Source organism: Xiphophorus hellerii, chromosome 18 (genome assembly GCF_003331165.1).
Source record: "Xiphophorus hellerii strain 12219 chromosome 18, Xiphophorus_hellerii-4.1, whole genome shotgun sequence".
In the NCBI taxonomy this organism is placed as follows: domain Eukaryota; kingdom Metazoa; phylum Chordata; class Actinopteri; order Cyprinodontiformes; family Poeciliidae; genus Xiphophorus; species Xiphophorus hellerii.
The window spans coordinates 26,265,629-26,409,807 of NC_045689.1; the positions used below are offsets into that span (position 1 = coordinate 26,265,629).

General features: G+C 38.5%; 3 protein-coding genes across 6 annotated transcripts in view; 2 read left to right on the forward strand and 1 right to left on the reverse strand.

Moving 5' to 3' along the window:
• Positions 1–6,719: 6,719 nt before the first annotated feature.
• LOC116737452 (neprilysin) lies at positions 6,720–59,831 on the forward strand. 4 transcript variants are annotated; one of them, XM_032590597.1, is made up of 23 exons: positions 6,720–7,405; positions 13,514–13,690; positions 14,783–14,818; positions 17,906–18,067; positions 38,652–38,732; positions 39,327–39,422; positions 39,527–39,645; positions 40,357–40,425; positions 41,310–41,444; positions 46,154–46,255; positions 46,352–46,488; positions 46,676–46,769; positions 47,880–48,008; positions 51,127–51,225; positions 51,319–51,396; positions 51,727–51,830; positions 52,185–52,243; positions 52,333–52,452; positions 53,127–53,260; positions 53,584–53,649; positions 55,709–55,804; positions 57,670–57,746; positions 57,865–59,831. In XM_032590597.1, exons 1-23 carry the CDS (start codon positions 7,363–7,365, stop codon positions 57,962–57,964), a joined length of 2,313 nt encoding a protein of 770 aa, XP_032446488.1. In that variant the 5' UTR covers positions 6,720–7,362; the 3' UTR covers positions 57,965–59,831. The 4 variants fall into 4 exon arrangements, with proteins under 4 accessions (XP_032446488.1, XP_032446492.1, XP_032446491.1 ...); XM_032590601.1 differs by lacking the exon at positions 6,720–7,405 and adding an exon at positions 11,265–11,434; XM_032590600.1 differs by lacking the exon at positions 6,720–7,405 and adding an exon at positions 11,441–11,549.
• A 30,468-nt stretch (positions 59,832–90,299) lies between these two features.
• On the reverse strand, positions 90,300–96,705 carry LOC116737461 (extracellular calcium-sensing receptor-like). The gene is made up of 9 exons (XM_032590612.1): positions 96,281–96,705; positions 95,868–96,171; positions 94,897–94,983; positions 94,411–94,790; positions 93,841–94,318; positions 93,518–93,748; positions 93,295–93,418; positions 91,009–91,481; positions 90,300–90,893 (listed from the first exon to the last, which is right to left on the reverse strand). The coding sequence occupies exons 1-9, from the start codon at positions 96,532–96,534 to the stop codon at positions 90,453–90,455; spliced, it is 2,772 nt and encodes a 923-aa protein (XP_032446503.1). The 5' UTR covers positions 96,535–96,705; the 3' UTR covers positions 90,300–90,452.
• A 32,107-nt stretch (positions 96,706–128,812) lies between these two features.
• LOC116737453 (neprilysin-like) overlaps positions 128,813–144,179 on the forward strand; it is a 19,696-nt gene continuing 4,329 nt past the window's right edge. The window contains exons 1-17 of the mRNA XM_032590602.1: positions 128,813–128,976; positions 129,696–129,731; positions 131,569–131,736; positions 132,664–132,744; positions 133,546–133,641; positions 133,735–133,853; positions 134,457–134,525; positions 135,418–135,552; positions 136,868–136,963; positions 137,067–137,203; positions 137,323–137,416; positions 138,949–139,077; positions 140,928–141,026; positions 141,132–141,209; positions 141,417–141,520; positions 142,590–142,648; positions 142,738–142,857. Coding sequence (XP_032446493.1) covers positions 128,844–128,976; positions 129,696–129,731; positions 131,569–131,736; positions 132,664–132,744; positions 133,546–133,641; positions 133,735–133,853; positions 134,457–134,525; positions 135,418–135,552; positions 136,868–136,963; positions 137,067–137,203; positions 137,323–137,416; positions 138,949–139,077; positions 140,928–141,026; positions 141,132–141,209; positions 141,417–141,520; positions 142,590–142,648; positions 142,738–142,857 — 1,753 coding nt within the window. The 5' untranslated portion in view covers positions 128,813–128,843. The remainder of the gene's footprint in view (positions 128,977–129,695; positions 129,732–131,568; positions 131,737–132,663; positions 132,745–133,545; positions 133,642–133,734; positions 133,854–134,456; positions 134,526–135,417; positions 135,553–136,867; positions 136,964–137,066; positions 137,204–137,322; positions 137,417–138,948; positions 139,078–140,927; positions 141,027–141,131; positions 141,210–141,416; positions 141,521–142,589; positions 142,649–142,737; positions 142,858–144,179) is intronic.

Sequence of the window (144,179 nt, forward strand, 5' to 3'; positions counted from 1 at the left end):
ACACAAGGCACATTCAATCTGGGACAAGACCTTAAGACGCCACTGCAATCTAACTCAGTTGTTTGGTAATCTTTAAGAGGGCCAAACTGAAACCTTTGAAAGTAAAAATTCTCCCAATGAAATGCCAACTGCCTCTGGTGCTTCTTTACTAGTGTTTTAGTTATATTCTTAAAGCTCTTTACAGATTTCTTGAAGAAATTGTGTTTACCTTCAAATCTCATACACCACATATGGATGAGTGGTCCTATTTTTCTGATGCATCTGGGATAATGAATCATCAGATGATGTTTTGGAATCAACTTCTTATCTGTAAATAAAGACTTAAAGAGTCTATGATGGTCAGAAATTAAATGCTTTAAGAAATAAGTCATACCATCTGTGATTTTTGGTGAGAACACAATATTGACAATTGGAATCAAAAGAAGAATTACTCTCCAGTAACTGTTGTCCCTGTCAATCAGATCTCCAAAAATCAAAGGTGTATTGCGCAAGAGGCACCACGACTGAATAGCACTGAGGCCCAGGTCATTGCTACCATCCATTTTGACTGCACTAGGTCTGTTGTTTCTCTCAAGGTATCCATAGTTAAAGCTCTGTATCCTTTCTGAAAGGGTGTTTAAATCTATAGAAGTCCTAACCATGTACTGAAAAAGAAGCTGAAGTTCATACTGCACAACACCTTCCAACAGGTCATGCATAATATCAACTGCATAGTTGTTTGAACAATGAAAATACTGTAGTGCATTAAGAGGACACTCTCTTTTTACACCAAAAGAATGTACAAGAGTGGGATTTTGTGCCACAGCATTGCAATGTTCTGAATAGAGCTCTTTAGTGCGAAAAATTAGGTCTTGGTTATCCTCACTGAATACTGACTGAAACTTTGTTTTATCAGTTAAACAAAACCGACAACAGTAAGTTGCACTGAATGATTCAACAAAACCAAAAAGGCTATGCAATGCCAAATTATCACCAGTAACCTGAACAACTGAACCTCTTAATGGTACGTCAGAAAATGGTACCTTAATACCTTCCGTCTCAAGACATTTCAAGTCATTAATAAGAGGTTCCAAGATGGGACCAAAACCATACTTCTTCAAGTCCTCAGCATGAAAAAGAGAAACAAGATGAATGTTCATCAAAACTGAATTTAGTTTAGCTGGTAAGTTTCTTAAAATAAAATAAATACAGCCAAGTTTATGTGAACCCCTTTTGGGTCCCAGTGGATTTGCTGTTTCAAAATCATCGTAATACAACTGTATTTGGAGTGCATGTTCTTGCTCTGAAAATGAGTGATTTCTGAAATAGGAACCATCACTGATGTCTATATAGATCCCTTCTTTATGGCACTTTACTTGTTGAAAGCAAGTACTTAGTTCTTTGTTGGTAAACAATGACTCAAGAGTTCCTAAAATAGGTACATACATAAATTTGTCATTAACAGGAATTTGACTGTAAACACCTGTCGTTTTATTCAAACGTGTATCATAACGCACTCCAAGGACATGCTCTATTGGTTCAACAATTTTCCATTTTTTTTCAAAATACCTTTGCCTCTTTGTTTCAGTGTTAAGGTGTGTGAATGGATTTTCCATGGTCTCAAAACATTCTTTGACTTTGTTTAAGGTTTGCTCATTCACTTCAGATGAAAGATATGTAAGAACAGCATCCTGTGCTTGAATATGAACATCATTAACAACCTCTTCCATTGAACAAGTTAAAGACTGCACAATATTTTCAGAAACTCCAGCTGCTTGAACTTGGGCAATAACTGAGCTACACATGTCCATTAACTGCCTCTTTTTAGGAAGACTTTGTTGACTAACAGAAGTACTACTCAATGTGTCATCAGCACAAACATCATCGGTCTCAATACTATCTGTTCCAACTTTGTCCACATAAACAGAATCTATGGCAATAGTGTCTCCATGTGCTTTCATCAAGTGCTTTTTGAACCCAGAATACGTGTAAAAAACAGATGAACAGCTATGTTCCCCACATTTCAAACGCAACTTGTGCCCTGGATACAAAGCATGACTAAATTTCAAATGCTGAAAAAGAGTCAAAGAATTTCTGTGCTGAACCTTACAAATGTAACATGTTGGCATATTTAAGTGTTGTTAATTCTCACTCTGATTTCCTTGACTCTGGGGCTCTCCTTTGTTGTTGCCGCATCAATCCCATAAACTGTTGTTTGGATGAATGTGTAGAAGTTGAGGAGGGTTGCATCGTAGGACACAGCAAACACAAAGTGCGCCTTAAAAAGTTCATCGAAGGCAGCCACTGCAGTCTGTGCCACACAAGGAATGGGCTTCTGATCCAGGATGATGTAGAACTTCTGAATACTGCTCTTCTTCTCTCCAACGCAGAGGAGGAAGGGCTGTGCAGATCCAACTTTTCCAAGGAATGTCGCCATGCTTGTCCCCACCTAAGATTAAAAGACAGCACATTAGAAATAATGGTTTTAGTCCCTCACTAGCAACAAATTAAGAACATTTTCCACCTTCCTTTAGCTGTGAACATGCCACAAAAGGGGATGCGACTTGCAAGGAAACTCCTGTGAGCTTAAGTGAAAAGATCAGTTCTAATGGGCTCATACAATTCTTTATGCCATTATTTTCCCATAACCAACTTTTTGTTCCATTTTGTCATAAAATTAACCCTGATCTCTCCCATCCCCTCCAAAAATAACTATAAATTTATAATACAAATAACGCCAAATAATGACTTTACATTTTACAGTCTTGTAAGAATGAGATCAATTTACGGTAATTGGAGCACAATAATTCATGTCAAAAACATACCTTCATGAACTTCACAACACGATCAGCTGCCTCAGTTGCACTAATTTTTACATGTTTCTTCCCTTTGGCAGTTGGAGGCAAGAGATGAACCAGCAGGAGAATGGCCGCCAAGTCACTATCCCATTCTGATAAAATCATAACAAGCCATGTTTAGAATGCATACATAGAAAAGACTGTTGAACATATTTATCTATCAATACATACCATAATCACTTGATTCCTCCTGAGCAGACAGAAGGTCATCCAGGTGAACGCTCTGTCGAAGGCTTTTGCTGACAGTGATGACCTTCGGTTTGTAGAACGTTGGCCATCTTGCAATGAACTTCCCCGAGATGTCTTCTCCAAAGAGCATGATGAAGTCCTGCTCAACCTAACAGAAGACAAAATACCATCAAAAAACCCAATTCAAAAGTTCAGTTAATCAAATCTGAGAGTTTCTCACCAAGCCTGGTGTATCCAAGAATCTTGGGAAGTGATCCAAGATGAGTGATGACTGGTCCAGATCATGTAGCATATTCTGTCTATGCTTAAATGTTGCCTTCATTTTCCCCTTAACAACGTCCTGGTCTGATGCATGCTTCATTATGGACATTGCTTCTTTGCATCCATCACCAAACAGCTGTTCAGATGTGGAGGTCTCCCTCTGAGTTCTCGGGCCGCCTTGATGAGCAGACAGGGAGTTCCTCTTAAAGTCGCTTGCAGTGTTACGCTGAACGGTTTTCAAACGATAGGCCAGGTAGCCCTGTCCACTTTGAGGATCGTAGAAATGCTCCTATCCCAGAACAGAAACCACAAAATATTAATTACATTGTATTCAAAAGGACAGTTACATGGTTAATCCACATTGTAAAAAAGAAAGAAATCCAACCAAATTATGACCCAAGAAGAGAATCTTCAGCTACTCACATAGCCAGTTGGTGAGCAATTATCTTTCAAACTGGGAAAGAGGGTGACAATTCCCAGGGCATAGGTGATGCGGACATTGACAGGAGGGACTCTCCTAAAAAACAATTCAATAAGAATATTCCTGTTCCACATAGGGGTTAAACAAACTCACACCAATTAAGCAAAGGTTATAAATAGAAACCCCATTCTCAGCAATTACTAATTATTTAAATAATCATTATGTTAATAATGATGTTTTTTCAGACAATTCCAACATTTCTGTGGATTTCATACACATGTTTAACTTTTAAAAGTACTACACAAAGTACTACAAAATATCAAGGTTAAATTCTGGCCCCCAATCAGCAGGCTGAGGTTTATTGGTACATACCCATGACTTTCGATCATATCTGCCACTAAAATATTGACAAGTTTCCTTCTTGTTGGATCAGAGAGACTTTTGGTCTTGTTGTATTCTTTTAATACATCTTCCCCCCCTGGTTTTTGGTGTAGAGCCACATAGACAATCTGCAACAGATTTCACATGTCATCCTGGTATGAATTTTAAAATGGATCATCATTCTATTTCCCACCTTGACACAACTCACATCTTTTGCCATCTTGCTGTCAGGTGGTCCTTCAGCCAGTCGTCGTCTCTGTGCTTTGGTGTTCTCTGTGATCACTGTAGCAGATGAGATCGCTGAGCTTGGAGATTGAACTGACGAGGCTGACCCATCTTCAGAACTGAAGGAAGCGTCTGTTACCTCACTCTCGTCAACGGTGCCCACTGTACAAAGTTTAGAAGACTCATTAGCAAACAACTTAAAATTAACTTCAGATTTATATATTTTTAAAATGCATTAGAAGGAACACTTGTTTTAATGCTTTTAAATCTTACCAAACTGCTTAGTGACTACTTTGAAAGATACTGTAGCAGACCTCAGGAGTTCATCAAAAATATCAGCATCCACATCAACTCCAGAAGAGTCCTTCAGGTCTACACAGATTTCACTTGCCAAATTGAATTTAGCATGAACTGGAAGGAAACAAATATACTAATTACCTGAACAAGGACAGGGGTTGATTAATAAGCATTCGGGACATAATTTAAGATAAACTACCTTAAGCTCACTTAATTTAATGGCAGCTGCAACAACATATTTAGTACTCAACTTACCCTCAAGCATGAATTTCAAGTAATCATAGCAGTCATCCGTCACTGGAACCCGAACCCATTTCTGGACGGTCTGATGCTCCACTTGAACCAGCATTTCTGTGTAACAAAAACGGGACACGGTCCAAGCTTTGCCACCTTACAGATATTTTAAACCAACCCTTTATCACTTCCACTATCACTTTGAACACGTCAGCTCTGTCAACTATATAAACTTCATCCAAGCTAGAGTGTTGAGCTAGCTAGCTAGTCAGAATCGGTTACCTTATCGGCTAGCCGTAACGTGGCATTTTATACTCTTGCTTTGCTACTGGTATAGTCTACGGGGCCCTCTAGTGGACATGGGGATTTATTTTTTTTCGCTCTCTCTTGCGTTCCCTCTCAAAAGTGTAGCCTTCCCTAGCAACACTTTATTGCAAAGTTGATGAACCAGACAACAGCCACAATGAGTCCATAAATTATATAAAGAGTTGAACACATTCGACATTTATGTTGGATTAAAAACTTTTTTTATTTTATTTTGAGTGTAACCTTGCGGAAAATGAACTGCTTCCTTGACGTAACGAACAACTTCGCCACGGAATTAAAAAAAAAAAAAACATCCCCACATCCTCTCGGAGGCTAGCCGTTTGCAAAGTTAGCTTTTTAGATACACACATCGCCAATATTTCAAATAATACAGATATACAAGTATTATCCATGGTTTAAAATGACAACTAGAACTTACCAAATATAACAGAATTCAAATTTACCGTTCGCCTAGATTTGGCAAAACGGCGGGACCTTGAATTTGGTGGATTTTCCATGCAAAATGGGTTGAATATCGTGCACTCTTTGAAGTCTCAAACTAAAAAGCATATTTCCAACGAAACAATGGTCATGTATGAATATTTAGCTCACCTTTAGGAAAGAATTGCGTCTTCCGTGGGCGAAATGAAGCCGTACCGATCGACTGACTGGTGGCGTGACGACAGAAGGTAGAACGTGCTCTGCAGCCGTTACGCGAAGGCGGGGCTTAAGCAACACCAACCAATTAACACTGGAAGTTAACAGCGCAAATATTACGGAGTTTACACTTGCAGTGTTATTTTAAAGCTGTGTGGTGTCAAAACAACACTCACACTCTTTATTTAACACTACACCTGAGATTTTAACACTGGCATTTTTACTGTGTACACACCTAAACATCCCTCTATCCAGCAACATGCTTTACAGGATTCTGTAAGATCCCCTGGTGTTTACAGGCCAGAAGGAACATAGAACACATCTTCTGCTTTACTTACCCATCACTCAAGAACAAGACACCAAGTTTTTATTTTATTTTATTTTATTTATTTATTTATTTTTGCCATTTCTAGCCAATAGTGTCTGGACTTCCCTCTGTGTTGGAAATGTGGCCAACTCCTGATTCTGGCCTACAAAAAGAAACGACAACCGATTTTTAGATTCCTTTTTGTAACTTTGGACTTTTGATCACCTCTATTAAAGGAAGTAATTAAATTAAAGCCATAGCCAGCTGATCAAACCTGAACTCGATTATTCTGAACAGAGGTTGTTTGAGATTTTTTTTAAAAAAGCATCTGTTCTTATTTTATTATTTATTGGCATCAAGAGAACCTCAATTTGATGCAAGCCGAAAAGCTACATACCTGCTGAACATGAGTTGACCTGTCCTATATACACTGTTTCAAGGAGAGCTTTGGAGCATCATGTTTGTGCAAGAGAAACAAACAAAATAACAATTCAAATAACTTCAGATTATTTTCTTTTAAAAATAGTTAAACATCTCTCTTCCTTTTCTCATTCTTGTCGAACCAATTTCGTGCATTTGCACATCGGAGACAATGCAGAGAGGCTCGCCCAGGGCACGGACTGCCAGTCTATATGGTACCGTGTTGCTTAACATCTATTGGAGCTCTGCGTGAAAACTAGTTGAGAGTGGAGCACATCTTTTCATCCCACTGCCGAGCTGAACCTGCGCCCTGAAACCATCAAGGCGCAACTCATCGCCGCGGAGCCGCTCTTTGACATCGCACCAACACATCGAGGTTCCGACCGTGTGCAGAGGGAACTTCGGAACCTTTACACTTCTTTGTCTGAGCTGTATGTCACGGGCTTTATGAATATGGGACCCCTCTTCCTCTCCGCCCGCGTGTGCGTGGATCTCACACTTGAGCGGTTGCGCTGCGCCACGCCGCTGATGGATCATTCTCCTTCAGCGATCCTCTCCGGGTAGATGGATGCACGGCGCGGCTCTGGTACTTGTGGAAAGGGGATCCGTGCGCGGGAGCGTGTTCGCGTCCGTCTGAATATGCACTTCTAGAACAAAGAGCTGAAGGTAGAAGGAGGAGAAGAAGAAGAAGAAGAAGAGGGAGGCGGGAACGGGCTCGCGTCTGCCTTAAATCAAGGGTTTTAAGCAGAGGGCTCATCAGTGGCGGACTGTTCAGCATTGTTTGCGCTCCCTTTGAGGATTTGATGGATATCTGATCAGTGGATGTGATGCCCATATATATCATCGACCGAAAATTTCCTGACATATCTGGTAAGTCGCCACATGCACCCCGAGCCGGACACGCGACGCGGTGCCATCTGCCTTGATTGGTGTGTTCATGCGTGCGTGCGAGCGAGAGAGGGTGCGTGCGCATAAATGCAATTTTATTTATTTATTTTGGGCGTGCGTGCTGTAACCGGATGGGTGACACGGGGCAGCGTGCACCAGTTGATCATGACACCCCCCCTCCTCCTCCTCCCCCCCCCCCCCCCCCCCCCCACGGAGTTCACAACGTGCAACAGGAGATGAGACGCCGGCACGCAGTCGGCGCGCGCGCTGCATATCTGGATATTTTTATCACTGGGGTTTTTTTGACAGTTTAGTAAATTGGCTCCAGCTGGAAAGCGGTGGTCCAGCTGGGCATCCTCTCCGATTACTTTATTTGCACCAGTAGGTGCAATATCCCTTTAAAAGTTATTTTTACTCGCATTCAGGAAAGCGAGTTAAGAAGGTGTGCTTCTTATCTAGATCACATCACCTCTGGGCTTCATGTCTCTTCTCTCAAAAGTAGTGTTTTTTTTTTTTTGGAGCCAAAGGCCCTGAGCTGAGAACTCCTTTCTTTCTTTTTCTTTTTTTTTGTTATACCTTAATGCAAAGTAGGCCACGTTTCTACTGATACTCATGTAGGTGCACCATGTGTTCAGGGAGTCGCATGCAGTTTGCAGAAAAAAGTGACTTCGCTCTGCTGATTTGCAGACACGTTTGGTGTCATGTCTCGCTGAACGATGGGTTTAATTTCAAAGTAGTTTGTGAGGTCTGCGGCTGTTAATGTTTTAGATGGATCACGTCGGAGAGACCGTGTAGATGGAGAGCGTGGAGAACAAGAGTTTTAAGTCTTTTGCCTTTTTGGAAGCCGTCATCCAACCCCAAACCTCATTTGAAAGAGCTACAAATAAATAAAAAAAATAAAAGGTGCAGACTATACCTGGACACTGCGAGTTCTGAGTTTAAAGTCGTAGATACTCCTTTCTCTCTGTCTAGTGGAGTAAAAATCCTTAAAGACATCATTGATGAGCACTTATGTGATGGTAAAACTCAAAGCAGGAATTAGAACAAACTTGGAGTCCAGAGAAACTCCTATTAGCTTATCTAGAGAACTCATTACCTTAGATCAACATAATCAGAACAAGAGTCCGGAGAAACTCCTACTAGTTTATAAATCACAGACTACTTATTCTTAAACATGGGGTTATACCTTTTTGTTTTCTTCTTTTGCGATTTCCTTTGGTTTGTTGTGTCGTTTTCCCTTCTAATTCACATAAAGCACTTTGAATTGCGGTGTTGCTGAAAATGTGCTGCACAAATACCTTATAAGGTTCCACAACAGAAGCTTTACTTTGAGTAGGACAGTTTATGATCCCTAAAGAAGCATCAAGCAGTAACAAGACACAATAGTCGACAATAAGTTGTCAATAAGCAGTTTTTATGCTTAGTTTTGATATGCCCCTTAACTGGAAAGGCAACAGGTCCGTATGCTTACTTTTCAAAAACTTTGCATTTATAATGGACCAAAAATCCACAGTCATAATACACATGTGAAGCATACAGGCCAATTCAGCTTATTTATATGTACATATACAGTACATACCAAAAGTTTGGACACACCTTTCTAATTCAATGGGTTTTCTTTATTTTCATGACTATTTATAAGGTAATAAATCCCACTTATTAACCTGACAGGACACCTATGAAGTGAAAACCATTTCAGGTGACTACCTCTTGAAGCTCATCAAGAAAATGCAGAGTGTGTGCAAAGCAGTAATCACAGCAAAAGGTTGCTACTTTGAAGAAACTAGAATATAAGGGGTATTTTCAGTTGTTTTACACTTTTTTGTTTAGTGCATATTTCCACATGTGTTATTCATAGTTTTGATGCCTTCAGTGTGAATCTACAATGTCAATAGTCATGAGAATAAAGGAAACTCATTGAATTAAAAGGTGTGTCCAAACTTTTGGTCTGTACTGTATGTACAGTACAAATATCATGTCAAGGTCAACTCAATCCAATCATCCACTGGTCCAAAGTCAATTGCTTACATCCCAGTTAAATCCTACTCATTCTAATGGGTAAAAGATTTTCTATTGAAGGAAATCAGATGTCATACCGGTAGAAAGAACTGACTCAAGATGGGGGGGGGAAGTTATAGGCAACTGCTAGGCGATCAAGAGGTCAGTTCCAAGGTGACCCAGCGATTTTTCGTGAGCCCAGCGCCAGACGGGAGGCTCACCACAGACTCCAGGATGGCTTCCTGGATTCATCCAGTCTTTTCAGACTTTTTCCCTGAGAAATACAGATTTGACAGACGGACGATGTCGGTACCAGAATGACTGTGAGAAGGTGCTGGTTATAATCCCACTTTGCTACCTCCTACATCTGCAATTTGGGTCGGTTCTTTATAAAAAAAAAAAAAAAAAAGTAGCTTTTTGCCTCAGGTCATTTCATTCTGACCGTGCACCAATTCATACCTGCCTCGGGGACATTTTGTACCTTTCTTTATGACTGGTGATTTGAAGTAATCTTCTATATTGTGTGCTTGGCCTACTCTAAGCAAATTTGGTTAGATGACTTCAGTAGAAATGATCCAATCAGCAAGAGGTCATCTATAGAGTTAGTTTCATCAAGGCATCACAATCTGTCACATAAAACCCAACTGGTCCAAAATAAAAAGATAAACTGACACGCTGTGATTTAAGTACCTCACTACAAGATGGTTAACAGGCACACAATGGAAGAAATGAACAAAATGATAATTTCTTCCCTCCTTCAGAAAATCCTGAAGGAGAATATCTGAACATTGGTTTTAAGACCTTAAGCTTAAAGCACTTGAATTATGCAGCAGAATAATGATCGGAAAATCACCAGCAAGTCCGCCGCCTGGAAGGAAATAAAGGGTTTGAACTGTAGTCAAAATCTGGACTTGGATCCATTTAAAATGCTGCAGCATCACATTAAGCAGAAACCTTCCAGTGTGGCTGAATTCCGCCCAAGAAACCTTTTAAGAGTACAAATACTTTTTTTTTTTTTTTTTACACCACTGTACACAGAGCAAAGAAGTCGTAAAGGCATATTCCATCCGATGACAATTGACAATGAGGTTACAAAGCGAAATTTAAAAAACTGACTGTGAAGCGTGTAGGGTGAGTTTCACTGACTTTAAAAGCCAAGTCTGCCCAGTGTGTGTAACCTAGCCACTCCTCCCTTTCAATAAATCCCATTGACATTCAGTTGTTTGGCAGTCAGAGCTGGAGGGAATAAAGATCACACATAGTCTCCGGTGCTGACATGCACGCAGTTTTATTAGAGCTGTGGGATCGCTGTCACAGAAATCTGTGATTTATTTTATTTTTTTCCTGCCCTCTCCTGCAGACATAGAGGAGCTGTCAGGAAGTCAACTTATGTCCTCCCACTGTCTTTTGTTTGTTTTTTTCTCTTCAATATCTCCTACTTCATTTCCTCACCTGCTGATTGTAAAGCTGCATTCAGTCGTCACTCTCCTGTACTAAATCTCGTGACCTGCGGTGATGTCATCACGGCTGCTTTTGGAGCCGCGGGGGGGAGGAGGAGAAAAAAGTCGCCGTGTGTGATAATGGGGTTGGATAATGACCATAATCAGGGAAGTTTACTTTACGTCAGTGTATTGTTTTGTCATGCAGAGGAATGATGGGGCAATTTGACACTCAGCAGGAAAATATTTTCCAGTAATAAACGTACGCGTGCGCCTTAAATGATGGGGCCTGTTCCTTCGGAGGGAGTAAAGAGACTTTGGTCATGCGATGTTCTCATCTTGGGCTGCTCGCACCAAGACCCACCCATCTGCGCAGACACCTCATGGCACTGGCTTGTAGAAAGTGTGCCGGAGCATGGCTGTGGATGCGCGTCTGTGTGCGCGAGTTCCATGCGGCGCTGTTGAGGGATTAAGGATTAATTGCCTTCAGACCTTCACAGATAGACTTAAGTGCTTGTTACATGAACTTTGTTAAGTTCTCTCCTGGCCCTTGAGAGGAAAACAACACTTGACTGTAAGGAGCAGTGGAAAAGTCTGGCTTTTTGTCTGCTGCTGCTGCTTATTTTTTTATTTTTTCCCCTCTTTCTCTCGCTCTGCTGTTTCTTGATCTGGAGTGCAGAGCCGCGAGGGTAAGAACTTCAGTTGTTCTCACCTCTTGCTCTATTTTCCTTCTTTTTGTCCTTTTTTTTTTTTTTTAATGATGACTGCGGCTCGTCCTTCATCTCTGCTTTCCACTTCTTGTTTTCACATTTGTGTCAGTGTCAAAACATAGGCGGGCTTTGGAAAAGTGTTAAATGTGTTCTTCTATATTTGCGTCTCATTAGGGAAGCAGTTGATTGATCAAATCAAATATTGATAACAGACTTGGATATTTAAATAACTCTGGCAAAAAACAACAACAAACTAGATTTAGCATTCAAGTTGCATCAGTTATAGATTTTTTTTTTTTAATCCTCTCTAAATCTCGGTAATCTCCCGTTTAGTTTTTCAGCTACTGAGCTAATGGGTTGATATTGACTTTGCTATAATAACAAAAACCAACCCATTCTCAGTTCACCTCATCATAATTCCTCAGGAGCCTCCAGGTGTCATGTTTTATTGGTTTGAAGAGCCTTTTTTTTTGTGGAGCCAGACGCTCCATTTTCAGTACGGAGGGTCTGAATCCTGTAGTCTACAAAGTACCTTATGGTAAACTCAGTGTCTCAAGCTGAAACAAAAGCATTTCTTAAAAAAAAAATAAAAAATTATGGAGAAGTTTAAAATGCATTGCTTTGAAACGGCTTCCAGTGTTTCCATTGGGGGGAAAAAAACAAAAAAAAAACACACGACACAAAAACATCTCCCTAGAAAATAAGTTCAGCATTGGATTAGATGGTCACTGCTGACACCTCTTTGAAAACATTCACCAGAATTTCAATTTTATTCAGGTATAACATTTGCCTGGTATACCACTGAGTGCAATAGAACAATTTCACTACATCGCAGTTTCCACATAATAACTGAGACGCAAATACACACACGATGGTATATTTGATTTCATTTAAAACGGAGATGCAACAATTGTCCCAAATTCCTATGAAAGGAATATTGTATGTTAATGGTTGCAATTTGAGTAACGTTATCCGGGAAGGTATTTGTTTTATGCATGTGCATTACAGTAGATTCATGGCCCAAATATATTCTCATCCTTAAGAGTTAGGATTAAAGCAAACTTTTAATTATACCAGCATCTTTATTCCGACTGGAGGCAACGATTGGTCCAGTAGAAGTTCAGATTGAGAATTTGTGGATGACGAGTAGATTTTCATCCTCATAGACTCGGAGCCCATCAGCTAAGATAAATTGTTACAATGCCAGTAAAAAACAAAAAAGGTAAGCCTAAGAAATGTTTGCTTGTAAGGCAAATAGATTTTTTTAATTCATTATTGGGAAGTGTATAAAGAGAATTTATTGTAATAAAACCGATACTCCCTTTACGTAGTGTGATTATATTTTCAGACACCTGTCTCATTTCCTGTCAGAGATAACCTTCTTGGATTCATTGTATTTTTAAATGTTAACTACAAAAGTTAACATTTTATACTCGTCATGGTAATATTGTAGTCGCACAACCAAGAAGAAGTTTGTATTTTCCTTACTTTCCTAATCAGTGATGCAACCTCTGAGAAGTCTCTCAACACCTTCCACGGTCTCATTTTCTCCAAACGAACAGGAAAGTTACAAAAATCCGTTTTGTCTGTGGTGACACTGTCGATGTTGCGACTGCATTTGAGGGCTGCAGGAGAGATTACAAAATAGAGGTCAGACCACATATCACCCAGTCAGCAAGAGGAAATCCACCCTGAAGTCCCGGTTTGTCTTTGTTCCCATCCATATTTTGGGTTACCACAGTGATGGTGACCTCGCCATTTAGTTACGGTCTCATGGTGTCTGCTGGAGGCATCGAGTCCCTTCTATTGAGCTTCTTTGGATTTTTGGAAACTGATGGCTAGTGGTTCTAGAGAAAACAGGATCTTATTCAGTAAGAGTAACGGGAAGCTGTGACTGGAAGAGCTTAGTTAATGAATTGACTAATGGTTTATCACCCCATTAGGTGAGTTGATACAGCCGGCTGGTGAAAGAGGAGACCTGAGAATGACAGAGACCAATACTCCAAAATCGGCAAAGAAGCCCCGTTGGACCTCTCTGGAAATTGGCCTCATTACCATCGTCTCTCTGCTGTTCATCGTCATTGTTGCCCTCGTCATCCTGTTTGCCACCCAGAAGACTGGTGAGTGTCCTAATTAAGGCTTAGCACTGATACAGACATGTTTTTATGTGTTTTTTTTCCCTTGTCTTTAACAAACTCAAACAGCAAGAACTGTGTAAGGAAAACAAGTGAATCATCTAGCCAAAAGGATTTTGTCAGAGACGTTCATTAGGTTTCACTTCATGGTTAGCGGTAAGCACAAAAGACCGTGCACAAGTGCTGCCCTTTCCTCAGATACAAGACACTTGTTCTGTGAGCTTTTATCCACTGTGTTCAATGCAGTCTCTGGCACAGAATAAAACAAAGAAAAAAGAAAAATATGCATACGTGTTCAAAGGTCCCCTTAAAAAGGTTTTCATGACTCAAAAACACTCTCAAATTTCTACATGTAGGCTTGATTCTAGGAACTGCATATTTCCAAGAAAATGTTCTTGTTTTTTTTTTTTTCAAAAAGGAGTGATGTATGAAGAAAAACGGAGAATTGAGAAGCAAGGCTGAAGCCTTTTATTTGTTTTAGTTCAATGTCAGATCTTAGGTTTCACTCCATGCTTCTGCTTTAAAATAGGCAGTTAAATGAGGTTTGAGTTATCACAGGCAGGTGACCTATAGATTAATTATTGACAAAGTTCAGCAGGTCATGATGGCAGAATCCTGACAGAAAAGGTCATCCAATTAAGTTTGATGGAGTTCGTCTGGCTTTTGTGGCCGTGTTGAGCCATTATTAATTTTTGCAGCCTTGTGCTTTATTAACGTGTAAGCTGCTTTGTCAGGGAAATGAACACTGAACGGCTTGGCTATGCTCTGCAGCCATGTTTACACTCAGCTGTGTTTATTTTATGTGCGCTGACTCGTATAACCCACAAAGCGCCGCATTAAAGGTCAGATTGCAATCTGCTGATCTGTCGGCGCATCCAAGTGTCACTTGATTGACGCATTTCTGGCAGAGGGAATGTCTCACTTGAGAGGAGTTTTGTTACGCATGTGCAACAAATTCATTAACAAAAAGAAATGCAGAAGAAGAGCAGAAAAGGAGGAACTGATTTAGACACAATGACGACTTGAGTGCTGAAAAACCCACTGAGTAATGGAAACGTGTTTTACGTTCTCTTGCAGATGAAATCTGCACCACAGCCGACTGCACGCAGTCAGGTAAGCAGCTGGTGTTTGTTTGTTTTCTCTCTCTATTGTTTCATCCTGAAGGCTTTGACTTCTCCCAGAGGGAGCCGGCCTGGGAGAAGTGAGGCTGCTGCAGAAGCATTTTAGACATGCTCACTGAAAATGGCCTCTTCGAATGAGACATGTTCTCTTTCAGTCAAAACCACAATAAAACAGATCTGATCAGCCCCAATACATATAGAAATGTTAATTCAACCAAGAAGTTTGTTTCTTATAGGAAACGGACGTATCTCAAAAAACAATAAATGAATACACAGTGAGATTAGGTTTAGAAAAAAATATGAATCTTTCTACTATGTACATTTAGTTAAAAACATGTCATGTTGAAAATTATTTGCATCCTTGATAAACAGGTTGATGCAGGTCCACGTTTAAAAATATTACGGTAAATACAAGCTGATTTAATTTAATGTATTAAAGACTAATACATTAAATGTTATTAGGGAGCAAAAAATATCCAGCGCGTCACATTAAGAAACAGACTCGTTTTGCCATTTAATGAACTTGGCAAAATACAACAAAAGTAAGCCGCATCCTGTTGTTGTTGCTGAAAACACAGCAAATGAATCTAGAAAAACAAACGATCAACCTGAAAAATTGACTTCACAATTTCTTGTTTCATCTGTCCAACTAGCAAGACTTTTTTTTCTTTTTTTCTCTCTCTTTGTTTTACAACTACGTTGATTTACTGCTCCCTCGTCAAATAAATCCCACTGCTTCGCTTTTTTTATTGGGGGTGACAAAAGTGTTCAGTCTTTTGTTAGCATAGTTTATTTAGCAGGCAAAATAAAATTAGAATTTAAAAGAAAATACACTAAAAGTTTTGTGTATTTCAACTTGGCATTTTTGGCCCCCATGCCAAAAAGTTTACATTTTGTGTAACTGACGTAGCAGAGGTGGAACTTGTCTGTCTTGTTCTATCTTCTGTAAAAGCAGCACACCATTTTCCAAAAAAAACAAAACAAAACAAAAAAACCCTCATCAATTTATCAACCAAACATGGCGGTAGTCTGCTTTCGGAGCTGGATGACTTTGTACAATTAATAGAACCGTGACGGGCAGAAAATCATTAAAGCGAATTTCCTGATGAATGTTTGATCTGAGGGTTATTCAGCAGAAAAATGAATGGTTCCAAAACGCCTTGGAAAGGCTGGGTAAAAGTCAGAAATGTTTAAAGATATGCATAAAATACACATAGTGTCTGGTGATGGGGAAGACACTATGACAGAGCAGAAGGGAACCTTTGTCAAATATATATTTTTTTCTCTTATTCTCACAGTCCAACTGGTGCAAATGTAACTGATATTATCCATTATCCCAGCATTTCATTTGATAAAGCGGCACCTCCTATCCTTCCTTCAATCGTATCCACGACGACAAAGTGCTTCATCACCGTGTCTCCTCCTCAGACCCACATTGTGCGCGGGAGAACAATGTGTTGGCAGGGAAATGAAAACGACAACAATAAGTAAGAGATGAACATCTTTGGTGCCAGTTTTCAGCAACAGATGCCAATTTATTTCGGCAGCATTTCTGCAGTGTTGGTGTCCCAATTCAGTCAGATTTGATAGACAGCCTTGTCACAAGGGATCTCCGAGTGAGCAGCCGTCTGTAATTTAATTGAACATACCTTCACTGCTGGTGCCTGAACAAAACCTAATTACTGCCGCTACGCTGTTTTATCTTTGCTAATGTTAAGATTTTACTTGTCTGGGAATGGCACCTAAACAGAAGAGGGGTGAGGGGGGGGGAAGGAAAAAAAAAATCCATTTAAATTTTTTTCTTTGTGGTACTGTCAATTATTTCTTGGCAGAAAATATTTTTTTATTTTTTTTTCTCCGAAGAGTTTTTGCAGCGCTAGTGGCTCGTATTTTTGCGACAGTAGGGAGGGTGAGGATATGTGGCAAAGGTTGTCGGGACCAGGAGTTGAACCCACGACATCCGTGTCGAGGACTAAGGCCTTGAAACGGCTAACCCCCTGCGCCACCACAGCACGCCCCGGCAGAAAATATTTTACAAAGCTTTATAAGCAGGTGCTCCACAAAAAATATTTCCCAATTTCTCTAGTTAAAAATTCAAACTGTTTAGTTTCCACTTACATTGTAAGACCTACGACTCGGCTTTACTAAAGAGCTCTTGCCTTGCAACAAGCTTTGCAAAAGTAGCCTGACTCAGTGCAAACTTCTGGGTGCTCACTGTGCATTTTATTTATTTAAATCAGTGAAAATAATCAAAACAACCTCAGTAAATTCTTAGCGTTTATCCCCAACTTAAATAATTTCACCTCACTTTCCAGTGAGGAATAAACACATTAAGTTTTGTGTTGGTATCAGAGGGCCAAAACACTCTGAAGTGAGCGTTTTGGCCCTTTAGCTTTGTAGGAGGATTAGATCACTGTAATCAGAGCTTTTTGCTGCTTTCCTTTTTCTTGCATTCAGTTAATCAGCTGCAGCCTTCGTCCTTCAACAGGTTCTTAGCTAATCTTCTCTTTGAACACTTTGGTGTAAGATGATTAAACATATTTCCCAGAATACCAGAGTATTAATTAGTGACATTGGAGCATCTATAATCAGGCGGCCGTAAGTAGTTGTTGAAAAAGACTTAATTCAAAGTTGAACTTGTTTCGACCTGTGATGTTGGACTGATTCGGGGTTTTTTTCATGTGTGGAGTTTTCATTTGGAGTTTTTGACTTTCACTGTCTTAATTGAGGAGACTTCCTGTTTTATTTTGACAGGCCTTTTGTCTGGAACACCCGTGTCTTGCCACACACCTGTATTAAATGAAGCGTGGCTACTCTTGTCAATGCTCAGACTTCTTTCTCATCAGCTAGACCTTCATTATGTTCTTCTGTCTTGCTTCTGCTTTGTTGTTCACCAATTTATTTCCCTGCCTTCCAGTGCTCTCTCTTTGTAAGTTTTATTACAGTCCTAGCAGAACTAAATTGTATTTCATCTGCATAATTTGATGGGGCTTCTTCCAGCTCAACTATTTCACACTTGTTCAGGACGTTCTTTTCCCCTCCCGATAAACCTAAAGCTTGCCTTCTCAATTTCCTGCAGCGTCTCGCCTCATTGAGAACATGGATGCTACCGTGGATCCTTGTGACAACTTCTATCAATATGCCTGTGGAGGATGGCTGAAAAAGAACATCATCCCAGAGACCAGCTCCAGACACAGCACGTTCGACATATTACGGGACGACTTGGAGGTCATCCTCAAAGGTCTGGAACCTGCATGAATCGATTGAGATAAAGGCAACTTGGCGACAATATTTGAAAAGATTTTCACTGAGGCTTTTTTTGTTGTTGTTGTTGACAATTAGGAGTTAGGAAATAACCCATGTGAAACTGAGCTTCATTAAGAGAGGTATATGTGAAGCATTATTCTCTTCTTTTGTGACCTACACAATCATGGGGGAAGTGTGCTGCTGCATTGACAGTTGTCCAGCAGGGTCATTGATATCTTCAACAAAGGAAGCCACAAAAGATTGTTTCTAAGGAAGCATGCTGCTTGTAGAGTGATGTACTCAAGCGCAATAAAGTTTGATGGAAGAAAAAATAAACTTGCATCCATAGCTTTAAGAAAGCGAGATTAAACTCCTCAACAGCTGGTTTTCCTGAACCACTTCGACATGGCCCTGGTCCTCCACACCTGAATATGCTTGGCAAGTATTTATTTATTTTCTTCCCCTCGACACAGAAAAAGTTCCTGCTGATAATTTGATTCTTGTTATTTTGAAGCAAAAAGCCGCTTTAAGATACAGGACAACGTCCCCTTGAGGACTGGAGGTTGAGACCATTCACTTGATTGTGAGCAGAAGCCACAAATGTTTGGAGGAAGAGTGGAGAGGCATGGAATCCAAATTGCTTAACGTCAAGTGCAAATTTCCACAGTCTGTGAAGTTTTCATGTTTTGGGTGGGGAGTCAGAATCTTTGCAGTATTGTCAAGAAAAAGACAGAGGAAGCGGATCCGACAATGCAGACAAGCTAAAGGCCACAATTACAGCGAGCTGGGCTTCCATAACCTCTCAGTAGAGCCACGCGATGGTCACCTTTACGTCGTTGTAACTTGTGCAAAAGGAGCCTCAGACGAAGCACTGAGTGCAAATACTTTACGGTATGGACTGCAGGCTGAAATACCTGCATTTCTGAGAAAGGTGCACTTTGAGCTTTCAGTTGCTGCAAGCCAAAATGTGCAAAATCAACAAAAAACCCCTCTTGAAATATGGTATAGCACTGTGTTTATGAATCTAAATATTAAAGCAGGGTGTTTTGTGTTTTTCAGTGACATTGTTCCATTTTATAGCACTTCATATGCAAAGGACGACATGTTTTCCTTTGCATCATTACCATATCTGATGCTTTGAAATTGGCCTCAGTCTCTTTAAGAACCTCCTACCCTTTCCGACACGCTCCCTTTAGCATGTCATCACAACAATGCTCTCCATGCTGCCCATTGATGCCCTTTACAACAATTCTTAGGAGCGCTGAACTCAGAAGTAATGTGAGCTCAGCAGATTCACGGAGTTCGCTAGTCGCTGCTGCTGCTGCTAGTCTGAAGGAGCCGAGTGGAGACGGTGTGGGGGAAGGTGAGCTCATCATTTTATGAGCACGCATTTAGGTCTAGGCACCCCATAGTGGCCGCCAACAGGGATTCAAGGATTTTCAAACATGAATGGATCAAAGCAACACTTGATGAGGGGATAGCATGATATGAACCTCAAAAAGTGGATTTTACATTTCCTTTTTTCTTTTTCTTTTTTCAGGTTAGCTTTGTGAAGATGTTGAACAGCTTTTCTTTTTTTTTTTTTTGGTTGCTTAGAAGTCAGATTTGTAAAGAGAGCTGTCCTTCAGGGACTGCAGCTCTATGGATATCTCAGATGCTACAGGAGTCTGTCTGGCTTCACTTCTACCAAGTGGGACTCTTTGCCAGCAGAAAGCTGAATTGGGGAAATAAGTGAGAGTGCATGTCAGCATGGAGTTTAGGCAGTTTATATATATATAAAGTATATATATATATATTTTGTATGAGGCTCGAGCGTTTCTCTGTTCTTAGTGAGCATTAGAGCCTTGTTGGTTCTTGTGATATACAGAGGGTCACATTACTCCATGGCTGTGTTTGTGTGCTTTGGGGATTTATGGGTGTATGGGTTTGTGTGAGGTCCGTATTTCACCCAGGACCGTCTGCGAGAAGGCCGCTCGAGTGCTCAGCTGAAGGCACTAAAGCTTTATGGAGGACAAAGCCTCCATGAACAACAGAAACTCCTCATGTGCCATGAATGTTCAAATTAACTGGCAGTACTTTTTATGTGTGTGTGTGTGGGGGTGTGTGTGTGCGTGTGGGGGTGTGTGTGTGTGTGTGCATCATGAGGACTAAGTGAAGCTTCAGGGCTAAGAAAAGCCATTTAGGGTGTTGACAATAACTGCTTAATGAAATAATTTGTGCCAGCATTGAGTTTTTTTTTTTCTCTTTCCTTTCATGATTGTGGATAAAAGTAAAATCAATGTAAGAGGTTTTTAAATCTGCTCGTTCTACCGTTAACCTTCTGAGTATTTCTTGGTGCAGAAAATTGGAAGATGGTAGAAATGTGGAGCTGGGATTTAGAGTATCGATGAGTGCTGCAATATTTCTGGCACTGCACCAGGAATTCAACCCGAGACTCCTTCACAGTAGAGACGTAGAAGCAAGACTTTTGCTCACGGCTCAGAAACGTCCTGCCACACCTGCAGAATCTTGCAGAAACATAACCCTTGAACTTTTTCCACATTTTGTCATCTCCTAACTACGTTTTAATGGGGTTTTATACGACAGACCAACATAAAATAGAGCTTTATTGCACGGTGAAAGAAAAGGGACGCACGGCTTTCAAAGTCTGCCCTGCATTTGTAATCATTTTCACTTTAGTGAGTAACTTTTGTAGAACCGTCCTACGGTGTGATCACAGTTGCACGGCTTTTGTTGAATGCGTTGGTTTTGGACATCTGGAGGACCACATTCTTTCTCTTTGCAAAATAACTGCAGCTTGGTAAAATTGGATGAAGAGCAACTGTGAATATCAGTTTAACTTGGATTTTTGACTTGGACCAGGTCATTCTAACACATGCCCTTGTCATGATTATGCTGTGATCAAAATCGTCCCTTTGAGCTCTGGCTGTATGTTTAGCGTCATTGTTTGGCTGGAAGGTGAATGTTTGCAAACTTTTAACAGTTTTCTTCCAGGTTAGCTGAATCGGTCTTCTAGGGCTGTTGACGAATATTTTAGTAATTGAGGACTCTATCGATTATTGTTAAGATTCGAGTACTCTGGAAAAAAAATCTCTCTGTCTGTCTCTCACTCTCTGAGCCGCAGCGCTATTCGTCCCAGGAGGACATATTCCTGGGACGCACCAGTCAGTTTAGTTAAGTTTATTTGTTCCTTCTCCCTCCCCCCATCGATGAAGAAAGCCCTGAAAATTTGACATTATTCTGCTGCACCTTCTGCACCTTTTCCCACATTTTTCTGTCTCCTATCTGGCCAGTGACAAAAAAAATGTGAACCAGCCTGTTTGGCACAACTGTGCACATTTAACAGCTTGTCTTGTCAGCAGAGTTTCCCTCATGAGTTGCAGCACTGCCATCATTGCCTTGGGCCTGTTGGCACCTTTTCTGATCAATGCTCTCCTTGTCTGTGTGAGGTTACAGTTTTAAGTAGCGATAAGAACACTCTAGTTTGAGATTTTCTAAGTTCGGCATAACCAAACCCTGTTCTTGTGTTGGTATTCACAAACTTCACTAATGTTCTCCAAACTGTCCTGCGAGTTCTTTAAAGAACATTCACATTCATACTGAAATGAACTTATTTCAACTGCTTGGACTGGATTTTATGTATCAAAAAAAGTGGGTGTAATGTATAATCACACCACCCTTGATACAATTGTTTCCATTTCATGAATGCATGCCTCTTTGTGAGGTTCTGTTGCATAAAATCGAAAAGTTGCAAAAAAAAAAAAAGAACAATGCATCGAAGTTTGCTGGCATAATGTGACAAAATATCACATTTCCAGGAGTACAAATACTTTTGCAAGCTTCTTTTGTGTTACTTTGGAGCCACTCTCCTCTGCTCTGCTCCCACTTGGCAGGCCACACTCTCATAAAAGCCACAGACGATGAGTGGTGGGGAATAAGAAAAATAAACGTTTATTTTTCGCAATCTGATACCACGGCCATTTACATACAGTACATGGCATGGCTCTGTGTGAAACTGTCATTTCGCACTCCTTGTATTTTTTTTTCTTCCTATGTTTCAGCTGCTTTTATAAACTTTTTGACAGCAAGATGTGCTGCGAGAGGAAATAACCAAAGAGAGAGAGCGGGGGGAAAAAAATAGGAAAAACTAAAAAAAAAAAAAAAGCAGAACTGTGGGCAAAGTGCAAAGGTTGACGCTGTCAAATTATTAGCTTAATTGCTCTAAATGCTGTGTTTACCACAGAAAGGAACAGGACTGCCAGGGGACTGTTCCTAATCATTCACCAGCTTGATCCCCTCTGACTGTCGGTGTTGTGCTCATGCCTCTGGGCGGTGGAGCTCGCCATCCGGAGATGGAATGTCTCCGGCAGTACAGTAAACACATGTGCAGGTTTACTCTCTCTGTGCGTGCGTGTGTGTGTGTGTGCCTCCATGTAAAACTCACTTTTAAAGAGAAGTAAAACAAACTGCATGCCATGTTGTTTTGGATAAACTTCAAGAAGGCACAACGCTCCTTAAAGGATATATACTGTACGTCATCAGCTGATATGGTTAAAGAAATACTCTCGATAACTACAGGGTGACAAGCACGCTAATGACCTCTACTTCTAAGGTGGACATCAAACATGCAGCCTCTGATCCCAGGGCTCGCCACGGCTGCTTGTTTGAACATTGCCCCCCGCTGATTGATGGATGCTTTTGCTCTCAACAGCTGCATAAGTCTGAAAACACCTGGTCACTGGAGGGCTTTGCCTGGATCACAGCTGTAAAAAAATAAAAATGTCTGCGTGCTTTTATGTTCAAGTAAATAGTGTGGTTTGCAGTTCCTTGTAAATACTTCGGATGGTTCTTTACTTCTGTAGAACGCCGTAAATGATTAATGATATATATATTTTTTCCTCCCTGATACCTTTAGCATGCATACACACAAGCTTTCTTTTCTTTTTCTTTTTAATAGTTTCATTTCCTACCTCCCTCTCAGGTGTGGCATACTGTGCAATAATTTGCCCAATTGACCATGAGCATTTTAATTACTAATTAGTTTGTTGTCCCAGAAGAGGGAAGGCAGGAACTGTGTTGCGTATGAGAGGATAAAAGGCTTTGTTTAAAAAAAAAAAAAAAAAAAGATCTCGAGTTGAAGTTAAGAAACCAAAGGTGGATGACAGCTGGAGATTCCGGGTGTTGAAATGCAGCCCACAAAAAGCGGGGCAGCCTGGGCGTGAAGTGCAGTTTGTAACCAGGGGAATGGCTGTGTACCGCTTTAAAGGATGGGTCCAAGCACATGAAACGGCATGTGGTAGTCATCTCCTGGCTATAGCCTGTGTATCAGTGACTGCCCTTTTTCAAACTGCTGAGTTCCTACTTTTTGCATGACTTCAGGACTTCTTATGTTTTTCTTTTTCTTTTTTTTTTACTAGTATATTTGAGTCTAAGCTTGTTTCTCATTGAGATTGCACATTTCTGCACACTTAAAGCCCATTTAAGTAGCTTGGATATCAGATGTAATGCAACAACATCTTAAATGGAGATTTTTTTTATTATTTATTTTTACATCTGAGATTAGTGCCTATGTTCTTAGCCTACAGTCGTGAATGTCTCATCAATGTACTGTCGCTCCGTTTGATACACCAGCAAAGGAAATGGTAAATGTACTTGTAGAGTTCTTTATTTATTCCAGTGGACCACAAAGCGCTTCACACTACAATATGTCATTCACCGATTTGCGTTCACACAGGAATAGTGGTAAACCACCAACAGCAGGCAAGTGAAGTGTATTGCCCAAGGATACAACAACTAAGACTAAGCAGGGATTTGAACCACCAATCCTCTGGACAAACTCCTAACACCTTTGTCACAGTCACGCCCCAGAGTAGCATACAATTTTTACGTGAAAGGAAACCGATTCACCGGTTGTCAAATTTGACCGAGATCTGAAAATTTGGGAATTTGTATTTGGTGACTCTGGTTTTGCCATGAACGTTTTGCCATGTCCATTTCACACATCTTTTGTCCAATACTCTACAACAGCCCTACTTTAATCAGTTAGGTGACGTATATGCACCTAACTTGAAACATGTGAAAACTTACTATGGGATGATATTAACTTGGGTATCTGTAATCTGTATGTTCAAAAGAACCTTATGTTTGACCTGGATATGTTATTTATTCTCATATCAAACAATTTTTCAGGAGTTCTCAAGAGTGATTCAGGAAAAGCAGTCTGTATTTAAGTGGTGAATACAGACCAGTTAAATACTGTATTAGCTTTGGGAAGATGACAACTTTCTTCCTTTTTTTATTTTCTGATGAAAATTAGAGGTCATATTTCTGCATTTTTGATTTCTCTGATCATTGGCTTTCTGTTAATTCCAGAATATAATCTAAAATTTTCCTTTGACAATCCAGTTTCCTCAGACATGATTGTTTCTTACGTTACCAACAGACTGTGAGCAGTTCGCTCTCAGACTATCAGCAGGGCGGCTGCTGCTTCCTAGAACGTCTAAAAGTAGAACGGGAGGCAGATCTTGGTAATCAGGCTCATCTCTTCTGGATCCAGCTCCCAGTTCACTGAGAACTGTGTCTGTTTTTAAGACTGAGCTTACTTTTTTATTTTTTGAGAAATCGTACAGTTGGAGGTTATTCCAAGCCGTCTCTCTGGCTACAGCACGATAGTCCGAGGTTGCAGGAGGACACAGATTTTCCTCACTCTGACTCATGCTATTTGCTACATACAGTTATTGCACTTAATGCTTCTTTACTTTCTTTTTTTAATATATAATATCTATAATATCTATTGAAGCCTGTTTATCTGAAACACCGTTTGTGACCCTGTCTGTGTTGAACTAACGGAAAGAGCTTTAGCAGCCTATAAATATACAACTTCACCCACAGACCCAGGTTCTGTTGGCGGTTTCTTCCTGTCAAATGGCGCTTCTGTTTAACAGGAATCAATCTTGTCACCAGATGTTATGGTGTGAGGCGCTTGGGATCACTATACTCTGTAACTCTGCCAGGTTATCTTGGATTGAATGAGCTTTGCTAAGTTTTATAACCAGCATCGACTCTGAATCTCTGTATAATTTGGTTGAATTTACTTTTTTTTTTCTGTATTTAACCTTTTTCGTTTTCCTTTTTCTTTTATTTTTTGTGAAGTGTTGTTAATTGGGGCTTTGCAAATAGGCAGAATTGATTTGGATGATTTAAGTGACACATAGCATTTTGCATGTATGCTTACCAGTCCAGTTTAGGTCTCATGTGACCAGAGTATCTTTCTTCGCATGTTCACTTCATAACCCTGGCATGGTGTGCGGTAAATTTCACGAATTCTCAGGACTGTTTCAACAATGACTGTTTTCTTATTAAGCCCAGATTTGGAACTTATAATTGTCCTGTCATGTGGTCCTAATTGAGCTGTAAAGTAGCTCATCCAGAGTTGCCATGGTTGCTTCTCTGATTGATGTTCTCCTTTTCCCAGCCGATCAATTAATGCCTTTTATATATCAAATTGAAATCTCAAAATCAAAAGGTTTTATTATCCAACTTCTTCTCTGCATCAATCCCTGATCTGCCTGACTTGGCCTTTTTGAGATCTCCACAAACGGCAGGGCGTTTATGCTGGAATTAAATTAAATGTATTTGGACTCTATTTACTAATCAAATATTTGTTTGTGAAAAGGTTGCGCTGGATTTTATTTAGGAGCGTCAAAGTAGAAGCAGCTGTGTACACTCCCTCCCCCCCTTTCTTTTGCTCGTCTGTTAAAATAATTTTGAAAACGCCTCACTTCCAACCCGCCCCACTCCTCGCCCTGTCCATCACTATATAGATACTTAAAGAATCAACAAGGGACAATTTAATAAACAGGAGGGACATTAGCAAAATGATGTGAATGGCAGAATTTTGTTTGACAGACGGGTGTCTCCAAGAACGGATGCACCTCACTGAAAGGTTTCACTCATTCTTTTAATAATGATTGCATACAACCCCCTCACCCATAAGTGCAGATTACTGAGTTTAATAGATGCGTTAATGAGCCACCGACCACTTTGTCTGCACCAAGGTATGTCAGAAGTGAAAATCCTTCTACTGAAACAGAGCTTGCTCTGTCATTACAATGTGACTAGGATCCTAAGCCATAGTTTAAAGTTATTAAAACGTCGACTTGAATTCTAAAGCTTTCTTTTGGGCACGTTGGCTTTTCCCTGCATTCCTTGAGTGCGTGTCGTGCATGCCAAGAAACCGTGCCGCGTTTTGAAACGCCTGCATCCCGGAGATTTATTCTCGACACTCATCCCGAATTGCCTGAAACACCTCATTTGTTGTCCAGGATTGAAACGCATTTGCATAATATGAGACGGAGACTAAAATTACGCGTTTCACAGAGATAAGAGGTTCTGCGGCGGTGCATGAGACGCTGTTTAACATTAAAGCACACAAGAATATTCTGGAGGACATTATAATCAGGGTTTTATGGTGTGCGACTGCAGTGACGGCAACTCCTAAATGAGCATTCAAAATATTTTCTCCAGAGAATTTGCGATGCAGCACGACATTCGGCTCGATCATGAATGCCAGAAAGGTGACGCTGGTTTCAATGACTAAAGTTCGTCTGCAAACACTGGATTTTTTTTTTTTTATGTCTACTTTTGCTCAAAACTTCACCTCTCCTAGATTTATGTATTTAAAAGATCCATTCAGTTTCTCCACCTGCTTAATCCTTTTGTCTCCTGGGGGCAGATGCCCATCTCGGCTCTTATTGGGCATAAATGCTAAAGAGATCAAGTCAACACACACACACACTCTCTCCCATGGGGAGTTTTTGAAATAACCTGAAGTGCATGTTTTTGGACTGCAGTAGAAAGACGAGAGTCCGCAGAGAGACATGCACAGTGAACACATAAAACCGTACCTGCAAGAAGGCCCCTGGTAAGGATTCAAACCGAAAACCTTCTTGCTGCAATGCAATCAGGCTAACGATTGCATCGCCACGCAGCTCAAGCATCCCAACAGCAGCTGCACAATACGGGGTAAAACTTATAAATGAATAAAAATGGAGTTCAAAAGAGTTTCAGAGAATACAGCGGTAAATAAAACTAAAATAGGATGGGGGAGGGAGGGGTTAGGTTTGAGCTCAGCTGATCCATTCATATTAATAGTGTTTTGAGAGGTCGATCTTTAATCTTTAAATCAGAGCGTCTGCCTCCCAAACCGGAACCGGGAACAGCTTTCAAAGAGGGACCTGATTACTGGAGGTTCTGCCTTGCATTTTCCATTTGGGGACTCCAGAATCCAAAATAAGTACCACTTACTGAGGAGGGATTGGTGTGTGTGTGGGTGGGGGTGTGTGTGTGCGTGTTTAAAGATGCAGAGCTCAAGGGACTGTTGAATATTATCAAGCCCCTTTTTGAAGATTTGACTTTTGGAACTAAAATATTCAATTTATAGATATATATTTGTGGTTATTTTTCTCTCTTTCCGTTTTATTTAAAGTGACACATTTTACCAAAGCTGCTGTTTAACAGGATAGCTGTTATTGATGGAATCGCCGCCTAATGAAAATAAACATCCCGCATATCATCGGCAACAGTTTAACGTTAAACAATACAAAAAGTCAATTTTTGTATACAATCTCTGTCCATGCCGGCTCTTGCATTGTAGGTACCTCTCGGTTAAATAAAACCTCAATAAAAAGTGAATATTTTTCAGCAGTTCAATGAAATTATTAGCCAAATAGGGTAATTTCTAAAGAAACTAGCTCTTTAAAGTGCTATGCAAGCCTAATGGAAGGGTAAATGACTGAGTTTTTCCACTTTCAGTGGTCTGGGGGAAATTCACAATGTATGAATTGCAGCTGAAGAAGGTTTTCGTAGCACAGCGGTGCATTGGCATGTTGCAATACCGCACCAATCAAATTGTTCTCGTGTAAGACTGTTGATTTCTAAGAAAATTTACCTTTTTTTTTTTTTTTACTAGTTAGAGGCCATGGGCATGAAAATTAATACACATAAAAAAGATATCTCACCTTGTGTGACTCAATTAGTGGAATGTTAGAAAATAGCTTCTCTGTTTCTAAAACCACCTTGCGTTTTTCAGCTGTAGCCAGATTTATGTGAAGGTTATTGTATTTTCACCCTACTAAAACCTAGAGAGGGTTCGGATAAGAACGGAAAGCTCCTCCAGGTTTCGAAGGTCTGTAACGCCCCTAATGTTGGTTCCCAGACTCCCTGTGAGAAACGTTGATCGCTCTGGTCTTTTCTAACTAGACAGAGTCACTATACTTGAGTTATCACAGACACCGGATATGTCTGCTTGCTGTTCTCATTGTTGCAAGGATGAATAAAGTGGTGTTTGAGTGAAAATGACCAATTTCCGCATGGTAGCTAATCCTGACGGTTCAATAGGGAAAACTCTGTCTTCATTTAAATTTTTCATTATCACTCAACATGACTTGCACTTTAACTGTGCATCTATAATTTACTTGAAAATTCAAATGTAAGACTTTATTATCAATTCAATCATAATAAAACTGTGATCTTTCTTTGTGGTTAGGACAACTCCTCTATTTGTGCTCTGTTTGTGCAGCAAAACTTTTCATTTGTGCCGCTGTCATTTTAAAGATATTAAGGAATGCTTCCAGAGGTCATAAAAGGTCAACTAGCTGCCCCCATACCTTCTACAAATCAAACAAAATCGGCGTCAATCTACTCGACTATATTTGCGCTGGTTTGTGCAGCAACAATTTTTGCTTGTGCCGCTTTACTTTGAAGATATTAATGGAAGTTTAAAGGTCAAAAGGTCAACCAGCCCCTCCCCCGCCAATTTGACTAAATCAAAATGACCTTTAAACTTTCATTAATATCTTCAAAGCCAAAGCAGCACAAACAAAAACAAATTTGCTGCACAAACGTAGTCGAGTTGATTGATACCAATTTTGTCTGATTTGAACGTCCTCTGGAAACATTTCTTGATATCTTTAAAATAATAGCGGCACAACTGAAAACTTTTGCTGCACAAACGTTTGACACCAATTTAGTCTGATTTGAAGGTCAACTTCATTCAGTTTTTCAAGAACCGTACAAAAAGAAAACGGTGTTTTTAAATCCTGCTCCTCAGTCCTCCTTGCCTTTTATGTTTTAGTCGTGTCCCTGCTCAGACACGACTGACTCTAATAAACTGCATTGCCTCCCATTAAGTGCTGCAGAAGCCTGTTAATCGCCCGTTCACTTCAGGTAGGTGACCCCTTTTTTTGTTCTCCCTGAAAAATTTTAAAAAGTGCTGGACTTTAAACCTTATAACAGAGTACGTTGAGAGAGACATGCACACTCTGTGTTAAGTGACCTTATGCAATGGATTTGGAACGCAAACATAAATCAGTTGAGCTGGGCTTTCTGCAAGACCAAGATAAATGCAGGAGTCCCACAGCTCATTGCAGCGGCCCCTATATTTCCCTCTCCCTCCAGCACAATTAGTCCTTCCTGTCTGGACTAATTCTGTCTGTGTACACTTCCAGCTCATCCGGGGAAAAAGATTATTATCCTGAGTGGGAACATCTTTTGCAGCCTTTGCCCTCCTCGTTTAGATGCGTGGCTTGAGAAAATTGTGTTTTTTACTTTTCAGCCACGACATTTCTAAGTGGGATCACGACAGTCATCCCAGAACGACGATTCGCTTAACATGAAGTCAAAAGCACAGAAATCAAGAAATGTAGTGGGGGTTAAAGTTTTGGGCAAAAGTTGTGTAAATGAAAACTCAAATGATTATGTAAAATCTATTACTGCTACTGTGGCTGAACAGTGCTTACACAAACAAAAGAATCTTCATATACACAAAATCTATAGTATTTCAAAAAAACTACCTCAAATTATAATTTTCAGCTATAATAAAACATAAAATATAAAAGTTATACGGCACTAAAGCACAACAATGGAGTAAATCTCTTCAATGTAGTTTTTTCCAGTCTTTTTTTTTTTTTTTTTTTAAGTTGTCTCTGCTTGTTAACCAAGTGAAATTTTGGTTAACTTTCAAGCTTTTTGCCTTTAAATGTAAAGCAGTATCGAAAAAAAAAAATGGCAAAGCCAATTTAAAATCTCTTCTGCTGGACAAAATGACAAATTTTGGTGGCACAAAATTATCAAATACTTTCAAATACAAACTTGTGTGTGTGGCGGCTTTAATTTGAAACCTTTGCTGTGGTTAAACACGAGTGTTTTGCAGTCTGTAATCCAATCACGCACACATGATCCGTGCCCTTTTGCGGAAGGCACCCTGTGAAGGGTCTCTGGGTTAGGACTTCATTACAGTCATACGAGCGCATGAATAGTGCATGCGTGGTAATAAATTGAAAAGGAGGATTAGGCAAATAACCACACGTATAATCGAAAGCGAGATGCATTCATGCACGACGGAAAGAAAGAAAGCAGATTTAAAGGAGACAGATTATGCCCCTTTTTTCAAGAAGCTGACACAATTTCCAGAGTTCTTAGCTATGCTTCGGTCAAACTACAACAGGATTAAAGTTTCAAAGCCGTCTTATCTAGCCTGTCTTCTAAAGTCCTTTGCATCTTATGCAAAAGGGGGCATGGTGAGACACTTGACTCCAATCCTCTTTTCTATGCATAAGGGGGGGGGAAGAAAAGAAAACGCCAAAAGAAAGTGGTCAGTCTGACCCATTCTGAAGCACAGAAATTAAGCCAAAGAGAGACTAATTTATTTTCCAAAAATGCTGACATCTTCCACTGTTTGTTCAGAAATGGCTCCATATTTTACTTTAGGACCAGACGACACAACTGGTGGTCAGTGGGGAGCTGGGATGGACCGTGCAGGTGGATCCTATTTTGAATATCCTTGAAGGGTTTTGTTTTGGAGTTATGTTAACAGTGAAACCCAAGTAGAATTACAAATCAAAAATTTGAAGCATTTAAAAAAAATAAAATAAAATAAAATGTTTATAAATATGGCTTACAGCTAACTGGAGCCCAAAATTCAGTTTTAGATAATTAGAATATTACTGAAATGATCATTTATAATATGTTCTGCACCATTATGTGGGGTGGGACCAGCTGGATTGACCCTTTTCCCGCAAGCAGTCATGAATATCTTCAAGGGTTGACCACAAAAGCTCATTGTTAAGGAATTGGATATCTGCAAAGTATGAGCTAATGCTTATGTAGATCTCAATCATAATTACTCAGCATTTTCTACATGCCACTGTGTACATCACTATTGATTACTTTGTATTAATAAACATGGTTATTTTCTTTGAAAGCTTACATAAACATTCATGTCTTTGGATTAAATTAAAAGTCTGTTTACTGTACCCTCCCCTGTCCTCGCCCCTCCAGCTAAGTTCGTCTGGAGCCGCGTCTGGTTCAGTGTGCTGCGGCCTTATTTATGGAAAGTTATCTGAAAGAAAAATGCGATGCATAAAAAAAACGCACCCAAGGACAAACCACTGGCAGATCATATCTACGCTACAACGTGTCGACGCACCAATTCGGTCAAAAAAAGCTCCGACCAGCTATGCACTCAAGAGCATATGGACGCAGTGTTCAATAAGCTGGCAATAATTTTGCTTTATTTCTTTTATTAGTCTGCAATAAAACAAATTTTGAGTTTCATTAGCTGTTAGCCATAATCCTCAAATTAAGAGCCACTTGAAATCAATTTGCAGTGAATGTTCATTTCAGTTCACTCGTCACATTGATTCACTCTGAGTTTGGTTCTATATGTAGCCAAGCTAATTCTCAACAAATGTTATCTCAAAGCCCTTAACAAGACCAATAGTTTCCATTTATATACAGATATTTGTAATCGGATCAATCTAATCAAATAGATTCCGGTTCAGGCACATGCATTTAAATGTTATAATACAGTGCAGACAAGTTCAGTTTATGCTAATTGGTGGAAATTGATAAATTTTGAATTCTGATTTATAGGGGTGAGCCTCTATAATCACACTCTGAAAAAGTCACTGTCACTGCTGGTCCATTCAGCTGTTTATCTGAGGCTTTGGCAGCTCTTAAGTTGGTCTGAAAGACAGACTGACTTTGTCATTTACTAATCTGTGCCTTCTTTTGTTTTTAGTGCAGGCGTTTTAAAGGACATTGAACAAAAGCAGGGAACATAAATCACGTTTGCTTTGCATCTCGGTTTTATTTATCACACCGTGTTGTTGTTTGGTCCCAAACTTACAAAGCGGAAAAAAGGGCTCAGCTTCCCCGTCTTTATTTTTTGATCTCAACTCAAAGTGGCGTGAGTGATGTCCTTTCTGGACTCCGGGGAGAGTTCCTTTTCAGCTCCCTCTGTAATTTAAGGCCCATCCTCTTTCCTGTATCGATTCACTTGCTGCTTTGAGATGAAGCGAGTGTGTGATGCTGTGTATCGGTTGATGCAACATTTGAGATGACACCGAGTGACAAACGGGGCTGATGTCACGTTCAGATGGGTGAAGGCTCGTCAAAGTCAAAGGGTTGTTCTACTTACAACATAATCCATTTCACTTGGTAAACTTCTTACCTCTTTTCCTGCTTTCACTTTAAGACTTGTACTATATGGTGGACAAGGAGAGTTCTCTGTACAGCTCCATTATTTTTGATTTAGTGCAGTTTCAATAACAAAGGTATAATTTCAAAAATCTTTTGTACTATCGCTACAATAGTACTTTTTTTTTACACCAAAACAAATTACAGAAATGCATATTTCATGCTTCACACTGCACGTATTTTATTAAAAATATTTAACAAAGAGGTCTGGCAAAGGCCATCCTAATGCAGAAAATCATAAATGCTTAGAAAAGCTGTTTCTACGCCAAACGCCTGATTAGTTTCTACACACAGAGCTAAAGACCTTCGGGGTGCGTTCACACCAGCCCTGTTTAGTCTGCTTTAATTGAACTCTAGTTTGTTTGCCTAGAAAGTCTGGTGTGTTTGGGGAGGTGTGAATGCAAAATCCAACTCTGATGTGGAGCAAACGAGCAAACTTTGGTCCGCATAAAAACCAAGATTTCAATTCGGTTGACTGGCGACCTGTCCAGGGTGTACCCCGCCTCCCGCCTGGAACGTAGCTGGAGATAGGCACCAGCAACCCTCCCGACCCCATTAGGGACAAGGGTGAACAGAAAATGGATGGATGGATGGATGGATGGATGAAGTGACTGGCGCAGTTCAAATAGGTATATAAATGCCAAGGAAACATGGAGACTGATGCAAAAGCAGGAAGTGGACCAAAGCACTCGGGCATTCGGAGTAAATATAACTAAAACAAATGCTGGTCTAATGCTAGCAGGGGAAATGGCTTGTAGTCTTTTTACCAAAGAGAAATCCTACAACTGCTAAAATCTGACACTACTCGATTTCTGCTTAAATTTCAAGAACAACGTTGCACTCATGTAGTTTTCAGAGGTTTTTGCGTCATTTCCTTCAACAATACACAATTTCCTTCAGGAGGTCTTGGTGCTGTACCAACAGAGGTGAGGGGTGGAACAGGTTTTTTTTTTTCCAATTGGTTTTCATTGTTTGACACAATGCAGTGTGAAAGCAAACTGCACCAGCTGACAAGATCACAAATGTTGTGATTTTGGTCCTCAACCGAACAGTCTAGTGGATTATCAGGGGCAATTTGAGTTTAGCTCCAACTAAACTCAAAGTGCTTGATGATGATGACCATTGAATGTGGGGGGAGAAGCTTGCACTGTACAGGAAAGAATGAGGGTTGGAGGACAAAATGGTAACCATTTGGTCTCCTCTTTATGGAACTTTCAATAAGTTTCCACTGAGGGATTCCTAAAGTAACTACAAACGGCAACAGAAGCGGTTTATTCACTGTGACACTAAGGCGTAAGTATAAAGTTTACTCTTTTTTTAAAAAATTTTTTTATACATACACATATTTCTGACACACTCGGCCTGTACGTTAAAACAAATTGGCATATGACTGTGCGTCTTCTTAATAACATTCATTTTTGAAACGCAAAAGGTCTTTTCCTTTCTTCTGCACTGTCATAAACAATAGCTGCTACAACCATGAGTTCAGTCATTAACATACATTTTGCATGTACTGAAAGTTTATTGCAAGGCAGAAAGACTTGAAAGAGATTTACATTATGTATAATTCATGACTGGCTTCATAATGAATTCAAATGGTTAATGATTAAAATTCACAAAAGGTCCCCACGCTGTAAAAGGCAACAGATTAAAAGACCTAAAAGTAGAAGACGAATAAAGGGAAAAAAAGCATGCCATTCAGTATTTGAGGGTCAGGGACACATTGTCAGCGTTATAGATTTAAAAAGAAAAGCTTCAAGTGACTTAGTGAGAATTGCATCTTCCTGACTGAGTGGGTTTTATTTTGAAAGGGCCCATTGGGGAGTGAGGCGTTTCAGTTTTAACTTGCTTTTTTCTTTTACTTTACATCTGCTTCATTTAGGACAGATTAATCAAAAACGCTAAACAGTGACTTGTAATAAAATCCCAGTTAAATTAATGTATGCATGTTTTTTTTTTTTTTAAGTAGATGTTTTTTTGGGGGTTTTTTTATCCACTGGAAAGAAATGTTTGCAGTCGTTATTGCTGCCTCGTACCAGCAGAGGGCAATGATGTGGCAGCATCTACTTAAAAATTCAAAGAAGTGAAGAAAAATATCAGATTTTTGTACAAGATAAAAGCGGGAATAGATAAGACTCAAGAAATTATAGCTTGTTGGGGTTTTTTCTTCCATCATTTAGTCTTGACTGCTTACCTTTTGTTTTTAACTTCTTTAGCTTATTATTGAAGTTTTTCAAAAAGTTGGGCAAAATAAATTTCTCCTAGTAAAGGTGTGATGACACACAAAAATTAAGACTTTGTACACCAAGTCCTGGATCGATTTCAATCAAGCAATAAATGTGGAAAAAGACTTTCCTCACTTAGTTCTTCACATACAGTCTTCATTTATTTATGCTCAAAACACTGTTTGTTTTTGTCTGTGTGCGTACCCAACTGAATAGGCTGTACTGAACATTTTCTCTGTGAATTTATGTACCATTAAACCACTTTCTATAAGTGTTTTGACATAGAAACAAATTGTGGGCATGATCACAATTAGCTTCCATATAATCTTTCAGTTCCTGACATGCAAATCCACATTTCAAACCCTTTGAAGTTTTAAGTCTCCACATCTTACAAAACAGTCACTTAACATTAAGCATGTGCTGACAGTACTAGCTTAATACTTCAGTAAAGATAATAAATGTATTCCCCTGTTAGCCTGTCCTTTGTCTTCTTACACAGTTCCGCTCTATTCTCTTTTCCCTTCCGTGCTCCATGTAGGATTTCTCCAGTGGACTTTCAACCAGGCCAAATGGTAAACAGAATTTATGAACCATGTCAATTTTCTGCACAGTTTTAAAATTGTAGTCTGCAATGCAGTCGTAGTTTGCCCAGTGGCAGCGGAGGAAGTGAACAAAGTCATTCAGTCCATGTTGGCCACTCTTCCATATGTTGAAATGGCTTTACCAACCATCTAGTTCAGCTCTGTACTTCTGTTATCGCGGTGGGAGACGGTGGTTCACAGCCCAGGCCGTTTTCAGTAAGCTTCATGGCAATAAACTCGCAGACAAATGGCAGAAGGTCCAGACCTTCTGTAAGAATCAAAGCGTAGCCCAAGAGTCTGCTTATTGCTGGCAGTGGAGTTCATTCATTTTTGTCTCTGTGCACCTCCCAGGTTCGTTAACCAGTTTCCGGACCCGACCAGAACCCCTCAGTGTAAATTACCTTGAGAAATAATGAGATATATTTATAAATCAAAACAGGCTTTAATGCTGAAAAATGATCAAATGTTACAAGCCACACATGTCATACAATTGGGACAGATACAGAGTTTCATCCACCATCCAGCACTGGGCGTCACTTAGCACAGCCTAGGGGTGACACCAAGTGAAGCAAAGATTGAAGCATGAGTTTATCTTTTCTTATTCTCCGCAATCTGTACCCTCCCCAAAGGGTAGTCTAATCAGTTTCAGTCTGTTTGCGTCTGACTGGTGGCAGTCACACTTAAATATGGTTATATAGGCTGCAGCCTGTGAGTGTAAGCAGATAAGAGGGTAAAAGAGATGGAGGAAAACACAGAATCCATAACACTGGGCTACTTCAATGTATTTGCTTAAATGGTTTTTAATGATGCACTAAAGTAACTCGCTACATTCTATCAGGTTTTCTCTTGCTGTAGCACCGCTCCTGGTGTCCTAATGGCAACAAATAGTTTGTCCCAACTGGAGTTTTTAAAAACGAAACACGATGGGCCTCAAAAAGCCTAAAAGGGTTGTGAACGTTTAGAACATTTCTGTAAGGTCTTTCTTCACTCTAGACAAAAGCAGAACCTTTTCTTTGTTCCAATTATTCTTCATTCCCACCAACTGTCGTACGCTGGGGCAGTTCTCTGAAACGCTAACGCTAACGCTGCACTCTGTCTGGTTGTTCTGTTTCAGAGATTTTGTGTGTTGAGTGTCTTGAAATTTCTCTAGATCTGCACTATACATTTTTAAAGTCTTCAGTTGTCTATTCTAATTGCGGCTTGCAGAGCGGATCATATTACACAGTAGTGGTTAATCATTAACCACGCAAAACACATTTATGAATTTCTAGGGGTGTGGCTGGCAAAATTAGACGGCAGACAAAGAGGAATCGGGAGTTCCTTGGGATTAGCAGAGTGTCCTAATTGGGAGTACGAGCCGATTTTCCTTTTACCATTTGTATTTATTTTCAACACGCATCACAGTCATGTGTCATGTGACGCATCTACTTTTGAGGTTTTGTGGTGACTTGAGCACCACGTACAAAGCTCTGTTAAAAACTGCAACTGTTACCTGCTTCTGTTTGTGGGTCTCGCGAAAAACATTTCGCATGACTCTCATTTGCAGCTTTGTTCCTAAATGTCAGAGTTCATGTATGCCTAAAACTCAGTTTAATCACTGGTTCTGAGGCATGTTTTTAGATAATGAAGAGTGGCGGTTCCGGTATGATTGGGCATAAGTTAAAGATTTTGTATAGATACTGTCATCCTTGTTCTAGAACTAGAAAAGCCTTAATGAAAACCACAGATTTATCTAGACAGCACAAATAAAGACCCAGACCTTTACAATTACTGGAACATTTGACTTTTTTTTTTTTTTAAATCTCTTATGTTTTATCAACCTTTTTCTGTTCACCTGCACTGATCTTCATTATGTAGCATTATACTAAACGAATTGGCAGCTCCTGTTGGAAATGCTGTGCAAACCCAACCATGCAACTCTGCACAGGCAAAGTCCTGCTGTCCTTCCCCCTCAGAGGCGCCGGTTTCCTCCACAGCATTGATCATTCCTCTTGGTTGACCGCTGGAAAAACACTCGCCCGAGGCAGATGTAGCTGGCATCTTTCTGCCCACAACAGGTCGTCAGGAGGCAATGAACCGAGGCAATAAAATCAACCACTGGTGTTTCCGCTTGTTTCTAAATGGCCTTTTACTGTCACATCTGTGGAGCTGTGGCTCCCAGGAGAGGGGAGCCCCGTCTTTCACTTGGCTGAAATACAAACACTGCCCAGTAAAATGTCTCGTTTAGAAATGGTTTCATTTTTCAATAGATGGCTCTGGTACTGGAATAATGTCTTGTTTTTTGTTGTTTTTTTTGGTTTGTTTTAATTAGTGCAGAGTAGACTTTGGTGCTCCAGGCTTGTCAGGTTGATACAAGTTTACTTATTTTAAGGGAAATGCAAAATTATTCACACCTTGAACCCTTTGATCTTTTGCATGTTTTGCCATATTGCATACACTGGGGTCTTTTACTGGAATTTTATGTGACCAGCAATGTTCCCTCTAATTTTTCATGTGTCTGGGCACACACACAGGCTCCCTGAGTACACCGAGGACCACAGTGAGCAACATCAGACGTGCGCGCCGTGGCCCACACACCAGTATTACACCGGTTATAAACCTGGGATCATAGCAAGTTGCATGGCTTGTTAAAATAATCAAATTACATCAGCAATTTCCATTAGTTTGCTTTTTCTATAAGAGATTTCACCCTACTTAAAATGAAAAAACAAAAAAAAGTTATTGTTCATGAGATGCGTAGTGTGTTATATGTAAGAGTCCCGCTTTAGCCACGGTGAAAAATGAGACATTACACCATTCAGACATAACTTTTTGTTCACATTGAAACATTCACATTTTGCCAACAACATAATAAAAAAAACAGACAGAACCTGGATTGAGAAGTTCAACTTTGAAGTTGTTTTTCCACATTTTTTTATAAAAAAAGTGAACCGTGTTTTTATTTCTCTGCCGTTTAAAAATTACATGTCGTCTCCTTTGCCAACAACTGCAGTCCGTTGCCAGGGTTTTGCAATGATTGCTTTAGTTTCCAGGGCTCTTAGTGACACTGGGACAAATTGGCAAAGTAAGCGCCATCATTTCATTTGAACCCTCGCACGTGAAAACAGTTCTGCGTCTTCCTGCAGGCGTATGCTACTCCCCCTCTTCTCACTCTAAATTTCGACAGGTGCTCTGATTTCACCTTTGTCTTTGTCCTTTTTTTTTCATGTGTGCTTTTGTTTGTGCTTATATGCAGGTGTCCTTGAAAAGAATGTGGAGAGGGAGGCTGCTGCTCTCACCAAGGCAAAGACACTTTACAAGTCCTGCATAAACGAGAGTGAGTCAGCAGACATAAGATGTGAATGGACTAGTCCATTTTAGATATACTGTTATGTTTTGGCATCACTTTGTGCAGCTATTGAAGGTTGTGTGTTTGCTTCAGTTTGTTGAAGATAAAAAGTACAATATTAGAGATGTCAAATCTTTGTATTTTGTACATAAGTTGCACATGACATGTGTATGCACGATCTAGATGTTGTAATGATCACCCAAAAATCTTGAAAATACTTTTTACCTACTACTTTTTACTTAATCTAGAACTTGGAAATCTTGCCCGGAAAATGTTTTTCAAGTTGTGGTAGTTTATGACCCTATTTGGAGAACTTGAATACACATTTCCCATCAACAAGATTTCAAGACGGAACAAAAGCGTTCAATCTATAAGTAAAAACCAAGAAGAAAAATTTACATTTGTACTTTTTTGTTTGAAATAGAGATGTAGTAAAATTACAGCATTTTCCAGGGGGTAAAAATGTCAACTTCGAAGGAATGAGCCTGAAACTGATTAGTGCATGTTGCTTTTTTTGAGTTTGTGTAAAATTACTGTATGCAAGCTAATTCCTGTTTGACTTTCACCAATACTGCACTGTAGGCTTAATAGAGCTGAGAGGAGGAGCTCCTTTGCGCGACATGCTGCCAGACATCTTTGAGTGGCCCATGGCTGTGGACAACTGGGAGGAAGACTATGGTATTGCATTTTTACCCTTCTTCCCCTCGCTGCCATCATGCTATAAATCACTTATTGCAGTTCTTCCCTCGTACATCCTCCTTCCTCCGATCTTATTTCTTCAGGGAAAACCTGGAGGTTAGAGGATGTCATTGCCAGGTTAAATTGGAAATATGGAACTCAACTTCTGGTTAACTTTTTCGTTGGCACCGATGACAGAGACTCCACTTCATACATCATTCATGTACGTATAAAGCTTGTGGCTGTAAAACCCCTTAAGGCGCATCTCGGTGTATTTGAATTCAGTGTTACTTTATTTTACTAATTTTGACAGAGTGAGTAAAACAACAATTGAATCATTTTTTTTTCTTTTTTGTTGCAGAGATCCCCAAAATTTGGAAAACAATGAAATATTTGTCCTCAACCGTTACGTTTATTTCCATTTTGTGTGGTGATTGATGGCAGTCAGGTAGTTGATAAATCGGACATAGTAAATGATTTAGCAATCATTTTATTTAATTCTTGCCAACGTCTCTCTTGTGAACAAGATATTTAAATCTCAGTTGGACAAACCTGGTAAAATAATGGTCATTATTCCAGACTGTGCCAATCCTTGCTTCTTGAGTGCATTTTCCTGATGCACCTAATTCTTCCACTCAACTTTCTATATGTAGTTGGAAGGGGCATTTAGGAATTTTTTTTTTTTCTTTCGTGCATTAATTTTTGTTTTGTTTTTGTAGTCTGAACACAAACTTCTGAGTTTTTACTAGCTAAAACCTACAGTCTTTAAACAAATTAAAATTAACTCTTAAAAATCTAAGGGATGGATGTCTTAGCATGTGTTATAACTGTCTACTTTAATACTTTTTTATTATATTCTGTTCAGATGTAAATCTGTCTCTTTATCCGGCAACTAGAATATTGTCTTGATTTTTGTTTTTGTTGTCTTTGCCAGTTTGATCAGCAAACAACCCTTGGCCTCTTGTCCAGAGATTACTATGTCTGCGAGGGTCCCTATGCAGAGGTGTGCTGAAATGTTTTAGTCATGTGTAATTAACTCACAGCCAAAGCAGTTGAAAAAGTTAATTTGTGCTTGTGTTGGTTTATTTCGTTGAAAGATTAGTTAACATGGAAAGCTGGTGTTCCATAAAGCCTCTGGCTGAAAATTAAATCAATAATATATATCATGATGGACAGGAGAGCAATATTAATAGATAGTACATCTGATAGAATATCCAATATATAAAATATTCCCTGCTTCTTAACCTCTCAGAGCTAGCCAATCAAGGTGGGTGGCATCAACTAACTCACTCGCTCTTTGGTTACCTAGCAACAACTTGATGAGTAACTTGCGCAGCAGCCATTTCAGGTTTTGATGCCGTGCCTCATAACTTGCCTAAAATAGTATTTTATTTAAAAATAAAAAAGGAACGGTGTGGAGTGAAAACTGTGGATAAAACAGAAAAGCTCAGGCTAACAGTTTGGCAGTATATCAAATAATTGGAACAAAAAAAGTTAGTGGATAAATATATTGATAATTGTCTATCGACTGATACGAGCTGGTTTTACAGCCATATCGCCCAGCCCATGTAAAGCATCACTATAACAAGTTAACTTTTTTTGCACTGCTTAAATGCAATAGTAGGAATGTTTGGGTTAAACTGTAGGGAAAATATATTTCCTGTCAGAGGTTTGTTGTGAATAAAAAATGGGAGGGAAAAAGTATTTCTAAGACAGACCAAGTGTTACTTTAACAGACATCCTCTGTTCTGGTTTTATTTTACAGCTGAATGTGAACAGTTGATTTGATAAACAAAAGGCAGCTACAGCAATAGTTGGTCTGTGCATTGGTGCGAGGAGACACTTTTGGTTTTTATGAAACAAGTATAACCAACAATTATTTTGCAGGCATGTCGAGCTTACGAGCAGTTCATGTTTGACCTGGCTAAGCTGATCCGCTCTGACCGGGGACTGGAAATCAACGAAACCCACATAAGAGAAGAGGTGACACGAGTTGTGGATTTGGAGAGGGACATCGCCAATGTGAGCATACATCTATTCTTTCAGTTTACTCAAGTTGAAATGTGACGCACATTTTGGTGTTTGCTCTTGTCTTTGTCTAACTAAAGGACTTTCACAAAATGTTTTTTTCCTCCAGTAAGGACTGCATGCTAATAATCTGTTGCTCACACCTAAAATGCGTGACTTGGTCAAACCAAAGCTGAAGAATTTTGCACTAAATTTAGGACGAAGATAAAAAACAAACTCTGTATTATTTATTTATTCATCAGATATCTTCATTATTCATCACACTAAGTTTCCCTTATTGATGTTAATTAAGTAAAAAGAGACACAGACACTTATTACTACCATACTGATGAGGGGAGGGCGAGAAATCTCAAAATCTCATTTAAATCCCTATTGGCACAGGAAAAGCTTTCTCTCAGGACCCACCCTGTGAAATAAATAAATGAATCCCCAACATCTGCTTTTTATGTGGCACATTCACACCACTTAAGCAAAATCTCAGGCTTCAGACCAACTGAAGCCTGAGATTTACAGACCTCTCCCAGATGGATTGCGCAGCATATTGTGTAACATTAAAAACGGCAAAACTACTGTTCAGGCCATGGCCACAGCTTGATGCTGTGTTACTGTCAGCGTCGGCCAGCTGTATGGCAGAAATTACAAACAGAAGAAAATTATTCTTACTACGCCGCATCTCCTCTTTAGCCTTTTGTTTTTTTTATGCTGTACATTACAGGTCTTCATGGCCTGGGACTCACTCTAGACAAAAGCAAATAAAGATGCACCCAGGAAGCCAAAAATGCCTAATTACGTACCTGATCCCATCCGTTTCTGTCCAAATCACAGAAATGCTTATTCATTCACATTGGATTAGTATTATCACAGGACCTCAGAGTTCAGTGGGAATATAGGAGGTACTTTTTACTTTACAAATTACCGACGGGCCAATCCGCACACAGGGTTGAAAACAGAGAATTTCTGTAATTTGTAATTACTACAAATATTTTTACCTAGGGACCATATGCTAATTCCGTCAGAATAAGTCTTAAGCTGATTTAAAGGTTCAGCTTCTATTAAACAATTAGCTAGTCTCCGAGGTGTTACTTTGAGAGCTTGGTTTCCAAACCATGTTTAATCCTTCAGCTTCTCACATCAGGACAATCATGATTAAAACAAAGAGATTGTGCCCAGTTTCAGGGTCAGATAGTTGTCTTATATTTTAAGAAAACATGTCAAATGTCAAAATGTCCCTTACTTTGGATTTGGAACTCATTTAAAGACACTTACCGACACTGATCATATCCAAAATAACCATAATCCTTTGCAGTATTCAATGTAAGCAAAAACATGTATGGTTTGGGGAGTCAGGTGGTCTTGATCAGTAAAAGCCAGGTCAACATTGTAGCATTACACATTAATTAAACATGGATTATTTGCCAAATGTTTTTAAATGTCTAATGCAGCAAAAACTAAAATGTTCTTATACAATTTAGTTTGACATATTACATCCAGGAAAGACTCTGAAATATAAATGGTTTCAGGGTTTTTGACAATTATGCTCAGAGATTCAGACTCAATGTTAGTGTGATATGGTTGCTGTGACTACATTGAACCCTGCCGCGGTCTTAAGAGATCAGGTCATTTGGACCCCACAAGCTTTTTACTGTGTGGGGTCGCACTGACCCTGCATGTGCTTTGAGCTTTTCTGCTTTTTTTCGTGCGTATTTGTGGTTTCGGGAATTGACTGTCTGATGGGATACCTACTTCCTATTCCCCGGCTATCTGACCGTGCCACTTGCTGCACTCCTCCTGAGCATTGTGCAAAGACTGCAGGAGGGTTAAAAGATCTGTGGACTTGGCTAAGCAGAAACACTCAAGAATGTACAAGCTGCTTTGTTTGAGAGATTCACCGTTTTCAGCACAAAAACATGGCTCGCTTATCGGTAGCTTGTGTTCCTGCTGTTACTAGCTCCAGGGGAGAAGAGATTTGCCATGGCTGTCATGTAATACAAGATGTGCCCCGCTCATGCTATAGATCAAAAGTGCAGACTTAGACACAGTTGAACATTTTCTTCCTTCGGAAATGTAACCACAGTTAAAGATTTAAGCGATGTAAAAATAAAAAGTCACATGCTGTGCAGCAGAAAGCAGCCAACTCGCAGGAATGACCCTACAATATACCTTGTAATATATGTATATCCTGTGATATACAAGGCTTTTCACAAGACATATCTTTGCTGTAAAAGAAATTAAGAGGGTCTATGTCAGAGGTGTTCAAAGTCTGCCCTCAAGAGTCGATATCCTGCATGTTTTACTTCTCTCCCTGGTGGTGGTTACTACCTCCTCAGCATGTCGGTGTTCTGCAGAGGCCTGCTAACGAGCCATCGTTTGATTCAGGTGTGTTGAAGCAGAGAGAACTGAAACATGCAGGATACCAACTCTTGTCGGCTGCTTTTGGAAACCCCTGCTTTATGCAAAATCTGGCGCTCGTTTTACTGCTTCCACAGTGGGTGAGGGGCTGGAGCGGGAGAAACGCTCTGTGTACCTGTTTAAATTCATGCAGGTCCTGTGAATATAAACTTTAACAAATTGCACTTGCTGCAGCTTTGTGGACCATTGACAGCTCAAATGTTTTAAGCCATAAAACCGCTGTCATCCAATATTTTTTTTTCTTCTGCACTACACCTCTGTGGGTCCTTTGGGAAATTGAGAAATGGACACTTTTTTTTTTCTTTTTTTTTTTTTCCTCTGTGGCAATGCAGACTTTAGTTTTTGGCCTTCGATGCCTCCTCAGTCGAGACTTTGTTCTGGTCCCTGTAGGATGGACATATTCCTTCTCGCCTAATTGTAACTCAAGCTAAACTCTGTTTGTTAAATTCACAGCAAAAATCTCATGTATAATTAAGATCTTGTTTTGAAAACGGACATTGTCCTGTAAAAGGCTTTTTCAGACCATCTTCACACCCAAATGAGTTCTTAGCCATGGTAAGCAACTCCATCGTTGTAAAACTATCTAGATTTAAATAATCTAGATTTGATTAGTTCATTACTTAGAAGCTTTGAATGCATTGCAATGCACTCGACTCATGTTTTTGTGTAACTCAGGATCTTGCTGTTGGTGCGTCACAGAATAGGAAATATTAAGCTGAGGTGTTTCTATTTCTATTGAGGCACAAGACAAACTACAAACAAGAGGGCACCCATTTTTTTTGTCATTATCTTGGCTGTTATCTAAGAACTCCTTTTAACTCATTTTCTGCTTATTGCTACAAGTGCAACATTTCTGTAAAATGATTCATTACTGCAATCTTCTCAAGTTCTTCAGCAGACATATTTCTTGATTTTATTGCTGTGGATGTTTGCAGTTTCAAGGAGCATAGTCAGGGGACTGAGACTGATAGATGGTGTGACTTTCACGCTTTTAACTCTTTCCATGCTGAGGCATCATGCACAAGCTTGCTATAAAAAGCATCATGTATCCATGGGCTTTTCAGACTGAAATATGTTTTGTTCTTAAAGGCACCGACATATTATCAAACTACAGCTCTACCTCTAATCACTGGTATTATATTGTAGTTTCTTCATATCCATAATAAGCATTTTAAATACTTGAGCAGGCTTCTTTTAAAACAGCTTGTGTTATCACTCATTTATATTTGTAAATGAGTGTTGTCACTCATTTACACATTTATGTAAACCAAATGGATAAACATGAAAGTTGAAACATTAAATATGCTTTAAATGTTTGTTTGTGTTCCTGCTGATGTAGCTCAAAATAACAATATTCACAAATTCTGTCATTTAGAATGAATTTTATGGATATTTGAAATATTTTTGTACCATTATTTCTACAACATAAAATACAGGCTGTTAGCAAAATCTACATTGGAGTTCTGTCATTTATTTTGGCTGAAACTTATTTCTGCTGCTGATGGCAACTGTTGCCATCAGCAGCAACGGGTAGATTCATCAGCATGAGCTGACATTAGTGTTTGTGTAAACAGCAACTGTGTTGTAGCCACTTGTTACTTTTTTCTTGTCAGCGACCTCTGTGGGGAAAATAATATTAACCTTTTGCGGTTTCTATAAAATCCTACCATTTTATTTCATACATGCTGATTTTCTTTCTTTTTAAATTTTTTTTTGCTGTACTTTTGCAACTAAAATAGTGGTACAGGCAAATGTTATAACAGAGAGACATGGCCATTTAGTATTTTAAAGCCCTTGGGCATTATATTTATTAGGAATTTAGGTGACTGGCATCATTTTGGGCTCTAGGCTATGTTTGCCTTGGAGTTAATCAGCCTTGGAAATTAAGGTGTACTTAATTCAGCATAATCATCACAGTATATTAGCATATTCCGAAAAAGTTTATGGTAAAAAAATACTTTGCCGAATATGAACGTCTTTTTGAAACAAGCTTGTTGGGTTGTCAAACACCAATATTTTCCTAGAAATCAACAGATTAGTAACCCTGTTTTGTCAGTCTGCGCTTCTCCTGTTGCTTACATGCTTTGCTTTCTCTCCACTCTGCTTCTCATTATTACAAAGCAGTTAAACCATTCAAACTCTGACATTTACAGACCTGAGGCCTTCTGGGCTGCCCATGCTTCATTCTTCTGGAGATGTACTGAGAGCGTACATGTGTCGGAGAAACAGGATTTTTGTTGGAGTTTTTAAATTCCAGTCTTATATTTTGTTTTATTGTTTTTGTTTTCTCCCAGGCCACTGACACACCAGAAGATCGGAACAACCCAGTGTTGCTTTACAACAAGATGGAGCTGGGGGAGCTGAACAGAAACTTCACTCTCGAAATCGACTCTCAGGTAATGCCAACATCTTAGCTTGTGAGCATTTCTACTATTTAAACTTAGTGTTAAATATTTGTAACTTTTTTGTGTGTGTTTTGACTTTATCTGAAGATGTTCAACTGGAGTTACTTCACAGCTAAGATAATGGACACCGTGAACATCAGCGTCCCTGAATCGGAGAAAATCATCAACTACTCCCCAAACTATTACAGAAGACTCAACTTTGTATTAGCCAAATACACCAAGAGGTGTGTAAGATTAGACAAATTAGATGGTGATTTTTTTTTCAGAGAGATTGCTTACCTTTGCAGTAATTGTATGCGTTTATGTCAAGATGAGTCACGGGATGCGGTCAGAAAAATCTGGTCACACTGCTGTTAGATCATTGCAGGATTATGTCGATCTCCTTGACCTTGCTGCGTTTCCTTTTTTCAGAGACCTGCAAAACTACATGGTTTGGCGGTTTGCTATGACCATGGTAGTAGGGCTGAGCCGAGCTTACAGAGACACCAGGAAAGCTTTCCGCAAGGTACACAGACTGACATCACCCTGACATGTGGCCTTGGAAAAACTACTTTCATGAATGTCCTTGCAATGTCTTTATACCAATATCAAAATGGAAAGTTATTGTACAGTGGTTAAATTGTACTTGTAGTTATTAAAAACAAACAAAAAAAATACGATGGAGTTTTATAGCTGTTGAAATTAATAAAACATTAAGATCTGAAATGTTAAAACAAGGAATATGTCTTTTTCATAAATTAATATGCTAAACTATTTTTATTTATTTCATTATGAAGTTATGTGATATTCTCTAAGTCCTTTATTTGTCCGATGGCAGTACAAGTTGAATTGAAATACTAATGATTGTAGAATCATGTTACCTTTCATTAAAACCTGTCAACAGCTTCTCATTTTGATGCTACACAAATTTTAATGAATAGAAAAACATGTTAGATGTGTATAAAAAAGCAGGAACACATCCTGTGTCTCACAGCTGTGTTTTTTCATAAATGTTCTCACACTGTCGCGTTAAAGAAAATTGATTTTATTTGACTAACACAAAATAGTGCAGAAGTGCAAAAACAACTATACGTGACTTGTACAATTTGAATACGCATTTTGTATCTAAGTAATGACCTTCAGATGATACATAATAATGTGAAATATTAGTTAAAGAAGCAGAAAGCCCATGGTATTTCTGGCAGAGCAGCAAAAGTCCATTGGCTCAAGTGGGAGAATCTGTTGAGAGACTATTGACCTTGAGCTCTTTTGAGATGACTGAACCAGGAGCAGGGGATGCTGGTTAAAATCAACTGAGGAAAGTACAGGGCATTCCTAGAATAAATCCTAGAAAAGGCAGCAAAAGACTTGAGCTTGAGGAGGAGGTTTACCTCCCAGCAGGACAATGACCTTAAACATTACACCAGTACTGCAGTGGACTGGTTTGGATTCCAGTCTGTCATGGCCAGATTCCCTTCAACTTTTATGTGTATGGGTTATTAACTTTTTCATTACACATTATTTTTCTTTTGCTCCACTTCCTAATATCGAAATCGGTTTCATTTGAACATGAATAAGGCCTTGCCATAAACTTTCTCCTTCATTCACAAATTTTCTGTCGTTACCTTCCAAATAGGCTCTGTCTGGTACAACGTCAGAGGTTGCCGTTTGGCGACAGTGTGCACTGTATGTCAACAACAACCTGGACAAAGCTGTGGGACGGCTCTATGTGCAGGAGGCTTTCTCTGAGAAGAGCAAAGAGCTGGTAGGTAGAGGCTGAACTGAACCAATTTTTGTCAAATTAAAAAAGGCCTTATTGAACAGCTTTCTTTGGCAATCTGAACTGATGACATAAAAATAGTGAGTGTTTTTATGTATTCATATACAGAGCGAGATAGTTTAAGAGACATCTGTGATTTTGTCACCTGTCTCTTGTCTGTGCCTCAGTGTTATCTTGCTTGCATCCACTGGAAGCAGCTGAATGAGGCGTCCTTGTTATCGTGCTCACACCACCTACGCTGCAAATCTCAACTGTGTGCCTCTGTGTATGTGCACACGCAGGCTTTGTCACTGTTTCATGTACGAGTGACACCGTCTTAACTCTTAAGCATTTCAACTTCCATAAAGATGTTTGCCTACTCAGTCAGATCCCATTTCCCTGCTGTGTGTGTGTGGGTGTGCGTGTGTGTGTGTGTGTGTGCGTTTGTTTGTAATACCTTCTGGGACCATTTTCCTGACACTACGTTGTGGGGACCCACTGCTACTTGTGGGTACCGAAGCCTGGTCCCCACAAGGGGAAACGCTGTTTTTGGGTCAGAGCTTAGATTTACGACTAAGATGTGAATTGAGTTTTGGTTAGTATTAGGTATGTAATGGTTAGGGTTAGGATAAGGTTTAGGCTGTAGAAATGAATGGAAGTCAATAGAAAGTCCCCACAAAGATAGCCACGCAAACAGGGGTGTGTTTGTGTGTCTATTTGGTTAAGTGAGAAGTGACACATGGCTGCTCTGAACATCCAGCAACGTATCTGCTTCCCCCATTCCTCAAGTACATGACCCAGCATAAAGTGAGTTGACCAACAGCCGACACATATTTTAGTACAAACATGAATACTTCATGACACAATCTCTCGGCAGGGAGTGCTGTTATGTTAATAAGCAACCATGATGAACTTATTTGATTCTTGATGCAACCCTGTTTTAAATCTTTTCATTTAAATGAAGTATCTGTACAGAGGAGGATTAGGGCCTCCTCTGACGTTAATCTCAAAATTCTGACTTTTTTTTTCTCAAAAAAAGTCTTTAAAGCAGATGGGCACCAGGAAACCCTTTTACTCTCCTATTAATGAATGGTCTTTGGAGATTCCTCAGCCATGAAAAAAATGGCTTAAATCCAACATGTTCCTCCAGAAAGTTTGTTTTCCTCATCCACAACTTGCATCTTGGTGATTGAAACGGTTTCCTCCGAGCTGCACATCTGCTTCAAAGTCAGAATTGAGAAAAAAAATCTGAATTCTGAGATTAAAGACATTAATCTTTTTCATGTAGATGAACACATTATAATTGGAAGAAATTATTTCCAGGAGGAAATTTGTACATCAATTAGATCATAATTTAAAAAGTATATATTGTTCTGCGGGAAGTAGTTGATCAGTCATCCAGATCATCACCAGACCATCTCTATCTCCTTTGTCCACTTATCAGTGGTCAAGAGACAGTCAGTGTACTAGAACATTAATTAATAAATGAAGCACTATAAGCAGCATGTTTCTTGTTTAGCTCTAGTTTCAGCTGCTCACCATGCATATCTGATATAAATACACCTAAGTGGAAGCTTTCACTGTAAAACTAAGATGAAATCAGTGATGGTTTATTGCGAAATTTGTACAAACTGCCTCCCCTAAAGGCTTTTCGGAAAAATCTCTGTGTGGTCTCTGCCAGTTTGTGGCAAACCACAACTTTTTAAAAGGGTTGTGCAATGAGTAAGCAAGGGGTCCACTAATGTGACGAGACAAGGGGTTTTTGGGTTTTCTCTTGCTGTGGTCTCAGAGTAGGTCTCAGTTCATTTAATTCTTTGTGTGTAGCAATGCATTTAAAAATGTGGAAACTCTTGGGGGTGACATTATAAAAGGGTAGACTTACAGAAAAAAACTCCAGAGAAAAAAAACAAACAAAGAAAACCCTCCTGAACAGGGTTAGCACACATTGCTTGTAATGCTAGTTTTAAAACAAGGTACAATGACAGTAGCGTCAATTAGCATAAGTTTTATATTTATATAAAGTTGTTTTTCCTTCTCTTGGTTGCAAGATCATACATTTTGCTTTTAAAATCCCGCCCTATTCTATCTGGAACAAGAATGGTACATTCAGAGTAAAAAGGCATGTTTTTTTCTCTCACTGTTTGAAGTTAAACTAGACCAAATATCTCGTTTCAGATCAGTTAGACTAACCAAAATTATTTACATTTGTTACATAACAGAAAACGTAGCGGGAGCTTTTTTTCTAATTTTCTTGAAATTCCAAAGTTTTCACCTTCTTAAAGAGATAGTAGTCATTCCTAACTCTTTTAACACTAAGGGAAAGCCCAGATTATTTCCTGGCTTTGGAAAACTGACAGGTCAGCTGACAATGACATTTATGGAAGAGGATTAGGGCCACCGAAAAAAAAAAAAAAAAGAATTCTGAGATTAAAGTCAGAATTCTGACTTTAATCTCAGAATTCTTTTCTCAGAAAAAAAAATTATTTTTTTTTTTTTTTTTCGGTGGCCCTAATCCTCTTCCGTAGACATTTGTGGTTATAACCTGAAAAAAAATGGAAAAAGTTCAAGAAATATTTACATTTGTTTTAGCCAAATCTGTGGTCAAGTCCTCAGAAATCCCAATCGAAATATTAACATTTTCAGAATAACATACTAAATAAATTGCTGAACTTTCAGAATTAAAAAAAATCTGTAATACATAATGCATTTGTCTAGTCTATTTACTGTTTCTCAATTTCAATTGTATGCATGTTTTTCTGGGTTGCATGTCTATTTTAATTCGCACAGTTCTACAGTGGTGGTAATTTTTTATTTTTTTTTTCAGTTGAACTCTATTTCTGTACAGGAGATATTTTTAAAACGATCATGACAAAGTCACTAATTCCAAATTAATGAACAGACTAATATGCAAGTCTGAATCATTCTGATATGTGGATATGTAAGGCCTAATTTTAGGAAGTGTGTTAATACTTTGACAGAAGTTATATTTGTCTTACTTCTGATCCAATTAGAGTTGATGAACAACAGCAACAGCAGACCAGAGAACCTTTTCATGATGCATGTTCCTGTTCTATCATTGGCATCTTCTGACATTTGCTCTCTCTTTGGTGTGTTGGGAGATTAGATGGAGGAGATGATTAAAGATATTCGGGAAGTTTTCATTAGTAACCTTGATGACCTCTCCTGGATGGATGAAGAGACCAAAAAGGCAGCTGAAGAGAAGGTGTGAACTTCAGTTGCAAGAATCAACTTATTTCTATTTAGAACAACCATTAGATCAGATTTATTCTCATTTTCCTTTCTTTTTTTTTTCCAGGCCCGAGCTATCCGTGAACGCATTGGTTATTCTGAAGACATCATGAATGACAAGTATCTAAACAATGAGTACAAAGATGTGAGTATTTGTGAAAAAAACCCACTGTTATAGAATAGAATAGAATTCAACTTTATTGTCATTGCACTGTCACAAGTACAAGCAACGAAATGTAGTTTGCATCTATCCAGAAGTGCTCTACGAGATATAAATATTTATTTACAGATGTACAAGATCCATATTTCACTAAGTTCTTTGTAACAAAAAATACTTTAGGAAAGTTGCATTTCTTATCCTTCCTAAAACATCCCAGTGAATTTTTGACTGAAATGAGTTTCCCTCGTGAATACATGTTGACAGCTTTCATCACTGCTAATCCTCCTGATTTTTTTCTGGCTGTGTTGCTGTTAGCTGAGCTATAGTGGAGAGGAGTACTTTGAAAACATCCTGCAGAACCTGGAGTATGTGCAGAAGAAACGCCTGCGGAGACTTCGAGTCAAAGTCAACAAGGAGGAGTAAGGTTTCTTTTTGTGGGGGCGGTGGATTTACCAGCTTTACTCCAGATGTGTTGTAAATGAAAAGTGCATTGTTTGGTATTTAAATCACCTGTCTTATTTATGGTCCTAGCAGAGTGAACTACTACAGTGTTTACCTCATTTATTCCTTGTGCAGTGTGTTCACTTTATACCACACAAACGCCCACATGCATTTAGAGTTCAGCTTTAACAGCAGAGAGTCACACATTGACCTTGGGTTTTAAAAGCTGTATGTTAATTTTCAACGTTTTTACTCAAGTAGGCTTCTTACTTTGCCTCCGTGTTCTTTCACAGTGTCATCGTTTAATAATTTTTTTAAATTATTATTTCAAGGTGGGTAACTGGAGCTGCTGTTGTCAACGCCTTCTACTCGGCCAGCAAAAACCAAATAGGTACTAAATAAGCACTGGAAATTATGTTCAGCTATAAAACATAAAGCCTAAGCTATTTTGAAATGTAAAAATGCTTTCTCTGTCTGTAGTGTTTCCTGCTGGTATCCTTCAACCCCCTTTCTTTAACAAAGGCCAGCCTAAATCGCTCAACTACGGTGGAATTGGCATGGTAATCGGTCATGAGATTACACATGGCTTTGATGACAATGGTATGAATTTTCTACTTCATTGTTCTTCCTTACAGTTTTGCTGGATTGCATTAGTCTGTGAACAGATGGATTTCCCCCTGTTACTGGTACCACTTTGGAGAAGAGCTTTGTTTCACCTTATTATGCCTTTGGCCTCAGGATGTTTGTTTTTTTTATTATACAATCTCTTGTGTTTGAATTGCACTCTAAATAATTTTCCACCTCAGGTATGTCACCTGCATTCTTATTTACTCATAAAAAAACAAATTCTAATATCTAACAATCATTTTTAGCCATAAGAAGCTTATGGTTTCAAAACAACAAACTTCTATCCTTCTTTTTTTTACAGTTTAGTCATTTTAATATAACAGAGGAAGTGCAGAGGTTTCTTCTGGCTGTTTGGACCATAGATGAACATGTTGCCCTTTGTTACACGTTACTTCACGCACCTTGTCAGCTGACTGAAAGAAAACTACATTTCTAACTTGCTTGCAGGAACAATGTTGCAAATAAATGAGACAAAGCCTATTTAAGCAACAGTTTTTAAAACATAATCTCTTAAGTTGATATAAAATGTAACTACATAGTGACATTTAAATTGGAAATGGTGTCATACCTGTAGTATTTATTATTTGATTATTTTTGCAGTTAATATCCCCATACCTAAGTGTCCGACATCTGTTCTGTGTCTCTAGGTCGCAACTATGACAAGGACGGTGATCTGAAGGACTGGTGGACTCCTGAATCTATTCACAGATTCCTGGAACTCTCAAAGTGCATCGTTGACCAGTACAGCAACTTTTCCTGGGACCTGGCTAATGGTTTACATGTATGTTTGCTTCTTTTTTTTTTTTGGAACATTATGTGAAAAATTCCAATTAACCTCACTTTCATTGATTTTACCGGAATTGCTGTTGCCTGTTTTGCAGCTTTACCTTTTCTCCACGAGATATTTTGCGTTGACATATGAGTACTTCTCCTTTTATCCTTCCTCCTCTGTACTGCTCCTTTGAACAATGCTTCTTTTATTCCCTGGGTAATTTGTTCTTGTAACCCAGAAACTGAAACCTGCAATTTACTGAAAATATGGAGGGAAAACTTTCAAGTCTCTAATTCCCCTTTTGCACTCTGGACTCTTTATTTTCTCCTTAGTTAAATGGCAACAACACCCTCGGCGAGAACATAGCTGACAATGGAGGGATTCGACAGGCATACCAGGTGAAGAACTTAAGAGATGCTGTAAAAAAAATATGTTTTTGTTTACATATGTGACCTGCTTCATACAACTTGAAAAAAATGTTGAAGTCTGTTTGTCAGGATGTTGACATGTTTGTTAGGTTGTATGAAGGTGTGATTGCTGGTACTGTGACTCTGGATCTACAGAGGGTCACTAATCAATCCTATATAACGATTTAAATGTTTAAAAATAAAAAATATGTATCTTGTTTGTAAAATCCTACAGTAGATAAGAACCGGAGAGACAACAACTGATTAGATGAATTTTGCATAAAAATTGCTTCAAGATAATTATTCTGAACTAGAAAAATTGCTGTTCCTAGCAAATCAGCTGTGAGAATGCATTTCTGCAGAATATGCAAGAAAGAGCAGAACAAAGGATAAGAAGTAGGACAAAAAGCAGAAGAAAGCTACAGTCATACATGGTAGAAATATTTTTGCTAAATAGTGAAATTTAGCTAGAGATATAGCATAATTCAACAGAAGCAGAAATTTGTATGCAAACTGAAATATTTAGAAAAAGTTGAAAAGTAAAACAGCCAAAGAAATGGCATAAATTAGCAAAAGCAAAATTTTGAATTCAACTTGAAAGTACGATAATAAAATATAGCAAAAGAAATGGCATAAATTAGCAGAAGCAGAAGTTTGTATGCAACCTGAAACAGTTGAAAAGGTATTATGGTAAAATATAGCAAAAGATGTAGCATAATTCAGCAGAAGAAGCAGAACATTTTGATATACGAATTGCTAAAATTGATTAGTTTGCAGAAAACCTTTGTAGACAGTAAAAGCAGAAGGCATAAACATAAAGGTAGACGAGCAGAATGCTGACAAACAGATATAAACAGAGAAATAGGAGAAGGTGTGACATGTCTGTACTGCAGAAGAGTTTGACAAAAACCAGTAAGACCTGTAGCAATGATGGTAATAGTTCCTTAAAGTAGACATGCGTGGCTACATTTTAATGCATAAATTATTTCTGTACAGTTAAATATGTGTGAACAGCATCATTTTGTTTGTCAAAAAGCATGAAAAATAATAAAAACATCAGTTACTACAGTGTAAACTCTAACAGCTGGAGGATTCCACCACAGGATTACATTGTAAACCTGAAAACGGTCCAAAATCTGCATAGAACTTAAATTGCAGCTGTGGAAAAATCCATAAGAGATATCAAAAAGCCGAGACATTTGAAGACAGTTTAAAGTCTTGTGACTCGATTAAAGGTTGAATGGAGCTTCTAGGTTGTAGTAGGCAGAAGAAGTAAGCTGTGAAAAGGCAGATTTTAGCAGAATTTTGTAGAATTTCATTGCATTTCAATGGCGCTGACATTTGCACCAGAGCGCAAATATTTCAAAAAGTACGAAGGTAGCAAAAGATATAGCACAAATCTCCAGAAAAAACTGAATGTTTTGATATATCAATTAGCACAATTGGTTAAAGTTAGCAGAAGTAGTAAAAGACCAAAAAGTGTTAACAGGAACTTAACAACCGAGTAGAGATGCAAAGAGAAATTGCTTTGTCATCATTAGCTTATAATTTTCTGCTTGATCAGCCCTGACCACTGACTGGTCTGGAGCATCATCATAAATTCAATTTTCCTTCTGTTCATATAGGGACGACCAGGTTGCAATGACAGCATTGTCTGTTAGGGAACAAATACTAAAATGTAATGTTTCTACATGAATGAACAGTCGATTTGTGAGGGTTACCTCTTTTTGGTATTAATTAGTTCTTTAACATTTTCGTAATTATGCAAGAAGCTTTTTAACATGAAAGAGTTACGCTTAGACCTGTATTTATGTTGAGACTGAAAAAGGTCGAGACAGAGCAAGACTACAAGCAGAAAGAAATCCAAACGAACTAAACCCAGAAATTAGAAATAAGCCACGAAATTCTGACTACGTTTACACTCTGAAAAAGAGAGTGCACATTATTTTCACTGTAAACCGCAGCTCTGAATTAGCAAGATGTTCATTGTTTGCTTTGTAATGTAGGAATTCAATATGTGTAAAATAGATACAATTTTGTCTTTTTGTAGGCATACAAGAACTTTGTGAAGCAGCATGGAGAGGAGCCCCAGCTGCCTGGGATTGACCTTTCACATGATCAACTCTTCTTTCTTAATTTTGCTCAGGTAATGAAGTCGAACAAAAAAAAAAAGAAAATCGGAATTAAGGTTTAATAAAGTTCAGAAATGTTTTTTAATCATCATAGCTGATGTAATTAATTCTGAATAGCTCAATAGTTACTTGGAGGCTCTTTACTGTAAGTGAATTATGACCTGCTTTAATTTGTAAAACAATTTGCCTTAAATTGAAAATCAGTTTAATAGCAGATGTATAAAGACACGGTGCATTTGAGTAAAAATCCAGCCTTTTTCAATTTTGTACATTTAGAGTGGAAAAATGCTAAACCAGGATGTTTTTTTTTTTAACAAAATTAATTCAACTGCTCCTTTATTTTTTCTTGAGAAAAATATAATCAATTAAGCAAAATAGAAAAAAAAAATAATACTCTGTACCAAAAATGAGCTTTAACAAAACACACAGGATCACTATTCATGTGATTAATTAATCACAATTATAAGACAGGAACTTAATAACAAAATTAATAATGGTATTGATCACAAAAATCCACCTGAGGAACAAAATGCTAATAATGATCAATGCTATTAATAGGGCACAAATATACAAGGTAGAAAGTTGTGTGAGAAACTAAATAGGCAACTGTTTTACAAGGTGTCATCATGTCTGGTTGTTGCGCAACATATTCTAACAAGCAAAAACTTTAGTAAAACACGTACAAGAAAACATGAAGGCGAGGCAAATAAATCAGCAAAATCGGCTCGCAGGGGCCTTAAAGGGATAACGCACACTGCTCCGTGAATCATACAAAACACCTAGTCAATAAAACTCAATTTCAAAAGAAATTAGTTACGTAATAGTAAGTGTCGGGATGACTTTCTGGAAATATTTCGTCCCTTTTGAAAATGCTTCGACTATCACCTACAGAATTTTTGTCTTCACATTTATTTCAATAAAATCCGTATGTAAACGTTAAAATTCCCTGAAGTTGAGTAAACTATAGGTTAAGTTTAATTACTTCACAACTCGTAAGTTTTAATATTTTCTGTCATTAAAAACCAATGAGTAATTATATTGTATGAAATTAGAAATTATTCTCACAAATCTTATAAATGTTTTATTTCACTACCGTTTTTATCATTAGTTATGCTTTGCACAAAAGTTGAAAATTGTCAGCGATCTTGACATTAAAATTATTTTCCAAAAATGTTAGTAAAATATGCTGTAAGTGTAGCACACTGTGGACTCCCTCTACTAGGTTTATCAGTTGTAAATCTTCATGTCTTTACAAAAGCCCAAAGACTGTTGAACTGATTGGTTGTTAATAGGGAAGGAAGTCAGCTTTTGTTACACTTTTAAAAAGCAACAAGTGACAAAAGCTATTCATGTATCGATTTCTCTACTGTACATGTTAGCACTGGGAGAAAGTGGAGGAGCTTGATTATTTTTAATTTTTTCCTTCACAGACTATCAGTCTCATACCATGCGGTTACGACATAGTAACAGTTTCAACAAATGCGCAACAAAAAAAAAAAGTATATTTTTACAAAGGTTACACACTGCAGCTTTACAGTTGGAGTAAGGATTAGAAAGTTAATCTAATCCTTAGATTAGATTAACGCCAATATAGGGCGTTGACAGCCACATATGTGAAGTTTAGCTTTCCACTACTCTCAGGAGGGAGCATGGTAAGTGAGGCAATACCATTTCCAGAGCTCAGTGCTATAGATAACTAATATTAAAGGAACACAACATGCCTCTGCAATTAAAGAAAATGTAAGAATTAGTATTATTTTGCAAAAATTATGTGCAACAGTTCAGTAAATTAGTAGGATACCTTATGTATCTATCAGCGAGTACATTTGCTGGAGCTCTGTACTTGCCTGATACATTACATCCTGCATGTCTTTTTAAGATTTGGTGTGGATCCCATCGACCAGAGCAAGCCGTTAATTCCATTAAAGTAGACGTGCACAGTCCAGGGATGTTCAGGTAATAACACGGAGTGCAGAAATCAGCTCTTCACGACCTAAAAATACAGTTTAAAAAGCAGGCACCCTCTGACACACAAAGTTCACCTGCTAACACCAGTCTCCTTTGTATACTCTAGAGTACTCGGCTCCCTTCAGAATTTTCCAGAGTTTGCCAAAGCATTCAACTGCAACAAAAGCAGCAACATGGTCTCTGACAATGTTTGTCGTGTTTGGTGACCTAAAGACCTCTGAGATGGGCAGTTTTGTTCCCCATTTCCTGCCGGTACGATACCTCTCCCGTATAACTGCTGGAGCTCTCGTGGAGGATTACAGGGATACGGAAGCTTCCCTTTGTTCTTGATGGACCACGGCTGGTGAACAGGCAGTGCAGCATGCACTTCATCCAAGATGGCAGCAGACAATAACCCTCATGGGCAGAAGCACCGTCTCTCAAACTATAACACTGCTGTTCAATAAATCAACTCTTTCAATCTCCTGCTCACTGGATACAATCACTCCTTCTGTTTTTTTTAAGTTTTATTCTGTTTTTTGCTTTCACATTTGCTTATCCTTTGAACCTGCCAGTGTTTGTTTATGGGTGAATATGCGAGTGTGTTTCTGTCAAAATGCTTTACAAGCAGTAGGCAATAGAGTGGCGGACAGAAAAATGTGCTCAACCCACTCACGCATTAATACGCCGCCTACCCACTCACATACATGCAACAGGGCCGAACCACTGTATTGTATGTGGGACTCAGCTGGAACTCTCATAAACCTCGGCTGTTTTCAGCCTCTGTCTTGTCTGCAGATTTTCTCTACAGTTTTCCCATCGTGGACCGTTTTAGCTTAAGTAAATTATGGCACAGTCAGAATTTATTTTTGTCTAATGGAAAAATATTTAATCATGATACCTTATTACAAAGTTCTGTAATACACAATAATATGTTGGCTGCTGACCACTGTCTTTTGTTTTATAATAGAATAATTAACCAAAACTGCATTTTATTTTCTTTCTATATGACAACTGAGATGACAATCTACTTGTTCCAGACCTTTTTTCATAAATTGTACTGAGCCTCCTCTGTTTTTGTGTGAATGTTGTTTATGCTTTGTACCCATGTCAATTATCACTGCCTGCTGTTGGCCTTAAGATTGTTACCACAAGTGTGCATTTATGAAAAAGAATCTGAATATATATTAAAGTATAGTTTAACTTTTTACATTGCTTGTTGTTTTCTTAGTAAAAAAAAAATAAATCTGCACTACTCCTGCCTGGCTGTTAGCTGACTGTTGGTGACATAAAACCACTTTTGGTAGCTCGCCACCAAAAGGTTAAAATGTTAACTGCACCACTGAAACTCAGCTAACCTATACTTTCTAAAATTAAAATTTTCATTACAATAACGAAGCTTGATTTGAACATATTGCACACAAGACATCATGTTAACTACGCTAGGCTAGGTTAGCAAGCTACAAAAAATTTACAAGACAAAATTTTGTTTCGGCAGGTGTGTCTTTAAGATTTAGGAACTGAGCTCACAACATCTGGCCAGTTCATACAGCTAACCTTCCTGTCTTCAGCTGATTGAATGGGTCACTTGCTCAACACAACAGCATAAACTATGGCGTCCCATGTTGGTACAATGGCCAAACATTGATCATCTTCTCAAAGTGGATTTACAAATGAAACCTTTTCCCAAACTTGTCAAAATTAACATTTTATCTGTACATTGTATAGTGGGTGGATTTCATCTTTCCAGGTTTTCTGGCTTGATCTCCTTGGTTCAAATGTAACTGAATCTGTAATTCTGGGTCCCTAAATGTGGAAAACTCAGCCTTTTTATATATTAGAAAAAATGATGCACCGCGATCAACCACTCCACCAGCGTGTGTCATATCTACTCTTTACCGTCTTGGTTTCCTTTGTTCAAGCTTTTGCTTTCTCTGCCACTCTTCTTCGGGTTACCCTCTCATCTCTCTCTATTTGTAGGATGACAGATATGCCTCAGTTGCCTGTATTTAGATACTTTATTATAACAAAAATCTTATTGAGGAGCATCTTTTTCTTTTAAAATAAATCTTTAAATAACATGCCAAATCTGTATGTAACTTGTCTTCTGTGGTTATTTCTGTGGGGTTTTTTTTCCAAACTTAAAAGAAATCTATTGTTTTAAAGTGAATCATTTAATCTTCTACCTGTTGCAGAGGATTATCAGCTGATGAGGCTGTTTCATACAACCAGCACTCTGCCGAACTAAGTTCAACTTAGCAAGAGAGTAACAAACTGAGGCATCTCTTATAAAGTGTATATAGTTCTCAAAGAGGTATTAAAGCAATTAAGCTAGTTTTTAAAATAAATGCTTACCCCTAATCGGTGGTAAAAACTTTCAATATCTTTCGATATCTGCTTGCGCCCCAGGCAGGTATAGATTTCCTGTGTCCTTATGAATAAATGTGGACTTTACTGTTTAATATTTAATATTTATTCATGGAGCCAGGCATTTAACACGTGGTAAGCTTGTACATGTTCTAAAAGAGATATTTGTGTGAAAGTGCAGATGAAATAAATCCTCAAGAAGAACATTATGATTTCCTGAGAAATGGAAGGAGTTCAGAGCTAAGGAACGATCATGAGTATTTAAATGGGTGATATGTATTTTCCAGTCATAGTGCCAATTTATAGCACAATGAAGTAACTATGTTACATTCAGCTGTTATAAAAATGCTGCTTATATCAAATATGACTTAAAAGAAATTTGACTTAGTAGTTTAACGTCTAGAAATTCTCTACAAGAAGCTCTCACTCGTTTGGATATTCCTCCCCAAGCACACTATCACAACAATGCTCCTCCATTATGGCATTTCTAACCATTCTGACTGAAAAGTGGTTCCTATGATGAACTCAGCAGGTGTGTGCTAATTGCTGCTGGTCTGGTGGGGACAGAGCGAGAGAGGGGAACTTTGTGCCACAGAAGCTCGGCTGTAGACTGGAGCTCCGAGGAGGAGCTTTGTGGAAATAGGCGGGGCTTTGTGGGAGTTAACTTTGATCCCCACCCTCTGAAATGGCTGTCATGGGTGATTCAAGGATTCCTCAAAAACGCATGAAAGAATCGAAGGAACAATCAAGGTTTACATAATGCCCCCATTTTAAGATGTAGCATGGGCATGACGAGCGGTAAAACTGGAAATGCAACTAAACCGCAAAGCTAAGTGTAGAGAATCTGAAGGAAAAAAGTGCAGCAATGGCCAATTCAACAGCTTATTTATCGGACACTCATGATAAATAATTTTTAACAGCAATAGAGAATCCAGCACATCACTTGGCTGCAATGCCCTTTGGTATTTAGATGTGCTGTGCTTCAAACAAAGCATGAAAATGCGGAAATGGAATTTGAATTTGAACTCATTGCTGGTGTTGAAATTCACTGTCTTTGTTTTTTTGTTTTATTTAGTTTTATTTGCTTGCAGCAGATCAGACAGGAAATGGGCAAAGAAGGAAGAGAACAGACATGCAGCCTCCCTGTATGAGGCGGCCACTCCATTTCTACACCACGCAGTTTTTTGTCTTTTATAAAACCGTTGATTCACTGGAATTTTCATGAAAAACTGCGTTGAGTTCATAGATAATTGGCCGAAAAAGGTGAGAAAATCCTGTTGAGCTGCTGCTGCGGAGAAATTACCCCGTTGCTATTAGTGGGGACGCGGAAGGAACTCAGATCCTCTGAAAAAGGGTGTGTTGAATGTGACGTCTTCACGGTATAATTAGATTAACACAGCACGTTTGAAATGTGTCGGATGGGAGACCCAACACATTTCATTTGCAGAACCTCCTGCATGAATCTCTGAGGAAAGTTTCTGACGCCTCATCGAATCTAGATAAGGTACAATTAAGCCAGGTGAAGGCAAAAGGGAGTCTAATTATTTGCAGTTAAGCTGTGCCTAACAAGGTGGCTAGTGCGAGTAAAATTTGTCAAAAAATAAATAAATAAAACCAACATGAAAAACATCCACAGAAGGTTGTTTTTTTAATAGTTTTTGAGATGCTTCACATGATCTTTAGTCCATGCATCATGCGTCGTAAACAAACGTCCCCTTTTGCTCCTGCTGGTTGACAGCACTTTGGCAGATAACTGAAAATTCTCACCACCCACCAACCTCGTGCTTTCGCCCTCCCTGTCGTTAGTAGCCATGCCAGTTGCCCTCACAGCTAACATTACAACACCTCAGCATGTTCCTGGGAGGCTCAACCGAGTGTTTTGCACTTGGAATGTTGCAAACTGCTGAGGTCTCATTCCAGAGTAACAGACCAGAGAGGTCATTTAAACCTAATGGTAATAAGAAACCTGTTTTGAAATTTACTATTTAAAAAAAAAAAGTGGGGGCTGGAGGGGGTACTTAAAACCTAAAAGCCTGATGGCAATGTTCTGTCACTCGTGCCAGACTTTTTTTTTCTTGTTTTTCCTTACGTAACATAGTTTTACTCTCTTTTCTCGCCCCGAGGTCATAAAACCACTCCACTGTGATGTTGCCCTTTGGGTGACCCTAACAGTGGGTCCAGTGGTATGTGTGTGTTTGGTTATACGAGTGTGGTGGAAGTAAGGGGTGAACGACACAGAGCCACTGGAATGTCTGTGGGTGTGGGGGTGTGTGTGTGTGTGTGTGTGTGGCAATACTTGGGGTGGCGTGTTGGGACCACAGACGGTCATTGGTCGAGACTGAAGTTTGTGGAAAAGGAGCACAGAATATTATCTGCATGTGTGTTCAGGTTCGCCACGCTCCTGAATAGAACACGTTCTCAGCCACACATGCGAAAGTGGCCAACGGCACGAACCAATGATGTGCTGGGATCATGAGTCAACAGAGATTCAAATAGGCAAAAGACAGGTGGGCATTGTGCAGCGGTGCAGTTGATTTGAAATGGGCTCTAACTGTGAAGTGCACTCCACTGTGCTCGCACTGATAATCAGCCATTAGGATTTTAAAGAGGCTTTTAAAACTTCCTCCCAACCCCCATCAAAAAAAAGTCTTAATTGGCTACTCTTGAAATTACAAAGCTTTCTAGGAACAAGGTCAAATAAAAAAAATGGATTTTGTGACAAAAGAAAATTGGGCTTATGAGTCAATTGGCAAAGAATCAGAAACAAAAAGACGGTCTACCAGGTCAGGTTACTTGGGTGTAATCTAAGTACTCCAGGTATGTAACTAGGTATATTGTACTGTAATAACAAACAGGTTGTGAAAATGCAAGAATGAAAATGATCTTTGAGCTTTCACAAGGTTTGATATATCATCAATGTAAAACAGTGACCTCATGTGGTGGTTCAAAGTACCAGGATTTTTAGGTTGATTTAATGCGAGGGGGCAGTTTTTGTTCCAATGAGGTTTCAGAAGCATCAAGTTGAATGCAAGATATTTTTACCAGATTTACCAGATTTTTTATCATCATTTTCAGCAAATTAGATTATCATGCAATTTGAGTTTTTCCTGAACTTGTGGCCAAGACCATAACTTTTGATGTTCTAACTTCAGCAAAATCCCTTAACTCTGGTAGTTCAAATGGCGTATAAGTAAACGATCATAATGGTAAATTATATATGTTTTCATATAATGCAGACTTGATGTAGATTTGTGTGTATATGGATCAAATAGACGTAGGATTTATCATTCCTCTCAATTTTCAACCAAGTCAATGCTTTATTTATCATCCAACCATCCATTTTCTAACACCCTTGTTCCCTAATGGGGTCAGGAGGTGCTGGTGCATATCTCCAGCTAACGTTTCGGTTTCGGGTACACCCTGGACAGGTCGCCAGTCTGTCGCAAGGCAACACAGAGACAGACAGGACAAACAACCACACACACACACACACACCTAGGGAGAATTTAGAGAGACCAATTAACCTAACAGTCATGTTTTTGGACTGTGGGAGGAAGCCGGAGTACCCAGAGAGAACCCACGCATGCACAGGGAGAACAAGCAAACTCCATGCAGAAAGACCCCGGGAATCAAACCCAGGACCTTCTTGCTGCAAGGCAACAGTGCTACCAACTGCACCACTGGGCAGCCTTATGATTTATCAGTGTATTGTAATTGTTGTCGGGGGGGTTTTAACCTCTGGTGTTGCACTACATTTTTTTAAATGTTTGTAACTTATAGCTGAATGTGATGATATCCAGTTTCAGCGAAGATAAATATGTGCTATAATCGGACACATTAAGCTAATGTTTGTTTTCAGTATTTTCGTTTTGCAAAGAGTTTAACTTGCATCAAAATACATTCATATCTGCCATATCTTCAATGATTTGAATATCCGACAGCAAATAGAAATGCATTTTTACACTCATCGTCCACATGAGCATATTTATTTAGACCTTTCGATGCTCCATTTAAGGTACTCTTCCATTCTACACATGCAATTTGTGACAACCATTTTCTAGCCAATGGCATGACTATGGATGGTTATTTGACAGCCATTTTATCAGAATTGGCATAACTCAAAGTAATCGATTTCCTGACACTGGTCCAGGGTTTAGGGCAGAACCATTCAACAAGCACAATGTCAGCCTGCGTCAGTCGTTCCAAAACCAGATTTGGAATATTATTCCTGTTCCTTCCTGTTTCATTTTTGCTGACTAAGTGAACTCTTTTTTTCCACCCAGTTAAAAATGTTTTTTTTTTTTTCTTTCAGTCCCTCTCATGTGATTGCTGTGTTGTCAGTGTCTTTATTTGGTTTATTAACTTGTGTTGCACAGGGTTTTGTGTGGATACAAATATGACACAAATAAAATAAAGTAATGCAAATTGTGATGGTTAGAATGTGATTCAGTTACTGTGATTGTATCCTTTCTAAATAATAGTAATTTTAAAAAAAAACTGTGCAAGTGTGGCAGTAATCACACGATCCAAAAGAAAAACATGAACAGGACTAATGTAGGTTTGATGCAAATTCCCACCACCAAATACCAAAATGATTCCTTACTTACGGTGTAGTGATACCAAAATAACGTTAGTAGAGGGAATTTATATCTTAATGAGTGTGTAGTAGTGTAATTGCTGAATTGCTGTGAATTAAAGTCAATGCATCGCACATCCCATAACCTGTTTAGACTGATGTTAGGATTTGTCTGGTTTTGTTTTTTTTGTTTTTTTTTTGCCTACATGTTTATGAGTGTGCAGACAGACAGCTGTTGCGTGTGTATTCATTAATTATGTCCCAGTGCTGCGGTACAGAAAGTTTCCATTTCAACCTCATTAGTCTGTCAGACGGAGCTGTTTTTATTTTTGTTGGTTTTTTAAAAAAAATCTTTTGCACATGTTGAGCAAAACACCAAAATGCACCGGGTCATTTAGCCGGGGCAGGATTATGTATAGCGCTTCTGTCTCTTGCATGCTGAGAAATGGATGTGGCACAACCTGCAGTACCAACCAGACAATGTAATTTCCTGTTATTAAATGCAGGCTTCACTGCGCGGTTTGGAGCCGACAGCGCTTCCATTACAGGATTAGAGAATTCGCCGCCACGTCAGTTTGTGAACCTGACATGTCAGAACATAATTGAGTAATTACATTGGTTCTAGCTAAAAGTGCAAGTTTTAAAAATCCTGTTTATTTCGGTTCACAAAGTGACATGTATGTTTATACACACATAACTCTGTACCAGTTTTGTTTTGCCTTTTTGTGCCAGTTTTGTGTTGAACATACATCAGTTAGGAAAACCAAAAGAAATAAAATATCAATATTGATCATGATCATAAAGGGCATTTGTGTTTCTGAAACTAAATTATATGTAATACTACTACCACTAATAATAAAAATAATAAAAATCATCATTTTATTTGTATAGCACTTTTCTAAGTACTCAAAAACACTTTACAGGAGTACAAAAATATAGAATCAAACAATGCAACATTACTCATAAAAACACACAAAAAGGGTAGATTTAAACATTAAAAGCGATTTTAAACAGGTGTGTTGTGTTTTCTTTCTTGAGGGTGGAGAGAATATTGGTCCACAATTCTGCGTCACTAAGGATTTTCATGCTAGACGTGCTAAACTGAAACGATTCTGCATATTTCCAATATAAATTGTGCGTGAAAAATCAACTGTTTTGATGCAAAAATTACAAACAGTAAAAGCACAAATAATGACATTTGACTCGATGAAAACATAATACATCATTTTGGCCTAAGACCAAAAGGAGGTTTCAAAAGAAGATTTCTCCTTTTTCCTTAAAAGAAATTTAAATTGTCCCAAAGAAATCACAGTGCATCACTTCAGATCCTGTTGAGGAGGATTCCCCATTGACAGAACCAACTAAGGAAATATATATACATCTAACTATATATTCTTTTCCAATTTCCCATCGTACTAATGCAGCACTGGAGGAAAGATAGTTCTGAGAGGGAACGCTGTATCAGGCATGGGGATAATTACAGTTGCTTGAGCCTGCAGATAATCATGGCCAGTTCACCTGAGAAAATAAATTACAGTGGTGAGTGAAAGATTTATACCCAGTTATGAACCTTAATGCTCCACAACAAATGCAGACAAGTGGTTAAGTGCATTCATATAAACAACATCACAGTAATTTAGGAGGCAGGAAGGTCATTAAAACAGGATGCTTCCTCAAACTGAAAGAAAAGCTCCATCTCTAAAGAAAAAAAAAACCTATTTGACCTTCAGCTTCTTCCAACATTTCCTGTATGTGATTTAAATAAAAGCTCATTGTCTCGACATTCTTTATTGGTGCCTGTCGTCGTTTCAATGGGAGGAAGAACTTGTGGCGCTACTTGGGGATGTCAAAGGCTGTTCATTCTGTTTTCTTTACTTGTAACGATTATACAGGTAAAGAATAATCGTTCTCTACTTGTAAAGAACACACCAGGAATAAAGGTGTGTTCCTTTATTCCTGATTGCTAAAGGAACACACCGAATGTGTTCCTTTATCAATCAGCTCCCCACCACTCCAACACTTAAATGCCCGCTGACTCAAATTTGCTCTGTAAACAAGTCCAGAGTGAATTATGTTTTTGAATGATAGCTTACTTTTGTAACGCATCCAAAACTGCTACTTGAAGCATGGGGTAGTTTCTTCACAATTTCAACTAGTATATTTTGGAGAGAAAAAAAAAATTAAGATCACTATTTTCTTGGAAATGTACGTCTTTTTGTGCTTCTTCTCTATTTGTGCAGAAGTCTGACTTCAAGGACTAAATTCATCGTCAATCACTTTCGCAAAACCTAAACAATGCATAGTTTAATTTTTAGATTTTGTGATTTACTCTGGTAGGACTTTTCATCGCCTAGCAGCGGGAGGTCCAAACGGTGCGAGGGAGATTTAAGTCCCCATAACACGAGTAATTCATCTGCACACTGACACAAGACTTTATTCATTTTCTTCTCGGGTCATAAATGATATACAGGATATACTTTAACTCCAAAGAGCTTTGCAAGCTTAAGTAAAGGACTCTAAATGTACAAGAGTGAAATCTCAACTATTTTAATTTTGTATATTTTATATATGTATGTGTTGTTGTTTTTTTTCCCCCAGTTCATCATATTTATTCAGTTCACTCTGAAAAAAAATCCACCTGGCTGAATGGAAAGAAAATCATACATATGTTAATTTGGCTAACTTAAAACAGGATTGACACATATTAACAACAGTTTTCTTTGAAAATTAAATACCAATATCAATAGACTTTGCAAAAACGACTGATTGCAATTTATGGCTCAGTTTTCTACTTGCATGCCAAAACGAATGAAAGCGTGTATGTAGTACTAAATGGTTTTCAAATCGCAGTGATGATCTTTTCTCTCTTCTGTCTTCCCCGGAGGAAAACTATTCCCGTGACAAATTAAATTTCAACCATACACTTTTTCCCCCAGAGAGAGAGAGAGAAAAAAATCAGAATCCATTAGTGAAACCTCTGCACAAAGTCTGAATGCACCATCCAGTTTTAAGTGTTTTATTTCTTAGCTGCTCTCTGTAGTGACATGGCTAGTAAGAAAAAAAAAAAAGTCATCCAGAGAGAGTTTTGAATGTAGGTTAGATATATGTTAGAAATTAATTGAAATTAGGTGACAGGAAATGCAAAGTAGGAATAAAATGATTAATAAAAAAGATTAGTAATAATGACTTGTTCCTGCAGGGGATTATGTATTCCATACAAATTTAAGTTTCTCAAAACAACTATATCTCTAGAAAAGTTTTATATCAGATGCACAGAACTGCATTAAGAATGAATATTTGGATATTTTGCTGTACCGAATTCATCTGTTTGGTTTTTACTGAGGAAAACCACAGAGACCTTTTCTACTTTTCTACTCTTGTTTAAAACGTAACACGGAAAGAAAACAATTCCTGGTGTCCTTACACTGGAAGCAAACATCTGGCTAAAGGCCTCTGAATGGCAACTAAAACAACAGTTACGGGAACAGCTATGGTGCTGGCAGGTTGCAGAGTAGGTATCTAATTTAATCCTGCAAACTTCTGGATGAGTGATGACATTTTCTCTCTCTCTCAGACTTTTCTTTTGCAACTTTTGAATGTCGCAACACCCAAATCGATCCAATAAAATTCTTATCCCGTCTACAAGGACAGGGTAAGACGTAAAAGAATAATAAAACAAATCATCGTCCTGCATTATTTCAGCCCAGTCTCAGTTTGCTAATAAAAAACATGGTGCTAAAAATTCTCATTTTATCACATAAAAAAATCCCACATACTTTATTAGTTTTTCATGAGTTAGACCAAAACAATGTAATGAATAATTGGAAAGCACAAGAAAAATGTTGAGGATTGATTTTTACAAATAAATATCAGTGTGGTGAGCAAACAGCTACGTTTCTGAACGTTCATCTAACCTGTTGGTTAGATGAACTGCAAACCATTTCAGGATCACAAACATCTTAAATAATAATAATAATAATAATAATAATAATAATAATAATAATAATATGACAGGCAAGTCAGGGATAGACAATATTCCAAACTCTTAATTTATTTATGATGCATTGTTTAGTTCATTGTCCTATAATACAAAGAAACAAAGTATAGAGTTCGACCATCCAACTAAACTAACAGGACAAGCAGCAGGTTGTCCTGTTAGTTTATCTGTCAAGATTATCTGTCAATCTTGCGTTGACAGATAATCAGGTGGGATTATCTGTCAATGCAACAAAAAATAAGTCCAACAGTACACAAATTTGTCTTTATTGTAGTGGCAAGACAATGTCCAGAAGGTGGACAAAAGTCAACAATGTAAAATCCACAACGTGAGACATGGCAGCACCAGCATCCAATTTTGGGAATAATTACCGTCACCAGATACAGCAAAGCTGGTTTAAGTTAACCCTCCTGTTATGTTCGTTTCTAGGGTACAGCAAAAATGTTCGTGGGTCAATTTGACCCAGGGAGTGTTTAATCATGCAATAGTGTCAGAAACCAAAAAATTCCTCCAAAACATTTTTGTATCTGATTATTAACTCCAATACTAACCATTTCAATCAATATTTGTGCAATGATGTTTTATTATTTCTCAGAAATTAAGGATCAATGACGACAACCTGCTCATTTACTCATTTGGACATAAAAAATGGAATTTAGATTGTTAATGTCCACTGAAAAAAACCTAGACACAAAAAAACAATAATTTCCTTGAAGTTGACCTTTGGTAAATTATTTTATATTATACTTTTTTTTTTTACCAAAGGGTGATCTTTATAATTGAACTTGAGACACACATACTGTTCTGGGTCAAATTGACCCGCTGATTAAAATCAAGATAAATGAGTCATGCAGAGAGTATTTATGTTTTCATCCACTTCTGCTGAGTGTCACTCAGAGTGGGTGGAGTTTGTCCACAGGAACAGAAAAGATTCCCGTCAAAGGTTGTGTGAACACCTGCTTTCTCGCAGTTTCCTAGTGAAGTAAAGAGAATAGTGAGAAAGTGGGCTTGTGTGTGTGTGGTTGCGTGTGTGGGTGTGTGAGTGTGTGTGTGGTGAAATATGGTTCATAACTGCAAGGAAACATATAGAATTGGACATTTTAAAATCTTTTTTTGCACTTTAACCTGACTGCCGGGTCAAATTGACCCGAACAGTATCGATGTAAAAAGTAGACCTAGGGTTTGGTACAAATGTGTAACATGAATAAATTTTCAACTTATGTCTAGAGTGCACCTATTAAGACAAATAGAAAACGTTTCATGCAAAAAAAATGCTTCTATTTTTTTTTTTTAATTTGTAAATTTTAAAACGGGTCAATTTGACCCGGAACATAACAGGAGGGTTAATAGAAAGATGGAGCTACATTCAGGGCAATCCTAGGAAAAACTGTTTGGAGACTCCAAAAGACTGAGGTATAAATTCACTACCCATCAGGACAGCACCCCTAAATGTATATGTAACTAATAGAAAAGCTGTCAATATGTTGTGACAGCTTAATATAAGAGCGACAAACAATGAAAAGATTAAGCTCCTCCTCCACCTCCACCCAGTGCTATCCTTAGCTCCCTGTCAAAAACGACCAAAGAGAGCCAGGAGGAGTGTCTTAGCGCCAACACACACCTCGTTGTATGTGCTGCTAAATGCGCTAATTGCGAGAAAACAACTTGCCGTTACAGGAAAACCATTTAGCTGCATTAGAGAGCAAGGGGGCGTGTGAGCAGCGAGGACACGAGACTGATTGAGAGCGTTAAGATCCTCCTCCTGGCTCTGATTGGTTATTTCTGACTGAGCAGTGCAATGAAAGCAGGCAGAGAAGCTCGATTTTTTTCCCCACAGATTATCTATCTTAGACTGTTACAATAAAATAATGATCATTTTCAACAAATATGCGTTGTGTTAGAACCGTAATGTGCTACTGTTGTGGGGTTTTTTTAACAGTGGCAATAAAGGAAATAAACGAAGCCATTCAGTTTGCATTTGCCAGGCTTCCAAATATTGAGCAGTTAAAAGTCGGACCAAGAGAAATGTGTGATATTTTATTGTTGGTGAAGATGTTGTGGCCCTTTTCCCCACAGGGTTATTTATAGTGATGCGATTTTCGGTAAGCTCCATCAAGCTGGTGCATTACATATGTCACGGTCAAACGTTAGCAATTGGCTATGTTTAAAACATCAAAAGCAAACAACTTTCTGCAGCTTTTGCAAAGAATTCATACTGTTCGAACGCAAACACTCTATAAAAATCTACTTTAAAAAGTGCTAAACTCTCAAGAAGTGAATAATAGACTTTATTTGTATTTTTCTATAGCTGATAAAAAAGCTATATATTTATGGGGGGGGGGGGAAAACCAGAGATATTATATATATATATTTTTTTTTTACTTTGAACACAGGTTTTCTCCTAAAATGTTTTCTTTTGCAATAAGGAAAACATAATTACACTGTTTGATCTTTATTGACCAAGCAGTGTAATTATGCAGCATTGCTGATAAGCTGTCTTTTGTTGTTCTGCTTCCCCTGAATACATCCCAAAACAAAAACACACTATATGGCATAATAGAGCCATGTAGGCAGTGGTTGCTAACCTGCTGCTTGGTCCCGTGTCATCAGATGGCCTCTTCCACTACGGAAAATATCCTGTTAATGTGACGCATTTGCCTCCGTCATGTTCTGCAGGCTTTTATTTTTCCCTCCCTAAGTTTTCCAGTCCCACTCATCTCTTTGTTCCTTCCTTTTTCGAACCGGTAGAGCCGCTCGTATCTCCCCTCAGTGTGAAAACCGTCAGACTGAAAGACTCTAACATTTCATCGTCTACAGCGACGCATTGTGTACAGGTAGAATAACGGGTACAGACAAAAATTATTAAAATTAAATGAACCACATAAGTGTGTGAATTAATGTAAAGATGATCTAAGCCGGCAAAGTTTGGACGTAACTGATTTGTTGCTTGTAGTCTTATAAAAACTTTCAGTTCAAGTTAAGCATTAACGTTCTCTTTGGCCATTCTCTGTAAGAACGTGGCATGTAACTGTTGCAGTCAAGTAACGGGCTTTGTCTTATGCAAGCAAAATACGTAAAGAATAAGACCATTACGTCAGCCGTCATGTGTCTGGATGGACGCAGGTGTTAGAATAACTGCTGTCATAAATGCTGAAATAGTCGCAGCCAATGCGTGGGAATCAAACCACAAAGATGTCTTGCTGCTAGGAAATGTTATGTTCGGCTAAAGCTGCAGTGGCACTTGAAAGCCTTTGCTGTGGTTCAGTGTGGACACGGTTTAAAGTGAGATTAAATGCATTTTGACTTTGAAAGCTCTTGAAAAATTTGCTTGTACAGCAAGCAGGACTTGGCAGCAGCTGCTCATCTATAAAGGGTATCTCACTGCAAAAATGGTTGGCACTTACAGCAATTTTGAAAACGGTCTCTTTATAAGAGACACAAATACATTTCGCTGTTTTCCATGTGTTTTAAAGGGGAATACTGTCAAGCTTTTGCTTTCTACACCCAATCCTTTAAAATGGAACTTGTAGGCCGTTTTCTTTGGTAAGTAATACACTCTCAACAATCATCTGACACAGTTGCAGTTTAGATATTGACTTGTTGGCTTCTTCAGCCAAAACTCACACAGTTATCTATGGCTTGAGGCTGAGTTGGCAGAAGCAACAAGACACTAAAAACAGTAAAAACTCTCCAAGGGAGCTAACTGTAACATTTCACCACATTTAAGAAGCATCAGAAGACTTTATCTAATATATTTGATATATATATATATTTGCCTAATGACTTATACTTGTATGGCTGTACTGCTCAGGTTTATTGTATTATGTTGACTGTTGTCGTGTGTATCGTGTTTTTACACGTTCTTACACCACTGTCAGCCTTTGAATGAAAGTAGAAGTCTTAACGGAGCTGACGGCTTTTACTGCTTGCAGCTTTTAAAGTGATGTGAAAACCCAGAATGTAAGGCGGCAGCAGCAGCTCCCTGGTGTTTAGTGGAGTCAGCAAATCCAATAATGAGCTTTCAGAAATGCCAAGGAGATACTTGCGATCGAATGAGAACATCCCTGATTTGCCATCTTTTACTTTTTTTTACACAATGGAATAAATCTGAAGATTTCCAGTGAAATGAACTATTTGTCCAGAGTTTACCCAAACTAGAAGTACTAACTTGCTAAACTGATGTAAGATTTTGTTTAAGAAAAAAAAAAAAATCAAACTGTTAACCTGTGAATTTACAAATCTCCTGTTTGGTTCTCACTTTGCCCTAATTAATCTCAGGTCAAATGAGGAAAGTCCTTGGCATCCTTTATTGTCACACAGCTGCGATTGTTCAGAGCTCTAAACACTGTTGGTCTTCAACAATTCTCTCTCTGAGGTTTCAATCACTTTGGAGATGATTGCAGACTGATGGTGCTGCCTCAGGACTCTGGATGACTCCGTTGGAGAGCATAGCTGGGATGTTTTGATTCGGGTCAAACTTTTGGTCTGTTCTACTGCAGCTCTGTGATGATTAAAGTAAAGTGTTTTGTTCTATACATCCTCTTGTCCAAAATAATCTCTTATCGTTTTACCAATCTGAAAAGCAGAGAGTTTGTTGCTTTCACACCGTCACACCAGACTTCGCAACATTTACATGCTTGGATCACGGATCAGACGGGTCGCTTCGGTTACATGTGCATGTTTCAGGAGGATTTTGTCTGTATATTAAGCAACACAGTAATTTGTTAATAGTGTTTAGGGTATACTTTGTACTTTTAAGGAAACCAGAGAGGCTTTCCAGTGTTATAGAGCTTGTTTTGTCACCTATTTCAAGGGCGTTTTCTTCTTTACCACAAAGCATCGTGAACTATTGAAGTATTTTGATGTATCAAAACTCCTTTGTGATCAATAAGTATACCTCTAGCTGAATGATAAAGCCACCATGTAGTGTAGTGTGTCTAGAACTCAGTGTTGAGTGACGGTCTGATGAAGACTCAAACAGAGCGGTCTGTCTTTCATATCAGTCAATACTATGTACGCTTTCTGTTTTCTTTAGCAAATTTTGGCCTCTCCAGCACGTCATTTGACTTCGATTTCCAGTCGAGATTGTAACTTCACGTTAGCATCGCGATGTTATTACACTTAAGGCAAGTGCAAACCCTTCAGTAGCACCACGACGCCGATAACTGATCGGTTGGTTTTCCGATTTCTTCCACGTCTGTCTGGTTGTGGCATCAATTTTAAAGGTATATCAGATCGTTTTGCTGAGCAGCCGATCCTCTTTTTTTGTACTTGTTTATCTCTTTCTGTTTCCAATCAACTCTTTAATCAAAGTGGGATGTTCTTTTGCACAATGTCTGGAATTAACCCTTTTACTTGTTTTTTTTTTGTCCTGAGAGGAACATATTATAACCGGCATCATTTATTGCCTTAAACAAGGTCCACATGTTTGGCACCTGTTTCTTCTCGGAATAAATGATTCAACCGATACTGGTATTATTTAGAACATGACCTTTAAGTTAATCACTTAATTGCACAGAACCAACAGATTGAACGTTATGACTGTTTGGCATCTTTGCTTTTTATTAGACTAAGGCCCTGTTTACATGACAATGATACAATGAAAATGGAAGTTTTGTTTTGTTTCTGTTAATGAAGACATTCTAATTACAATTTTTCTTTACACAGTTACGGTACACATCGAAAAGGTGTAATGCTCTCGCCAAGCCACTAATTGGCGCTACGTTCCTTGAAACTACGTGCGCATGTGTTTAAAAAAAAATAAAAAAGTTCTACTTGAAAGCACGTCGATTCGAGTTTCCCCATCAGGTTCCGTTCCCCCAGATATTGGGGGGAAAACACGCATATGTGTGTCTGATTAGGGTACAGTTGGAAAATAGCGGGATAACTTCGCTGAAACATGTTGTTTGAGCTTTCACGGTGTCCGTAGTTCTCTAGATAAGAGCGCTGAACAAGCGCGTGCTTGTTATGATCGCTGAACAAGCACGCGGTGAGGAGACGCTGGGGGAACCATCTGATGGGGAAACACGAGTTGTAGTAACACCAGCATTGTCAGTTGTGTCTTCTGCTGTGGACTGTAGGAAGCAGCTATGTTTTGCGTGATACTATGCATGAGCTAGGGATTCCCTGACAGAAAAGATCCATTTACTCTGTTAACAAGACAACGGAAACCGGTACGTTTCAGAACCATTGTACGGTACTCTGGAACCCGTTCTCAAACTGTTCCATTGTCAGAGAAAACATACGTTGGTTTCATGTCAATGTACAGTACAAACACAACAAAACTCTTCCATTTTCACCAGAAATTGTTGTACATGGTAAATGGACTGAACTTATATAGCGCTTCTCCAGTTGTCGTGTAAACGGAGCTTTAGTCACACTTTTGTTAATTATTTGGTAAGCGATGTGGTGATTTTGAACTGCTGCTTATTTAAACGCAACTTTGGAACTTTTTCTTTCTTCCTCTCTTTAACAAATGAGTATCAAGTTATTCACTTTATAAACTGAAACATCTCGTAACCACTGGTTAAGATGTGGCCAGGTTTGGAAAAAGCCAAAGCCTAGAAGAAAGGTCTTACCTTTTAAAGTCAGGCTTATAAACTATCCACCCCCCATAAAAAATAAATAAAAAAAAATGTTTCCGTTTAAAAAACCAAAACAGAAATACAAAGTCAAGAAGTTCACCTGCCAGGTATAGTTTCATCCCCAGCTAACTGACATTGAAGCACAAAGTATTTTAAACTCCTGAGTAAAAACTCTCAATTTGCTCTTTGAATCTGCTGAAACTGTTCGAAACGAGACGACGAGGAATTAAAGCGCGACGTTTAAAAATGAGCCGTAGAGAAGACGGAGCCGCTGCTGGAGCACCAGGAATAAATTAGCATTTTGTCCATGGCGTTTGAGCGCGTTGAACTCACTCGGCACAGCACAGAGGAGAAAGGGAGCGCTCATTACTCGTGACCTCTCGAGAACTTAAAAAAAAAAAAAAGAAGGATGAACGAGAAGAGCAGACAAAAGAAAGGGAGCAGGTGGTCTGGAAAGTGGAGAGCGCAGGAAAAATGAGAGGACAGGAAGAGAGAACACTCATAGTGTAATTGGATGAGCACTTACAACCGGCAGGGTCTGCTTCTGAAAACGACGTCTCTCTCTCTCTATCTCTATCTCTCTCTCTCTCCCTGTAACCCCTCTTATTGTAAAACGGACTCCCTCATCCGCTCCCCTACACACCCACACACACACACACCCCCCCACACACACACCCATATACCGGCAGAGAATCGGCACGATTACACTCTGATGCATGGGATGTGATTAGTTGAACAGTCTCGAGCCTTTCGCAGATTATATATATATATATATATATATATATATATATATATATATATATATATATATATATATATATATATATAGTTCTAAGCCGTTTCGCAGAACTTTTAATTACAGTTCCGACTGAGTCTGTAGGTGATTTGCCTGCACAGTTTCTCCTGAGTTCACCCCACGTAACACACACTACCTCTTGTTTTCTCCCATTTCCTCCCCTGCTGAGTTTCCTCCCTGTTGGCAGCGATTACTTGAGATCAGATGTCTTGTCTTCCTCCTTCAGCCTTTTTGACGTGTCACGAAACGACCCGCAACAGCAGTTGCTCAAAGCAAGCGCGCATCCATCTTCGTTACTGTGATGATTGAATGAATTATACTTATGCCCACTAGGTGGCGATCATGAGTTCATGTGAATGCATAAATGTAAAGAATAGAACAACAGAGTTAGAGAGTCTTGGGTGACATGCCTGTAAGAAACCTGTGTGAGCAGATGCATGAAAGGAGACTTTAATAAAAGTGTCTGAGCATTACAAGACGCCTGGTCATTATCAAACACGAATATAACATGGTGTCAGGAGTGGGATTGAAAGGCCGACCATGGAGCTGAAACCACCGGAGAGCTTGAAGCTGACGGGAAACGTGGATGAGCATTGGCGTGCCTTCAAACAACGCTTTCAACTATATGTCGCCGCAATGGGTTTGGAGTCAAAGCCGGAGCCAAGAAAGGTAGCGATGTTGCTGACCATAGCGGGAGCGCAGGCTTTGGAAGTCTACAACACATTTGTGTTTGATGAACCAGACGACAAAGAAAAGTTGGATGTTGTGCTAAGTAAATTTGATGATCATTGTTCACCTAAGAAGAATGAATGCTATGAGAGATACGTGTTTCGTTCCCGAATGCAGACTCAGCATGAACCATTCGATAACTTTCTGACAGATCTGAAAGTAAAAGCTCAGTCATGCAATTTTGGCCTGCTGAAGGACTCGATGATCAGAGATCAGATCGTCTTTGGTGTACGTGATGGGAAGCTCAGAGAAAGACTGCTGAGAGAAGTGGAACTGACCCTGGAAACAGCTGTAAAGATGTGTCGGGCGAGCGAACTGTCTCTGCAGCAAGTGAGGACATTTTCTGAACTTTCAACAGGAACTACTTCACGGTTCAGTGACGGAGCAGCGGCGGTAGGAGTGGTGTCCTGCCAGAAAAAACGCAATGCACTGAGGAGGCAGCTGCCGGAGGAAACCGTTATCGACTGTAAGCGCTGTGGATCACGGCATAAAGTGAGACGATGTCCTGCTTATGGTAAGCAGTGTTTAAATTGCCATGGAAAGAATCATTTTGCAAAGCAATGCTTTATGAAGAGGAAAGAAGAAAGGAAGAGGAATCGTGTAAACTTAGTAGAGGAAACTGACCTAAGTGACACATTCTTTATTGGTGTTGTGAATTGTGAAAATGAGTCAGAAAAAGTGCAGTGTGTTGACAGAGATGAGAAATGGACAATTCCTTTGTTAATAAATGGAACCACAGTTCAGTTCAGATTGGACACAGGTGCTAAGGCGAATCTCATTAGCATGTCTGATATAAAAGAAATGCAAGTAAAACCTCATATAAAAGACATAAAGTCGGGTCTGAGAGACTATAATGGACAATCAATTGAGTGCATTGGCACATGTCAGCTGAATGTGACAGTTAAAGGAACAAAACATCTTGTGTTCTTCTCAGTTGTAAAAGAAGATCGTGAGTCACTTTTAGGTGATAAATCATGTGAAGAACTTGGACTGGTGAAAAGAGTGTATCACATAAACACTGAATTGAATGAATCTAATAACCCTGTTGATGCAATGCTTCAGGATTATGAGGATGTTTTTCAAGGATTAGGTGCTGTACCCTGCACATACAAGATTCAGCTGAGAGAGGGCGCTCAACCTGTTGTGCATGCTACACGTCGCATTCCAGCACCACTGCGAGAGGAGTTGAAAAATGAGTTGGACAGAATGACCAGGTTGGGAGTCATTCAGAAAGTGGAAGAGCCCACCGATTGGGTTAATTCCATAGTGATTACCAAGAAGAAGAATGGAGAATTGAGAATATGCATGGATCCAAAGGATCTAAATGAGAACATCAGGAGAGAACATTATCAAATACCCACTCGAGAGGAAATAATCAGTGAGATGGCTGGAGCAAGATATTTCACCAAGTTGGATGCAGCACAAGGGTTCTGGCAAGTAAAGCTGGATGAAAGCAGTACCAAGTATTGTACCTTTAACACACCTTTTGGAAGATACTGTTTTCTAAGACTTCCTTTTGGAATAAAATCGGCACCAGAAATATTCCACAGAGCGATGGAGCGAATCATAGAAGGCTTGGAAGGAGTGAGAGTCTACATTGATGACATCATTATCTGGGGATCAACAGCTCAAGAACACAGTGACAGATTGAGACGCGTCATGGAGCGCATACAGAAAAATGGACTGAAGCTCAATAAAAATAAATGTGAGTTTGGCGTCAAAGAAATTATGTTTCTCGGAGACAAACTATCTGCCCAGGGTGTTCAACCAGATGAAGATAAAATAAAGGCTATCTTGAAAATGCCACCGCCTGTCGACAAAACGGGTGTCCTACGCATCATGGGGATGATTAATTTTATAGGAAAATTCATTCCCAATTTGAGTGCAAAGATGACAAACATTCGCAGACTCCTGTACAACGATAGTCAATTCCAGTGGACAGAAGTTCATGAACAAGAGTGGAAGGAATTAAAAAAATATCTGACTACGGAACCGGTGCTCATCTTCTACGATCCAACTAAAAAAATAAAACTATCTACAGATGCCTCAAAAGATGGGCTTGGAGCAGTTCTTCTTCAGGCTGAGAATGAACAATGGAAGCCAGTGGCTTATGCGTCCAGAGCCATGACCAAAGCTGAATGCAGATATGCTCAAATAGAAAAAGAATGCTTGGGGCTGGCTTATGGACTAGAACGGTTTCATAACTATGTGTATGGTCTGCCATCTTTTGTAGTTGAAACAGATCACCGACCCTTGGTTGCCATCATAAAAAAACATCTAAACGAGATGTCACCAAGGATTCAGAGACTTATGATGAAGATGCAGAGGTATGAATTTACATTGATCTACACTCCAGGGAAACATCTGATTCTTGCTGATGCTCTGTCTAGAGCCCCTACAGACATTAGTGTGAGTTCAACTGAAGAGGATATTCAGTGTCATGTGAATTTGGTGTCCACTGTGTTGCCTGTGTCAGATGGAAAGCTACAACAAATAGTTGAGGCAACAGCTAAAGACACAGAGTTGCAGTTAGTCATACAGAATATGGATGAAGGATGGCCAATAGGCTCATGTTCACAGTTTTTCAATGTTAAAGCTGATTTAAGTGTTGTGAATGGACTATTACTGAAAAACAACAGGATTGTAATTCCACAAGAGTTACGACAGGACATTCTACAGCGGATTCATGAGGGTCATCTAGGCATTGAAAAATGTAAAAGAAGAGCTAGGGATTCAGTTTTCTGGCCTGGACTAAATAAGGACATTGAGGTACTAATAAGCAAATGTGAAACATGTCAGACATTTAGAAACAAACAGAGCAAAGAACCTATGATAATAACTGACATTCCTAAATCACCATGGCTGAAAGTGGGAATGGATTTGTTTCATTTTAAGGGTAAAGACTATTTAGTGATCATTGATTACTATTCAAATTATCCAGAGATGGCTCTATTAGCTAATCTGTCATCAAATTGTGTCATAACACATGCTAAATCAATCTTTGCAAGGCATGGCATTCCACATGTTGTGGTGAGTGACAATGGACCATGTTTTAGTAGCAGAGAATGGCAAAAGTTTACAGAACAGTATGATTTTAAGCATGTAACATCAAGTCCACATTATGCACAGTCGAATGGAAAAGCGGAGAAAGGTGTTCATATTCTTAAACAACTTCTGAAGAAAGCTGCAGATAGTAACTCTGATCCATATTTAGCTTTATTAAGCTACAGATCATCGCCATTGCAATGTGGGTTTTCACCTGCTGAGCTTTTGATGAATCGGAAGATTCGTACAACTCTGCCGAGTTATGACAGTAATGAACAAGGTGCAAAGAAGTCGTCAAAGTTGGAGTACAGGTTACGACAGCAGAAAGTAAAACAAAAGTCATATTATGACAGATCAGCTAAGATTCTCCCCACATTGTCATACAAGGACCCAGTAAGGATTCAGGATGATGAGGGATGGAATACTAAGGCAACTATTCTACAGGAAGTAGCTCCACGTTCATTTGAAGTGAAAACTGAAGATGGACAGGTTTTGAGACGAAATCGTCGCAGTTTGTTGAAAATTCCATTAGAGCCTGTTGATGAGTCGAATGAAGATTCTAAGGACTCTCAGATTATTCCTACAACTGTAACACATTGCAACATGGACAGTATTAGGGATGATCCACCTGTGTTAAGAAGATCTACCAGAGTGGTGAAAAAACCTGATAGGCTGAACTTGTAAAAAAAAAAAAAAAAAAAGGGGGGAAAAGTTGAAATGTCTAAGTTGAAATGTCTGTATTTTGTAATTCAGTGTTTTATCTGTCTCATACAATGTATGTTATTCTTTGAACTTTCTTTTGTAACATTCTTACTTTAAAGAAAGGAGGATGTGATGATTGAATGAATTATACTTATGCCCACTAGGTGGCGATCATGAGTTCATGTGAATGCATAAATGTAAAGAATAGAACAACAGAGTTAGAGAGTCTTGGGTGACATGCCTGTAAGAAACCTGTGTGAGCAGATGCATGAAAGGAGACTTTAATAAAAGTGTCTGAGCATTACAAGACGCCTGGTCATTATCAAACACGAATATAACAGTTACTTCGACAGTATTGTTTTCCCTTTTCTTTTTTGTTGTTGTTGCTTTTCGTTATTGTGTGTCGCCTGCATCGCTTTCATCTGGCGCTGTCTGGGTTGACCGTACGTCTCAACGTGTGAAGTAACAAATGTCCTTTTAATGGTTTATTGTTCTGGATTTCCCCAGCGGCACTCCTCTCGTCCGGGCCGATGCTCTGCAGCTGTGCTGGCACGGTGTCGGCATGGATGGATGGCTTGGGGAGGCCCCTGCCAGTTTGCGGTGAACAAAAACCAGGTAGTGTTTTGTCAGGCAGCAGATGTTGGTGCTCGGCGCGTCGCTCCCTCTTGGTTCGAGGTCACCCTATCGGGATCGCGCATTGTTGTAACAATCTTTTTTCCGTGACGTGTTTTTCTTGAGGTGAACAATAACCCTCCCTTCATTCGACTCTCCCCCCTTTCTTCCCTCCTTGTTAAAACAGAGAACGCTACTCAGACACCCTGCACGATTTCACTTGTGGCAGCTGATGCTTACTTGGCACATAGCTCAGCTCCATTAGCAGCCATATGCCTGTGATAATTGGACAGAAATATCATTTGGCAAATCCAAAATGCTTTGTATGCGTTTGAGCGCGACACCAGTTAATGATTGTGAAGCTTTTCGAGCCTCTCTTTGACGTCTTTTTTTGTGTGTGTGTGTGTTTTTACGTGACCATGGCTCACTGCTGCTGTTGGGCTTTGAGGGGATTACTTCTGATCCTTAACATTTGCAAATATGACAGGAGCAGGTGTGTTCTTGTTGTGGCATATGCTGTAAACTAAGCGTTTACTTAGAGAAAAGCAGGAGAGTTTGCAACCTCCACCAGAGTTCACTTGGTTTAGCTCAGTTTGTTTACTGCAGGCAGCAATGCTGCCACTAGTCTTAAACGGTTCACATATCACGTGATTTACATCACCTGAAACAGTTTTTAGAAATGAAATGAAAACATGCAAGACAGTGTGACAGAACACATGTAATTTTAGCTTAAGCACACAATTAGCTGTAGTGTAGTGTAGTCAATTTACAATCAGTTTACTAAAACATTGTTTACTATGTCCTTTAAAATATTTACTATCATTAAATATGCCATCAGTTGGCATTGCATAACAAGCAATAGCACAGTTCTCTTCTGTACATTCCTTCTATCTTCTGGCAAAAGGGATTTCTTTTCAATAGCATGCCCAGTAAAGTGAACATGTGTATTCTGGCTAAACAGTGTATTCTGAAATAACGTCACAGGTGTTCTAGAGAAACGATGTTTTTGAAAAACGCAAGTAATGGGTAGTTTTATCCATCTTTAATGGAGAGGCATCCTAAAATGTGACGCATTGCTTTTTAACACTTGACAATGCAGCACAATGCGAGCTGCTCCGTTTTGGATTGTTTGAAGTTTATTCATATTTTCTGTAAGTCCACTAGACCAAACCAAACCACACTAGAGGAAAAGTCCCTCTATAGAGCCTGGCTGTTTGCACTGTATGTCACATAACTCTCTCCAATAGGGTGCAGTGTGACGAAAACGGAGAACAACAGATATGAATACTTTCATAAAACGCAGTGAATGTATTTAATAAGCACTCCTGTCTTTTTTCACAGTCAGTTGCTTCCTTTTCTGTTTGAGCGGCAAGCTGCCCTGCTGTTCCTTTGCCCAGTGCCCACTGATCATGCACATAAATTTACTATGGCTCAGCTGCTGCTACTGATAGAGAGTGTCTGCAGATGATGAGTTTGTCAGGCTTGAGATTCCAGTGTTGAAAGGTGTGCTCAGGAGGGGGTCCGGGAGGAGTACCAAAAAAAATTCCCAAGGTTACTTTAATGCCTCATTTCAAAAGTGTCACTACAATTCCCCTCTGTGTCTGTTCACTTTCCACGGTTCTCCTTTTTGGCCCATTGGACTAACCAGGAAAAAGAAAAAAAAAAAAGCTAAACAGTTGATGAAAACATCAAAACAATTCTGTGTTTCTACATTCAGACCAGCTGACAGCTTTGCCTGACGAGAAAATCTTCGATGGCCTTCCCGGCCGCAACATTCTGTAACTTGTTTAATATTTACCGTATTTAGAAACCGTATTAATCTTCCCTGTTACTCTTCACTTCCTGCCGACCCCACACACGCACCTTTCTTCTCCATACTTTAGTCTGTAGATTTTCAAATAAATTAATATTGTGCTTAATATATTTCCAAGCTTCTAATTTATCATTAAATATGAATTAAAACTGTGACTCTAATTACAGCTGCTGATGTTTTAACAGGTATAGGATCTGAACAAGATTCATGCAGTGTTTTATAAAAAGGTGCAGGCAATTATTTTTCTTTTTCCGTTTCTGATTAACTGTCAGACCTTTGGTGTCAGCTTTTCAATACTTGGATGTCTTGGAGTCCACCCCAGCTTTGTGTGGATTCGATGTCTGGGTACTGCAGTAAGCTCTTTGGTTTTGCCCATTGTTGTAAAGTAAGAAAGAAAACTTGATTCTGTGTACACGTGTGCTTTATTTACATAATGAGCTGAGATCAGGATTATCTAAAATTGATTATTTAACCGATCTCCGTGCCACATGGCCTTATTGTGGGAGAGAGAAGTGTGACTCTGTTTTTTCATTTATTTTTGTAGGGGTTAAAATATTTATTTCAGCCAATGAGAAACAAATCAATGTTTAATTTTTGAAAACCAGCAGAGGATGAAAGATTTATCCCCCCCTCCCCCGATTTTTGTTGCTGTGACGGTTCAGGCGGAAGCGTCCCATTTACAGTAAAACGTGTTTGCTTCTCCAGTGTAGTCACATTTCTGTTGCAAGATGCCGTAATTAATTACCAGTGGAGCAATTTGTAAAAGTCGCTGGCTTGTTGTCACGTCATTAGAAAGTAATACATCATTGCAATGATTTTTGGGATGAATATTAGTCAAACGCTGTTTCATTTCTTCTCCAGGGATGCGTCACAGAGGTAACACTTGGCAATGAGGTTTTGGTTTCAGTCTGTGGCCATTTGGATAGGAGCTGTGTTCCTCTGTAGGCTTTACATAAAGCTTAAACAATGTGTGCCATTGAGTAAAAACAGCACCTTTGACAATCCTAGCTGATCTAAAACAGGAAGTTATATTAAAGCAGACTTTTGTCTGATTTAATGTCAGACATTAATGACATTAAACACGGAGAAAAAAACAAATTGTAAATAGCATTTTACGCACAGTGAACAGAGAAATCTGTGCAGTTCAAGGTGATTATTTAAAATCTTTATTAGCATTAGATAGAATTCGTTTGTAATATACTTCTTCCAGACTTGAAGCTTCAAGGCTGGCAGTTTCAAACTTGCACAGGAACTCTTACAATCACAAGAAGTCAAAGATGTTATCATGATCACAGGGGATTTATATATATATATATATATATATATATATATATATATAAAGCTCCTTTCTTTACCAGAAAGGGTGACTCAAGTTGACTTTACACTTGGAAAGAAACAGATGAACTTTAAAGAAAAGGAGACTCACATCCTTATTTGATATGATCATTTTGACATTTCATAGGTCACAAAGCAACGCAGTTTGACATTGTTGACCATTCTCACTCTTCTAAGAGCAGCAAGTGGTTCAGTGAGGTGAAAGTTGATATGATTTAATATAGTTGTTTTTGAAAAAAAAAACATATATATATATATATACATGCAGGAAACTGAGAGGGATAATTGAGAGGGAATGGGTTTGACTCTCAGTTTAACAGCGTCGGCTACATGTGAAGTGTTTGTGTATCTGTCCCACATTAACAGCTCTGTGATGTTTGTCTCTTAACTATTCAGAGCTGTGCGTAGCTATCTATCTTAAAAAAAAAAAAACCAAGATAAAAAAGATGGCAGTGTAAAGAGCACAGTGTGGGGCTTTAAGTCATTTTCCCATGCTAAAAGTAAAATTAACAAAAAGAAGAATATTTAGAAGAGTTCAATTAATTCACATGAGGTTTTGCAAAATTCATCAGAAGCCGAGTAAAAGGCCTTTTAACTTTCATCTGTTAAATGAATATGCAATGCGTTTCTGTCAGCCGCAATATCTTCACTTTATTGAGCAATCTGCAGCCTTTTAAAGATTTTTGATTGGCGATATTGTAGTATGGTTTCACATTTTAATCCTTAATAATTAAAACACAATGTTTAATTTTAATTCAATGGGGGACTCCTATTCTGCATCAGTGGCAGCATTTTAAAAGACCACATTCCTTTTATTCTGATTGTTAAAGTAAAAATAATTACTTTAATTAAGTAGTTATGGTTGAAGAAGAGTAATCAATCACAGCATTATAGATCATGTTATTTGTTAAGGTAATCTTACAAAACTAATTTATAAGAAAATAAGAGAAGTCTGACATCGCTAACCAGAGCTATCCCTTCCTTTGACTGAAGTTATATTTTTATGTAGCAAATAATTTCCTAGTGCTTAGAAAAAATAACATGACTGCTGCTTCCACTTAATTAAGCAATTAATTACGCAGCATGTCCTTAAAAGGACATTTTGAAAATAATCACAGTGCGGAGCTCAGTCAGTGAGGTTGTTCCGTATTTGAAACAGAAAGACAAAAGACCTGCAGTCGTCTGTGAGAACTGCAACAATTACAAGACAATTATGTGAAGTCGAGCTCTCAGAAAGAAGCCCAATCCTAGAAAAGATTACATATATACTTACAGTTACACGTTTCATAATTGACCAGCCAACAAAGCAAAGGGCTGATAAAAGCAAGATTGATCTTTTCAGGTGCAGATAGTAAGCAGATCGTTACCAAACACAGATTAAAAAGCACGGTGTGAAGCATGGCAACCACAGCGCCGTGCTACGAGGATGTCCAATAATGTGAACAGTCACTAATAAACTGAAGCATCATTTCTGTTTTATGTTTTAATCCCCTTTCGGAACCCCCCCCCCCCCCCAGTTTAATATTTCCCTTTTAAGTTTTACCTTTTAGCCGACAAAAGGCCCCACAGTTTGGAATCGTCTCTCTTTGTGATCAAAATCGCCCTGTGGGATTTGTGCTTCAATCTTTGCTTTTTGTTTTCCTCACTTCTACCTCTCCATACTTTGGAGTTTAATCTTATTTTACCAGCTGTGGAGCTATTTGCTGCGTCTGCCTCCGCCTCCCCCTGCAGAGGGAGAGGGCGCCAGCGAGAGAAGAAGATTATGGACAACTGGAGAACATTACGTGCATTAATGTTGGCGGTGAGAGTTTTACTGCCTCTTATTGCATTTCTAATCATTGCAGACGGCCAGGAGGAGTCAGACACGGGTCTGGAAATTTTCAGATAAATTTAATGAAGGCGAGCTAATCACCGTCAGAATGCTGATCTTTCCAGTTTGCATGGCTGTTAGGCGAGCTTACGTTAGCTCTAATGGAAGTGTCACAAATGTGTCTGAGATTTCATTTGTTGTTCTCTCGAGTCGCGGGTTCCTGTTTGGTATTTGTTTGGATTTGGTGTTTTGTGAACGCTCAGGAAAAAAAAATCAAAAATCCAAATCAAAAATAATAAGAAAGAGGGCATAAACTCTTAAAATTAAAGTTTGTCTGGATTTATATAGGGATTTATGTTTTAATGTGTCAACAAAAAGTGACAACAACAAAAAAAAAACAAAGTAAGACATCTTTTAATATAATTTAACAGTTTAAATGTCCCCATTGTTAATCTTGTCTGCGAGTATGATCTAATAATTGCTTGCTTAATCCTTAAAGTCTTTGAATGTAAAACATTAAACATGCCACAATGTCTGCAACATGGACAAACTTTTGCTATAAGCTATGTTTTGGGTTGTATTTTGTTAAATATGTGTGATGTGTGAGTTTTTCCATGCATCTTTCAGCTTCACGTTGTCCAAATGCTCATGTTTACACGTTTTGGAGCACTTTCCCTCCCATAAAACCTACTTGGCATCTTAATGACGTGTCTCACACAAAATGACACAAGCGATCGTGACCCATGCCACTTCAACTTAAAAAAGGATCTTCAAAACCTCTGATTATTTGATAGACTATGTAAAAAGGACAACACAGCGCTATCTGGTGATTGGTGTGACTATGGATGAGCTTATTACTCATTCAGTTTCTATGAGCCTCCGCGATCTCATTTCTTTTATCTTTTATTGATGTAAAGAGTAAAAAGAGCAAAAAATAACAACAACCTGGCTCTTCTACCTGGAAGAGCCAGTATCAAAAGGAATGAGCAACTCTGTGGTAAAAAGAAATGTTTGTTCAGTAGAAGTCGTGCTTTCACACGTCCTACATATCAGCTATAACAACATGAGTATTTTTTTCCCCTTTTGTTGCTGAAACAGCCTTGACCCGTCGATGATTGGACTCCTCTACAACCGTGACAGTGTGTTGCGGTAGATGATCCAAGCAGAAGGGCATCGGTGTGACACAGATGCCCTCACGACAGCTAAGAGGTTTTACACAATCTCATCGTTCAAGTATGTTTGTAAAATCTATCCTCCACCCAGGAAACCTAGAAGAAAAGCAGGTCTCTTTTCCTCTGAGACAGGACTTTAGTATTCTGTGCATCTCTTTTCAGCCAGACTGAGTGGGTGATGAGCATCAAAGTAATGTCCAACTGAATGTCATGAGCCAAGGTTTTTCAGAATAACACTGCATTATCAGCGTTTCTTATCTGGGGGGGTTTTATTGTTATGATGAATCATCTTTTTTTATGTGAGAGAGTTCACAAGTATGTGGTTGTTTAAAATATCTCATGTGGATATGTTGGGTTTTTTATGGAATAAATATATTTTCTAATCTTTCATGACCTATATGTTTTCAGAGACAGAGGGCGAGCAGTGTCACCAATTGTGCTTCTTCTGAACATGCTGCACTGGAAAAACCTTTTTGTTGGTTGTTAAAATTTGGTTTACTTTTCACATTTGGCGAATTTTTAGGAAGTCCTCATAGGAAATGTTTATTTAAGCACATGTCATTGTGTAAGTTTGTGTTTTTCATTCGTTTTCGTTAAAGTATCAAAATCAGTTGCCGCCTCCGTCTCTGTGTTTGGGTGATGTACATAAACCACTGGGTATGGGACATGAGTTTCACTGGAACGCAATGAACTCAAGTTTTACTTGAGTTCCAAGAGTCAAATTTGTCAGCATCTGCACAAGTTTTATGCAGATGCTGATTTTATTTTGTAACAGAACTTGGCACCTGCTCTCGCTGATAAAGTACCAATACTGAGCACAATACACAAACTTCAGAGTGCATGATCCCATGAGCAACAACCCAGAAATTCATTGCCCTTACCTTGACTATGTTGCTGCTTTAGAATTCAAAAGTTGTAATCCATGTTTTCATATACATCTGTGTGTGATGGCACGTCAAAGTCCAGAGCCTCAGGTCTTGTTCAGTGCTGCATTTTCAAGCCAACAATTTTTCCTTCCACTCAACTTCCTATTGATATGCAGCTCTCTGGCAAGTGTCGTTTTTAGAAATGTCTTTTTGTGGAGAGTTCCAGTGACTGGCTGCAGAACAACTGTAGAGTCGCATCTTCAATGTGATTGGGTACAAAGTGGTCCTAATGTAACACTTTTGTTTTGAAAATCTTTTATCGATCTGAATTTTCAAATCTTCTGTGAATTTGAATTTCGTGTTTTCATCGGCGGTGAGTCATAGTTATCAAGATTACCAAAAATAAACACATGAAATGTGTCATTCTGTGTAAAAAAAAAAACAAAAAAACTTTATAATATGTGGCTCACACATTTGGAATGGTATGAATCACATAACTTAAGGGCTAGATTTTAGTTTATTTACCTACAACCTCAAATTTGCTAAACATATTAAATCTAAGTTACAGACTTATATAAAATGTTTATCTACACATCTATGCAATTTCTGAATTAAGTTTAACATTTATGACTGGTACATTAACAATATCCAGGATTGTTTGGCTTCAGTTACACGTTTCATCTGACAGTGTGAACTCAACCCAAAAAATAAATACACAGGAAAAAATAAATATTGCTTCTCAGCTGAACACAGAAGCATTATGCCAAGTGTTGCCTCTGTGTTTTGTTTTTTTTTTGTCTGAATTGTTGGTGTTATTTGCAAACACTTCAAACTAAGGTGGGAGGAAAAAAAAAACCTCAAACATTATAATTGTAAAGTAGATGTCAGTGGCAGGCTGTAAACGGTGGCAAATGAAAGAGGGTTCGCAATCTAGCAAATATCTTCCTTAATGCATTCTATTAAGCTAAAAAGTAATGATTCTAACCTCATTAAAAGGTGTTAGCAAAGAAAGCGCATTGATATTATTAACATGTCTGCTCAAATATAATGAGTAGCAGTAGGAGCTCTTCTTTTTGCTTCTTTACATACTTACTGTTACAGCATGTCTCATAGCTTAGCATATGCTAATGTCTATCTCTTTAGGGTTGAAAGTTCTCAGCATTTTTACTTAGACAGAACTGACCTCCGCTATTCCTCTGCTCAGTCCCAGATATCTTAACAGATAAGACTTGAGTACACGACAGCCAGCCATTCTCTTATTACATCTCCCATATCATCTTCACACGTCTTCCCTTCTTAATAACGTCTGAAAAAGAAAATGTATTTTCTGTACGTTCACAACCTCACACTCCTTTCATCTCGTTGTGGAAATTACCCAGCATTTCCCCATTCAAACTCCATTGATTATTTAACCGTCATTCGGTGCTGAGCTACATCGGGCTCCTGGCTGTTTGAGTTGTTTGAGTTTTCTAGATTAAACAAAGATTCAAACAAATATTGCTACATTCATAAGCATTTCTAATCATTGCAGACGGCGCACTATGAACAAAGATCCATCCAAAGCTCCTAAATTATAATTTTTTGACAAAAAGTGAACAGACTCCTCTAAATGAAGTTTGGATATGAGTCAATGTCAATTCCAAAAAAAATCTCCTTGTACCTTTTTTCCTGTCTATTCCTTGAACACCAGTAATGCTCTCTGTCTGTCATATTCAGCCACATTAATATACCTGGGGAAACAACAACCGATCCATCAGTCCAGGATAAGCATTGCTGGTGCTAATGAAGCTGAGAAAAGAAGCAAAATGTCACACAATTTGGTATGTTAATAGCCAGGCGGGATGTTTTCATGCGAAAGCCTCTAGAGAATCAAGATTCAATTAACTAGCGAACGCTGGGATTTCTGCACAGAGTCACCTCAGAAACCTTGGGCCTCATCATTCTCTGTTTTGTGAGCTGAGCAAATGACACGACTGCCAAATCCTAGTACGATTCAGCACTGAGACGTCTTTCATATTTACATTCACGGTGGCGGGAGGTGGAGGTTAATCTTGTCTCCTTTGTGTGACATTGCTTTGTTTCTGAAGTCTTGCGACGCTGTTAGTGTGGGTGGCGGCAGCGGTAGGGAGTGTGTAGGAAGAAAGGTGTGAGACAGAAGGAAGGAAATTCCTGGTTTTATTTTTCTAAGCCAGAGCTTAAATTGATCTTAATAGCTCACTGCTACCATCTGGTGGCAAAATATATCCACAAGCACTTTCTTTTCTTTTCTTTTTTTTTTTAGGGCTAGGAGATGAAACGAGATGTTTAAAATCTAAAATTTGCTAGAGGGAGCTTTGGACATCAAGTGTTTCCTTGTGTTCTTTTCTGGCCTGAGCAGGATCATGTAACACTTTGGGGCAAAGATGCAACCCAGCAGTCCATAACTGGAGGCCAGGATTGCAAACACTTCTGTGACTGTTGCGTACTTCCCCGGAGAGCTGATGTAGGCGGGAATAAATGCTATCCAAACGGCACAGAATATCAGCATACTGAAAGTGATGAGTCTAGCCTCGTTGAAGCTGTCGGGAAGCTTCCTGGCCAGGAAGGCCAAGAAAAGACAGAGGACCGCCAGGAGCCCGATGTAGCTCAGCACCAAAGCGAATGCAATGTATGAGCCTTCGTCACATAAGAGAATGATAAAGTCTTCCTCACGTGGCATCAGTTGGCGTGGAGCAGGGGGCGCAACGAGCAGCCACACAGTACAAATAAGGACCTGCAAAAAATTTTTAAAAAAAACACAGATGTCTTACTCAAATATTTTGAGAGTTCTTTCCAGATTATTTATTTTTTTTAAAAAACAAACAAAAAAAACCCCAGCAAAGCCTTACCTGGGTTACGGTACAAATAGCGATGATTGCTTTTTGCTGTGAGGGTCCAAACCATTTAATGACATTGCTGCCTGGAAGTTTTGCATTGAAGGCTACCAGCACCACTAATGTCTTCCCTAGGATGCAGGAGATACAGAGCACAAAGCTGATCCCAAACGCTGTGTGGCGCAGCATGCAGGACCACTTGGATGGCTGGCCAATAAAGGTCAGAGAACACAAGAAACATAGAGTCAAGGATAGGAGCAACAGGAAGCTCAGCGCCGAGTTGTTAGCTCTGACAATGGGTGTGGTTCTATTGCAGAAAAATATCAGGACCACAATGCAAGTGCTGAACGAGCCGATGAAAGAAATGGCAACCAGGGTGATGCCCATGGTGTCTCTAAAGGAGAGGAACTCCACCCGTTTGGGGATGCACGCGGTCCTTTCAGCATTGGACCAGAACTCCGGTGGGCACTGTGCACACTCTATGGCGTCTAAAGGAGAGATAAAAATGACTTAGCTATGGTACCCAAAGCTTTTTCATGACACCTTTATGCAGGTCTCAGTAAATCAGAATATCATTCAAATAGCAATTGCTTTTAGCAACTTATTTCAACAAGTGCAGATTCAATAATATATTTTTTCAATGTTTTTTTTCCTTCTTAATGTAAGTTATTATTCCTTTGACTGGAACAATGATCAACATATTTGATGAGGACTTGCTTTATGACTTTGATGATATCATTTGACAAAATGCAATGCTTATCGCCTGTTTCATAACTGATGACTGTATGACGTTTGAATGATCGACCAATAAATCATCGCGTTCATTAGTATAGCACTTTTCAGCAACAAGGCAGTTCAAAATGCTTGACATCATGACAACAAAAACACATCATAGTCAACCATTTTGAAGATCAATAACAGACAACGCATTTTGTCAAGTATCGTTGTTGATATCACTAAAATCACCAATCAAATATGTTGGTCAGTGTTCCAATTTGTTATGCTCCACAAGCAACCATGAACTGCCTTGTTGCTGAAATGTGCTATACAAATAGATTTTACTTCACTTGATTTAAGGAAAAGCAAAAACTTCTCAGAAAATATATATTTTACATAAAAAAACTGTTTTACTCTAGAAATGTTATGCCATCCCTGCCGAATCCTGGGGAAGACAGAGGTCTTGACAGTTGCCCTATACACAATAACACTCTCAACAATAAGGGTCAAATATTAAAGGTCATATCTAACAAACCTGGCTGTTCAAAGAATGTTGTATGCAAAGGGCAGCTGAGTAAAAGAAGAAAAGCGTAGAAGAAAAAAAAAAGGCTTATAAGGCAATGTAGAGCTTGAGGGAGATTTATAGATGTACGCAGTGGAGGAGTCACCAGATTGAGTCCTGACAATGCATACTTTGTCGAGCTCTCAGTTTGTTGGGAGGACGCCATGCAAAAGGCCTTCAAAAGGAAAAATACCCTGACCTTGCAGTCAATGTCAGACAGTCAGGGTGGATTTCTAAAAATGTAGCTCGTGGAAGGAGGTTTCTGGGGGTTTTATTGCAACATATACCTTGAGACTGGTCTTGACATCAGTAGTCAAACCTCAGGCCAGATCATCAAAGAGATTTCGAGTGTGGTAGAATGGAGAAGTTAGCGGTTTTGGCTCAAAAGAATATAATCCCAACCTGTTCTCCCACACAGGAAGGCTGGACAAATCCTTAGAAAAATCTGATGCTCGGCTTACTGGAAACGTCTCATGTGCAAATTTTCTCATTGGCATGAAAGGGTGTTAAAACCTGACTCAGGGACGGGAACACTGTGTCTCGCATAGTCCTTGACACAGGAATGTGGTCCTTGATACTTGGGCGGGAATTTGAAAATAAATTTAGCCCTCTGAGAAACAGAACTCAGGGTTTTCATTCGCTGTAAGCCTTCACTGTCAAAATTATTAGAAACTAAACTGTTGAGATATATCACACAGTATGCAGCCCTCATGCAGTCTTAAGAGACAAGGTCATTTGGACCTCACAAGCTTTTAACTCTGTGTGCGGTCCAGCAGTGTGCACTTTGATTAACTTCTTTTTTTTGGTGTGGTTTTGGAAAATAACGGTTTGATGGGCCAACCTGCACCACCCCCTTTCCTCACTGTGTGACCATTTACTAACCCTCCCCCTAAGACCGGGGTAAGGTTAATCTGCTAAACGAATTTTACTTTTCAAATGAACTAATAAATACATTTTAGATGCACCTGTACAATATGTAAAATTATTCACCACAATGGGCCTGCTGAATAATTTTGCCTCACCAGAGAGATTGCTGATCTTCCCCGCTGTACAAGCCACACAGTCATAGCAGCAAACAGGAAAGCTGGGTCTCATCGCCTTCCGTGTGCCTGGAGGACAAATAGTGCTACATACTGATGAGGGAACCTGCACGCAAAAAAAAGCAAACCTAAGATAAACTTTGTTTCTGATAAAACAGTTTACAAATCCCACATATATTTTGGCTATTTTATTTTATTTTTTTACCCTGGTTCGGTTGCCATTCCACAAAATGATGTCTTCATGGATGTAAAGTTTTTGTTTAATGTCTCCGGTCATGCCATCAAATTTGCCAATGTTGATGAACTCAATTTTCCCATTTGGATTCATCTGCCAGTTAACGAGATCGTACATGGCTGCAGGGTCGCCATTCTCGTCGAATTTAATTTCACTTGCAAATGAATTCAAGTACTGCACTTGCTTTAGGTAATGAAGTAGCTAAACAAAGAAGGTGCGTGTGTGTGTGTGAGTAGAAGAAGTGAATGGGGACGTCTTAAACTGCAGTGAGTAACTTAAACATGCAATTGTACCTGCCAAGGCTGAATAACATCTGGATCTGCACAAGACCTCTGAAAAAAAGGTCCTTCTCCTTTCACACAGCTTTTCATTGCCTTAAGAGCATAGGCGACAGCATACACCGCTTTATAGACGTTGTAGGAAATCCTCAGCTGTGATACATCCGAATAGATATTCGTCACATTCCCAAGGTCTTCCTTTCCAGAGCATGGAGGCTTACTTTCACCTTCCTTTTCCCGACTTTCAGTTTGAACACCCAGGCTGCACTGAAACACCTCTTCCCAGAAGGACACAAGGAAGGGATCCGTCTGGCCATCCGATCTTGACGGATTCAAGCGAAGCAGAAAGTCTCGCAATCCCGGAATGTTTGCCTGCTGAATGGCAAAGCCAACCGTACCCTGGAGGATGTGGTGGTACTTTTCGGGGGTGGAAAGTACAGCTGCTGTGCTCCAAGCTTCACTGGCTAACCACTGTATCCCAGTGAGCTCGCTTCTGTATGTAACAGGGATGGAGACAAAAGCACTGAAAGTGTGTTCTCTGTGTATGATTGGTTTCCAGCAGAGTCTAAAACTAAAGTATCACACCTTTGTACTTCGTCAAACAACGCCGCCGCATCTTGTTCCACAGCAAATACGAGAATCACCTTTGCCCCAGACAGGCGGATGACGGAAATGATGGATAAAATTTCCGCCTGCTGTCTGTTCTTAGGGATAATCCTATGAAAGGCAATACAAACACCCAAATTTGTGACCTGAGAGAAGAAAAAAAAACCCCACAAGATCCATAGTGAGCTATATTTTAACATTAGCTCGCAAAACAAAATATTCATACTTGTATTCATAACTGATTGACCCACCTCATTAGCAAAAATGTTTGCCCCGCCACGACCGTAGGCATCATCACCTGCAATCACACCAACCCACGTCCAGCCAAAATGTTTAACGAGCTGAACCAGAGCGTCTACCTGGGGATACAGGAATGCTGAAGTGAGAGAATGCATCTCTTCATTATGTAACAGACGTGGACACTTTTCTGTTTCTGCTCAATGTTTCTTTGTTAAACTCTCTGACCTGGAAGAAGTCACTCGGCATGGTCCTTAGGAAGGCAGGAAACTGCTTTTTGTCACTCAGACAGGCACAGCTGGAGAAATAGCTGATCTGTAAAATGATCACAACTTTGAATAAATGGGGAGTTATAATTAGAAATGGAGAGGTATTAATGGTAGTGCATATTATAGTTAAAATTGTGGAATAGAAGTAAACTGATTTAACCTTTTTGTCATTTTTAACAAATAAATAAAAAGTGCATCATGCATTTGTACTAAACTTAACATCATCCCCCCATATAAAATCTACAGCAATAAACAACCTCCTTTAGTTAATCATTCAATAAATCTCAGTGTAAATATAACTCTGGTTCTGTGAAAGCCTCAGAAGTTGCTTTGTGAAAATTAAAGCAAACATATTCACAAAGGCCAACTAATAGTGGTGGTGGTGGAGCATTTTAAAGCAGGGTTTGATTATGAAACAATACCAAGTTTTGCCAATCTAAAGAAAAACTTGTCAATCCAACATCTGAAAATGACAATGGCACAATGCTTTGCTGCACAAAACCAGCTATAGAATTTTTTTCACATTTGTCCATGTGACAAACTTGTATCTTTTCTTTTTTGTTCACGGGATACACCGAAACAAACATGACTGCTTGAACCAAAAACCCCTTGTTTGCTAGAAAACTGAAACTGCTAATGGCCCCGAGACACACAATGAAACATGATGGAATCATCAAGAACATTTCTCTCGAAAAGGGACAAGAAAATTGTCGGTTGCTGCATTTGCATGTTGCAGTTTTCAGATTCTTATTTGTAAAGCATTTCAAAAAGTGTGTATTCTATCTTTTTCTGTTGGTCCTTCACATAAAATACTAAAAAAGTATACAAGAAAGCTTGTGGTTGAAGGGGAATAATAAATAAAAATTATTTAAAAAAAATAAACATTGAATATAAATTGTTTTCAAAGTCACAGTACAAATATACATTTACTTGTGGCACGGTGAAGACGCCAAGGAAACGAGCCACAACGAGAGACTGAGTGGAGCCTCCGTCTCCTATCACCAGCGGCACGCTTTCATTGCAAGTGCTATTCCTCTGAGTCTTTTCTCCAACCTCTGAGCTCTTCTCACCCCCCATTAGTTCCATGGCAGCCTTCAACGCCTGATGCGGTGTGCTGCATGAATCATAGATCTTGTATCCGACTGTGATGTTCGGAAGAAGCTTCCCCTCCTTGTTGACCTCTTCGATTGCAAAGATCATAGTTTGCATCCAGCGGAAAGTTCGGAAATTGAATCTGGTGCGAGAAAGTGTTGATAGAACGCTGCATGAAGAAACTTTCTGAACAGGGTGATAACTGTTTTTTTTTTTTTTCCACACACATAGCAACCAATTACAAGTCTTACCTGGTGCATTTACTTTTAGGAGGGTGGGAGGTGAAAGGCAAACTTTGCTCCTCCACCATGTCATGAAGGGAAAAGAGGCCCCCCAAAATGATGTCCCCCTTTTTCTCCAGCACAGGCATAGTATTGGGTATCATTCGACATTGCAGGCTCAGGTCTGGGCTGGAGTTGCAAGGAAATAACAGATTCAAAACAAAACTCAAAAGCACAAACCGAGTTCTCCTTGTAGGAATGACCCCCATCCAAAATAGCTTCATCCTACTATATCAAAACCTCTTCAAATGATAGCACAAAGGGTTGTACAAAAACAGACGCTAAACGATGAACGGAGAAGCACAAAAGCCGACTCGACGAGTTGAGAGGAACGTTACAGCCTGATTCAAAAAGCCTCCAGAGTTCTGTGTCTTCGCAGCCCTCATAAAGAAGAGATTAACTGTCCAGCCTCTAGTGTCATGTAAGAGATTCTGCCCTTTGGCATATATAACATTTCCTTCATCAGCATCAATCTCTCAGAAAGATTTAATTTCCCTTTTGGCTTGTGTTCCGTGGAAAATAATCCCCGGTTTCACAGCAGGCAACGACAAAAACAAAGAGGTGGAACGGGCGCCGAAACATCAGGGAGAAGGATATGAGCTCTGTCATAACGCAGAGTTATGCTTGAGTAAGGTTAATTCAGCCTGCACTGATGCGATGAGGCACACAGTAGACAAGTGTCACTGGGACTGTTAAACTCCATTAGATCCACTTTTTGTCTTTCAAGTGCACAAACAGAGAGACTATTTCCAACATTTTAGAAGATTTGAATCCTGGAAGCATCACTTTCCAAAATTTAAAGTGACTTCTACAACATAAGTATATGTACAACAACAACAGCGTAGCGTATAAAATAGGTTGAATTAAAAAGATTGATGCACTCGATAGAAAAATTGTCATACTTCTGTTCCAGTTTTTCTCAGTTCCTTCAGTGCATTTCTCTCTTGACTGTACAACAGCTAATGTTTTTTTTTCCCCACCAAAATAATTAGCACAAAGAGCAAATCGCTTGTTTAAAATGGATAGATCTTTCAGAGAAATGCAAGTATTTATGTCAATGTCATCAAAATGATAGTCCTGACATCACTGTTTAGAAACAACATACTTAAGTTATAATGTTATAAAACGGGAGAGAATAGTATGGAAACAACTGATGCATGTCCAAAAGGATTAGAAGTTTTTTGGAAGAAATTAAAACTTCCTACCGTGATGAGCTTATGACTTAATATTGTGGTAGGTTGAACTAACAGTTACGAGTTTTTTTTCATTTTGATCAGAGAAATGCATTGAAGCAATTGATTAATAAAATAATTATGTTGTAGAATACACTTAGTACAATACAGCTGAAAAAATAAAAAGGTTTTGAGGGGAAATGTAAAATATGTGAGCTTCAATAACCTAGCTGCATATATGCGCACCCTGTTAAACTACTACCACTGAACCACATTTTGCTTTCCACCACCCAGCATTTCTACAACATACGATCACGTAATCTGAACTTTTGCACAGCCAAACGAACAAATTGTCAACGTGTGACGTCGGTAGACTCGATTGCTGTAATCAAATTGAAAGGCGCGACAAAATTTTTGCTTACAGTTTTTCTTGACTGCTTTCACAGCTGCATCGAAGCAAATAGGAAAAACTATATCTTTCCACATAGGCAGTGTCAAATTATGCTTCTTGCAAAGAATTGGATCCAGTATCAGAAATGCTTTGATGCAAATTTTTTTGATTGCATGACATTTTTTTTTCAAGCTGACTGAAAACGGAAAAACTGTAAATATTACAAAAGATTCTGTAAATGTGAACCAAAATAAAATCAGAGAGTATAGGATTTTTAAAAAAAATCTGTTGCAGTAAAAAAAATTCCCGCTATTGGTACTCAGTCTGGATCCTTACTGATAAAGAACAACACTTTTTAAGGCCTGCAAATAGACTGTATAGGTGAAGATTTGTGTGACAAGAGTGTCAAACTGGTGCTTCAGTGGTTTCATAATGATCTAGACAGCTTCTAATCGTTAGGAGCAGGTAAGGGAATGTGGACTGTTTGAATGAAATCTGCGTGAACGGTTTGGCAAAGGGTGAGGAAAATGTGCCAAACCAATGAGAAATTCTTATCACATTTCCACGAGGTGTCTTATTCTCTGCTCAAATAGTAATGATGACAACTGAGTGGAATCCCAGGTACGGTAAGTAGGTCAAAGCAATCGAGAAAAGCTGTGAGATTCAAGATGACGCTTTTTGATCCCTGCAGGAAAGTTATTTTGTCCAAACAGCACAAAAACAAATACCAGAAAGGACTACCTATGTTCTTGTTAAAAATTTACTTTAATTGATTACACAATTTAATGTACTTTCATTTCATTCACAATACACCTCAGGCTTTTATTATATTAAATTGTGGTGTAACATGCAAGCGATTGGGATGTTTCACAAATCATTATTACCAACATAAACACTTCAGGCTACACAACAGAGCACCTCGGAGCATGAAGCAAACAAAATATTACATGCAGCCTGTTGTGTTGCCTCTGGCATGTAGGTGTGCCTGCCATCTTAATACGTCCCTGAGTGGCACAAAATGAAGACATGCCGTAAGACAGACTGCCGAGCGCTGGCAGACATCGGGTCCTTTACTTCAAGGCAAGATTCAAGGCTCAAATGAACATGTGCTCTCAGGGGAGAAAGTTAAACTTACATTTATCCCATGTTTTAATGTAAATGCAGCAGTTGGATGATTCAGTTCAGTTAGTAAAACCTGATTAACTCATGTAAATTTATCATTGTACAGGCCTTCATTATGCTAAAAGCACTAAAAGCACGCTACTGCCATCATGTGTATGAAATTATTACACTTACACAACATAATAATTATGGTTTATACAACATAATCATCACATTTGCACAATGTAATATGTTTTACAAGATAATTGTGTTTTCACAGCATCTGTTTTCACAGTGTAATTTTTATGTCATAACGTGATGTTGTTTGGAAACTTATTTACTTCTGTGACAGCAATAGACTTCAGTAGAGCGGATGAATATCAATACAGACAGAGAGAAAAAGACACAGAGCTGTCTCAGAGAGCACAGGGGAATGAATAATGAAATAGTGAAACTGAGAAACAACAGAACAAACAACATAAAAAATAAGGCAAGGAGCACAGAAACACAAAGTGTTTCTTTTGTGTTATTGAATAAACTTTGCATGATGCAGGTTTCATTACAATCATATTGTGCTCCAATATAAACTGATTTTGTTTAAACATCATGTAAGAAATATCCCTATATGCCAATTGTGTTTTGATTCTTTTTATTAGCACCTATCCTATAACATATAGAGTCTTGCTAGATTAGTAGTTCTGTGTTTTGTCTGCTCTATGAATTATAGGAACCACATGCACTTGACCCAATCCAATTCAAACTATTTTGTATCGAATCAAGTTCACGTATTAAAAACATGTTTAAATATTTTTTCAGATATGTTGAAATTGTTAGACTTGTTCACAAATCAAGGAAAGTGGAGCAAGAGATTGATGGGCAGACTGGTTCTGTACCGATCTGTAGTGGTAAAAAGAGAACTGAGCCAAACGTTGAATCTCTCGATTTATCACTGAGTCCACGTTCTTAACCCCATCTGTCTGCCATGTTGTGTGTTTGTGGATGGACCCAAAAGCAGCAGGCTTGAGATATAACATTGTGTAATAAAAAAATGAATCCAGGAGGAAGGGGCAGGAAGGGAAAAAATAATAGGAGTAGACGAGAGGAACCGGCGAGGAGTGACTGAGAATGAGTAAGAATTAAGTACTGGGAGGTTGAATGCTGAACAAAGACCTGGGCTGATGAGCTAATGGGTTGCAGGTGTGAGCAGGAGGCAAACCGAGGAGAGAGAGAAAGTGGCACAGAGGGCGAGAGAATACACAGGAAACTAGAAAATATATCTAACACTAGAGAATAACTAGACCTAAGAAATATAATAAACTAGAGCAACAAAGAATAACTAGATACAAGAAATAAACATCATAAACAAGAATCACTAAAGGACTGCACTAAAGTAAAACAGAATCAAGACTCATCTAATCAAAAGAAACTAAGAAATATAGAATAAACAAATCTCAGAACGCAGGATCTAACAGTATGGTCCTGGGGGTTTCAAGGCCAAGACATAAACAGGACTGTACTAGGTGGGTTGTAATTTCTACATGGAACAGAAAAACATGTCACTTAGGTTCGTTATTAGTTAATTTATTCATTCTTCTTTTTATTCCCTAGCCAGAGAATTGTATTTTTTAAATTATTTTTCTGTCTAATTTAAATAAAATGTTAATGGAAGTCTTGAAAGATTAAGTGAAGGACCCTTCATGACTGCATGCTGCATCTCTTATTTGTCTAAGAGCATTTATCTTACCAATTTGCATCATTAAAACTAAAATGCAGAGATTAAATTATATTTTGTTATTTGAGCTGGGACTGTGATACCACAAACATACCTTAAAGTACTTTATTCACAAAATAAGAGTTTTTTTCTTAATTCATCACATACAAGTGCCATTATCCAGATCACTTAATTACACTTTTTTTTTGCCATCTTCAGGCTTTTCCCACTTAATTTAACTGCCAACGGTGAAATAACATAACTACTATTAGTATTAACTTTACTAATTTAATATTAGAAAAGAAACATAAATCAAAATGTGTTTCATCTGTATTTTGTTTTTGTTAATATCTGTATTTGTATTTTGTTAATATTTATTTGTATAACATTTTTCATTTTACTCTTAAAAATGCCAGACTTTGTATGAAGCTTTATACATATTTTTGTCTTTCTGATGAGATCACTGTGAAAATAACCAATTCAGGTGTTTTAATCAGTTCTTAAGTAGCGTTATTACAGAATGCTTTTTTATTCTTACTTGAGTAACTTCTTAAATTACCATTTTTAAAAACTTTTTTCTTGATATATTGCCTCATGTAAACATCATTATGTCCTCCCTATGCATCTACTAGTGTGGTATATATCTTGATCTTCATTGAGGTGCCACTAATGTTGTGGACAAGTTTCTACATTCTGTGGTCTGAATGACAGAATTCTTAAGACAACAAGTTTAGGACCCAGAAGTAACATCATTCTACCTCAAGCTGCTCTATGCAGAAGCTCCCTCTGTTCTGATGAAAATTTGCTCTACAGATTTCTTGTAGCCACTCTCTCTGATCGGGGTCCGTCCTGCTTTCTGATCAATTCGGCTAATAACCGTCAGACCGCCTGGGCTCACTGATGGACTGTGCCGTGAACTTCCATCATTTATCATTGAGTTTTTTATAAATAAATAAACTATATGATGACATAAATCTAAAGCTATGTAACTCTACCTGATCTTCTTACTGAATTTATTCCAGTGTACTAAACAGGGCAGGAAAAAAAGAAACATGCATTCTTCCTACATGTGAAAGCACACATTGTTATATACTGTATATACACTGCCTGGCCAAAAAAGAAGTCGCCACCAAAAAATGGTCACACTCTCTAATATTTTGTTGGACCGCCTTTAGCTTTGATTACAGCCCGCATTCGCTGTGGCATTGTTTCAATAAGCTTCTGCAGTGTCACAAGATTTATTTCCATCCAGTGTTGCATTAATCTTTCACCAAGATCTTGTATTGATGATGGGAGAGTCTGACCACTGCGCAAAGCCTTCTCCAGCACATCCCAAAGATTCTCAATGGGGTTAAGGTCTGGACTCTGTGGTGGCCAATCCATGTGTGAAAAAGATGTCTCATGCTCCCTGAACCACTCTTTCACAATGTGAGCCCGATGAATCCTGGCATTGCCATCTTGGAATATGCCCGTTCCATTTGGGAAGACAAAATCCATTGATGGAATAACCTGGTCATTCAGTATATTCAGGTAGTCAGCTGACCTCATTCTTTGGGCACACAATGTTGCTGAACCTAGACGTGACCAACTGCAGCAACCCCAGATCATAGCACTGCCCCCATAGCACTGCCTAGTGAAAAGTAGGCACTAGGCATGATGGGTGCATCACTTCACCTGCCTCTCTTCTTACCCTGATGCGCCCATCACTATGGAAGAGGGTAAATCTGGACTCATCAGACCACATGACCCTCGTCCATTCCTCCAGAGTCCAATCTTTATGCTCCCTAGCAAACTGAAGCCTTTTTTTTCCTGGTTAGCCTTACTGATTAGAGGTTTTCTTACGGCTACACAGCTGTTCAATCCCAACCCCTTGAGTTCCCTTCGCATTGTGCGTGTGGAAATGCTTTTCCGTTCACAATTAAACATACTCCTGAGTTCTGCTGTTGTTTTTCTTCAATGTGATTTGACCAAACGTTTAAGTAATCGCCGATCACGATCATTCAGGATTTTTTTCCGACCACATTTCTTCCTGGAAGACGATGGTTCCCCACCATCCTTCCAGTTTTTAATGATGCGTTGGACAGTTCTTAAGCCAATTCTAGTAGTTTCTGCAATCTCCTTAGATGTTTTCTCTGCTTGATGCATGCCAATGATTTGACCCTTCTTAAACAGACTAATGTCTTTTCCACGACCACAGGATGTGTCTTTTGCCATGGTTGTTTAAGAAATGAGGAGTTACTCATTGCATCAGCTGGGGTTAAATAACTTGTTGCCAGCTGAAAGATAATCGCCTATGCAGTACTTATCCAATAGGAGGCTTGTACCTATTTGCTTAGTTAAATCCAGGTGGCGACTTTTCTTTTGGCCAGGCAGTGTATATGTACACTGCTCAAAAAAATAAAGGGAACACTTAAACAACACAATATAACTCCAAGTAAATCAAACTTCTGTGAAATCAAACTGTCCACTTAGGAAGCAACACTGATTGACAATCAATGTCACCTGCTGTTGTGCAAATGGAATAGACAACAGGTGGAAATTATTGGCAATTAGCAAGACACACTCAATAAAGGAGTGGTTCTGCAGTTGGGACCACAGACCACTTCTCAGTACCTATGCTGTCTGGCTGATGTTTTGGTCAGTTTTGAATGTTGGTGGTGCTTTCACACTCGTGGTAGCATGAGACGGACTCCACAACCCACACAAGTGGCTCAGGTAGTGCAGCTCATCCAGGATGGCACATCAATGCGAGCTGTGGCAAGAAGGTTTGCTGTGTCTGTCAGCGTAGTGTCCAGAGGCTGGAGGCGCTACCAGGAGACAGGCCAGTACACCAGGAGACGTGGAGGAGGCCGTAGGAGGGCAACAACCCAGCAGCAGGACCGCTACTTCCGCCTTTGTGCAAGAAGGAACAGGAGGAGCACTGCCCGAGCCCTGCAAAATGACCTCCAGCAGGCCACAAATGTGCATGTGTCTGCACAAACGGTTAGAAACCGACTCCATGAGGATGGTATGAGGGCCCGACGTCCACAGATGGGGGTTGTGCTCACAGCCCAACACCGTGCAGGACGCTTGGCATTTGCCAGAGAACACCAGGATTGGCAAATTCGCCACTGGCGCCTTGTGCTCTACACAGATGAAAGCAGGTTCACACTGAGCACATGTGACAGACGTGACAGAGTCTGGAGACGCCGTGGAGAGCGGTCTGCTGCCTGCAACATCCTTCAGCATGACCGGTTTGGCAGTGGGTCAGTAATGGTGTGGGGTGGCATTTCTTTGGAGGGCCGCACAGCCCTCCATGTGCTCACCAGAGGTAGCCTGACTGCCATTAGGTACCGAGATGAGATCCTCAGACCCCTTGTGAGACCATATGCTGGTGCGGTTGGCCCTGGGTTCCTCCTAATGCAGGACAATGCTAGACCTCATGTGGCTGGAGTGTGTCAGCAGTTCCTGCAAGATGAAGGCATTGAAGCTATGGACTGGCCAGCCCGTTCCCCAGACCTGAATCCGATTGAGCACATCTGGGACATCATGTCTCGCTCCATCCACCAACGTCACGTTGCACCACAGACTGTCCAGGAGTTGGCGGATGCTTTAGTCCAGGTCTGGGAGGAGATCCCTCAGGAGACCATCCGCCACCTCATCAGGAGCATGCCCAGGCGTTGTAGGGAGGTCATACAGGCACGCGGAGGCCACACACAATACTGAGCCTCATTTTGACTTGTTTTAAGGACATTACATTAAAGTTGGATCAGCGTGTAGTGTTATTTCACTTTAATTTTGTGTGTGGCTCCAAATCCAGGCCTCCATTGGTTAATAAATTTGATTTCCATTGATGATTTTTGTGTGATTTTGTTGTCAGCACATTCAACTTTGTACAGAACAAAGTATTCAATGAGAATATTTCTTTCATTCAGATCTAGGATGTGTTATTTGAGTGTTCCCTTTATTTTTTTGAGCAGTGTATATATATAATTTCATTCAGTGTCCAAGAAAGTGATCTTATCTTATAGGGTGAATTTCACTCACCAAAGTCCAAGGTTTTGTAGTAATTATGTTCTGACAATTTTAGTGAAGGCCTTGTAAAGTCTCATAAAGAAGGAAAACAAAACAGATTTGATGACCATCACAAAAAAATTATTAAATACATTTTAATTTAAAGTTCTCTTGGTATTATAATTCAATTAACTAAATGAACTTAAAGATTAAATAAAACATCAACGTAATCTTTAATCATCTCTAATTCTAAACAGACATTTTTTAGAATTAAACTACAAATTTTAGGCTTCATTGTGGTCTTAGAAAATATAAAGCATATGTGTGTCTATGACATAGCTTATTTTCCCAGGGAAAATAAATCTTTTAACATCTGGAGGAACCATGTCGGTGTGACTTGTTTGTGTGACCTTATGCATTAGGAACATGGCAAATGAACCACACCTGTTGTTCAGATCAGATGTATTTCTTGAACAACATCTGCGGAAGCATAACACACACTTGGGAAACCCTGAAACTTGTTTTCGTGTTTGTGTGTATCAAGAGGTGACATCCTTACATCATCTTCAAACTGCCAATTTACCTTTTGTCCAATGATATTGAAGGCGGAGGGTGGAGGCTGAGGAGGTGTGGGGTGTGTGTGTCTGTGTGTGGGCGAGGGAGGGAGTGGAACGGGCATGCAGGGACAAGCAAGAATGACTAGATCTATGCCAGAGGCTACAAACAGGAGGTCACAGGTGTTATGGTGGAAATTAATTAATTTAGGTTGTACTGACTATTCCAAAACACAACGCAAACTTAATTGGAGAGACTAAATTGCGTCATTTGTTTTTCCCTTTCAGCTGTAAATATGGCAATCGATATGAAGTTGAGAAGTAGTAAACTAATGTGTAACAAAAGCTGTAGTTAATATACTGAAATATTATGTTTTGTGACTTGAATATAAAGATTGATACTGGAATTTAAAACAATGTCTGCGACATCAGTTCCAAACCTGTTGCTTTATCATTAAACCATTAGTCAATAATATTTAATAATTGCTACTAAATTGTGGAGAGGTCAGAAGTTTTATTTAAGTCCTTTACTTTTTGTTTTAACGTTACAGGACACACCGCCTTTTTTCAAAGTCTCATCTCTTTTACTGAGTGTGTCACCTTTATAACCTCGCAATTCAAATAAATTCACTTGATTCCTTCACTTATAAAACGTTTTTATACATCTGAAATATATTCACTGAAACACAGGCCAGTTCCTCCATCTTTATCTATGTGGGCATTCCTAAAGAATAGAGCGCTGTATCCAAGCGTGTTCATAGAAAGTTGAGTGGAAGGAAAAAGTGTGGTATAAAAACATTGAACAGTAGTTGAGATAACTGCAACCATCCTAAAGAGGATTGTCAAGCAAACTCCATTGACTTAAAACAAACTCCTACAAAAATTTCTCTAGATTAATGTAAATAATTAATAAATTAATAAGTTATTATTAACTTAATATTACTAATCAAGTCACATACAATATTGAATATTATATATATACAAATACATATATATACTGTATACAGTATACACTGTATATATACGGTGTATATATACAGTGTATATATACACTGTATATATACAGTGTATATATACACTGTATATATACAGTGTATATATATATATATATATATATCTGAGTGTATATATATACACTCAGATATATATATATATATATATATATATATATATATATATATATATATATATATATATATTGGGCTGGATAGCTCAATAGATAAGGCATCAGTATATCACCCGAGAGGGCAGGGTTCGAATCCAGTCTGGGTCCTTAGGCAAGACCCTTCAAGCTACTGCCTACCTCATACCATGAGAGACACAAAAATGCATAACATGCCGGCTCAGACGTCGCCCGGCCAAACAAGGTCTGCGTCAGGTGTTGGGGAACCAGAGCACCTTGATGACAAATGGGCTACTGGAACAAGACGGAAATGGGCAAGAGATGAAAATGTGGATCTGTTGGAATGCTACTACTCAAGTAACCCTAATCAGAGAGGTTACATGCAAAGACTGGTGAAGGAATGGTTACTTCGACATCCCCAGTCAACACTAAGCGCTAAACAACTAGTAGCTCAGTGTTCCAACATCCGCAAACGGCAACTGCTATCACAACTTGAGATTGACGAGATACAACACAAATGCTACGGCAAAAAGGAGGAACCTGGATGTCAGAACTGTGGGGACTTAACTACAAGTCCCCACCCAGTCAGGGGATACACGGCATTCCCAGTACAATACACTGTAAAGGGAGGCGTCCCACAACAGCAATGCACAGTGGTTGATCTCTCTACGAGAGGACCATAATAACCTCCTCCCTGAGCAAGCCTTGGTAACCATCACTGTGACAGATGTCCAAGAAAGAGTCTCAGGTATGAAAAACTGGACAGCTACAAAGTGGGACTCACCACTATCTGAATCCTAATCCAGAAGGATCCATCAAAGGGTCCAGTCCCACCCAACTACCGACCAATAACCTGCCTCTCCACAACATGGAAGCTCATGTCAGGCATCATAAGCAAACACATGTATCGGTGTAAATAGCAGACGGCAACTCCTCGTAGACCGCACAGTCTGCAGAGACTGCAAAACTGGATTGATTACAAGAAAGCCTATGACTCAATAAGGTGAGATGCTCTGTCCCCGCTACTGTTCTGCATAGGCCTGAACCCCCTCAGCCAAATTATCAACAAGACTGGCTACGGATACCGACTCAAAAATGGGGCCAACATCAGCCACCTTCTCTACATGGATGACATCAAGTGAGCGAGACATCGACTCACTGATCCACACCACCAGGACAGCACTACAGCACTGTCATTCGGACTAGAGAAGTGTGGTCGGCTGATCACAAAGAGGGGGAAGGTCATCCGCACAGAAGGAACAATAGCAGACATAGAGGACAGTTACAAGTACCTAGGTATACCACAAGCAAATGGCAACCTCGATGAGGTCACAAGGAAAGGAGCCACAGCTAAATACCTCCAACGAATAAGGCAAGTCCTGAGAAGCCAGCTCAATGGCAAGAACAAAATCCGCACCTTCCATATACCCTCGAAGGCATCATTGTCCCTTTGCTATTTTCGTCATCTCAGTTTTTCTCGTACTATTATTCTGCAGGCACCTATTTACCTTTCCCTTTACTCACCATTGCAGGCTCATCCAGCCCATTTCTTCCCTTTCGATTCTCAAGCAGTCTATACCTATTCTTCTCTGCAAGTACGCTTGTCTTTTCCTCTGGTCATCTTCTCAAGTATTCTTTATCTCATCCGACCTTAGCTCGGTCCCGGTACCCTCTTTCATTTGTTTTTTGGGGGAAAGACGTCTCTAATCCTTCTCCACGGCGGCTCGTCCTCTCTGACGGAGGTTACCAGAGAGGATGAGCCACGTCTTCTGAGCGCCAAAGATTGTCTGTCAAATAAGTTTCTAAAAGACACTGTCTCTCTGCATGAGTATTTGCAGGTCGAAATGAAGCCTGGGCATAAATTCAAACTGGAAGACTCTTCATCTCACCTGTCCAGCCAATCACCTCGTCATGCTCCTCCGTAAACTTTCTAAGAACAACTTTCACTCTGTGTGAGCCTTTCCTTGAAATACATTTATGTCAAAAATGTAGCAAATTTTACCTCTGACTTCTTAGCGCTAGAGCCTTGAAATGTGTAATTATTTCTACTCTCATTGCTATTTTTAGAGGAACAAGCTCCTCTTGGTGTTCTCAAGGTCTCTTATTTAGTGAACGTGTGTGTCAATGTTTTAAAAGCACGAGAAAAGAACCTTCTGAAAGAATTGTCTTTCTTTTTTTGGTGCCTCTTCAGTTCGTTTTCAAAACATGACACAACTATATTGTCGACTAAATTATGTTCGATAAGGGCCAGCGTCCTTCCAGAGGAGCAGCCTAAAGTTTCAGTGATGTTCTTGAAAACTTTCTGGCATAGATGAGGAATGCATTTCTCCTTAATCTGAAATTCCTGTCTCTCAACTCTCGCCCAGATTTTCCCCACAAGTCGTTCTTTCGTGGCTTCCAGGTGATCAGGAAAGCAACATATATTTGCCTTCTTGATGCTTCTAGACATCAACAACTTCACGAAAAGCCGAACTGTGTCTTTCCTGTCTTTCTCAGACACTCCATCCTCTGGAATGCCTGAGAATTTCTCAGAGGAAAGATTTGACTTTCTCAGCTTTTCGATTTTTCTCCTCATTGCTAGAAGTTCCTGGATCATAATGGTGACGTGTTGTATCAAACAATTGAATCTTGCACCCACCTGGAGCCACTGTGTGGGGTCTTCTTTGGTCAGTGGAGATGTGGCCGCCGATATTACATGTTTTAAGAAAAGCATGTTAAACATCTCCGTACTCTCTGTCTGGAAGTCCTCTTCGATGTCCATGACTCGAGCAAAAGCCTGAGAAATGATGTTGCCCATTGTGGCTTTCAAGTCTTTGTATTCGTACCGGCATTTCTTGATGTCCAAAATCACATCTGAACAGACCTGTGTCATGTAGTGCAACAAATATGCTATCCTTTTTCTGATTCTCTGATCTGGACATCCAGATGCCAGATCTTCCCACTTTCCTTCTGGAATATAGTGGATAAACTCATCGATTGCAGGAATCACAGAGTCATCCACTATAACCTGGAGCGCATTTCTCAGTACAATTGAGAAACCCATCTTGCTGGTGTACACTCGAATCTGCTACCACTAGAACCGATATCGAATGTGGGAGAATTTTAGCTAAAGGAGTCTTATAAACTGTAACAAGGCGGAATGTGACATCACAAACTATGACGCGTCAGCACAGGAATACATGCAGCCATGTGATGTAATTCACCTACAATTTTTTTTTTTTCTTTCAAATTCTGCTTTGGAATGATGCAGACACAGCTATGGTTGTCATGTGTCACACTTCTGTGAGCTTTGTAACTAGGCAGCTGTTAAGGAGTTGCTATGACAGCAATAAACAAGCCATAAGCAGAGCTCTTGTCTGTTCCTACCTAATTTATAAACAACGTAAGTACATTAGAACTATTATTATTACAATTATTGAGTACACTACCCACTATTAAAAAATGAGGATCATTAAATGCTAGCTTTGGACAAAACCTTTGGATCCTTCCTCTTTTCCTTTTGCCCGGGATCGAGCGGCGTTCTCCATGAGCGACCCGCAACCGCGTGCTGTTAAAACGAAACAACAACAAAACGTGTTGACGTCACAGATCACGGAGTTTAATCTCATACAAAGCAATCGACAACAAAGCTGCAGAGGTACAGAGATATACATTTTATACAGACAAGAGAACAGACAACACGAAACACAAAAGACAGACAAAGGCGCCCAAAATGTGGAGGAAAAGATGGAAAAAAAACCTCTCTTGCTGGCTTGCTGACCTGTACTTTTTAATGAAAGAGGTGTTTCCCTATTTAATATATGCAGTCAAGGCGTTCCGTTCTTTGACCAATTAGAAACTTAGAAACTCCCGGAAACTCCCCTTCTTTACAGCTCCGATGTCTGGTTTTTATCTAACCACTTCGTGCCCATCTCCGTCCGACCTGGCCGAGAGGCGCCAAGAAGTCTGTTCTGCTCTCTCGGAATTGTAAATTTTATTGCTGTGTCTGTCAAAAGGGGGAGGAAAAAAGGCCCTGCTTTGTCTGCTGAATTCCCAACTGCTCAACAGAAACTATTCCAAATTAAAGTGTTGGCTATACCTTTACACATGTCGTGGATTAGCTATATTAAGCACCAAACAATAATTATTTTCTTTACAGTTCCCCCTTTTGAGGTCTTCAAAAAGACCTCAATAAAAATTGATTAAGCCTTCTAATACAGAGCCAAAAACTATGTATTAAAAAAATAAAACAAAACAAAAAATAGAAAACAAAAGGTTGACGTAGCCTAATTATATACAGTTCCCCCTTTTCAAACAAAACCCAAGGGTAAAAACGACTCATCCTTACAGAAATATAAAATCATAAAACAAAAACACAGGACAAACAAAACCCAAAGTATAAAATGAAAAAACAAAACAGAAACATACATAGAAAAATTAGTAAGAAATGTCTGCAACTTAAAGGACAACATTCACCACAAAATTACAATCTGCCAAAATGAGAAACACACAAAGTTACAATCTGCTGCTCGTCTTTTTTTTTTTTTTTTTAAATGTCCATCGACAGTCTCTTAAAAAATATGAAGTCTTCGTCAGGAAATGTTCAAAAAATGCGCGCAAAAAACAAAACGACAGTCCTTTCCAGAGTTCACAACGAACGAAAAACACGCAATAAAAGTTTATGATGATCCTCTTGCAGCTTGATCTTCTTCGACTGGAAACCTCAAGAAACGACCTGTCACAGGTCATTACACAGACATTTTGTGTTCAACATGAATTTCATTAGCATCAGAAACACAATTACCACATTCTTTAATATCATCTTCATTACAGTCAGCATAATCAAACGATGGTTTCACCTAAAAATAAATTTGTTTTGTTATTTTCCATCCAGGGAAATTATTTTAATCCTTTTTATCAAAGAACGCAGACTTTGAAGGAGACCACATCCGCAGGGCACCAGGAAACCAGCTGCAAAACTATAATGACAAGACAGAGATCAGATTTATCCAAAGGCATCATTCATTTGTGTAATTCAACACAAACATCTTCAATTCACTTTGTGTTCAAGTGAATCCTCCAACGCTCGTGGCTCTGTGGCTGTTGTCTTCGAAATAAGTGTGAAGCCGCTTCTCCAAGGAGCCCCACCCCCGCCTCGCATGACACAGCTTGTATGACAGAGTCCAGAGTCCTGGAGCACCGAGCTCCAGGGCAGTCTGTGTGTAAAACCATGAGCAACACATCACGTGAAACCTTATCTCCTACTCTGTCCAGTTCTGTTCATCAAATGGTGGATGTGATCCCTTCAATTTACGTTTCTATTATAATATACTATAGCTCCTAACCGATGGAAAACACCAAAACCCTGTAATCATTTGCTTCAAAAGACATGTTTCCAAAGTAACGTGTTCCCAGAATGTTAAACATATGCAGATCTTTTCTTAAACCAATCTTGTAAAAATAGGATTAAACAAACGAAACAAAACAATCACAAAAACTTAAAAATGTAGTTGTAAAGCTTACATGTACCACCAAAAAATGAATAACAATGTGAGTTAAACAGTCCAGTTTAAATTACCTTCATAGAAGAAACTAGATCTTACTGGTTATTTGTCTAAATCATTTTACATACGTTCCTGAAACAAAATTCAAAAGAGTTAGACCTGGAGAAATTATAATGAAACAAATCCAGACATTTTCAAAATATACCGACATTACCTAGGCTTTTACTTGTCGTCGAATTTAAAGTTTTATCCAAATTCGTTGTAAATGAATGTAAATCAAAAAATCAAAATCAAGTTTACAAAAATCATTATAATCCCGCCTATGTACTTTTACTGATTAGTGATAACTTTAATCAAGAACAGATTCTTCAAACCATTTCTTAAAACATTCATGCTCCATTAAATTAATGCTCTGAACATGGCTGACACAATAATATTTTAATTTCTATAATTATTTTCCCAAGTTAATTAACCAAAATATGCTTCATTATCACTATAAATTTATCTATTTTCTCAAAATATGTTAGCCCATTGTCAGAAAATCTTTTAATGGAGAACAACTCAAACCTATCTAAAATAAGCACATATATTACCAGAAAATATTTTCCTTTCACTTTTATGTGTAGCACAGATCAGACATGTTCTTCAAAAATTTGTTTAAGTATTATAAAAGATGAACCCATGCATCTTCTCCCCCTTTGATACATTACTGGCTAATGTATCACTATTTCTAGTATGTGAAATAACGATGTTGATGAAACAGGGTTATTATTCAAGCTAAGAAAAATCCCACCGATATGCAACGTTGCCCTCGTCTAAAAAGTAAACCTTTCAAAAACAAACAGAACAATTTATTGTAGCATGCTTTAAACCTTCAAGATTATTATGTTCAAAAAACATTTCACATTACAGTTTCAAAACTCAGTATTCAATTTAACTCTCATGATTATCAAATAATTCGTTGTAGAAACTTCTCAAAAATTTTCAGCAGTGTTTGACAAAACGTGTTTACCAATTAAAAACTCAGTGAAGGTTATGCATAAACCAGGCAGAGAGACGTTGAAAGAGAAAAAAAATATAGTCTTAGTCAAGAAAATCTAAAAATGATAAATTTCGAAAAATACTGGTCAGAATATAACCAAATCTACAAATGAAAGAAATTAAACTAAAGACCAAAGTTCCCTATCCCCTGGTGAAGGGTCCAGAGGAAACTGATAACTCAAAAAAAAAAAATAATTCGTTATATTTAACAAAATAAACAAAGAACTGACACAAATAGCCAAATAAAAAATCAGACCAATGTAAAGAAATGTAAAGAGTAAAATCCTAAATTACTCACTACTTAATATATAAAGTAATATGAAAGGAAAACAGAAAATCATTACCAAGAGTGTCTGTGTGTGACAGGCGACTCAGTGTTTCGATGCTACAAACTTATATTTTACATTTTCCAGGAGGTAGTTTAAACGATGGGAGAGAAAATTATTTGCCTTACAGTTGTTTGTTCTTTTCTGCTGAGCTGCTGTGAGCAGAGGTTGCTTTGTACTTAAAATTAGTGATATGCAAAAAGGTTTCACATGTTAATTAGTTGAATCTAGTGGGGGTAGAAATTACAGCACAGCTGTAGCTTGTTCTCCCGTGCTGAACTTCTGTGAATGGGGGTTGAAACTCCTCCCTGAGCTCCATTATTGTCATATCTTAAATAAACATACTTGTCGCTTCTTCTTGTTTTGTTCTATGTATTTATTTTACTTAATTTTCTTATTTTATTTTATTCGAAGCCCTCTCGTCTGTCTATAGGCAGTATTGAATCATCTCGTATTACAGTTTAATATTGATTCTCTACAATAGTTCCATATAATCTTTTTTATTTATTAACCAATAAGTTATTTCAAACTTAATGTTATCCTTCAACAACAAATCTTGTAAATTTTAGCAAACTTTTCTATATTTAACCAATTTCTATTTAACAAGAGAGTGACTTCTAATTTATCCTGTCTAATTATCCGTAAGTCCTGTAGATTTAACAAAATTTTATCTATCTTAAAGTTTTGGTCTGTTTGAAAAAGACTGATTGTGAAAATATCTAGAGTCAGTTGTATATTGCAGTTTGTTGTTATCTGAACAATTACCTCTTACAGTTAGAGCCTGTTTCTCTAAAAATCTTCGTTTTTTTTTTTTTTTTCTTATCCTCAACTCATGAAAAAAATCCTATTTTACTCATTGTATGTTATTCCATTTTCCTACTACCTTCACAGCCTTAGAAGGAATAATTAACATTATATCCACTATTCAGTTCTCAAGTCTATATAAATTTTTATTTAATTTATTTCATAGCTGTACCTAATCAGTTATGTATTTATCTATTTATCCATTCAGCATATTTATGTATTTAACTATTAATTTGCCAAGACAGCATTTCTAGAATCCTCTGTGACCTAATTTTCTTGGCTTATTCTTTCTTTCGTTATTTATTTATTCATTTATTTAACCGTAGAACCCATATTGTAATTTCAATTTGTTCAGATAATGTATTTTATCAAGATTCTATCCTTTAATCACCTTCCAAACTGTACACTGCAGGTCACAGTTACTGCTGTTATTGTTTAATTTTAAGAAGTTAGTTCAATTTAACACAGAGGATGTTTGTAAAAACTAGAAATTTTGCACCATCAAACAGCACTGAGAAAAATTCAGTAGTTATATGACATAAAATACCAAATGGTATTTTATCTCCAATCACACACTCTGTCAAACCAACATGAATTATAACACAAACAAAAACAAAATCACACAACACATTACAGAAAACACAAAACACACACATCTGGCCAGGTTTTATAGTCAGTCAAAATTTCATCAGTCCCCAAGTGTCAGTCTGTGGTCATTATTCTATCAAATTTTACTGTAATTTATATCAATTTTACTAAAATTTATATGAAATTTACTGAAGCTTCAGAAATTGTCCAATGTTGTCATGTGTCAATTTAATTAATTTTAAAATCCAATCGTCAGGAACCTTTTAATTCCCCGTGCACGTTTAAAAAGAGACATCTCAAAGTTATGTTAAAATCAAACCACAACCAATAATTTTGTTTTCTGGTACCAGTGTTATGTACTGAACTCCTATTTATTTTATTTAGTTATTTATGTTTTAAACTAAACGACCACGTTTTCGCCATCGTTCTACTTTCCCCGTTAAGACGAACCCCGACCATAAAATAGCGTATAGCACGTGTCGCAACTCAGTGTCCATAATAACTTCACAATAAAACGCAGCAAAATCAATGCAAATTCACACACACAGCGCTATCCAAACAACTTAACACTCTGCTGAAACACACAGCCAGCCCGAACTCGTGCACGCGCACACACACGGCCACACAGACACACACGCAGACACACATACGCACACACACATACACACATACACACACCCAGAGCTCTGGAGCAGACAGCCACGTGTCGCGGCAACAAGCACAGATCGCGACACACAGAGAAACATAAACACGTTTTCAGACAAACGTAACAGACAGACGGGGAAAAATAAAATGCCGGCCAAAAAATAAAAAATGCACCATATCAAAGCCTACCGCAGGCCGTTTATAAAGTCTACCGCAGACTATTTGTCAAAGCTTCCCGCAAGCTATTTTTAAAGTGTGCCAAACACTAATACTTGATTCCTGAACAGTCTACCTCAGACTATTGTCAAAGCTTCCCGCAAGCCATTTTTTTAAAGTGTCCCACACACTGAATAAACCTACCCCAGGTTATTTCAAAATACACAATTCCTAAATTTCTTTCTTTAAGGAGCACAGCCATGGGTCTCCAGGGAAAAAGACATAAACTTAAGAAAACCCAGCTTTTACAACTGAGGGAGCGCAAAATCCTCAGTCTGAACCCGCTACGGTCCGCTGTACATGCGTATTTCCATACAGTGTACCACACACTGAAAGCCTACCGCAGGCTATCGTTAAATTCCAATTATAACTAACAACAGACTATTTTAAGAGCAAAACTATCCACCCTTGCAGCTCCGAAACTCCGCGTGGCTGCGCACAACAAAAGAGTAATTAAAAAACGTCTTACCGCACCAGCCGGACGGATCGATCGGGGAGAAACCGCCACCCGCCAAGATTCCAGAACCGGACGAAGCCCCCAAATATTAAAAAATGAGGATCATTAAATGCTAGCTTTGGACAAAACCTTTGGATCCTTCCTCTTTTCCTTTTGCCCGGGATCGAGCGGCGTTCTCCATGAGCGACCCGCAACCGCGTGCTGTTAAAACGAAACAACAACAAAACGTGTTGACGTCACAGATCACGGAGTTTAATCTCATACAAAGCAATCGACAACAAAGCTGCAGAGGTACAGAGATATACATTTTATACAGACAAGAGAACAGACAACACGAAACACAAAAGACAGACAAAGGCGCCCAAAATGTGGAGGAAAAGATGGAAAAAAAACCTCTCTTGCTGGCTTGCTGACCTGTACTTTTTAATGAAAGAGGTGTTTCCCTATTTAATATATGCAGTCAAGGCGTTCCGTTCTTTGACCAATTAGAAACTTAGAAACTCCCGGAAACTCCCCTTCTTTACAGCTCCGATGTCTGGTTTTTATCTAACCACTTCGTGCCCATCTCCGTCCGACCTGGCCGAGAGGCGCCAAGAAGTCTGTTCTGCTCTCTCGGAATTGTAAATTTTATTGCTGTGTCTGTCAAAAGGGGGAGGAAAAAAGGCCCTGCTTTGTCTGCTGAATTCCCAACTGCTCAACAGAAACTATTCCAAATTAAAGTGTTGGCTATACCTTTACACATGTCGTGGATTAGCTATATTAAGCACCAAACAATAATTATTTTCTTTACACCACCTCTGTGTAATGCTAAATAGTGCTTACCGTCGTACTTTCTGCCGAGCTAGCAAAATTAGCTTAGCTGAGGTAGCTTTTATGTACAAGCTAACAACACGGAGTCCAGTCTGCCAGTCACCATAACCTTGCTATTCACAGGAAGAGCTCGTACGCCCTTTACAAAGCAGTTTAAACACTGCCACTCTAACAGTTCATTAAGTAATGAAATAGGTCATAGTAAGAGATCGAGGCAGCTTGAACCCATCTTCTAATATGTTTTCATTCTCTGTTTCATACGGGTCGATTCCGACAGCAGCGATTTTGTTGATATACATTTCTCTAGCACACTGGTAAAGAGTGTCAGTATTTTTTTTTTTTCCGTTGGTCTGGAAACCATGGTTTATCTACGTTTTGCTTGCTAAGATGGCGCGGATCACTTCCGGTTCAGACTTGTGGGAACTATATTTCGAAATGGTGCATGTTTAAATACATTAAATAAGAAGAATGGAGCTCCGGCTTCTAAAAAAATGCAAATTAAACTATTTATGTAATTATTCCACTCCATTGATTGATGTTTCACAATAAATTATTGCACTGAAGTAGATCTACCTCTGTTTTGGACATTAGAAATGAGACATTCTGCAGTGCCTTAATTTTATCACTTGATGGCAGTGTTGCACGTTTTTACTGTTCTTCAAGGACAGAAAATAACAATTTATTTGAACTAAACCAAAGGATTGTAATACAAAAAAGAAAGAAAAAACAATGATACAGTATTTTACAATTCATAATAATAAGAAATATAAACAGTATAAACAATTTAACATGTAAATGTTATATTCCTTCCCGTGTATTTGTCTTGTTCTCTTGAAAACAAGATCAAAAAAGATATTAAGGGCAGTTCACAGCACATGGAAGGGTGGAGCTGGGGAAGGAATACCAGTTTTCCATCTGCTGTATCCAAGGGTGCTAACTGAAAATTTAGTGGAAGGAAAAACTTTGTCAAAAAAAGGGGTCCAGGCAAAAGCAAAAACGTTTAGAGGATAATGAGACAAAGACCATTCAAGAGATTCATGAGGCATCGATTGCAGCCAGAATCTGAGCATTAACAACACAGATGAATCCAGAACATGCACGACACCTATCACATCGAGGCTTATTTTTGTTTTGTTTTTCCCCAGAGGCTCTTGGGAACTGTCCACAATACCAAAAATACTGCTGTTAAAGTTCCATGTGAGTTTTACTATCTGATTTGAATTATCAAAATAGTTTTAACTTATTTTATTATATTGTAATATATTGAGATATACCTGTATTTTTAAGTCCTATACATCATTTTCAGGCTTTCGTTACATTTGTTAACATCTAAACATGTTGAATGCAGAATGTGCACAAATCCACCATTATTTATTTATTTATTTATTTGGTTGGAAGATGTTGGACTGGCCTGGGAGTGGACAGTGGAGGTTAACAAGGACCCCCCAATTTAGATTTTGCTCATCTAAATTAGATTTTCTAAAACTAAACTGGGGTTCTTCTCAGATAAATATACCAAATTAAAATAACATGTTTTCCACCTTTCATCAACGTCAATGTGAGCCTGTTAGACTATAAAATGTACTTCTGTGATTAGTCAGCACAAGGGGGCATCGTTTGGTCCAAAAAGCTTTATGAAGTGTGAAAAGTGCAAAAATACCCTGATTACAAAATAACACAATCAATCGGAGAGAGGCTGGACGAAAAACACAATGAAAATAAATTTATATTGTTAAAATTGGCTTATTTGAGGTTTTTATTCTGCAGTTTTAGTCTAAAATGCACACATTTATGCTTTTGTGTGCAGCTATTTTGTAAATAACAATGAAAGAAAATTGTGGAAAAATGTCAAAAAGAGAAATGATGCGTGGCTCTTTTAAAAGATGCTTCTGCAGATCAGTGTGCAGCATCTCACTTTTATATATATATATATATATATATATATATATATATATAAATTTATATATACAGTATATACACATACTGTACATATATATATAAATATATGTGTATGTACACACACACATATATATATGTGTGTGTGTGCGTATAATATTTAATAGTATATGTGACTTAATTAATAATATTAGGTTATTATTAACTTAATATTAAGTTATTAATAACTTATTAATTTATTAATAATGTACATTAATAAGTTCTTAACTAATTAATTTAATAAGTTAAGTTAAAACTAACTTATCAACTTAATGAGTCAATAATAACTTATTTAGCTAATAAGTTAACTTCATAACTTAACATAATAACTTAAGTTAAGTTATTAACTTAAGTTAATAATAACTTAAATTATTAAGTTAAGTATTAAGTTATTAAGTATGTTGATGCACTATTGTTTTATCTTCTGCAATAGATGCATAAAAACCAGTTTTAAAACAAACACCTGTCATAAAGAAAACTAAATTATTTGTAGGTGAAAGCACCATTTAGAGAAAAAAAAATTGTATCTTAAAATGAATACTTCACACAGCTTCACAATGACAATAAAAAACAGCTTTGGATTTTTATAGAAATCAATTTCTAACTAAATTGACATTTTTCACACAGTTGAATGAAGCCGAGGCATAGATTCAAACTGGAAGACTCTTCACCTTCCTCATCTTCCTCATCTCCAATCATCAGGGTTCAAACCTTCATAAAGCCTGGCGATTTCTACACAACCTCACATGACCTTACAATCTACAGTAAGGTCATGATGCCTCTTTGTAGAGATCCCTGGCCTTCCTTCTGTTTCCGTCCTCCTCTTGTTTTTTTTATTTAGAAAGATCCTGCTGCTCGGATCCACTTTCTCCGCTCTGATCAGGAGGATCTCAGTGATGGTGAGATGAAGCTTTATGAAGTTTCATCTCTACCAAAGCCCTGCCAGGCTCCTGATGCCTTTGCAGTTCCTCTCAATGGCTTGGCAGGCATTCTTATCTTTCCCTAATTCAGTGCTTCTCAATTCCAGTCCTCAGGCCCCCCAATGCTCTGCATGTTTTAGATGTGCCTCTGTTCCAGAACAGCTGATCCAAATGATTGCATGAGCTCTTCTGCAGCCATCAAGCACTGCAGAAGTCTGTTAATCACCCACACATTCAATCCAGGTGTGTGGCAGAAAGGAAACAACATGCAGAGCAGAGGGGCCTGAGGACTGGAATTGAGAAACACTGCCCTACTGACATCTCTACATGCACCTTCCATATACCCTCGAAGGCATCATTGTCCCTTTGCTATTTTCGTCATCTCAGTTTTTCTCGTACTATTATTCTGCAGGCACCTATTTACCTTTCCCTTTACTCACCATTGCAGGCTCATCCAGCCCATTTCTTCCCTTTCGAATCTCAAGCAGTCTATACCTATTCTTCTCTGCAGGTACGCTTGTCTTTTCCTCTGGTCATCTTCTCAAGCATTCTTTATCTCATCCGACCTTAGCTCGGTCCCGGTACACTCTTTCATTTGTTTTTTGGGGGAAAGACGTCTCTAATCCTTCTCCGCGGCGGCTCGTCCTCTCTGACGGAGGTTACCAGATAGGATGAGCCACGTCTTCTGCCGGGGTCTGAGCGCCAAAGATTGTCTGTCAAATAAACTTTCTAAAAGACACTTTCTCTCTGCATGAGTATTTGCAGGTCGAAATGTAGCCTGGGCATAAATTCAAACTGGAAGACTCTTCATCTCACCTGTCCAGCCAATCACCTTGTCATCCTCCTCCGTAAACTTTCTAAGAACAACTTTCACTCTGTGTGAGCCTTTCCTTGAAATACATTTATGTCAAAGATGTAGCAAATTTTACCTCTGACTTCTTAGGTCTAGAGCCTTGAAATGTGTAATTATTTCTACTCTCATTGCTATTTTTAGAGGAACAAGCTCCTCTTGGTGTTCTCAAGGTCTCTTATTTAGTGAACGTGTGTGTCAATGTTTTAAAAGCACGAGAAAAGAACCTTCTGAAAGAATTGTCTTTCTTTTTTTGGTGCCTCTTCAGTTCGTTTTCAAAACATGACACAACTATATTGTCGACTAAATTATGTTCGATAAGGGCCAGCGTCCTTCCAGAGGAGCAGCCTAAAGTTTCAGTGATGTTCTTGAAAACTTTCTGGCACAGATGAGGAATGCATTCCTCCTTAATCTGAAATTCCTGTTTCTCAACTCTCGCCCAGATTTTCCCCACAAGTCGTTCTTTCGTGGCTTCCAGGTGATCAGGAAAGCAACATATCTTTGCCTTCTTGATGCTTCTAGACATCAACAACTTCACGAAAAGCCGAACTGTGTCTTTCCTGTCTTTCTCAGACACTCCATCCTCTGGAATGCCTGAGAATTTCTCAGAGGAAAGATTTGACTTTCTCAGCTTTTCGATTTTTCTCCTCATTGCTAGAAGTTCCTGGATCATAATGGTGACGTGTTGTATCAAACAATTGAATCTTGCACCCACCTGGAGCCACTGTGTGGGGTCTTCTTTGGTCAGTGGAGATGTGGCCGCCGATATTACATGTTTTAAGAAAAGCATGTTAAACATCTCCGTACTCTCTGTCTGGAAGTCCTCTTCGATGTCCATGACTCGAGCAAAAGCCTGAGAAATGATGTTGCCCATTGTGGCTTTCAAGTCTTTGTATTCGTACCGGCAGTTCTTGATGTCCAAAATCACATCTGAACAGACCTGTGTCATGTAGTGCAACAAATATGCTATCCTTTTTCTGATTCTTTGATCTGGACATCCAGATGCCAGATCTTCCCACTTTCCTTCTGGAATATAGTGGATAAACTCATCGATTGCAGGAATCACAGAGTCGTCCACTATAACCTGGAGCGCATTTCTCAGTACAATTGAGAAACCCATCTTGCTGGTGTACACTCGAATCTGCTACCACTAGAACCGATATCGAATGTGGGAGAATTTTAGCTAAAGAAGTCTTATAAACTGTAACAAGGCGGAATGTGACATCACAAACAATGACGCGTCAGCACAGGAATACATGCAGCCATGTGATGTAATTCACCTACAATTTTTTTTTTTTTTTTACAAATTCTGCTTTGGAATGAAGTGTGTCATGTGATGTCACACTTCTGTGAACTTTGTAAGTAGGCAGCTGCTAACGAGTTGCTTTGACAACAATAAACAAGCCATAAGTGAAGCTCTCACCTATTCCTGCCTAATTTATAAACAACATAAGTACATTACCACTATTATTATTACAATTCTTGAGTATTCTACCCACCTCTGTGTAATGCTAAGATAAATAGTGCTTACCGTCGTACTTACTGCCGAACTAGCAAAATTAGCTTAATTGAGGTAGCTTTTATCTATCTAGCTAACACGGACATGTAGCATACATGTATGTTACATACTTACTCTGCCAGTCACCAGACCTTGCTATTCACAGGAAGAGCTCGTACGCCCTTTACAAAGCCGTTTAAACACTGCCCCTCTTCCAGTTCATTAAGTAGTGATCTACGTCATAGTAAGAGATCGAGGCAGCTTGAACCCATCTTCTAATATGTTTTCATTCTCTGTTTCATACGGGTCAATTCTGACCGCAGCGATTTTGTTGATATACATTTTTCTCACACACTGGTAAAGAGTTTCAATATTTTTTCTTTTCGTTGGTCTGGAAGCCATGGTTTATCTACGTTTTGCTCCGTGCTTGGCTGCTAACCCAGAGGCCAAAACAAGTATTTTATTATCATAACAACATTTTCAGTTTAAATTATACATTTAATGTCTGTATGGTGGTGTAGGTAAACTCTGTTACTTTTGTTGACAACCTTATTGGAACCTGTGTAAATATGAGGAAAGAAGATTTTCAATGGAAATGACCAGCCACATATCCTTGATTACGGAAGTTGAAGTGGAAGAGCCTCACAGTCTGGTCCTAGTGGCATGCGTGACAAATTGCAGGCTTCAGCTCCGTCGCCATAGTGACGAACTTGCGCGTGTGATTGAACTGAGCTTTATTCGTAAGTTTTTCATATCTCTCTTCTTTTGGTCTGTTTTTTTTAAGCCAAAATAAATTATGCATTATAATCTATGTATTTTTCCTGCCACTTGAAACATTTCCTTTATTGTACTGTTGAAAATACTTTTAGCTAACACCTAGTTCTTTGTTATTATCAATACTTTAAGCAATTAAATGATTTCACTTACGTTGTTGTTTGGCTGCTAGTGTACTCCTGTAGTTTTTAAAATGTCAGTTTTGACTCTTTTTTCATATGATTTAGCATTAATCACTTACAAAGCTCAATGTGAATGGCTCAATCCATTCGCCTTGAGCTAGGTATATGTAATTCATTCAGCCATGTGTGAATGAATTGGCCAGTAAGTGCCTGCTGTGGGCCCAGACCAAAATGTGGGATAGCAAATAGTTTGTCTGAACGACCTTTGAGTTTGTTGTTTCCAAAAACTCTCTTCTGAACATAATATTTCAAAAAATGTCTCCATTCATACAAACAAACAAACGCCGCAGAATGTTGCAGTAACTATGCATCAAGTAAGCATGAGTGGCGATTTCTGATATGGGTGACAAAGGCAACTGCCCACAGTGGCATTTTGTGGGGGGGTAGGGGGGCATGAGCACACCCTCTCTACGCCTCTCCTCCCCTCAGAAATGTTCTCTCAAAACTGTGTCTTTGACTGTGTCACCGTTATACTCTAGGAATTCAAATAAATTCACTTGATTCATTCACCTGTAAAACTTGTTTACATCTGAAATGAATCCATTATATCCCAGGAGAGTTGTTCTGTTTTTTATCTACCTTGGTTGCAGTGGAATCCTGCATACATCTTCAATTGAGTGAAAACCCATGAAAATGGCCTGAAAGAAATTCTTTTTTTCAAAGAACCACCAGATGTTCTTGTTTGCATGCATATTTTTTTAAAGACTGATCCAAAAGATATTTGAAACCTTTAGTAATAATTGGTTAAATGACATGGGCAGGCTTATGATTTTCTGTACAGAAAAAATAGCTTTCCACAACAGATCATTTTAACCATGACCTCTTCTTAGTCTATCCATCATAGCCTGAGTCCTAGTATCCAGAGAGCTAGCTGCATTATCGGAGTCCGGCATCTAGAATCAGGGACAAAAAAAAATCCTGATTCCTAGTTGTATTCAAATTACAAAAATTTACATCATCACTGAGAAAACATATCTTGAACAATTTTAATCAATTTCCTAAATTTATTTTTTAGGAATTATCAATAAATAAATATCTTTAAATTTGTCTGCTCTGTTGTCTAACCACATTACTTTTTAGGGAGATGTCATGTGACTTCTTAGGTTTTCCATTTTTCTGCCTTACTTTTCAAGTTGAATTGTATACAGTTTACAGCAATAGCACAATAAGGTCAGGAGGTGGCAGCATTGTACAACATATATTTCTATTTCACTGCTATTAAACAAAGGGTGGTTTGTAACAGTGTGTCTTTCAACTCATTATCTAAGCCCATATTGGTCTGATTATTATTGTACCGTTTGATATTTGTTTCATTTTTTTCCCCTAGTGAGTTCAATCAAGTCTTTTACTGGTGTATTCATAAACAACGTAAACAATTGCTGAGCCAATTTCCACATTCTACAGGATTGGATAAAGGCTCATATAGTCAAACATATCCTATACTTCGAGTTTCGTTCAACATTTCTATGAGCAGCACAGCGAGTTGGATGAACACTGCTGTTGTACTGCATTAATGGCTCCTGCTTAGGTTGAACCTATTTTCTGATACCCTACTTCCTCCCACAGAGAGGAATATCCAGGATAAGGCACATTTTCAGTTTAAACGATAGAGATAATGTCTGTATGGTGGCGCAGGTTTGCTCTGTTGCTTTTGTTGACAACCTTATTGGAACCTTTCTCTGTGGAGTTCCATGTTCTTTCTGTTTATTCATGGGTTGTTCCAGGGTACCCCAGCTTTCCTCTGCAGTTAAAAAACTGTACCAATGATATCATAAGGTCTCAGTAAGGGTTTACTGAGACCTTATGATATCAAAATGTAATGGTATTTCTCTTCCAGGTGAAGTCTATCAAAGTAATACAAAGTGTAAGCTATTTTAATTATTGTAAGGATAAGAAGCTATTTAAAGCTGGACACTTCATGTAGATGTCAGGTAGTTTAAAACTTGTTTTCAGGTTTTCAAAGTCAACTAATAAATATGTCTCATCTGGCTGCCCAACAACACCCAGTTATTGAAGCATTGAGGAGGCCACCATCCCTTCTAAGTCATTTCTGTAACTGCAGTGTGGTTACCTCGTAGAAATTTCTTTTCACGGACTGGATACAAACAATTTGAAGCCTGTTAATCCATTTATTTTAGTCAGGTGTGTAGCAGTAAGAAACCTAAAATATGCAGGACCAGGGTTTGCTCATTTTGGGGACCATTGTTCTTGGTGTGTCTATGAACATTTGTGTGAAGCCCAGATTTATTTATTTTGTTTACTGATATTGGTTTGTGCACTGGCAAGGACATTTCCAGTTCCAGTTAGAGGGTGGTGTCAAACACAAAGCAAATGAGGAAGATCACGATCCAAAGAGTGAACCAGAAAGCTTGTTTTAAACAAATAAATCAAGAGATCTCTTGTCTTCCAAATGTACATAATTTATCTCTGTAATAACAAATATTTACATATACCGAATAAAGACATACACAGGTCTTCAAGTCCTAAAGTTTGAACAAGGTCATACAATTTAAAAGACAATTATTCTTAATATTGACCAAATGTAGGTAAGCTTCTGAATTTGAAGAAAGCTGCAAAAAGAAATCTCTAGTAAATGCCATTACTAAGTTTTCTGGTGATTGGCAAATAGAAATAATTTTTGCAAACAAGAAAAGTTTGATTTGTTTAACTTCAGACAGAAAAAAAAAAATGTATGCTTCTTTTTATTCGGCATATGCAAACTTTTGTTTTCAACTGCCTTAGATTTGACAGATTTCTTGTTGTGGACTTGGTACACTTGATAGTTGGTAGCTATAGGCAAGTTATGTTTCAGAAATGTATTAAGATTATGTAACTTTTGCCAGTTGACCAAGCTCACAAAGCAACTTTGTAGTGAAAGACAGATGTGTACAAAGTGTCTCTATAGTCATTATTAAACTATGATGCAACCACTCTGAAGGAAAGTTTCCAAGTCTAACTATAAGAAGATTATGTTGTTGGGATTGAACCATGAACTCTACAGAGGGTTTGTAGGCTTGTTATTGGAAAGTGCATGTAAGTCACAACCATGCCCAAGGCACATGTACCGTTTGTTTTTCTAAATCAGTTCCCAAAAGACCTAACAAAGCGGGTCTAAGGTGTTTCATAAATTAGAAGTCCTATCTAAACATATTCAAACAAAAAAATCCTTTTAATTAATAAAAAGGACTAAAAGGCACAGAGGATGGCCTCAAAACATCTCCTGGGGCCGGTAAGAGAGAAAAACATCAAATTAAATACCACATGGCTCACTGCTTAACAATTGTGTTTAAATTTTTATTTTGATCAGTTGACAGAAATGCAACTTTTAACTCCCTTGTCACTGTCCAAATTTCAAAGTGAAATTACGTGTTGGGTAAAGTAGTAAGAAATAAACTTTTTATGTGGACTGTAATCCACATTTAAAGAAAGCTAATATTAGGCCTCATAAGTACAATAAGATATTTAGCTACTACATGTGAACTGCACTAACCAGTGAAAAAGTAAGACTGATTTTATTGACAAAGTCTTGTAACTCTAGAACTCCAAAAGTACAGTGACTGGAAAATGCAAAAAAAAAAAAAAAAAAAAAAGACAAAACACATTTTTTATAATTGGGCCTTAATGTGAAAATTATAACTGTAATATAACTGTATATTACTGACATGGTTCCTGGTTCTGGATTATGTTCTGAATTGGGATTAATATATAAAAAAAGTGGGTTGTTCCGATCAGACAAAAAGAGGCTCTATAAACTTAAGGCTTTGCTTTGTTTTATGAAGTCTTACCAAGTGGATGTATTTTCTGTGCTGTGCGTCAACTCATAGAGCCTCTATTAAATACAAAAAACAAAAACTATCAATATAATAACTATTAATATAACTATATATACGTGTATATTGATAGTTTTTGTTTTTTGTATATAAAATTCACCGCACGTCAGTCTGTCAGTGTATCCACCGCACGACGAAACAACAAAAAAAAAACCCACTCAAAAATATTTCCCACACAGAAAGCAGAACATTTAGTCTGTTGCAGTAATATGGTTTTAGGCTTAATGTTTATTTTGTGATTATTAATAGGTGATTGCTGTGATAAGAAGAGAAAACTATAAATATATCGCTGCACTTGACTTTACTGTATGGCTAGCTCCATGGCTAGCTCGTTGTTACTGTCTCTTACTCTGAGTTGTGGAGTCACAATGTCTGGGATCGTGAGCGCCCCCTGCCATGAGGCGAGAAAACTGCCTGCCTCACCTCGAGTCTGTTCCCTGCCGTTGATGATCGAAACACGTTACACACACAGTGACAAGAAACACTTCCTCCCCTGACAGGCACGTCACTGCCAGCCAAATATCCCTAAACTCCGTCGCCATAGTAGCGGGCTCGGTTGAACTGAACTTAATCCGTAAGTTTTTCACGTTTGTCTTCTTTTGTTTGTTTGTTTGTTTGTTTTACAGCCAAATAAATTATATGTTTTATAATATATAATTTATCTAATATAGCGATATTTTCCCCACCACCTTTGTCTTATTTATTCAACAACCGTTGGAAATACTTTACAATGTCATTTAAATACTGTTGAAAATACTTTTAGCAAACACTTAATTCACACGGCAAGATTTTTAGTTTCGTTTATTATGAATAACAATAATCTGTAAGGCAATTACATGTTTTCGCTTACAACGTTGTCTGGGTGCTGAAGTGTGGAAATGTCTGTTTTTACTATTTATTAAAATTTATTTTGCATTAGTCATATTCATAGCTCAAGGCTAACGACTCAATACGTTAGCTTGTGATTGATTCCAGATGTCCTGCATTGTTCAGTTTAAAGTATTTTTGACAAAGAGATTAATATTTATTTATTTATGTGTTTATTTTGTATATTTAATTTATAGTAATAGTAAATACGAATTTTATTTGTCTCTGTATTTTAAGGAATTGTTCTGTAACAGATTGCATCGTAGATAACGTAGACTAATCATTGAGCTGGTCACCGGTTGCTGCGATACGCCAGGGCGTCCGCCATATTGAATTTGATAAGATAGATAAGATACAAGTAAATTAACCGAATTTCATAAAGCGCTGTTCTACAACTATTTTAAGTTAATGGAGGTCATTAACATATTCTCTCACACACACTAATATAATTGGAAAACAAAGAAAGCTCTAACAACAACAAGGTATATATAATGACAAAGTAAAGTGTCATTACTTTACACTGAATTATCACAGTGTAAAGTAAAAACATAGGTTGTATTGAACAATATTGTAATTTTGTCAGTAGATACTTTAAAATGTAGCATTTATTTATTCTTTATCAATAAGGGAAGTGGCATCACCAATCATCATCCTCTTTGCAGTGAGGGACTTCATCTGGAGAAGTGTGAAAAATAACTGATTTTCTGCATCATTTTTCCCTTTGCCAAAGGTATTTGCTCACCCATCCAAATGATCGGAATCAGATGTTCCAATCACTTCCATGGCTACAGGTGTATCCAGTGCAGACTGTTTTTGAAAACATTTGTGAAAGTGTTTGCAATTCCAGTGTGGAACTGTGATAGGATGCCACCTTTGCAATAAATCTAGTTGTGAAATTCCTCCCTCGGAAATATTCCAGAGTCAATGGTCAGCTGTAAGAAAATGGAAGTGCTTGGCAATGACAGCAACTCCACAAAGCTGTCATTACCACAGTGATAGTGACCTCGCCATTTAGTTATGTTCTCATGGTGTCTATTGGAGGCATTGAGGCCCTTCTATTGAGCATCTGTTGAAGTCTGTAGGCTGGTCTGGAGCTTTGGAAACTGATGGCTAGTGGTTCTAGAGAAAACAGGCGCAAACAGGATTCTATTCAGTAAGAGTAACAGGAAGCTGTGACTGGAAGAGCTTTGTTAATGAATTAACTAATGGTTTATTCCCCCATTAGGTGAGATTCTGCAGCCAGTGAAAGAGGAGACCTGAGAATGACAGAGACCGATACTCCAGAACCGGCGAAGAAGCCCCGTTTTACCTCTCTGGAAATCGGCCTGATTACTATCGTCTCTTTGTTCCTCATTATCATTGTTATCCTCATCATTGTGTTTGCCATCCAGTCAAGTAAGTGTTTTAAGTAAGGATTAGAACTGACACTGATATGTTTTATGCATTTTTTCTTGTCTTTAATAAACTCAAACAAACGTGTGAGCAAAACAAGTGAATCATCTATTCAAAAGGATTTGTCTAGGACATTCATTAGGTTTCACTAACAGCATGCACAAGTGCTGCCCTTTGCTCATATATGTTCTGTGTGCTTATTCACTGTTCTTCAATACAGTCTCTGGGACAGAAAAAAAAAGAAAAATATGCATTCAAATAACCCCTTAAAAAGGTTTTCGTGATTCAAAAAACACTGTCTCAAATTTCTAAAAGTAGGCTTGATTCTGAACTGCATATTTCCTAGAAAATGTTTTGTTTTTTGTTTTATTTAAAAAAAGGATGACGATCTAAGGAAAACTGAGAAGCGAGGCCCAAGCCTTTTCTTTCAGTTCAACGTCCAACTTTTAGATTTTCACTCCTTCATGCTTCTGCTTTAAAATAAGCAGTTAAATGAGGTTTGAGTTATCACAGGCAGGTGATCTATAGATTAGTTATTGCCAAAGTTCAACAGGTCATGATGGCAGATGGTCCTGACAGAAAAGGTCATCCAATTGACATAACAAATTAACAAATTCATTAATAAAAAGAAATGCAGAAGAAGGAACTGATTTAGATGTAATCACCACTGATTGCTGAAAAACCCACTGAGTAATGGAAACGTGTTTTACGTTCTATTGCAGATAACGTCTGCACCACAGCCGACTGCACGCAGTCAGGTAAGCAGCTGGTGTTTGTTTGTTTTCTCTCTCTATTGTTTCATCCTGAAGGCTTTGACTTCTCCCAGAGGGAGCCGGCCTGGGAGAAGTGAGGCTGCTGCAGAAGCATTGTAGACATGCTCACTGAAAATGGCCTCTTCGAATGAGACATGTTCTCTTTCAGTCAAAACCACAATAAAACAGATCTGATCAGCCCTAGAATTGTGCATGTTCTACATGTAGAACCAAGGAGTTTGCTGCTTACAGGAAATGAAACAGACATCCACAAAGATAATAAAATAATGTACAATGAGATTAAGTTTAGGAAAAAAAGATTAATCTTCCTACTATTTACATTTTATTTATTAAATGACATGTTGAAAATTATTTGTGTCCTTGATAAACAGCAGAAAACTTGACTATAATTGATATTAGAGCAATCTAACCCATTGTTTAGTCATATCTTTTTGGTTATGAGCTCCAAGTCTTAGAAGTTGGAGCTTATCCAAGAGGTTATAAAACGGGGGCGTCCAAAGTTCATCCTGGAGGCAATTTGCGGCCCGGAGAATCATTCTGGGTGTCGGTTGATAACAATTCAAGAATAGCATGAATTTTGTTTGCTAGTTCATACAGTTGATGCAGATCCACATTTAAATTTAAACAATGTTAGGGGGACATTTTTAGATGACAGACTTTGAAAAAAAAAATACAGACAAGTAAAAATCCTAAAATGGAAAAGTCAACGTTTTAATTTCATTTAATTTAAGGTATGATTAATAGGGATCAAAAACATCAAAACAGCAAGACTGATTTTGTTTTAGATTTTTTTGTTTTAAATCTACACTGACTGAAAACTTGACACTTCACAGAATATTTCCCAATTTGTCTAGTTAAACATTTAAACAGTTTAGTTTCCATTTTTATTGTAAGACCTACAACAAAGACCTCTTGCCTTGCAACAAGCTTTTATTTGACTCAGTAATTTGACTCAGTGTAAATTACTCACAGAGAAATGTAGTTTCTTTAATTAAATCAGTGAAAATAATCAAAGCAACCTCAATAAATTATTAGCGTTTATCCCTAAATTAAATAATTTCACCTCACTTTAAAGTGAGGATTAAATACATTAAGTTTTGTGTTGGTATCTGAAGTGAGCGTTTTGACCCTTTAGCTTTGTAGGAGGATTAGATCACTGTAATCAGAGCTTTTTAGCTGCTTTCCTTTTTCTAGCATTCAGTTAATCAGCTGCAGCCTTCGTCATTCAACAGGTTCTCAGCTAATCTTCTCTTTGAACACTTTGGTGTAAGATGATTAAACATATTTCCCAGAATACCAGAGTATTACTTAGTGACATTGGAGCATCTATAATCAGGTGGCTGTAAGTAGTTGTTGAAAAAGACTTAATTCAAAGTTGTACTTGTTTTGACCTGTGATGTTGGACTGATTCGGGGGGCGGGGGGTTCATGTGTGGAGTTTTCATTTGGAGTCTTTGATTATCAGACTCTTAATTGAGGCAACTTCCTGTTTTATTTAGAAAAGCCTTTTGTCTGGAACACCTACTGTAAGTCTTGGTACACACCAGAGCACTCTTGTCAATGCTCAGACTTCTTTCTCATCAGCTAGACCTTCATTATGTTCTTCTGTCTTGCTTCTGCTTTGTTGTTCATTAATTTATTTCCCTGCCTTCCAGTGCTCTCTCTTTGTAAGTTTTACAGTCCTGACAGTCTTTCTAGCAGAACTAAGTTGAATTTCATCTGCATAATTTGACAGGGTTTCTTCCAGCTCTTACTGTTGCAAACTATTTCATACTTGTTTAAGATTTTTTCCCCCTCCCAATAAACCTCTCAATTTCCTGCAGCGTCTCGCCTCATTGAGAACATGGATGCTACCGTGGATCCTTGTGACAACTTCTATCAATATGCCTGTGGAGGATGGCTGAAAAAGAGCATCATCCCAGAGGCCCAATCCAAATATGGCTTACAAAACATCTTGAAAGGCAACATGGAGGTCATCCTCAAAGGTGACAGTATTTTAAGAGGTTTTTATTTTTGTTCACGAGAATGAGTTATGAAATAATCCATTTGAAACTCATTGACAGAGATATATCTGAAGCATTTTTCTTTTCTCTGTAAAGTTTGATTAAAAAATGTTAATACATTCTGTGACATTTCATGTTGTGACCTACACATTCAAGGGGAAGTGTCCGTCATTGACAGTTGTCCAGCAGAGTCATTGATATCTTCAGCAAAGGAAGCCACAAAAGATTGTTTCTAAAGAAGCATGCTGCTTTTACAGTGCTGTAGTGAAGTTGAATGAAAGAAAGAGCTTTTAAATACAGTGCACAAGCATGCTTGTAAGTATAGCCTTAATAAAAGACAGATATTAAACCTAACAGCTTGTTTCCCTGAACACAGGCATGGCCTGGGAAATCAGGGAAATCCCCCCCCTCCACACTGTAAAGTCTTGATAGTAATCAAAAAATTAATTGAGGTGTTTTGAAGCACTGGAGTCATTAAAAGTTGCAGAACAACATCTGAGGACTCAAGGTTGAGTCCTTTAGTTGATTGTTAAAAAAAGAAAAGAAAAGGCCTATTTTGGAGTTTGGGGGATAGTCACATTGTGTGGACTGCAGTTGAGTAGAAGTCTAATAACTACTATTACAAACGGCAAGGCAAGTTAACTTTATTCAACAAAACCTTTCAGTTAAAGGCATCTTGAAGTGGTTACACCTTGGAATTAAGAACATAAGCAGGCTCTGAGGGTTCCTATTACATACTATGTTAAGAACACACACACACACTGTTGGAGCTAAATCTAAAAGCGGCTCTGCATCTTTTTGCAGGCATATGCTGCTCCCCCTACACCCTCACCCTATAACTTTTATCAGGTACACTGATTTCACCTTTATCTTTGTCCTTTTTTTATGTGTGCTTTTGTTTGTGCTTATATGCAGGTGTCCTTGAAAAGAATGTGGAGAGGGAGTCTCCTGCTGTCACCAAGGCAAAGACACTTTACAAGTCCTGCGTAAACAACAGTGAGTCAGCAGACATAAGATGTGAATGGACTAGTCCATTTTAGATATACTGTTATGTTTTGTATAGTCATCACTTTGTACATTTCCTGAGGGCTGTCTGTTTCTTTCAGAATGTGGAAGTTAAAATATAATATTAGATGTAATATCAAAAATTTCTCATCTTTCCATTTTGTAAAAGTGTTGCACATACGTACTGTATGTATACATGATCTAGACCAGGGGTGCTGAAGTCCATTCCTCGAGAGCTACCATCCTACAACTTTCCGATGCTTCCCTGCTCCAACACACCTGAATCAAATGAATGGCTCGTTACCAGGCCTGTTCAGAGCTGGTCCCGGTCTGTTGGAGTAAGGATGCATCTAAAAGTTGCAGGATATCTCTCGAGGACTGGACTGGACTTGAGCACCTCTGATCTAGACATTGTAATGGTCACCCAAAAATCTTAAACGTTTTACGCACTGCGTTTTATTTAATGTGGTACTCAGAGATCATGCTCAGCCACTGTTTTTCAAGTGGGAGAATTTGTATACAAATCGTCTATAAATAGTATTCCAAGACTGAACAAACAGGCTCAAATTCTAAGTGAAAACCTAGAAGAAAAATTATTATTTTTTACAATTTTCTTGTTTGAAATGGATATGTTGCAAAGTTACAACAAAAGGGTCTTACAGGGTTGCAATTTAAATTTCGAAATTGTGGTGAATCTTAATTATGCATGTTCCAGTTTTACTTTTTCAGTTTGTGTAAAATTACTGTATGCAAGCTAATTTCCATTTGACTTTCACCAATACTGCACTGTAGGCTTAATAGAGCGGAAAGGAGGAGCTCCTTTGCTCGACATGCTGCCAGACATCTTTGAGTGGCCCATGGCTGTGGACAACTGGGATAATGTCTATGGTATTGCGTTTTTACCCTTCTTCCCCTCACTGCCATCATGCTGTAAATCACTTATTGCAGTTCTTCCCTCGTACATCCTCCTTATTTCTTCAGGGAAAACCTGGAGGTTAGAGGATGTCATTGCCAGGTTAAATTGGAAATATGGAACTGAAGTCCTGATTAGCTTTTTCATTCGCGCTGATGACAGAGACTCCACTAAACACATCATTTATGTACGTACAAAGCTTGCGGCTGTAAAACCCCTGATAGCGCATTTCGGTAAATTAGAATTCAGTCAGTTAATTTTTCACTAATTTTGACAGAGTGTGTAAACAACAATTCAAGCATATTTGTTTTTTCAGTTTTGATTATTTGGACTTACAGTTGATAAAAATCTCAAAACAAAATCTCCCAGAAGATTTGAACAGTACAAAAATCAAAAATATGATTTTGGACTAAAAAATAGTCCAAAATGTTTTAGTACAGTACATGCATTGAAATTTGAGGAATAAATCACCTTCTTCTTTTGTTCTTTTGTGTTGCAAAGATCCCTGAATTTTGGAAAACAATAAAATATTTGGCATCAATAGAAAAATTAACAACAGTTTTGCAATATTTCAACTAATTAAAACAAAAAACCTATCAAAGAATAGTTAATTTTCCTATTGTATGCAGCCAGGTAGCTGATAAATCCGACATACTTAAATTTTTGAACAAGTGTCTCTTGTAGTTAGAGAGTTCAATCTGTTGGGCAAACCTGGTTACATAATGATGAATATGTCTGGTAACTAGAATATTTTCTTGATTTTTTTTTTTTGTCTTCCATTCTTTGTCAGTTTGACCAACAAATGTCCTTTGGCCTCTTGTCCATAGACTACTACAGCTGCAGGGGTCGCTTTGCAGAGGTGCGCTGAAATGTTTAATAGTTATTTGGTCATGTGTAAGTAATTCGTAACCAAAGCAGTAGAAAATGTTAATTTGTGCTGGTGCTGATTTATTTAGTTGAGAATTGGTTAACATGGACAGCTGGTGTTTCATAAAGCTGAACAACAAAATCAATAATTTATATCGTGACAGACACGAGATCAATATTAATAGATAGTACATCCAATAGAATATTCAATAACAAATTCACTGAACTCCGATCCATATCCACGCTGCATTCTGGGAGATGTAGGCAGAGGAAAGGCAATAGCTTCTCCACCTCTCAGTCAGCTATAGCTTATAATTATTGCTTATAAGCAAGGAAGGAACCTAGCAACAACCTGTTGAGAAAGTTGTGCAGCAGCACTTTAAGGTTTCACCATTGTGTCTCATAACTGCTGAACAATAAGCAATGGTGTAGAGTGAACACGGTGGATGAAACTGAAAATTTCATGCTAATTAAACTAATTAAAACAAACAACCTTTCAATCAATATATCAATAATTGTCTATTAACTGACATAAAACACTCATATTGTGATGTTTTTCAGCCATATTGTCCAACCCAATTAAAGCATCGCCATCGTGTTTGAACTTTTTTGCACTGCTTAAATGCATTAGTTTAGATTAAGCCATAGGGAACATTATTGCCTGTCAGTGGTTTGTTGTAAATAAAAGGTGGGGAAGAAAATCTTTGTAAGACAGATCAAATGTTATTAGACATCCTCTCTTCTGGTTTTATTTTACAGCTGAATGTGAACAGTTGATTTGATAAACAAAAAGCAGCTACTGTAAGCAGCTGTAGCAATAGTTGGTCTGTGCCAGGAGACACTTTTTGTTTTGGGAAAACAAACATTATTGATGTGTTTTACAGGCATGTCGAGCTTATGAGCAGTTCATGTTTGATCTGGCAAAGCTGATCCGCACTGACCGGGGACTGCAAATCAACGAAGCAGACATAAGAGCAGAGGTGACACGAGTTGTGAATTTGGAGAAAGACATCGCCAGTGTGAGCATACATTTATTCTTTCAGAGATCACTTAAGCTGAAATGTTACCAGGCCAGGCTCTTGTCTTTGCTTAGATAAAGATCTTCACAGTTTGTTTTTCCATCAGTAAGGGCTGCATGTTAATAATTTGTTGCTCAAACCTAAAATACTTGGATTAGTTTCACCACCTGAACAACTCTACTCTTAATTATGAAGAATGATGATAAAAAAACACTCATTATTGATTTATTCATCCAATAGCTACATTATTAATCACACTAAGTTTCCCTTAATGATTTTAATTAAGTAAAAAGGTATTACTACAACACAAAGAAAAATTGCTAAAAATCCTATCTAAAGCCCTATTAGCCCTATTATCTCATGTAATAATTAAATTACTTCCCAAGATCGGCTCTACAGTTTTTCCACCTTAGCCTCTGTCTTTGCTGGATTGATGGTCTGCTTTGATCCAACAGTTGTAGTGTTTGCCCTGAAGACACTCTTAGAAACGCAGCCAGTGCTGCTCTCTACCGGTACTGGACTTTGGGATGTGGAACCTTTGAATTTGGAACTCATTTAAAGACAGCTACTGACACTGATCATGTCTAAGACACAGCCAAAAAAAAAAAAAATCTTTTGCAGTATTCAATGTAAACAAAAACATGCATAGTTTGGGAAGTTAGGTGGGCTTGTCGGAGCTTTTCTTGTCAGCAACCTCTGTGGGGAAAATAACATTACCCTTTTGTGGTTTCACCAACACCCTACCATTTTTCTTTATACAGTACATGCTGTTTCTTTTTGTTTTGATTTTTTACATCTGGTCTACTTGTCCAACTAAAATAGTGGAACAGTCAAATGTTATAACAGAGAAGTGTGGCCACATTTATCCATTTAGTATTTTAAAGCCCTTGCATATTTATTAGGAATTTATGTAACCTGCATCGTTTGGCCTAATCATCACAGTATACTAGCATATTCAGAAAAAGTTCACAGTACAAAATAATTCTGGGCATATACACATCTTTTTGAGACAAGCTTGTTAACCTGTCACACCAAGAATTTCCTAGAAATCAACAGATTAGTAACCCTGTTTTGTCAGTCTGCGCTTCTATTGTTGCTTACATGCTTTGCTTTCTCTCCACTCTGCTTCTCACTATTACAAAGCAGTTAAACCATTCAAACTCTGACATTTACAGACCCGAGGCCTTCTGGGCTGCACATGCTTGATGCTTCTGGAGATGTACCAAGAGTGTAAATGTGTTGGGGAAACAGAATCTTTATGTAATTTTAAGCTGTAGTCCTATGTTTCTTTTTGTTGCGTTTCGTTTTCTCCTAGGCCACTGACTTTCAGCGGAGGGATCCAGCGTTGCTTTACAACAAGATGCAATTGAGTACGCTGAATAGAATATTCGCTTTTGAAGTTGACTTTCAGGTAATGCTATAACATCTTAGCTTGTGAGCATTCCTATTATTTAAACTTAGTGTCAAATATCTTAAACTTGGTTTCCTTGTGTGTGTTTTGGCTCAACCTGAAGAAATTCAACTGGACTTACTACACTGCTAAGATAATGGACACCGTGAACACGAAGGTTAATGATTCGGAGAAAATCATCAACTACTCCCCCAGCTATTATGGAAAACTCAAAAATGTATTAGCCAAATACACCAAGAGGTGTGTAAGATTATTCAAGTCAGAGATGGCTGTTGTTTTCCAGAGAAATTGCTTACCTTTGCAGTAATTGTATGCGGATTGTGTCGATCTCCTTGTCCTTGCTGTGTTTTGTTTCTCAGGGATGTGCAAAACTACGTGGTTTGGCGGTTTGTTATGCAAATGGTAGGGGAGCTGAGTCAAGTTTACAGAAACACCAAGAATGTTTTCCTCAAGGTACGCAGCCTGATATCACCTTGACATGTTGACTTGGGAAAACTACTTTCATGAATGTCCTTGCAATGTCTTTATAACAATTTCAAAATGGCAAGTTATTGCATAGGTGTAAAAAATTACTTGTAGTTGTTGAAAACAAAAAGGCACAAGGAAGTTTTATAGATGTTATATTTAATAGACTCTGAAATGTCATTAAAACAAGGAAGATGTCAGTGTGTTTGAGACAGGTCCAATCACTGTCATGCATCAAACACGAGAAAACACCTGAGGAGATTGCAGAATCTACTGAAGAAGAAATGTGGCCGGAAAAGAATTCTGAATTACCATGATCGGTGAAACGTTTGGTGAAATCAAATAGAAGAAAAACAACAGTGGAACTCTGGGCTATGTTTAAAAGTGAAAGTAAGAGCATTTCCACACACACAATGAGAAAGGAACTTAAGGGATTGCGACTGAGCAACTGTAAAAAAAAAGAAAAAAAAAAAGCTTCAATTTGCTAGGGAGCATAAGGATTGGACTCTGGAGCAACAGAAGAAGATCATGTGGTTTGATGAGTTAAGATTTACCATCTTCCAGAGTGAAGGCCGCATCAGCGCAAGAAGAGAGGCAAGTGAAGTTATTACCCATCATGCCTGGCGCCTACTGTATAAGCCTGTAGGACAGTGCTATGATCTGGGGTTGTTGCCCCAGGTCTTAGCACTGTCAGGTCAGGTCTTGGTTCAGCAAGACTAAGGGTGAAAGAATGATCTAATCTGACAATTCTGAATATACTGAGTGACCAGGTTATTCCATCAATGAATTTCTTCTTCCCTGTTGGCAAGAGCATATTCCAAGATGACAATGCCAGGATTCATCAGACTCGAATTGTGAAAGAGTGGTTCAGGGAGCATGAGATGTCATTTTTACACATGGATGGGCCACTACAGAGTCCAGACCTTTGGCCAGGCATTGTATTAGTCAAAGAAGCAAAACGTTCATGGGGTTTTTGACAGAGCAGCAAGTGCAAGAATCTGTTGAGAGGCTATTGGCCTTAAGCTCTGTTGAGATGACTGAACAGCGGCAGGGATGCTAGTTATAATCAGTTTGGGGAGGAGATTTATGCCCCAGCGAGACAATGACCCTAAACATAACACCAGTGCTACAGTGGTTTGGATTCCAGTCCATCATGGCCAGATTCACTGCAACTTTTATGTGTATCCGTTTCAATGCAAGTAAATCAACCAATCAGATCATCTGAGTGTGGTTGCATGCTACAGGATAATTCAGCATTACTTTGTTTTTGTGCTGTTTTTGTATTGCAATTTCCCTTGAACTCTCTCTTGATAGTTCAAGGAAATTCAAATGTTTAGGCGATGCTGTACTTTATTTATTTATTTTTTATAGATTCTTGTAAACTTTCCTTCATAACCCATCCTTTTTGTTTCGCTCTATTTCTAAAAGGGAATTCGGTTTTATTTGAACATGATTAAAGTATTGCCCTGAATGAAGTTTCTCCTTCGTTCACAAAGTTTGTCTCATCACTTTCCCAATAGGTTCTGACCGGTAAAGCATCAGAGGATGCCTTGTGGCGATGGTGTGCACTGTATGTCAACGGCAACCTGGGCAAAGCCGTGGGACGGCTCTATGTGCAGGAGGCTTTCTCTGACAACAGCAAAGAGCTGGTAGGTAGAGGCTGAATTGGGCTGATTGTCAGATTAAAAAAGCTTTATTGAACAGCTCTCTTTTACATTGACAGTCTGAACTGATGACATAAAAATAGTGAGTGTTTTTATGTATTCATATACAGAGCGAGATAGTTTAAGAGACATTTGATTTTGTCACCTGTCTCTTGTCTGTGCCTCAGTGTTATCTTGCTTGCATCCACTGGAAGCAGCTGAATGAGGCGTCCTTGTTATCGTGCTCACACCACCTACGCTGCAAATCTCAACTGTGTGCCTCTGTGTATGTGCACACGCAGGCTTTGCCGCTATACTGTTTCGTGTACGAGTGACACCGTCTTAACTCTTAAGCATCTCAACGTCTATAAAGATGTTTGCCTACTCAGATCAAAGTCAGAATTCTGAGATTAAAGTTAGAAATCCCTTACATATAGATGAATCCATTATAGAAATGATTTCTGAGGAGATTTATGCATCTATAAGTAATTCGATTTTTTTTGTATATATATTTTTTTCTGCGGGAAGTAGCTGATCAATCATTCAGATTATCAGCTGACCATCTCCTTACACATTTATATATTAGTGGTCAAGAGACATTCAGTGAACTATAACATTAATTAGTAAATAAAGCACTCCAAGCCTATAAGCAGCATGTTTCTTGTTTAGCTCTAGTTTCAGCTGCTCACCATGCATATTTGATATAAACACACCTGAGTGGAAGCTTTCACTGTAAAACTAAAATTTAAACAGTGATGGTTTATTGCGAAATTTGTACAAACCGCATGCGTCCAAACACAACAATCTCCCCTAAAGGCTTGTCTCTGCCAGTTTGTGGCAAACCACAACGTTTTAAAAGGGTTGTGCAATGAGCAAGCAAGGGGTCCACTAACGTGACGAGACAAGGGGTTTTTGGGTTTTCTCTTACTGTGGTCTCAGTGTAGGTCTCAGTTCATTTAATTCTTTGTGTGAAGCAATGCATTTAAAAATGTGGAAACTCTTGGGGATGATATTATAAAAAAAGCCTCAAGGAAGAAAAAAAAATCTGTTGTAGTGGTTCAACAACACTATGCAGGTTTGAAACGGGGTGTAATGACAATAGTATCAATAAACAATTTTATGATTTTATAAAGTTGTTTTTCTTCCTCTTGGTTGCAAGATCATAGATTTTAATATCCTTCGCTATTATATCAGGAACAACAATTGTACATTCAGTGTAAAAAGGCAACATTTTCTCTCACTGTTTGAAGTTGAACTAGACCAAACATCTCCTGTTTCAGATCTGTTAGAATAACCCAAATTTATTCATATTTAAAGACAGAAAACTTAGAGGTGTCTTTTTATGTAGTTTTCTTTAAATTCAGAAGTTTGCATACAGTCATTCTTTTATCATTGAACACTAAGGGACACCGCAGATTATTTCCTGGTGTTGGAAAACTCTAACAGTTCAACTGTCAATGACATTGACCATGGAAGTATTTAAAGTCGAGCATATTTTTATTTCTTTTAGTCAAGTATATGGTCAAGACCTCCAAGAAAAATCCTGATGGAAATATTAAAATTTTCAGAATATATTGTTATTTTTAAAACGATCTTGTCAATGCAGTTGTCATTATGAACAGACTAATATGCACGTCTGAATTGTTCTGATATGTGTATATATAAAGCCTAATCATTTTAGGAAGTGTGTTAATGGTTTGACAGAAGTTATATTTGTCTTACTTCTGATCCAATTAGAGTTGATGAACAACAACAACAGCAACAGCAGACCAGAGAACCTTTTCATGATGCATGTTCCTGTTCTATCATTGGCATCTTCTGACATTTGCTCTCTCTTTGGTGTGTTGGGAGATTAGATGGAGGAGATGATTAAAGATATTCAGGAAGTTTTCATTAGTAACCTTGATGACCTCTCCTGGATGGATGAAGAGACCAAAAATGCAGCTAAAGACAAGGTGTGAACTTCAGTTGCAAGAATCATTATTCTATTCCATTATTTCTATTTAGAACGACAAGTAAACCAGATTTATTCTCATTTTCCTTTCTTTTTTTTTTGCCAGGCCCGAGCTATCCGTGCACGCATTGGTTATTCTGAAGACATCATGAATGACGAATATCTAGACAATGCGTACAAAGATGTGAGTATTTGTGAAAAAACCCCACTGTTATCCATATTTCACTAAGTTCTTTGTAACAAAAAAATACTTTAGGAAAGTTGCATTTCTTATCCTTCCTAAAACATCCCAGTGAATTTTTGACTGAAATGAGTTTCCCTCGTGAATACATGTTGACAGCTTCCATCACTGCTGATCCTCCTGATTTTTTTCTGGCTGTGTTGCTGTTAGCTGAGCTACAGTGGAGAGGAGTACTTTCAAAACGTCCTGCAGAACCTGGAGTATAGGACCAAGAAACAACTGCAGAAATTGCGAAGAAAAGTCAACAAGAATGAGTAAAGATTTTACTTTTTTTTTTGTGGGGGCAGTGGATTTGCCAGCTTTACTTCAGATGTGTTGTAAATGAAAAGTGCATTGTTTGGTATTTAACCCTCCAGTTACGTTCGTTTCTAGGGTACAGCAATAATGTTCGTGGGTCAATTTGACCCGGGCAGTGTTTAGTCATGCAGTAGTGTCAGAAACCAATTACACTTTATTTTTTTTCAATGGGTGATCGTTATAATTGAACTTGAGACACACATACTGTTCAGGGTCAAATTGACCTGCTGATTAATATCAAGATAAATGAGTCATGCAGAGAGTATTTATGTTTTCCTCCACTTCTGCTGAGTGTCACTCAGAGTGGGTGGAGTTTGTCCAAGTTGTATGAACACCTGCTTTCTCGCAGTTTCCTGGTGAAGTAAAGAGAATAGTGAGAAAGTGGGCTTGTGTGCGTGCAGGTGTGCATGTGTGTGTGTGGTGGGGTGTGTTTGTGTGTGTTTGTGTGTGGTAAAATATGGTTCATAGCCACAAGGAAACATATAGAATTGGACATTTTTTAATCTTTTTTTGCACTTCAACTTAACTGCCGGGTCAAATTGACCCAAACAGTATGTATGCAAAAAGTAGACCCAGGGGGTGGTGCAAATGTGTAAAATGAATACATTTTCAATTTATATATAGAGTGCACCTATTAAGGCAAATAGAAAAAGTTTAATGCAAAAAAAAATACTTCCAACTATTTAAAAAAAAATTTTAAACTTTAAAACGGTTCAATTTGACCTGCAACATAACAGGAGGGTTAAATCACCTGTCTTATTTATGGTCCTAGCAGAGTGAACTACTACAGTGTTTACCTCATTTATTCCTTGTGCAGTGTGTTCACTTTATGCCACACAAACTCCCACATGCATTTAGAGTTCAGCTTTAACAGCAGAGTCACACATTGACCTTGGGTTTTAAAAGCTATATGTTAATCTTCCACATTTTTACTCAAGTAGGCTTCTTACTGTGCCTCCGTGTTCTTTCACAGTGTCATCGTTTAATAACACCCCTCTCATTTTTTTATTTATTTATTTTTTCAAGTTGGTTTTTTGGAGCTGCTGTTATCAACGCCTTCTACTCAGCTAGCTTAAACGAAATAGGTACCAAATAAGCACTGGAAATTATGTTCAGCCATAAAACATAAAGCCTAAGCTATTTTGAAATGTAAAAATGCTTTCTCTGTCTGTAGTGTTTCCTGCTGGTATCCTTCAACCCCCTTTCTTTAACAAAGGCCAGCCTAAATCGCTCAACTACGGTGGAATTGGCATGGTAATCGGTCATGAGATTACACATGGCTTTGATGACAATGGTATGAATTTTCTACTTCATTGTTCTTCCTTACAGTTTTGCTGGATTACATTAGTCTGTGAACAGATGGATTTCCCCCTGTTACTGGTACCACTTTGGAGAAGAGCTTTGTTTCACCTTATTATGCCTTTGGCCTCAGGATGTTGTACTTGTAATTGTACTGTAATTTAAATTATTTTCCACCTGAGGTATGTCATCTGCATTCTTATTTACATATAACAAATTCTAATATCTAACAATCACTTTTAGCCATAAGAAGCTTACGGTTTCAAAATGACAAAATTCCATCCTTTTTTTTACAGTTTAGTCATTTTAGTGTAACAGAGGAAATGCAGAGGTTTCTTCTGGCTGCTTGGACCATAGATGAACATGTTGCCCTTTGTTACACGTTACTCCATGCCAGTGGCGGCGCTAGAGGGTGTTATAGCTCCCCCTAAAAATGTCATACCACCCCCAGAAAATATTAGATTAAATTTTTTTTTTCATCTGATTTAACATTATTTATGTGTAGTTATTGTGGCATTTTCATCAAAAGACACAAAATAAACATAAATTATTATATACTGAGTTTTAAAAAAAAGCATCCCACAAGAGGATTTGAACTTTGTCTACGCATATTATCACTTCCAGGAAACAATTGACATGATACCGGCTCCGCCCCCATGCAGACGTGGAGCAATGGACCTTACCACAGGGGCCGCTTGTCATTGGCTGATGCCCATTCTACGTGGTAGCGCGGCTACCACGTGCATGGCCGTCTCACAAACACACGCTTCCCCTTAGCTAAGTACAGCATAATGGCAGTACTGATACAACTTCTACACCTTGAAGCCTGTCTGCTACACAGTCTTACATTAGCTAAACAGATCAATATGCAATGTGTCTGTATCTGACATACACTAAAGATTTTATTTTAGCAGAAAAGGTTTTGGACTAAACTATTACATGTGTTAGCCACTGTAGCACCAAGTACAGTGTATCAAGCCAAGGCACACTCAAACATTTGCCAACAAACCACAGGAATCACCCACTGATTTCAAAAGTAACCTACAAAATGATGAATGCCCGCCTTACCCAGCCTTGCAAGAACAATAGGCATCAGTGATCTTGTCCACAGCTATATTGATGTAGAGGGTGTGTGGATCTGCCGTTTTCCTCATCGAGCGAAAGCATTTTGCTGTGACGTGCACAATGTTGGAGGCATTGCGTGGCTAGGGGCTTAAGGCTTCGTGCTGACGTCTAAGCGTCAAATAAATGCAAATCAGTCTGATTAAAATAACAATGCTAATGCGTGTGTGTTGATAACTATAGGGAAAAAAAGAT

Coding starts and splice junctions, on each gene's coding strand:
- LOC116737452 (XM_032590597.1), top strand. CDS start 7,363: ATGCCCATATATATCATCGACCGAAAATTTCCTGACATATCTG. Junction 7,406..13,513: donor AAAATTTCCTGACATATCTG/GTAAGTCGCCAC, acceptor TCACCCCATTAG/GTGAGTTGATACAGCCGGCT. Junction 39,646..40,356: donor CCACTTCATACATCATTCAT/GTACGTATAAAG, acceptor TGTCTTTGCCAG/TTTGATCAGCAAACAACCCT.
- LOC116737461 (XM_032590612.1), bottom strand. CDS start 96,534: ATGAAGCTATTTTGGATGGGGGTCATTCCTACAAGGAGAACTCGGTTT. Junction 94,984..95,867: donor GCGTCTTCACCGTGCCACAA/GTAAATGTATAT, acceptor ATCATTTTACAG/ATCAGCTATTTCTCCAGCTG. Junction 94,319..94,410: donor TTGTTTGACGAAGTACAAAG/GTGTGATACTTT, acceptor TGTTACATACAG/AAGCGAGCTCACTGGGATAC.